This window comes from Cyprinodon tularosa, unplaced genomic scaffold, assembly GCF_016077235.1.
Source record: "Cyprinodon tularosa strain WSP-4 unplaced genomic scaffold, ASM1607723v1 ctg875, whole genome shotgun sequence".
Taxonomy (NCBI): Eukaryota; Metazoa; Chordata; class Actinopteri; order Cyprinodontiformes; family Cyprinodontidae; genus Cyprinodon; species Cyprinodon tularosa.
In genome coordinates, this window is record NW_024039646.1 from 92,173 (window position 1) to 235,679 (window position 143,507).

General features: G+C 44.0%; 4 protein-coding genes across 11 annotated transcripts; 2 read left to right on the forward strand and 2 right to left on the reverse strand.

The window, feature by feature from the left end:
- Positions 1-1,726: 1,726 nt before the first annotated feature.
- Positions 1,727-12,865, forward strand: nsfl1c (NSFL1 (p97) cofactor (p47)). 2 transcript variants are annotated; one of them, XM_038273530.1, is made up of 9 exons: positions 1,727-1,885; positions 4,640-4,740; positions 4,835-4,912; positions 6,630-6,795; positions 6,890-6,985; positions 7,713-7,822; positions 7,944-8,081; positions 9,628-9,798; positions 11,968-12,865. In XM_038273530.1, exons 1-9 carry the CDS (start codon positions 1,784-1,786, stop codon positions 12,128-12,130), a joined length of 1,125 nt encoding a protein of 374 aa, XP_038129458.1. In that variant the 5' UTR covers positions 1,727-1,783; the 3' UTR covers positions 12,131-12,865. The 2 variants fall into 2 exon arrangements, with proteins under 2 accessions (XP_038129458.1, XP_038129460.1); XM_038273532.1 differs by having other exon boundaries at positions 4,838-4,912.
- A 7,507-nt stretch (positions 12,866-20,372) lies between these two features.
- Positions 20,373-66,478, forward strand: snphb (syntaphilin b). 5 transcript variants are annotated; one of them, XM_038273518.1, is made up of 7 exons: positions 20,373-20,477; positions 43,618-43,746; positions 55,756-55,911; positions 60,621-60,794; positions 61,214-61,321; positions 62,475-62,621; positions 62,723-66,478. In XM_038273518.1, exons 2-7 carry the CDS (start codon positions 43,697-43,699, stop codon positions 64,650-64,652), a joined length of 2,565 nt encoding a protein of 854 aa, XP_038129446.1. In that variant the 5' UTR covers positions 20,373-20,477; positions 43,618-43,696; the 3' UTR covers positions 64,653-66,478. The 5 variants fall into 5 exon arrangements, with proteins under 5 accessions (XP_038129446.1, XP_038129448.1, XP_038129450.1 ...); XM_038273519.1 differs by having other exon boundaries at positions 20,375-20,477; positions 43,625-43,746; XM_038273520.1 differs by lacking the exon at positions 55,756-55,911.
- Positions 66,479-71,918: 5,440 nt separating this feature from the next.
- Positions 71,919-95,743, reverse strand: sdcbp2 (syndecan binding protein (syntenin) 2). 2 transcript variants are annotated; one of them, XM_038273525.1, is made up of 9 exons: positions 95,586-95,743; positions 85,699-85,750; positions 82,112-82,208; positions 80,230-80,330; positions 79,878-80,039; positions 79,027-79,202; positions 77,243-77,414; positions 74,475-74,566; positions 71,919-72,946 (listed from the first exon to the last, which is right to left on the reverse strand). In XM_038273525.1, the coding sequence occupies exons 2-9, from the start codon at positions 85,747-85,749 to the stop codon at positions 72,892-72,894; spliced, it is 906 nt and encodes a 301-aa protein (XP_038129453.1). In that variant the 5' UTR covers position 85,750; positions 95,586-95,743; the 3' UTR covers positions 71,919-72,891. The 2 variants fall into 2 exon arrangements, with proteins under 2 accessions (XP_038129453.1, XP_038129452.1); XM_038273524.1 differs by having other exon boundaries at positions 79,878-80,042.
- A 3,807-nt stretch (positions 95,744-99,550) lies between these two features.
- On the reverse strand, positions 99,551-120,071 carry fkbp1ab (FKBP prolyl isomerase 1Ab). Of its 2 annotated transcripts, none has more exons than XM_038273529.1 (5): positions 119,940-120,071; positions 119,789-119,836; positions 106,631-106,743; positions 104,646-104,791; positions 99,551-100,520 (listed from the first exon to the last, which is right to left on the reverse strand). In XM_038273529.1, exons 1-4 carry the CDS (start codon positions 119,974-119,976, stop codon positions 104,663-104,665), a joined length of 327 nt encoding a protein of 108 aa, XP_038129457.1. In that variant the 5' UTR covers positions 119,977-120,071; the 3' UTR covers positions 99,551-100,520; positions 104,646-104,662. The 2 variants fall into 2 exon arrangements, with proteins under 2 accessions (XP_038129457.1, XP_038129456.1); XM_038273528.1 differs by having other exon boundaries at positions 106,631-106,776.
- Positions 120,072-143,507: the final 23,436 nt, after the last annotated feature.

A 143,507-nucleotide genomic window follows, 5' to 3' on the forward strand; every position in this document is an offset into this window, starting at 1 on the left:
TGATAAAAGCTCAGCTTTGCTCCTAGCCAACCAGATCACCTTCTTCCCAACATGCCTCACACTTTTTTAGATAAAATAGAAAATAAACTTTGCATATTTAATGCACCTCAACATATAAAGGGACTTTTACTAATCAAAGTGTTTTCATTTCATTATACAGTTGACATTTTATTGGGATGAAGTTTTGTTTTTTAGCCACACATAGACATCAGTGGGTGTCACCATATTGAAGTTTCTTCTCTGAGAATTGGATGTGTTCTATTATAGAAATGTCGGCCAGATGTGCTCCTCGCTGCAGGATCTCATGTTTCTAAGAGTGACGCAGCTTTTCATCTTCTTTCTATGACCTGTTTTAAATGTAGTGAAGAAAACAAAGTCGGCTTTTCTACGTCATGTAATTTCACTCTGAGCCTCTGTAACAGGACGCTTTTAGTAACATTAACCTACAACAGCAGCTTCAAGTTTCATTGGAAGGCAAACATACAAGAATATCCGGCCTCACATGCCTGAAGGACTTCACCTGAGGAAGGATGTCAACCTGTCATGTTGCTTTTGTTTGACTCCTAACTGTGTCTGCTGCATTTTATCCTCTTAGATTTAAACCTAAAAGCGTTTGTTTCAGACCAGAAGATGTGAGACTTTTTTGCTTCTGGCTTCTCACCCTAAATGCATCAGTTCTCCCTCCATTGTTTTGTCTGCCTCTTTCTATGTTTTGCAACTGCTCATTCAAACCTTAAAGAAACCAAACCCACAAATGGAAAATAAAACATAACCCCTGCTGCTCAAACCTGTCTAACTTGCTTCCCTGTGCCTCTTTTTTCTTGCTGTTGTTTGTGTGAGCAGACATAAAGCAGATTAATTAGTGCAGAAGATCAAACAACCACTAGCAGAATCCACAAAAATCCCCACCTAGCCCATTCTCCTTCTGAAACAATTAAGAAGCTCCCAATCTGTCTAGCACTTGCAGCTCTATGACATGTGACCACCCTGCCTGCAGTCACCTTATCAGGAGGGCAAAGGTGCAACTCCTGTGGGAATACCCTCACCATCTGCTTATCTTATTCAAATCAGAGCCTCCTGTTTGCTGGAACGGTTTTGGGGCAGATTAGGGGCCTTTTAGCGTCTGCTTCTGGGAGAAAATGCTCAACCGGTGATTCTGAGTAATATGATGAGGGGCTGAGGTATGTTTAAAATCAGTCAGGCTAAAGAAACATACTAGGAAATCATGAAAACTTTGACAAACTTTACTGTTAAAATGACATTTCATTGCATATGGCTTCCAACAGTGTAATGGGAGGCATTTGAAATAGAATAACACAAAATAAAAAGCAGCAGTGATAAAAACGTAACAGTGGAAGGAGATAAAAAAAAAATTCTCCTGTGTAAAACTTTGGCCCAAAACAATATTTTAAAGGTAAAAGGATGAAATAGAAAAAAGGTTTTCTTCCATTCTGGATTTTTAATTGATCATTAGTTTGAACTCTTTAACAGGTAATATTAGTGGATGTTTTTTTTGTGCGCTTAGACTGACCTCTGGTGGTTTTATCAATGCAAACTTTAGAAAGTAGAGCATGAGTCGGAAGAACCTGTGAAAATAATTGACTTATTCTGATAAAAGTAAATGTGTTTAATATTATACTTAAATGTCCTGGTTGTGTAATTTTAAAAACTTTTACCGTTACATTTTTTCCCTCAGTGTTTCTACTTTGAAACGGGACCGGAACCAACAAGTGTTTCTTGTTTCCTCCGGTACGCGGACCGCTGCTGGAAGGAGCAAATCAAAATGGCGAGTCAGGAGGAGTCAGTGAGGGAGTTCGTTGCTGTTACCGGCGTAGAGGAGGAGAGGGCCCGCTTTTTCCTGGAGTCCGCCGGTTGGAACCTGCAGGTAGAGCTTTTCTGGGGGGGTTTCCTCCAGTTTTCTGAACCCGACCTGCGGTCCGTCCCCGGCAGACCGCGGCTTTACGGTGGGATGTCTGATCAGTAGCTTACCGGCTAACATTAGCATCTGCCGCCAGTCATTTGTGCAAGTCACCGCTTGGCAATGCAAAGCCGCCTGCTTTCTCTCACCAAGAGAGCAGGTGTGCTACAGCTAATTAGCTGCTACATCCACGGCTACATGGAGCAGCTGTAGTTTTCTGGATGTGGGGGTGATTTCTAAAGTTTTAGCCGGTTGTCCAGTTGTTCCACTGAGCCATGCTAGCCGGAGCTAGCCCGCTGAAAGGCTGGATTAATGATAGTTGACGCAGTGAAGTAAAGCTGTTAGCTTTTAATCTCAGGAGGCAACAGAGTCAACGATTGTTTTTAGATATTACGAACTGTTTACTATAATATACCAATAAATAATACAGGTATCTGAAAGGATGTTTAAAGTAAATGAATCTAAACTAATGGAATAATTGGAATTCCCTGTTTAAGGAAGTCTGTCAACATGCCAGAGTAAATATGTTGGTTTCTGGGCAGGAAAGCAGAGCTGTGGTTGGTATTTATTTAGTTCTTAACAGAACAATTGTTCAACTTTGGGTGTAGCTCAGCCTCCTGATCTCTGGCTGTAAAAGACAAAGATCTTTATTAAACTAACTGGCTGCTTTGCCTGTTCTATTGTTTCAGTAAATATGTGGGATTTAAGCACTTAGAGGAACTCCATCTTAAAATGTTAGAGGTTTGTCAGTCCTGGCTGTAAATCTTATCCTTTCACTTTCAGCTACAGGCGGCCAGCTTCAAGGTCTGACCTGAAAGCTGGGCTGTGAGTTACTCATTGTTCAGGTGAATAAAGGCCTGTCCCTCCCTCAGCAGGTAGAAACAACACTGTCAGCATTCACAGCAGCCTGTAGAGCTCTATTTACCATGGGACATTTTACCACATGACCAACAGTGTTAAGCAGGAGGGACCAATTACAAATCAGCAGGGTCTGAATAAAGAAAATCAAGACATTTTTAACTATAATCTGTTACTTTAAACAGAATGTAACAGTGAAATAAAATGAGGTCTTTATGCATCCATGTTATACATTCACTTTTTAAATAAAAAATATTAAAAATATAAAAATTTTCAATTTTAAAATCTAAAGTGATTTTTAAGTAGAGAACAACAATCGTTCAGTTTGGTTTATAGATAATTTCCTGATTCCCATATTTTCTCAAACCCCTGAACTGTTAATTTTCTTTCTTTTTTCTGTCTTAATGTTGGCAGTGGGCTTTAGGCTGCCCTGCAAGGCTTTAAACCTGGGTTTAACCGGAGACTAAGCCATTCTCAAGCACATATCAAGGAGCTCATTTTGAGCCTGGATCCAGATTTATTGTTGATTCTGTTCATGGTGGAGAATCCTGCTTCACAGCAGCAGGTTGAGCTTCACCGTATTAACAGGAGAAGCGGCGCAAAGGAAATTGGACACTGTCGTTGGACAACATGCAGTACGGTAATTTAAAAATGTTTTAAATCAGTTTGGTCCAGATCTGGACCGCGGTCCGCTAATCGGTGACCTTTGGTGTAAAACAACTGGCCTCAAAAAGGGATTTAAACAAGAAACAATTATTTCATTTTTATTTATTTTTTTATAGTTTAGCAAATTTCTTTTTTAAAAATCTTTTCTAAGGAGGATTTTAATTGCTTGAAAGTTTTGTTTTTTGTCAAAGGAAAGCTCCGTCTACACCTTGAAGCTTTCTCTCTCCGGTTCTTTTCCCTGTAGAGACATCACTCGGGACAAACTATTTAAATAACACTTCATAATCTATATGTATTCAATAACCAGGAGACACAACAACAGATTTGGATAGAAATTCTAATCTTACTCAGATCAGAGAAGTTGCTTAGAGTCACGGAAAGCAGCTGCTTACCAACCGGGCTCAAATCTGGTGAAGTGGCCTCGATTAACAGATAGAGAAGCATTTTATACTCCCAGTCCGCCACATGATCACATCATTACATTACACACCTCTCAGGAAGCGGCAAGATTCACCGTTACAGAATCATACATCAATCATTCCTCTCCAGTCCGCCACATCATTACATCATTATATCATTATATCATTCATACACGTTTGCAGATGAGGAGACATCCATGGCTCCTGCCTTATTAAAATATTACACTTTTTGTTTTTAGATCAGTGACATCATTCTCAATACATTCTCAAATCTTAGCCACATGTCGAATGAAGATGATAACTATATATCTGGATCTGTCCTAAATAGATAAACTGCTGGGGGAAACATCAGTTCTGACCTGCAACAGGCAGCTAATATTAGGGTGTAATAAACTCACACCTCATTAATAGAAATGATCCTAACAAGCTAAATGTTTCATGTTGGTCTTCAGACGTTAACTGGTTAAATTATCTGTTTTCTTTATTTTAATTCTGTCAAACGGATAAATAAATGCATCTTGGTGACCCTTGCATTCGCCTGAGAAAAATATGTTTTGATCATTCTGTTACAGTAATGGATGAGGTCATCAGTCACTAATGTTCCCTGTTGGGTTGTTTCCGCTGGTCGCTCTAAACGGCGCCGGTAGAGCAGGAAGTGAAGGACGATCTGAAAGTGGTTGAAGTGAAAGTTTATGATCAGATCAGATGTTGGTCTCTGTTTGCACGTTTTCTGGCAGCATTCCTGCGTCTCATTCCCGTTTCCACGTTTCCTCCTCAGCTTGCACTCGGCAGTTTCTTTGAGGACGGGAACGATGATGACATCATCACGATTCCTCAGCCGGAGGGCGGCTCCTCCGTGTCTCGATCTACTGGGCCCAGGTAAGATTTTCAACACCTCAGGTTGTTTCCTCTTAATAAAGTCTTGGTTTATTTCTTTATTCATTTTATTAAACCCAAACTGTTTGGTCTGCAGTAGTCAGCCCAGGGTGACCTCCTTCAGAGATCTGATGCATGAGGCAGAGGATGAAAGCGATGAGGAGGAAGGTCAGCGGTAAGTCTGCTGTGGAGTAACATTTTCCTTTTTGTTTCTTCTATTAATAATGTTTAAAAATAATCAGTTTTCTTCCTAAGAGCTTCTGTGTTTTTAGAGCTCTGAGACAGTTTTAAACAAAAAAGTAAAAAAACAAAATTACCTCAGAGGATTTGTGGGTAAGTTGGGCGTAAAGAAGCCATTTTCCAGTTTCCCTTGGTGGCCGCTCCTCTGGTCTGATCACCCGTTCTCCGGCTGGATGGTGAAAAGGTGCGACTGGTTCCAGAAAACACCAAACCAGTTATTGGCGGGCTGTGGAGGAAAAAACAATTTGGCTATATATCATGATTTTCAGCTGCCGATATAATATCGAGCGCTCAGTTCCTTCGGCTAAAGGAAAACAAAAAAGTTTTACCTTAAACAACGGGTGGAGATGGGCTACCACTGGCAGATGGCGCTGTGGAGCCCTTTAGCTGTGCGGCGCTGCATCATATCTGTAGTTGAGGCAGTCACACAGAAAGACATGTTCTCTGTTCGAATCCATGGGAGGCCAGATTGGTTGGCTGCTTACGTCACAGCGCGGCGCCGAGGTCAGTTCGGATTGAAAGACTCCTCGTTATCCGGCCGATAAAGGCGTCCTTCTATTAGCGCATTTTGAAGAACGGATTCGCTGTATCCTCTGTAGCCCTGGGATTCCCAGGATTCATTGCGTGACCAAGCAAGCCGGCTGCTCCGTGCTCAGAGGAAAAAAGGAAATGGCGCCAATCAGTGGTGAATATTGGAAGTTCAGTTTAATATAATCCAGTCTGTGAATAGTTCCGTCTGAGATTAATGAAAGTAGTTAATTTAAATGGTTATAGAGTCAGATATGTGGCGGTAATGTTTGATTTATCTAAAGGTTTTTATCTGTTACTGTGTAAAATTTAAGGACAGATTCTAATATATCTGCAGGCTGGGGGGGGCTATAGATCTGATTGGATGCAGCTGTTGAAGCTCGTCGGAAATGTTATCAACATCCAGAACAGCAGAGAGAAGTTCGGTCTTCATTCTTTTCCTGCTTTGTGTGTCAACGCTCACCGTTGCTAGGTGACGGAGCGTACAGTGGTAAAAGCCGCGGAAGGCTGGACCTGTTTGAATCCACAGCCAAAACTCTTCCGGTCTCCTTATTTCCACAGACCTGGAAGGATCCAGATCCAGACCGCAGCCTTTAAGATCAAACACACCGCGGACCGAGTCCAACGCCGTGGATACCAAAATAACTGAAGGATCGATATCTTCTGAAAATAGATTTTTTTTTTATAATTGTTACCTAATTTAGTAATTGATTAATCATTAACTGGAGTACAGAGACTAAAATCTGCCTTAAGCTGAAAGATTGACCCACTTAGAGCAGGAACTGTTAGGAAATTGTAAAAAAGATTGGAAGATAAAAAATAAAGTTTTCGTCTGTCAATCTGCTCCATTCAGATCTCCAACAGTGGAAAAGTGTTATTTTCTCCCGGTTTAAATTCGTAAAAAATCTTCTTTAAGACCATTTGGTTATCCGATTATTAATCAATAAAATAATCAACGGATTAATCAAATTGCAAAATGCAATGTTAAAATCATTCCTTTTAATACAAAGCTTTGACATTTTAAAGATGTTTGACTTTGTCTAAAAGGTATTTGTTAGTGAGAGATTCCAGCCAGAGTAATCGAAGGACTTCAGTCTAACCCGTCTGCCTTTACACTCCGTCAGGTTTTTCGCGGGGGGATCAGAGCGCAGCGGGCAGCAGATCGTTGGGCCTCCAAAGAAGAAGAGCTCCAACGAGGTGGTGGAGGATCTGTTCAAAGGGGCCAGAGAACACGGCGCCGTGCCGCTGGAGCGCAGCGGGAAAGGACCGGGAGAAACCAGCAAAGCCAGGGTAGCTCCCAGTGTTTTCTCTGTGTGTCGGACTGATAGCTGAAGCATCATCTAACAGATTGTTTTCTCTTTCTTATGGTCTGTGTGGTTCTCAGGCCTTTGTTGGCGGCGGTTACAGGCTGGGAGCAGCTCCTGAGGAGGAGTCGGCCTACGTGGCGGGAGAGAGGCAAGGCGGCAACAGCCAGCAAGACGTAAGAACGTGTTTAGATGTTTGGTTTAGTGCTTGGATGGGTTTGAAATCCTCACTTCCATCCCGTCCATTCTTTAGTCTCATTCTTTTCTGTTGGCTGACTGATCAATAGATCAGATGGTCTGAGCTTCTGGATGTAATGTAATCCCTTCAACATCTAACTTAGGGCCCTGTCACACCTTGATGATTTATCCAGCGTCTGCCCGACGTCCCAGAATCTCCTAAAACGCTGAACTTTCTATGCATCTTTTCAGTCTTGGGCCTAAACATGGAATATTCAGAACTTCTGTCCATCTACAGCCTAACTTCTGCATAACGCACGGCAGCGTTATGCCCATGAAATTAACTCCAAGTATAATTTCCTGGGCATTAGGAAGCATAAATTTAACAATGTGCCCGGTCTGCATAAAAAGATGTCTTTGATCATGGTATTAACCAGGCTGCTGTTTACAGCCCGGCCCAAAGAATAAATAAAAGAAAGCAGGTTTGTGGTGTCTGCTAGGAAGTTTGTTGGTGCATTGAGGTAGATTGAAGTCTTTTTTTTTTATACAAAACTAAAGGGATAAACTCAAATCTGACGTCTTGTGCTGCGAATTGATAACTCCGTCTGACAGCATCAGCTCCTCCCAGCAGGAAAAAGCATCGTCTTCTTGCTCTGATTTGCACGTTTTCCCTTGAACTGATCCGATTAAATTCCTGCATTCTACTAAAATGTCGTGTTTCTCTAGGTCCATGTGGTGCTGAAGCTGTGGAAGACGGGGTTCAGTCTGGATAACGGTGAACTTCGGACCTACAGCGACCCTGGAAATGCAAACTTTCTGGAGGCAATCAGACGTGGGTGAGAACCTCCTTCCAGCTCATCCAGAACGTGTCCTCAGAGGACCGACTAGTCGCCAGTCTGTCCCCAGAACACCAAACCAGGGACCCACCCAGGCCTCACTGTCGGTTTGTTCTTTCAGGGAGATTCCTCTGGAGCTGAGGCAGCGCGCTCGAGGAGGCCAGGTCAACCTGGACATGGAGGACCACAGAGACGAGGACTTTACCAAGCCCAAGGTGGCCTTCAAAGCCTTTGAAGGAGAAGGACAGAAGCTGGGAAGGTGAGATTCTCAGGTTTGATTGAACACGTTATCTGATCAGCTCAGCTGGACTGGAGCCAGTTTCCTCTGAAAGGTCAAAGGTCTCCAAAGCTTTACTGTGATTAAAGAAACCGTTTAACCCCTTAGGAGCAAATTCCGCCTGAAATTACATCTGTGAATTAAAGCAAGTTCAGCTTCCAAACTATAAATTGATAATACAATTGTTTGTGTTTGTATGATGGAAAGGCATTAAGGAATATGTTTCAGGTGGAGCCACTATTTTAAATGTCAGCATGTCTGATTTATAGGTGATTAAACACAGAAAAAAATATTTATCCTCGCCAAATAAAACACTGCAAACGCCATGAAAGCCCATTAGAAGCTCTGGATGAACCTCAGACTTTATTGATCCACATCTAGACTAGAAGTCCAGCTGATCTGGACTGAATCAGTTGAAGCATGTTTGTTCCATGAAGGTTTTAGTGGGCAGAGTGCTGGGAGGGAAGGGGATTTAAAACAAGGCATTTTGTCCACTAATGAAAGAGAATCTGATCAGACAAATATTCAGATTATTGGAGACTTTCTGCATGAGGCGAAGCCTTTGATCCTCAGATTTAGTCGTTGCTTCATTAAAATTTACCAATAAAATCAGCAAACTGGATGGAAAATAAGAATAACAGAGCAGCTGATGGAACCAAGCCGGTTACATGACCTCTGACCCCTCCTTGGAAAGGTCAGAGCCTCTAGTTTCCAATGATGGCGGCCATTAGGGGGCGGGGCTTAAAATGAATACCTGCTGCTGCATTACTCCCGCAGAGTCACACATGGCAGGAATTTTAAATCTCATTTTATTTGATTACACAGCTATGGGAAAAAAAAGTATTCATGAAAAATAATTTTGAAACACGTTTTAGAAAATTTAAAGCCTCATTTAAAAGGCGTGTGGATGAAACACCATGTGACTGACCATTTCTATGAATAGATAAACATGAGCAGGTGTCAGTGGGCCCTGTACCGGGCCCGCTGGGGTTAAGGAGTTTTAGCCAGGCATCTGAGTGGACACCAACGATGGTGTTTCTGGACCGGCAGCCTTTGCTTCATCCTTAGTTGTTGTGGTTTAGCAGCAGGTCCAAATCAGATCCAGGCCTCCTTGGTGAACATCTCTGCTCCCTCAGGTTGGATGGGAAATAGACGCCATCTTGGCCCAGTCATCCACAGGGTTCCTACTCATCCTCTCCTCTGAGTTCTGACTTTCTGGCATCTCTTCACCTCTGCCTCCATCTTTCCCAGCATTCTGACAGTTCCTGCTACTAAAACACATGATGCCGCCGCTACCGTGCTGTGCTGTAGGGATGGCCTGGCGAGGAGTGGCGTCTGGTTTCCTCCAAACATGCTTCCAGGGACTTTTTCACTGTTTGTTGCAGCCAAATGTGGGGCAGTGTTTCAGTTAGTTTGGCACAGAGACACAAAGGAAATAAATCTGCACAGATCTACTCACCTTGTGTGGGCGATACCCAGAGTTTTTCATCTATAGGATACCAAGTAAATACTTCTTCCTCTTCCTCAGTGCCACCCCTGAGCTGGTTTCAGCTGCACCCTCCTCCCAGCAGGACCAGGCTGCCAACGAAGCCCAGGCCGGTTCCTCTGTGAGCCTGGACCCCTCCCAGCCCACCACTAACATTCAGATCCGCCTGGCTGATGGCGGAAAGCTGGTGCAGAAGTTCAACCACAGCCACAGGTGAGCCTCGTGCATTTTAAACCTCAGTTTAATGCAGAGACAGCAGAACAAGGAGAAGCAGCTGCTCCTCCTGGAACATCAGGAAAGCAGGAGCGTTCTGGGCGGTCAGATTTCATTCCTCTGCAGGGTAAACGAAGAGCAGCAGCTCCAGCTCCGACCTTTATAGGCCACTTTAGGGTGAGACTTTGTAGCCAAGAGTTTTCTCCATGGCTAAAACAAGGGAACATACATGAGGCACAAGAAGCGATTCGAGCTGGGAACGAGGGGAATTAAGGCAGTGGAGTCGCACATGTGAAGCACGAAACACAAAGCGTCAAAATGGAGTCACAGAGAAACAGCCGGTATTTCTCAGTTTAGTTCCACCCTTGTCTCTGCAACGCCTCCACTTATCACCAAATCAAACATACTAAGAAAACCATACAAAGAAAAATAGCTGCTAAAAAGACTTAGCACTGGTTATGTTGGGGCTTTAAAACTGATTAGTTTTGTTCCCTGCTAAAACGAAGTTTGTGAATTCAGTTAAATAATTGTTCAAATATATCTGTCATCTGTGTGTTTTTAGCTTTCTTCCTGTATGGGAAGCTTTTCAACATTTGAAACATTAGTGCAGTGGTTTATGTTAAAATAAACCTTTGGGTTAAGTCGTCCCAAGCAGGTTTTTCTTGTGTTTCTTGTGATTTTGGTCTTAAATTTTAATTTAAAGTGGCATTAAAAAGTCTTGAATTTAACTCACCTGATGCTGTAGGAACCCTGCTGCAGCTTCTCATCTAGGTTCTGTCACCTCCAGCCGACCACAGCTGGGAAGACGCATCACTCTTCCATTAATGTTTCTCCATTGGTCGTTACTGATGCTGCCTTCAGTAACAACCAATGGAGGGCCGGGCGATAAACCGGATTTTTACCGTTGCTGTCATTCACTACGATAACCAGGCTTATTTTTTTTCATGTCAGTAAAAAATGCATTAAATAAGTCTGTCAATAATTCTGCATTTTTCCTGTACTCGTGGCTGGTTTTTCCTTCGCTTTTAATTCACAGCAGCATTTATCTGATCATGTGACTCCACCCATCCAATCAGAAGCGTAAACAAAGAGAATGGTGGATGAGCCGAGTGAAGAAGTGTCTAACAGCTGTAAACCAAATGACATCAGTTAATCCTGTAGAGCCGGTTGAGCAGAGATGAAGCTCAGAGAAAAGAGCAAAAGAAACGAAATGTAAAGTTTATCTGAAAACATAGAAACACATCCAGGCTGCAGCGCCTGCAGCTCAGCCGCACTGTGCAGATTAAAGATGTGCAAGAAGATCTATTACCTTTCAGCAAAAGAGTTCGCAAGAGAGGAAACATTTTTCTCCTATTCAATGAAACATTGTTGAATGTTTAAACCTGAACGAGCAAAACACTTTAATATTTAACTGAAAGTAATATGTAATGAGAATTCTTCAATAAGTAAATTATAAATAGATCAGTTGCGTTTCCTGTACAGGCCTTTATTTCTGATGGAGGAGCCTCAATATTTATCGTTCTCCAGGTTAAACTGTCCAGTTTATTGTGATATCGATGTGAGGTGGAACCGCCCGGCCCTAACCTCATCAACGACATGAAACCTTTATGCTTGAGGTAAACTTTGACCTTTCAACATGGCGGACAGCAGCGGAACTATTCTGTATGGTGAGCAGTTTGTTGCCTACAGAATGCTGTAAATGCATTTAAAAAAAGATATATCACCTTTTTACACTTTTTAAAATAACGCCATTTTTTGATTTTGATCAAATCCTGGCTAGCAGGCAGCTGATGCGTCTGATGCGTCCTCTTCTTCCTGTAGCAGATAAACTAGGGAGTCTATAACGGCGGCAGCAGCAGGTCAGGATAATCTCTGGATCCAACATCTTTCTCTTTTCCACCAAATCAAAAGCACCTGAACACAACATGCTGGGAAGGATGATCTAAACCACAGGAAGGCAGCAGGAGTCTCACTCTGATGCAGGAAGTTGGTCCGTCTGAAAAGATGCTAAACATTTAAATCTTAAGAACTGTGATCATTTGTGTTTCTGCAGATGAACCAGTTGCTTCCATTTAACCAGTTTGTTGATCTCAGCAGAAACCAGCAGCCTGTAAAATGATCCGCCTCAGAATAAAACCCTGGATTTTTATTTCTCCCCGTGTGCCTCAGGGTTTCCGACCTGCGGCAGTTCGTGGTGTTGGCGCGGCCAGCGATGGCGGCCAGAGAGTTCGTTCTGATGACCACCTTCCCCAGCAAGGAGCTGACAGACGAGAGCCAGACGCTGCAGGAGGCCAACCTCCTGAACGCCGTCATCGTTCAGAGGCTAAAGTGAGGCTGGGATGAGGCTCCGCCCCCATTCCTCCGCTTCCCTCACGCCGGAGCGCCGAGGGAGCAGAACACATGGACTTACACGGACTTCTAGTTTCTGATGGGTTTATTTCTGAAATTAAATAAAAGATCTTGCTTCCCGTGCCCTCCCTCCTTTCCATCCCCCCTCCCCCCATCAGACTGCAGAGGGCTGAAACGTTCAACCATCCTGCAGATGTTTCCCCTCAAAGCACCGGCCCTGCTGAAGGAATGTGATGCTGATGGCAAATGATTCGTCCAGAGAGACTCACTATAATGTCTACTAACCGTCATCCAGCCTCTGAACAAAGTTCTGAGCTTTCGGCAGCAGCTGAGCTGCTGCTTTACGCATTAGATTTATCATCTTTTCCTTCTCCACAGATAAGCAACAGTAATACGATTCTGTTCCTCAACCCACTGATACCAGTAGCCTTACTCTTCTTTCTCCACCTCCAGCGCCGCCCGCTCCCTTTGTTCAGAGAGGAAGAATTTATTTTTTTAAAATGCCTTTGTTTATTTTCTCCATTAAAGATGCTTCGCCCAGTTCAGACAACAGCATGTTGATGAGTCTGACGCCACTGGTGGAACAAATGAGGTTAAACACACTGGTTTCATTTAGTCAAATCTCAATTCTTGTAACGACGACATGTTCTATGCATCCTGGGGAAACAAATGTTTGGGTCTCCAGTGAAATAAACTCATTTTATGGTTGATGTAAAAACCTGCTGTTGGTTTGTCTTTTATTAAGGATTAAGTTTAAAGAAAAAGTTTGGTCAGCGAAGAATAATCAATGGATCATTATTTATACCTAAAACTAATAAGTTTGCAGAGATTTAATGAACTTAGCGTTAATCAGTCTGAGTCTGGGAGCGGCCATTTTTAGCCAGATATAGTAGCCCCTCCCTCCTGCCATCTTCCAGCAGTGACGTCACGGTGCGGTAAGCCTAGCGCCATTCTCCCCGCTTTCCAAGCTAAATCAATGGGAACTACTAGACACATCTGCAATCAACAACAATTATTGAAGATTTCCAGAGGACTTCACCATTGAAATTCACCAGAGCTATAGTGAAACTGACAATGCCCACGTGCATGGCAGCTGGATGCTGGAATACATCGGGTAAAAGTGAAAAAAAGAGTTATTCCACCTTTCTGATTCCTGATCCTCCACGGACGGGTTGGTCGTTGGATCGCCAACTTGAAGAGGGAGGATTTGCCATCGAACTTCTGGCCAGAGAAAAAACCCGTAATATGTAGCCAACATTTGGAAGAAGAATGTTTTCAAGATGACTTGGATAATAGCGCGTTGTGACAAACACCAGATACAGCACTGGGACTTGATCAACAGCCGATACCGCACCGTGACAATGTCACTAACCAGTAGGTGGCAGTAGTGTTCTTTGACAAACATGGATGCCTCCAGTAAAGCACATTCACATGAAAATGACTCTGAATTAAAAACATTTATTGAACAGGATGGAATCATTTCAGATTTAAAGAACTTTCAGAAGTTTGTGTCGCGGTATCAAGGTAGGAACCAATGTGTTCTTTCTGCATGCAGGTTGCATGTTCTCCCTGAGCATGCGTGGGTTCTCTCCGGGTACTCCAGCTTCCTCCCACAGTCCAGAAACATGACTGTTAGGTTAACTGGCTTCTCTAAATCCTCCTTAGGAGTGAATGGTTGATTGTCTCTGTGTTGGACTGCAGACCTGTTAGAATATTCTTTATTTTCAGTTGTTGCTGTTTTACAGTAATTTTTCTTACATATTTCTTCTTCTTAATTAAGAAGTTAATCTATTAAATGTTTTGTGAAATCCATTCTGCTGTGTTTGATAGAGAACAGACTTCTTTAGACAAGCTGTTAGCAGCTACACCACTAGGTGGCAGTGGAGGCTGCCTGTTAGTGGTTGACCAAGTACTCAACAGGAGTATCTGAGTAAAAGTATTGATACTCGTAGTGAAATCTTAGTCGTCTGCAAGTAAAAGTTATTCTGGCAATAATCTATTGAAGTGCTGAAGTATTCAAAAGTACATTTATTTAAAAGAACAAATAAATTTTTCTAATATCAGAAAATTCTCAGAGTAATTCTACAGAACCTGTAACTTTCAGAAACCACCTGAAGTTCTGACCCATAGAACCACCTGCTACAGATTCTACACCACCTGGAAAGAACATCAGCTAAAAAAGCACCAAGGAAGAAAAGTTATTTTTAAAACATGAGAACTCGTCCTACTGAACAACTTGGCCACATGGCAACAACTCACGCCTTAAAAATCTAAACCACAACTAATATCTATTCTGAGTTTTACACATTTGTGGAAAATCTCGCAAATCTCCAAACCAGCGTTCATTCCAAACGGCTAACATCTGGCATGTTTTAGTCGTTCATCCGGCTGAGGCCCCCGGCCCCTGGCCCCCGGCTCTCAGCTGCTCCGGCAGACGTTGGCAGAAATCAGAGTATTTCAGTCGGATCAACCTAGAGCTAGATCCCTCTGACTCTGCGAAGCTTGGATATCTAATATCCAACTTCTAACCAACTTCACCGCCTTCATAATCATCCTACTTTACGTTAAAAAAACAACTTTTGGTAGAATTGTGTATTACGAAAAAAAGCTATTTTGCTATAGTGATGTTTTAACACAAAGGTGCGAATTTCAGTTGTATTTTCGTCCAACTAAGATATTCCAGCATATTGAAAAAATGCATGGTTAAGTGTAAACATCTAGTCACATTTGTGCAGTTGTTTCTCACTGCAAGGCGCCATTTCTGCTCTCGCTGAATGAGTTTGCAAAGTATTCTGGGAATCCACTTCACTCCCAAGTCAGCTCCTGACCTCACTTGGTCTGAAGGGATCATTTTAAGGGTTGGAGGGCGCTTTGCCCTAGCTCTTAGAACTATTGGGACACACTAACCTGAAAGGCGAACGCGCAAAACCGAGTGCTAGGGTCCGAAATGAGTGCAAGTGAGAGAAATGGGACAGCACAATAAATTCCAGTGTTAAATATGCAGTGTAGAAGTACACTGACTCTTTTAGGGTTATTACTGGAGTAAAATAGAGTTCTAATTTAGCACTAACTCCGAGTGGGACCAAATGCACTCTTAATGTTTTGAGATAATAAATAAACTGTGAGATAATGATGTGGACGTAGCTGGGATTTCAAGAAATCTAAGCTGAGCCAAAGGAACAAATAACAACTAGAAATGTATGAGAGTGAAAGTTCTAAGTAATCCCCACAAGAAGTTAAAGATACAGAAACAATGTTCCTAAGAACCATAAACCAGTAAATCCCACTGCTGCCTGTAGTTCACTGGTGCTGCAGAGAGGGATGCAGTTCATTCAGGATCAGCAGGTCTAAAGTGATTGATTGTTCCGTTTCTTTAAACTACTGAAATTATGCAGAATATAAAAATATACGTAAGATACGAGAAAAAATAGCTTTACTGTTTGGATTGATCTGTCATAACTCTGTCAGCTGATGCATCATTTCTGCAGGAAATGTTTCCTAAAGACTTTTTTTAAAAACAACTTATCAAATAATCGGTAAATCCTGTGATAAGAACAATCGTAGCGTAACGGCGTGACCGGATCCTCCAGGTGTTTTATTACGTGCTGTTCATGCCTCCAATGAACAAACGGAAAACAAGTTCATGTCTCTGAAAGACAAATGTAACTCAAATACACAATAAAGAGCAAAATAAAAAGCAATGTGTGCCTAGAATAAAACTCTGATCAGCCGCGTATTTCTCAGCTTAAACATCAGTTTACAATAAAACACAAAATTCAAAAACTCTGTGTTTGTGTTTTGTTTGTGACAAATGTTTAGAAATGGGCAAAAATTCAACTGATTCCAGATGATCGAGGTAAAGGTTCACTTTGCTCTAAAGACGGTGAGTTATTTCACCCAGTTTTCTGTTTTTACATTCATCTTTAGGTTCTCAGAAGATTAAAGGACCAAAAAACTGAAAAGCAGAAACGTAGGCCGACTGAAAGCCCATCCCTGCACAGGGAATACAATGTTTGCATCGTTTTCTGGAAGCAGACGTTCAGAGCAAATATAGCTTGTCTGTATTGTCTTCTATGGGGGGGGGGGTCAGTTTTCTGGCCTGTCAAGCACAGGAACATCATGGTCTCTGAACCAGCTTCAAGCGCCTTTGGCTGAGCGCTCGTCACTCTTTAGACCAGCGGATACCTGATGTATGGAAAAATCTGCCAAAAACGCTGGAATACGTTAGTTAAGTTATGGATACGATTTGTAGAAGTTATGAACACGCTGAAGGAGGCGGGCACACAACGACATACGCCAGTGTCAGTGAGGGATTTACCATTAGGCAATACTAGGCAGTTGCCTAGGGCCCCAAGTTCCTGGGGGCCCCATAAAAATCCTTTTACATGTATAGTTAATACTATTCCTTATTTCTGCACATTAATGATATTTTTGATAAAAATCCTTTGGCTAAAATGCCATCAGAACGCTGATAATATTAAGTGTGCCTCAGCCCCCCCCTTCAGTGTCCACCATATTGGATCAGTCCATTTGCTGCACATGTTCAGAAAGGTCCAAACAGACAGCAGCAAACCATTTGAAAACAAACCATGCAAAGAGCAGTGTTGCCAACTTAGCGCTTTAGTCGCTATATTTAGCCACTTTTCAGACCCCTCTAGCACTTTGATTTCTAAAAAGCTCCTAGCGCCAAATCTAGAGACTTTTTTCTGCTACTGGAGACTTTGGAGACAACATCTAAAAGCAGCGAACTCTGCTCTCCAGAGCGAGTAGATTGGTAACCCCGCCTCCTGCTCTCCTCTATCTTGTCTGCTGTCATGATTCATGCAGCTATTATTTCATCCAAATGAAAAATGGAGAACAGATAAGCAGATCATGGCTTGTCTACAGTGAAAAGAAGGACTGGGTTATTTACTTTGGCCTTTTTGGAAACACAGGAAGGAGCAATCAGCTAAGTGAGCTTAGTGCTTGGAAAAAATCTTTCATTCCTTTAGAGACAGCATGAAAAGTCAGCTGAGTACAAAACATAGAGAGGAAAACAAGAAGAAAAGGGACAAGAAGAGAGGGACACAACCTAGAACAGATAATGGATGTCTATTCTATTAACATTTCTACATCTGGAGAATAGGTCTGGGCCCCTTGTCTTTCTTTGCCTTGGGCCCCAAATTTCCTAAATCCACCTCTGCCAACATCAGTCCAGTGGCGGCCGTGGCGTTTTCTCCACGGAGCACTATCACTTCAAAATAGGCAAATACCAAAAACCAATTAAATGTATATTAAGGTATCAAACAGTATATTTATATGAATGCCAACAACAAAAATCAGTATGAAAAGAAAAACATAATTTCAGGTATTTTTACTTTTTGTAAAGTGGAAAAGTTTTAGTTTCAGCTGGTTTAATTTTGTAAAAAATCTTTAAGGCACCTTTTGCTTTCAGATTATCAGATTATTAATAAATTAATTGAAAAAATGATCAGCAGATTAATTGATTTGCAAAACAATCGTTAGTTTCAGATCTAGTTCCCAGTATTTGTCTTTATGCACATTGACCACTGAGATGAATGAGTGCAGAATGCCACCAAGCATAAAATGGGTGGACTAAATGTTAAAGAAATATCATAACAGGTAACATACACAATAAAATGAATGAAATTAAATGGCGGTCGCCCTGAAAGTGAAGGAAGTAAAGTTTACGGCGTGGTGATGGAAACCCGATGGAAAATGTAGATTAATTACAGTCAATATTATCATTTAAATAATCATTATTTAGATGTTTTAGATATATTTAGTTCAGTTCAGCTGATTCATATAGCGTCTACTGACAACATGTCATCTTAAGGTACTTTACAGGAAACAGAGAGCCTGGCAGACGGGTTCTGAGCCAGCTCCCATGTCAGAGCCGTAATCTGGATGGACTGCAGATTAGTTGATCCTGTCGCTGCGTAAAATATTAAGAGTCACTGATATATGAGCCCAGCTGGTATGTTGCTAAGATTTACCACCATACCTGCACTCTTCACTTCGCTGATGTTCTTTTCCCACTGGTTGAAAAACTGGTTTAAACCCTGGAAGAATGGGCTTTTAGTGGCAGTGGGAACAGCCCCCTGACGCGTGTCTACCCGGGTCATTATGACCCGTGTAAAAATGGCGTCTGCTCTGATCGGCAGGAGGTGGGAACGCCAGACCCGGGTTCACCCCTTGATTTACCCAGCTTTTTTTGCCAAAGGGAAGGAAGCCAAATGTCGCTTGTTAGCGGGTCGCCCCGTGTTTGATGCATCCACTCATCCAGCATTACTGCTGAACTAAAACAAGTTCTTTTGTTTGTATATTGTGAAACTTCCAGTTTTTACCAAAAATCTTTAAAAGCATATTTTAGTGGGATCATAATTGATGAAAAGTTGTTTGGAGGTGGAGTTTTTCACTTAAAAACGTGTCAAAACTATTTTTCCAACTCATAAATTAAATAAAGCCAAGCTGCATCTAGCTTGATGCTACAGAACAGAGCAGATAAACAACCAGAGCTTCGAAACATCAAAAACTCATCCAGCGTCTGACCCAGCGTCCACATTTTGGAATTTAAGCGTTTTTGCTGCTCTGATCAAGTTTCATGTGAATGCACCATCAGGTCTATGCACTGACATCATCATGACATCATCATGACATCATCATGACATCATTCCTCAAAAACTAAAAGTGATGTCCCCATTCGACGATGTTACAGTGGAGCTTTTTAAAAAAGAGGCAAATTGTCTCTAAATTCGTTGAATTGTTGTCAATGCTGCATCATGTGCTGCCCCTAGTGGAGGAGTTTAAGTATCTTGGGATCTTGTTCACTAATGAGGGGAAGATGGAGCGGGAGATCGATAGGCGGATTGGTGCGGCGTCTGCTGTGAAGCGGACGCTGTACCGATCTGTTGTGGTTCAGAGAGAGCTGAACCAAAAAGCAAAGCTCTGGATTTACCGGTCGATCTACGTTCCTACCCTCATCTATGGTCATCAGCTTTGGGTCATGACCGAAAGAACGAGATCCTGGATCCAAGCGGCTGAAATTAGTTTTCCCTTAGAGATAGGGGGAGGAGCTCAGTCAGGGGGAGGACTCAGAGTAGAGCCGCTGCTCCTCCACATAGAGAGGAGTCAGTTGAGATGGCTCGGGCATCTGATTAGGATGCCTCCTGGACGTCTCCCTGGTGAGGTGTTCCAGGCACGTCCCACCAGGAGGAGGCCCAGGGGGAGACCCAGGACACGCTGGAGAGACTATGTTTCTCTGCTGGCCTGGGAGCGCCTTGGGATTCCCCCAGAGGAGCTGGACCAAGAGGCTGGAGAGAGGGACGTCTGGGCCTCCCTACTGAAGCTGCTACCCCCACGACCCGACCCTGGATAAGAGGAAGAAGATGGATGGATGGATGGATGGATGGATGGATGGATGGACGGACGGACGGACGGACGGACTGACCAACCGACCATGAACTGGACCGAAGCAAATGTTCCTGGGAAAACTCCTACCTAGATTCAGGAAGTTTGGCTTCTTTAGCTCCAGCAAAGCAGCATTCCCTCCTAAATGTCTTGCTGTTATTAAACACTCTTCATCAGCTTCATCTCCTCTCTCTTCTTCAGAAGCTCTTCCTGTCACTCAGTGTTAATGAGGCATGTTATATTTATTCTCCCTGTATCAGTTAACTCACTGTAGCAGCATTTTAACACCAGGAAGCAGATCCAAGAAAATGATCCCATCCAACATGTCTATTCTTTTCCTTTGGCTCCCCCTGCTGCCCTGTGAGGGGATGTTCTCTACAGCAGGAAGGAAGATAGATAGATAGATAGATAGATAGATAGATAGATAGATAGATAGATAGATAGATAGATAGATAGATAGATAGATAGATAGATAGATAGATAGATAGATAGATAGATAGATAGATAGATAGATAGATAGATAGATAGATAGATGAGATCACTCTGAAATCAGATTCAGAAATACAGATTAGCGGACCGGATCCGGACCCAACCTGATTTAAAACATTTATAAAGTTCATCTTCTCAATTCAGCGGGGCCCCTGCCTGTCTCTGCCTAGGGCCCCACCTTTCCTAAATCCGCCCCTGCTAGGAGGACCAGCGGTCCTGAGTCTCTCTGCTGAATGTCTGAGTGATGTTTCCCCTTTAAAATGTGACGCAGACGCGCTTCTCCTCTCCTCCTTATACTATCCACCCCTCCTCCTCCTCCTCCTCCTTCATCAAGCGGAGCTTCTGGAGACAAACCGCAGGGAAACCCTGCAGACTGCGGACATGGAGGAGTGAAGAACAGGATCTCTGCGCGTTAGAACCGAGGAGCGCAGGTAGGTTCTGGTTGGTGACGTCATCAGGGCCACCGGTGGCTGCGACACTGGTGTCATTTTGCGGCGGAAGCGTCTCTGGACCATTTTGGGGGTTTTGTGTGATTTTTGTAAGCAGAACCAATCCATGCATGCTGTGGTTCTCCAAAGGACCGCTGCAGGCCTGCAGGAAGCGCTTCCTGTCCGCCTGCAGCTGATGCTGAGGATGATGATGATGATGATGCTGAGGATGATGATGATGCTGCGCAGTGCGCTCCGGCTGATGTGCATCTGCTCCGGTTTCCAGGCACCAGAACAGCCTGTAATCTCGTGTGGTCTGAGCTCCACGCGGGACTCAGTCATCCATGTTGGCTCGCGGCAGAGTCGTGACAGGTTGCAGTTTGACCTTGCAGCATTTATGTTTGTATGTGACTCTGATGAGTGAAGCTTTTACTGTAAATGCGTTGATGCTGCAGGAGGAGCGAGCCTGGAAGCAGGAATTTTCCACATGGATTAAATCACTGTGCAGCAGATAATTTGGATGATAATCCAGACTAGAATATGTCAATAATCTCCATGATTGATCAAAGCATGCACGTCAGGGTCGCCTCCTCTGTTTGGACCCTTTGGAAAAGCTGGAGTTAAAAACTTAAAGAATGGATCAAACTCCTTCTAAATGATTCACAACTATTCAGATCATAGAATCATAACATTTGGTTCTTTTTAGTTTTCCAGAACTCAAGGTTTATATGTTTGTTTATATATTCCTGGTTTTTAAAACGTCAGAAGAAACAAAAGCTGCTGATTTTTTTAGACCTTTTTAATGACCTTGTTCATAAGATCAGCTGCTGCTGTTTTTCTGAACCTCAGACCAGATTATGAGGAGATCCAGTGTTTTCTGTTGGAAGGAGCTGAAATGAGGATGTTTTGTTCAAGTTAAAGAAAAGAGTTTCTATTCTCTCCTCCAACGATCAGCTTCAACAACAAGCTAGTTTTAACAGAAAATTAATCATTAAAATTATATTTTTTTGTGCAGAAGTTTAATATTTCTGCTGATCCGTCTGTTCTATAGCTGAAACAAAGTGAACATTAAATGTTGTTGCTTTAGGTCCTTTATTAGCTTTAAACTGGTAAACATCACCTGTCTTAGAAATGGAGGCAGATTACTGGATGTTTTATGTTCATTTGGAAAAGTTTCTCTTCTGCCTGAAGTTGTTATTTTGATGTTATGTTGCTTTTATTTTATTTTCGTTCTTAAAATATCAAAATATAAACATAACCATATTTAGTAGATTAAAAGGTTAAAAATTAGGATATAGCTAATAGTTGGCTTCTGCAACTCTGCTGGAAAAAACATTAAGTTCTGGTCTTCTGCTGCAGCCCGTCCTCATGGTAGGACTCGGTCTGGTTCTGGTCCTCTGCTGCAGCCCGTCCTCATGGTAGGACTCGGTCTGGTTCTGGTCCTCTGCTGCAGCCCGTCCTCATGGTAGGACTCGGTCTGGTTCTGGTCCTCTGCTGCAGCCCGTCCTCATGGTAGGACTCGGTCTGGTTCTGGTCCTCTGCTGCAGCCCGTCCTCATGGTAGGACTCGGTCTGGTTCTGGTCCTCTGCTGCAGCCCGTCCTCATGGTAGGACTCGGTCTGGTTCTGGTCTTCTGCTGCAGCCCGTCCTCATGGTAGGACTCGGTCTGGTTCTGGTCCTCTGCTGCAGCCCGTCCTCATGGTAGGACTCGGTCTGGTTCTGGTCCTCTGCTGCAGCCCGTCCTCATGGTAGGACTCGGTCTGGTTCTGGTCCTCTGCTGCAGCCCGTCCTCATGGTAGGACTCGGTCTGGTTCTGGTCCTCTGCTGCAGCCCGTCCTCATGGTAGGACTCGGTCTGGTTCTGGTCCTCTGCTGCAGCCCGTCCTCATGGTAGGACTCGGTCTGGTTCTGGTCCTCTGCTGCAGCCTGTCCTCATGGTAGGACTCGGTCTGGTTCTGGTCCTCTGCTGCAGCCCGTCCTCATGGTAGGACTCGGTCTGGTTCTGGTCCTCTGCTGCAGCCCGTCCTCATGGTAGGACTCGGTCTGGTTCTGGTCCTCTGCTGCAGCCCGTCCTCATGGTAGGACTCGGTCTGGTTCTGGTCCTCTGCTGCAGCTCGTCCTCATCGTAGGACTCGGTCTGGTTCTGGTCCTCTGCTGCAGCCCGTCCTCTTCGTAGGACTCGGTCTGGTTCTGGTCCTCTGCTGCAGCCCGTCCTCTTCGTAGGACTCGGTCTGGTTCTCGTCCTCTGCTGCAGCTCGTCCTCATCGTAGGACTCGGTCTGGTTCTGGTCCTCTGCTGCAGCCCGTCCTCTTCGTAGGACTCGGTCTGGTTCTCGTCCTCTGCTGCAGCCCGTCCTCATGGTAGGACTCGGTCTGGTTCTGGTCCTCTGCTGCAGCCCGTCCTCATCGTAGGACTCGGTCTGGTTGTGGTCCTCTGCTGCAGCCCGTCCTCATCGTAGGACTCGGTCTGGTTCTGGTCCTCTGCTGCAGCCCGTCCTCTTCGTAGGACTCGATCTGGTTCTGGTCCTCTGCTGCAGCCCGTCCTCTTCGTAGGACTCGATCTGGTTCTGGTCCTCTGCTGCAGCCCGTCCTCATCGTAGGACTCGGTCTGGTTCTGGTCCTCTGCTGCAGCCCGTCCTCATGGTAGGACTCGGTCTGGTTCTGGTCCTCTGCTGCAGCCCGTCCTCATCGTAGGACTCGGTCTGGTTCTGGTCCTCTGCTGCAGCCCGTCCTCATCGTAGGACTCGGTCTGGTTCTGGTCCTCTGCTGCAGCCCGTCCTCATCGTAGGACTCGGTCTGGTTCTGGTCCTCTGCTGCAGCTCGTCCTCATCATAGGACTCGGTCTGGTTCTGGTCCTCTGCTGCAGCCCGTCCTCATGGTAGGACTCGGTCTGGTTCTGGTCCTCTGCTGCAGCCCGTCCTCATGGTAGGACTCGGTCTGGTTCTGGTCCTCTGCTGCAGCCCGTCCTCATGGTAGGACTCGGTCTGGTTCTGGTCCTCTGCTGCAGCCCGTCCTCATGGTAGGACTCGGTCTGGTTCTGGTCCTCTGCTGCAGCCCGTCCTCATGGTAGGACTCGGTCTGGTTCTGGTCCTCTGCTGCAGCTCGTCCTCATCGTAGGACTCGGTCTGGTTCTGGTCTTCTGCTGCAGCCCGTCCTCATGGTAGGACTCGGTCTGGTTCTGGTCCTCTGCTGCAGCCCGTCCTCATGGTAGGACTCGGTCTGGTTCTGGTCCTCTGCTGCAGCCCGTCCTCATCGTAGGACTCGGTCTGGTTCTGGTCCTCTGCTGCAGCCCGTCCTCATCGTAGTACTCGGTCTGGTTCTGGTCCTCTGCTGCAGCCTGTCCTCATCGTAGGACTCGGTCTGGTTCTGGTCCTCTGCTGCAGCTCGTCCTCATCGTAGGACTCGGTCTGGTTCTGGTCCTCTGCTGCAGCCCGTCCTCATGGTAGGACTCGGTCTGGTTCTGGTCCTCTGCTGCAGCCCGTCCTCATCGTAGGACTCGGTCTGGTTCTGGTCCTCTGCTGCAGCCCGTCCTCATGGTAGGACTCGGTCTGGTTCTGGTCCTCTGCTGCAGCCCGTCCTCATCGTAGTACTCGGTCTGGTTCTGGTCCTCTGCTGCAGCCTGTCCTCATCGTAGGACTCGGTCTGGTTCTGGTCCTCTGCTGCAGCCCGTCCTCATGGTAGGACTCGGTCTGGTTCTGGTCCTCTGCTGCAGCTCGTCCTCATCGTAGGACTCGGTCTGGTTCTGGTCTTCTGCTGCAGCCCGTCCTCATGGTAGGACTCGGTCTGGTTCTGGTCCTCTGCTGCAGCCCGTCCTCATGGTAGGACTCGGTCTGGTTCTGGTCCTCTGCTGCAGCCCGTCCTCATGGTAGGACTCGGTCTGGTTCTGGTCCTCTGCTGCAGCCTGTCCTCATCGTAGGACTCGGTCTGGTTCTGGTCCTCTGCTGCAGCCCATCCTCATGGTAGGACTCGGTCTGGTTCTGGTCCTCTGCTGCAGCCCGTCCTCATCGTAGGACTCGGTCTGGTTCTGGTCCTCTGCTGCAGCCCGTCCTCATGGTAGGACTCGGTCTGGTTCTGGTCCTCTGCTGCAGCCCGTCCTCATGGTAGGACTCGGTCTGGTTCTGGTCCTCTGCTGCAGCCCGTCCTCATGGTAGGACTCGGTCTGGTTCTGGTCCTCTGCTGCAGCCCATCCTCATCGTAGTACTCGGTCTGGTTCTGGTCCTCTGCTGCAGCCTGTCCTCATCGTAGGACTCGGTCTGGTTCTGGTCCTCTGCTGCAGCCCGTCCTCATGGTAGGACTCGGTCTGGTTCTGGTCCTCTGCTGCAGCCTGTCCTCTTCGTAGGACTCGGTCTGGTTCTGGTCCTCTGCTGCAGCCCGTCCTCATGGTAGGACTCGGTCTGGTTCTGGTCCTCTGCTGCAGCCCGTCCTCATGGTAGGACTCGGTCTGGTTCTGGTCCTCTGCTGCAGCCCGTCCTCATGGTAGGACTCGGTCTGGTTCTGGTCCTCTGCTGCAGCCCGTCCTCTTCGTAGGACTCGGTCTGGTTCTGGTCCTCTGCTGCAGCCTGTCCTCATCGTAGGACTCGGTCTGGTTCTGGTCCTCTTCTGCAGCCCGTCCTCATGGTAGGACTCGGTCTGGTTCTGGTCCTCTGCTGCAGCCCGTCCTCATGGTAGGACTCGGTCTGGTTCTGGTCCTCTGCTGCAGCCCGTCCTCATCGTAGGACTCGGTCTGGTTCTGGTCCTCTGCTGCAGCCTGTCCTCATCGTAGGACTCGGTCTGGTTCTGGTCCTCTGCTGCAGCCCGTCCTCATGGTAGGACTCGGTCTGGTTCTGGTCCTCTGCTGCAGCCCGTCCTCATGGTAGGACTCGGTCTGGTTCTGGTCCTCTGCTGCAGCCCGTCCTCATGGTAGGACTCGGTCTGGTTCTGGTCCTCAGCTGCAGCCCATCCTCATCGTAGTACTCGGTCTGGTTCTGGTCCTCTGCTGCAGCCTGTCCTCATCGTAGGACTCGGTCTGGTTCTGGTCCTCTGCTGCAGCTCGTCCTCATCGTAGGACTCGGTCTGGTTCTGGTCCTCTGCTGCAGCCCGTCCTCATGGTAGGACTCGGTCTGGTTCTGGTCCTCTGCTGCAGCCCGTCCTCATCGTAGGACTCGGTCTGGTTCTGGTCCTCTGCTGCAGCCCGTCCTCATGGTAGGACTCGGTCTGGTTCTGGTCCTCTGCTGCAGCCCATCCTCATGGTAGGACTCGGTCTGGTTCTGGTCCTCTGCTGCAGCCCGTCCTCATCGTAGTACTCGGTCTGGTTCTGGTCCTCTGCTGCAGCCTGTCCTCATCGTAGGACTCGGTCTGGTTCTGGTCCTCTGCTGCAGCCCGTCCTCATGGTAGGACTCGGTCTGGTTCTGGTCCTCTGCTGCAGCTCGTCCTCATCGTAGGACTCGGTCTGGTTCTGGTCTTCTGCTGCAGCCCGTCCTCATGGTAGGACTCGGTCTGGTTCTGGTCCTCTGCTGCAGCCCGTCCTCATGGTAGGACTCGGTCTGGTTCTGGTCCTCAGCTGCAGCCCATCCTCATCGTAGTACTCGGTCTGGTTCTGGTCCTCTGCTGCAGCCTGTCCTCATCGTAGGACTCGGTCTGGTTCTGGTCCTCTGCTGCAGCCCATCCTCATGGTAGGACTCGGTCTGGTTCTGGTCCTCTGCTGCAGCCCGTCCTCATCGTAGGACTCGGTCTGGTTCTGGTCCTCTGCTGCAGCCCGTCCTCATGGTAGGACTCGGTCTGGTTCTGGTCCTCTGCTGCAGCCCGTCCTCATGGTAGGACTCGGTCTGGTTCTGGTCCTCTGCTGCAGCCTGTCCTCATGGTAGGACTCGGTCTGGTTCTGGTCCTCTGCTGCAGCCCGTCCTCATCGTAGTACTCGGTCTGGTTCTGGTCCTCTGCTGCAGCCTGTCCTCATCGTAGGACTCGGTCTGGTTCTGGTCCTCTGCTGCAGCCCGTCCTCATGGTAGGACTCGGTCTGGTTCTGGTCCTCTGCTGCAGCCTGTCCTCTTCGTAGGACTCGGTCTGGTTCTGGTCCTCTGCTGCAGCCCGTCCTCATGGTAGGACTCGGTCTGGTTCTGGTCCTCTGCTGCAGCCCGTCCTCATGGTAGGACTCGGTCTGGTTCTGGTCCTCTGCTGCAGCCCGTCCTCATGGTAGGACTCGGTCTGGTTCTGGTCCTCTGCTGCAGCCCGTCCTCTTCGTAGGACTCGGTCTGGTTCTGGTCCTCTGCTGCAGCCTGTCCTCATCGTAGGACTCGGTCTGGTTCTGGTCCTCTGCTGCAGCCCGTCCTCATGGTAGGACTCGGTCTGGTTCTGGTCCTCTGCTGCAGCCCGTCCTCATGGTAGGACTCGGTCTGGTTCTGGTCCTCTGCTGCAGCCCGTCCTCATGGTAGGACTCGGTCTGGTTCTGGTCCTCTGCTGCAGCCCGTCCTCATGGTAGGACTCGGTCTGGTTCTGGTCCTCTGCTGCAGCCCGTCCTCATGGTAGGACTCGGTCTGGTTCTGGTCCTCTGCTGCAGCCCATCCTCATGGTAGGACTCGGTCTGGTTCTGGTCCTCTGCTGCAGCCCGTCCTCATCGTAGTACTCGGTCTGGTTCTGGTCCTCTGCTGCAGCCTGTCCTCATCGTAGGACTCGGTCTGGTTCTGGTCCTCTGCTGCAGCCTGTCCTCATGGTAGGACTCGGTCTGGTTCTGGTCCTCAGCTGCAGCCCATCCTCATCGTAGTACTCGGTCTGGTTCTGGTCCTCTGCTGCAGCCTGTCCTCATCGTAGGACTCGGTCTGGTTCTGGTCCTCTGCTGCAGCCCATCCTCATGGTAGGACTCGGTCTGGTTCTGGTCCTCTGCTGCAGCCCGTCCTCATCGTAGGACTCGGTCTGGTTCTGGTCCTCTGCTGCAGCCCGTCCTCATGGTAGGACTCGGTCTGGTTCTGGTCCTCTGCTGCAGCCCGTCCTCATGGTAGGACTCGGTCTGGTTCTGGTCCTCTGCTGCAGCCTGTCCTCATGGTAGGACTCGGTCTGGTTCTGGTCCTCTGCTGCAGCCCGTCCTCATCGTAGTACTCGGTCTGGTTCTGGTCCTCTGCTGCAGCCTGTCCTCATCGTAGGACTCGGTCTGGTTCTGGTCCTCTGCTGCAGCCCGTCCTCATGGTAGGACTCGGTCTGGTTCTGGTCCTCTGCTGCAGCCTGTCCTCTTCGTAGGACTCGGTCTGGTTCTGGTCCTCTGCTGCAGCCCGTCCTCATGGTAGGACTCGGTCTGGTTCTGGTCCTCTGCTGCAGCCCGTCCTCATGGTAGGACTCGGTCTGGTTCTGGTCCTCTGCTGCAGCCCGTCCTCATGGTAGGACTCGGTCTGGTTCTGGTCCTCTGCTGCAGCCCGTCCTCTTCGTAGGACTCGGTCTGGTTCTGGTCCTCTGCTGCAGCCTGTCCTCATCGTAGGACTCGGTCTGGTTCTGGTCCTCTGCTGCAGCCCGTCCTCATGGTAGGACTCGGTCTGGTTCTGGTCCTCTGCTGCAGCCCGTCCTCATGGTAGGACTCGGTCTGGTTCTGGTCCTCTGCTGCAGCCCGTCCTCATGGTAGGACTCGGTCTGGTTCTGGTCCTCTGCTGCAGCCCGTCCTCTTCGTAGGACTCGGTCTGGTTCTGGTCCTCTGCTGCAGCCTGTCCTCATCGTAGGACTCGGTCTGGTTCTGGTCCTCTGCTGCAGCCCGTCCTCATAGTAGGACTCGGTCTGGTTCTGGTCCTCTGCTGCAGCCTGTCCTCATCGTAGGACTCGGTCTGGTTCTGGTCCTCTGCTGCAGCCTGTCCTCATCGTAGGACTCGGTCTGGTTCTGGTCCTCTGCTGCAGCCCGTCCTCTTCGTAGGACTCGGTCTGGTTCTGGTCCTCTGCTGCAGCCTGTCCTCATCGTAGGACTCGGTCTGGTTCTGGTCCTCTGCTGCAGCCCGTCCTCATGGTAGGACTCTGTCTGGTTCTGGTCCTCTGCTGCAGCCCGTCCTCATGGTAGGACTCGGTCTGGTTCTGGTCCTCTGCTGCAGCCCGTCCTCATGGTAGGACTCGGTCTGGTTCTGGTCCTCTGCTGCAGCCCGTCCTCTTCGTAGGACTCGGTCTGGTTCTGGTCCTCTGCTGCAGCCCGTCCTCATAGTAGGACTCGGTCTGGTTCTGGTCCTCTGCTGCAGCCCGTCCTCATAGTAGGACTCGGTCTGGTTCTGGTCCTCTGCTGCAGCCTGTCCTCATCGTAGGACTCGGTCTGGTTCTGGTCCTCTGCTGCAGCCTGTCCTCATCGTAGGACTCGGTCTGGTTCTGGTCCTCTGCTGCAGCCCGTCCTCATAGTAGGACTCGGTCTGGTTCTGGTCCTCCGCCTTATAAAGCACATTGATCAGGAGTTTGTCAGCAGAGGAGCTGTGTTCTAAGGTGGGGGTCAGAGGAGCTCAGGATGAGCAGGTATTCAGCACAGAGGCGGTCTGTATCTATGATCAACAATCAGAAGGTTTAAAGACCTGAAAGTTCAGCAGGTCACATTTTTTAAGTCGTTGCAAACTGAATCTTTCCTCTGACTCCCAGGATCTGACCAACCTAACGGTGCAACCATGAAGGATGGTCTAACTCAGGGGTCTCCAACCCTGTTCCTCGAGATCTACTGACCTTCTGCGTGCCATCAGGGTTGGCAAACGCCATGGTAACCAGCCATTAATTCACTTCAGCTGTTTTGAAGCAGGGATGCATCTAAAATCAGCAGGACAGAAGATCTGGAGGACCAGGATTGGAGACCTCTGGTCTAACGGGACCAGGAAGCCTAGAGTTACCATGAAAGAGCTCTGGAGTTAATCAGTGGACGTCTGAGAACAACCCAGAAGATCAACCATCACCAATAACCTCACAACACCATAATGAAGAGGTTTAATTAACATAACAGCTGAACTAAATTTAGCAGAAATAAACCTCAGAAATAATCAGGGAAGAAGAAACAGAACTCTGCTTTGGATGAATGGAATAAAACGTTTTGATCAGAACTGTAAGGGACATGTCAGGCGTTCCTCACATGGCTGACGCCGTCCCTAAGGTAAGGCTTCCTGGTGTTGGTACAAAAACCCGTTTTGGTCCCCTGAACATTTTACTGTCCCAAAGCAACGTTACGCTACAGTTCACATTCCTGGAGCACTAGGACCAAGCGGAAATCTGCAGCTCAAAGGGAAGCCTGCTTCTCTGAGTTTAGACCGCCCCCAAGCTGCTGATTGGCCCTCCGTCTTTTCTGGTGTGATTGGCTGTCACCGCTGTCACTCCTGAGAAGCTCACAAACATCTGATGGGTCTCTGAATCTGGTCAAACAAAATTTCATCCATGTTTATGTTACTCTAGTTTCCAATTGTTATATATTTATTTGATAGTGTATTTTATAAATTTACCAAAAAAGTTTAGAAATATGTTTCATTACTTTGTGTTTGTCTATCATATAAAATCCTTAAAGTTTGTGGTCATGTGATCCAGACAACAAGTCCAGTCTTTAGGTTCTGCTGAGGAGGCAGTGATCAGGCCTGAAGGAGCCTTTTCCTTCTCAGGTTCTCCTGCAAGTTTCTCCAACAGCTTTTAGTTGGTTAGAACAATTCTCCCTTTGAACAGGAAGAAACCTCCAGCAGAACCAGGCTCAGTGTGAGCGGCCATCTGCTGAGGCCCACTGGGGTTCAAGGAGACAGAAGCAGACATAGAAAAAGAAGCATAGATACAAAAGGCAACTGTCAACCAGCTCCACAGGCGGCCCCGTCCAGGAAACACACAGCCAGGCAGACGAGCTCCGAGCCAGCTCCCATGTCAGAGGATGAAGAGAGCACATCCAGTTAGTCACAGTCAGAGAAACAGGACTACACTGGAAAACAGGCCAAGCTCCAACATCTAGAAACAAAGGTGTTGATGGCAGCAGCACAGCTGATATTTCTCTCCAGGATGGAGTCACAGCCAAACAGGAACAGACCAGATGAAGCTACTATGAGAAAAAGCAGAGAGAATGAATCTAATTCATAAACCAAACCTTTTCATTGGAATCCCAGTGAAGGAAGGTGATGATGATGATGATGATGATGATGATGATGATGATGATGATGATGGTGGTGGTCATAATGGTGATGGTGATGATGATGATGATGGTGATGATGATGATGATGATGATGATGATGGTGATGATGATGATGGTGGTGGTCATAATGGTGATGGTGATGATGATGATGATGGTGATGATGATGATGATGGTGATGGTGATGATGATGATGATGATGATGATGATGATGATGGTGGTGGTCATAATGATGATGGTGATGATGATGATGATGATGATGGTGATGATGATGATGATGGTGATGGTGATGATGATGATGATGATGGTGGTGGTCATAATGATGATGATGATGGTGATGATGATGATGGTGATGATGATGATGATGGTGATGATGTGATGATGATGATGATGATGATGATGGTGGTGGTCATAATGATGATGATGATGGTGATGATGACGATTGTGATGATGGATGATGATGATTATGATGATGTGATGATGATGATGATTATGATGATGGTGATGATGATGGTGGTGGTGGTGGTCGTAATGATGATGATGATGGTGATGGTGGTGGTGGTGGTCGTAATGATGATGGTGGTGGTGGTGGTCGTAATGATGATGATGATGATGGTGGTGGTCGTAATGATGATGATGATGGTGGTGGTGGTCGTAATGATGATGATGATGGTGGTGGTGGTCGTAATGATGATGATGATGGTGGTGGTGGTCGTAATGATGATGGTGATGGTGGTGGTGGTGGTCGTAATGATGATGATGATGGTGGTGGTGGTGGTCGTAATGATGATAATGATGATGGTGGTGGTGGTCGTAATGATGATGATGATGATGGTGGTGGTGGTCGTAATGATGATGATGATGGTGGTGGTGGTGGTCGTAATGATGATGATGATGGTGATGGTGGTGGTGGTGGTCGTAATGATGATAATGATGATGGTGGTGGTGGTGGTCGTAATGATGATGATGATGATGGTGGTGGTGGTCGTAATGATGATGATGATGATGGTGGTGGTGGTCGTAATGATGATGATGATGGTGGTGGTCGTAATGATGATGATGATGGTGGTGGTGGTGGTCGTAATGATGATGATGATGGTGGTGGTGGTGGTCGTAATGATGATGATGATGATGGTGGTGGTGGTGGTCGTAATGATGATGATGGTGGTGGTGGTGGTCGTAATGATGATGATGATGATGGTGGTGGTGGTCGTAATGATGATGATGATGATGGTGGTGGTGGTCGTAATGATGATGATGATGGTGGTGGTCGTAATGATGATGATGATGGTGGTGGTGGTGGTCGTAATGATGATGATGATGGTGGTGGTGGTGGTCGTAATGATGATGATGATGATGGTGGTGGTGGTGGTCGTAATGATGATGATGATGGTGGTGGTGGTGGTCGTAATGATGATGATGATGATGGTGGTGGTGGTGGTCGTAATGATGATGATGATGGTGGTGGTGGTGGTCGTAATGATGATGATGATGGTGGTGGTGGTGGTCGTAATGATGATGATGATGATGGTGGTGGTGGTGGTCGTAATGATGATGATGATGGTGGTGGTGGTGGTGGTCGTAAAGATGATGATGATGGTGGTGGTGGTGGTCGTAATGATGATGATGATGATGATGGTGGTGGTGGTCGTAATGATGATGATGATGGTGGTGGTGGTCGTAATGATGATGATGATGATGGTGGTGGTGGTCGTAATGATGATGATGATGATGGTGGTGGTGGTCGTAATGATGATGATGATGGTGGTGGTGGTGGTCGTAATGATGATGATGATGGTGGTGGTCATAATGATGATGGTGATGGTGATGATGATGATGGTGGTGATGATGATGATGATGATGGTGATGGTGATGGTGATGGTGATGATGATGATGATGATGATGATGATGATGGTGGTCATAATGATGATGATGATGGTGATGATGATGATGGTGATGATGTGATGATGATGATGATGATGGTGGTGGTCATAATGATGATGATGATGGTGATGATGATGATTTTGATGATGGATGATGATGATTATGATGATGTGATGATGATGATGGTGATGATGATGATTATGATGATGGTGATGATGATGATGATGGTGGTGGTCATAATGATGATGATGATGGTGATGATGATGATGGTGGTGGTCATAATGATGATGATGATGGTGATGATGATGATGATGGTGGTGGTCATAATGATGATGATGATGGTGATGATGATGATGGTGGTGGTCGTAATGATGATGATGGTGGTGGTGGTGGTCGTAATGATGATGATGATGGTGGTGGTGGTCGTAATGATGATGATGATGGTGATGGTGGTGGTCGTAATGATGATGATGATGGTGGTGGTGGTGGTCGTAATGATGATGATGATGGTGGTGGTGGTGGTCGTAATGATGATGATGATGGTGGTGGTGGTGGTCGTAATGATGATGATGATGATGGTGGTGGTGGTGGTCGTAATGATGATGATGATGATGGTGGTGGTGGTCGTAATGATGATGATGATGATGGTGGTGGTGGTCGTAATGATGATGATGATGATGGTGGTGGTGGTCGTAATGATGATGATGATGGTGGTGGTGGTGGTCGTAATGATGATGATGATGATGGTGGTGGTGGTGGTGGTCGTAATGATGATGATGATGGTGGTGGTGGTGGTGGTCGTAATGATGATGATGATGGTGGTGGTGGTGGTCGTAATGATGATGATGATGATGATGGTGGTGGTGGTCGTAATGATGATGATGATGATGATGGTGGTGGTGGTCGTAATGATGATGATGATGGTGGTGGTGGTGGTCGTAATGATGATGATGATGATGATGGTGGTGGTGGTCGTAATGATGATGATGATGATGATGGTGGTGGTGGTCGTAATGATGATGATGATGGTGGTGGTGGTGGTCGTAATGATGATGATGATGATGATGGTGGTGGTGGTCGTAATGATGATGATGATGGTGGTGGTGGTGGTCGTAATGATGATGATGATGATGGTGGTGGTGGTGGTGGTCGTAATGATGATGATGATGGTGGTGGTGGTGGTCGTAATGATGATGATGATGATGGTGGTGGTGGTGGTCATAATGATGATGATGATGGTGGTGGTGGTGGTGGTCGTAATGATGATGATGATGGTGGTGGTGGTGGTGGTCGTAATGATGATGATGATGGTGGTGGTGGTGGTCGTAATGATGATGATGATGATGGTGGTGGTGGTCGTAATGATGATGATGATGATGGTGGTGGTGGTCGTAATGATGATGATGGTGGTGGTGGTGGTGGTCGTAATGATGATGATGATGATGGTGGTGGTCGTAATGATGATGATGATGGTGGTGGTGGTCGTAATGATGATGATGGTGGTGTTGGTGGTCGTAATGATGATGATGATGATGGTGGTGGTGGTCGTAATGATGATGATGATGATGGTGGTGGTGGTCGTAATGATGATGATGATGATGATGGTGGTGGTGGTCGTAATGATGATGATGATGGTGGTGGTGGTCGTAATGATGATGATGATGGTGGTGGTGGTGGTCGTAATGATGATGATGATGGTGGTGGTGGTGGTCGTAATGATGATGATGATGGTGATGGTGGTCGTAATGATGATGATGATGGTGGTGGTGGTCGTAATGATGATGATGATGGTGTTGGTGGTCGTAATGATGATGATGATGGTGGTGGTGGTCGTAATGATGATGATGATGATGGTGGTGGTGGTCGTAATGATGATGATGATGATGATGGTGGTGGTGGTCGTAATGATGATGATGATGATGATGGTGGTGGTGGTCGTAATGATGATGATGATGGTGGTGGTGGTCGTAATGATGATGATGATGGTGGTGGTGGTGGTCGTAATGATGATGATGATGGTGGTGGTGGTGGTCGTAATGATGATGATGATGATGGTGGTGGTGGTCGTAATGATGATGATGATGGTGGTGGTCGTAATGATGATGATGATGATGGTGGTGGTGGTCGTAATGATGATGATGATGGTGGTGGTCGTAATGATGATGATGATGGTGGTGACATTATTCCTACATGTATGTAATGTCAGTGCCGTAGGAGGAGCAGGTTAAGTTGTGCATCAGAGTCTTTTATAAGGGATGAGGGCCCCGCCTCGGACCATTAAGGCTGCAGTTTAATGGCAGACATCTTTGAAACGTTTGTGAATGTGTGCAAACAGAACAGGAAGCAGCTCCATCAACGCAGAGGCTCCTTCCTGTTAGCTCTAATGCAGAGATACATGAATGTAGTCGGTGTTCAGTCTCCTCCCACTTCTAATGTGATTGTAAACATTGATTCCCTGTTTGGAGTAAAGCTTTCTCCTCATCCTGCCTCTGAGTGAAACATTAACAACAGGAAAACAGCACTGAGCTGTAGCCTGACTCACTAATTACAAACCCACGGTGTATTCAGTATTTTTAAAATAACATCTGACAAAGGATAAGCTAAATGAGAGCTAAATCTTGCTTTCTGAGAGAAAATCCTGAAGGGAATTTAGTCTAAAATAGAATATTAGACAAAGAAAAGTGGCTAAAACTAATAATCAGATGAACTTCAGACCCGTCGTGTTAATTGGGCTGCAGCCTGCTGAGGTGCTTGGCAAAGCATTAGCTGAGCTGGACAGCATTTACCCAGCATGCACTGCAGTGGCAGCACAGTGACTCTGCAGTTTATTTGCTCTAAAGGACACAAAGATGTTTTACAGCACCTTTTCAGACATTCAGTGGTTGCACTGGAAGCACCTCCATGTCTGTGGAGGACTCGTGTGAAAGAGTCCACTTCTCCGGTCCACCTGTTCGGTCTTTTCCATTAGAAGTGAAAGCACTCGTTTTACACCCCCATTTTCTTTTCTTTCATTCCCCCCCAGCGTTTTATTGTCATTGTCACAAGTACAGAGCAGTGAAGTTAGCCCTCTGCATTTAACCCATCCCCCCTGGGGAGCAAAGGGCTGCCATTGTGCGGCGCCCGGGTTCGCATGGCATGTCAATGGCCCCATTACCCCCATTATGGCTTAGCACAAAGGAAACAAAGCCAAAACATATACAGTTAGGTGTTGATATAACAAATAATGGAGAAATGGAAGATAGAGATAGAATGAAGCAGAATGATGAAAAAGGGGTCCCTATGTCCTCCAGCAGTCTAAGCCTATAGCAGCAGAACTATAGAGATAGATCAGGATAACCTGAGCCACTCTAACTAGAAGCTTTATCAAAAAGGAAAGTTTTAAGCCTAGCCTTAAAAGTAGACAGGGTGTCTGCCTCACGGACTAAAACTGGTAGTTGGTTCCACAGGAGAGGAGCCTGAGAACTAAAAGATCTGCCTCCCATTCTACTTTTAGAAATTCTAGGAACCACTAGTAAACCTGCAGATTGAGAGCGAAGTGCTCTGTTAGGAACATAAGGAACAATCAGATCTCTAAAGTTTTTTTTCTGTGCTTTCATTTGAAAGTAGAAAGGAAAGGGATGGAGAGTGGAGGTTGGGCTGAGACACATGAGGTAAATGTCTCCAGGTTGGGGTTCAAACCTCGGACAGCTCGAGCACCAAGGCCACTGTATAGTTGCTTGTTCTTCACCTACACCACCGCCTCACATCCGGAGACATTGGATCTCTTATAGGATGAAGCTAGATTATCAAGGGATTCATTTATGACAGGAAGAATTTTAAAGTCGATTCTTAGTTTAACAGAGAACCAATGAATAGAATCTGAGATTGAAGTAAAATGGTCTCCGATTTTAATTTTGATCAGAACTCTGGCTGCAGCAGTTTGGATCAACTGAAGGCTTTTAACTACAGATCGTGGTTTTTCTGACAGTAAAGAATTACAATAGTCCAGGTTTGAAGTACCGTATTTTCACGACCATAAGGCGCACCGGACTAAAAGGCGCACTCTCAGTTATGTGTCCCATTTCTGTATTTAACACACACATAAGGCGCACCGGACTATAGGGCGCGTTTTTTATATACAGGTACATGTCCTCTACTACCTTTAAATACCTCTACTGCGTATTTAAAAATACAGCGGGGGCAAAACTGAGTATGACTGTGCTTTATTCATGTATTTATTACAAAGTATTAATCAAACCTGGCAGCTGGCGGTGAGACAGACACATCGCAGATGACACAGCGCTGTGATCACTCCTAAATGAACTTAAAATCCTGAAACCTGCCGACGGAATATGTTCGCTTTTATTACCGGTATCCTGGTGCCTGCAGCTAAAATTATTTAGATGAAAAACACCTGCCAGCAGCCGCGGTGAACGAAAGGATTTCTCCTGTCGGTGCACCGCTGGTATGTGGGGGTCTGAGCGCCTCCGACAGAAATAGATAATCTGGATGAACTGACTGCAATTATGAAGTTTTCAGGTGGCCTTTCTCACTTAAAAACATATTAAAACTACTTTATTCCCACTGATCACAGCAAATATAGCTGCAAGATTTAGATTATTTAGATGAAAAAACACCTGCCAGCCACCGCGGTGAAGAGGAGGAGACCCGCCCAGAGGCTGCTGTTGAATTAAGTTTTCAGGTAGAAAAATAGAGCGGGAGCAAACCTGAGTATGATTGTGCTTTATTCATGTATTTATTACAAAGTATTAATCAAACCCATCAAAGTCATCATCCTCTGTTATCCTCAGCATTCCTCTGAATAAAACAGCTGCGCTAAATCAGACATGCCAGTTTCCCCTTCTTCGCTGTCAGTCACTTTCTGTGCAGCGCGGCTCCTCAGAAATAATGCCGGCTTTTGCAAAAGCTTGAACAACAGAGCCAGCAGACGCGTTAGTCCAAGCATCTACAATCCATCCGCAAACTGTGGCGTAACTTGCACGGCGCTGCCTTCCATTTATCATGAAACTGTGGTCTCAGTCTGTCATCCATCGCTCCCACGCCGCTCGCAGCCTTACTTTGAACGGCCGCTCCACACCGATGTCGAGCGGTTGAAGTTCCTTTGTCAGACCCCCGGGATAACGGCGAGCACAGCGTTCATTTGATTCATCTTTTTTTCACATCGGCTGTGAGATGGGCATGCAGCGATGGTGATGCGTGGAAAAAAGCACCTGGTCTCCTCACATACACCTGCCTTTCATCATCTCCTCATTCATCCAGCCTTTTTCATTTGCGTTAATATATGTCATCAGAGCGCTGTGTCTGTCTCCCAGCCAGCTCCCAGATCAGCTTCTCTGATTGGTTGATGCGGCGCGTCCAGCAGCAAAACTTCAATTTTTCCATCTGAGCAGCAGCAGCGCGTTGGCGGTGCGTCAGATGCTTAAACGCTCCCGACGTGCTGCACCAAAACGCGCTGCAGGACCTTTTGCTGCACCTATATGCGCGTCAACCATTGACTTTGCATGTAAACTCGCTGCTTCTGCTGCACCTGCTGCATCCGGTTCACACCGATGTCGAGCGGTTGAACAGCGAGCACAGCGTTAATTTGTTTCCCCATGTTTTTCACATCAGCTGTGAGATGGGCACGCATGGAGTTACAGATTAACAGCGATGGTGAGGGGTGGAAAAAAAACAACTGGTCTCCTTACATTCAGCCACTCTTTCATCATCTCCTCAATGAGGTGGTCTCAAAAGTCGCAGTTACAACACACATAGGGCGCACCGCACCATAGGGCGCACCGCACATTTTGAGGAAAAAAAAAGACGTTTAAGTGCGCCTTATAGTCGTGAAAATACGGTAACAAATGCATGGACTAGTTTCTAATTCCCTCTGATCAGGACAAAATGTTTCTGGCTTTGGTGTTACTCTACAGTTGAAAGAAGGAGATCTAAGAAGCCTTTCTAAAACAGAATCTAAATGAGATGTCCTGATCAAAAATAACTACAAGGTACTTTTCTTTACTGGAGGCCAGTTTATTACATGTTTGAAATCATGCAAAGCTAACAAGAGATTCTGCTATTGTCTGTACTTGTTCTCATACTTGTTGTCATCGTCTTCCTCCAGTTGGTGGAGGCAGGAGTCTTAGTAGGGAAACTCAGACTTCCCTCTCCCCAAACACCTCCTCCAGTCCAGGGCTAGCTGATAGTCCCTCCAGCGTGTCCTGGGCCATCCTCTAGACTTCCTCTAGGTGGAAATTCCCTGGAACCCAACCCGAGGGAGGTGTCCAGGGGGAACCCATAACAGATGTCCGATCCACTTCAGCTGACTCCTTGACAAGGAGGAGCAGAGGCTCTGTTTCTATCCTTTCCTGATGTCTGAGCTCCTCACCCTGTGTAGAATAGAAGAGAATAGAATTCAACGACATTACATTACATTGTCAAGTACAAAGCAACAAAATTCACTCTCTGCATTTAACCCCTCCCCTTGGGGAGCAGTGGGCTGCCATTTGCGGCGCCCAGGAAGCAGTTTCGGGTTAAGGGTCTTGCTCAGAAACCCAGAGTCTGTGGGGATCGAACCGCATACTTGCAACCTTCTACAAGCACACTGCTCTAACCACTAGCCCAACACCCTCCCCAACACCCCGCCTCTGAGGGAGTGACCGACCACCCTGCAGGGAAATCTAATTTTAACCCTTCGTATTCAGAATCTTGTTCTTTTGGTCATTATTTCTGACTTCATGACTATAGGTGAGATTAGAAACATAGGCTGAGTGGTGAATCAAGAACTTTGCTTTTTGGCTCAGTTCCCTCTTCACCTCAACAGACAGGTGCGTCATCCGCATTATGGGAGCAGCTGCACCCACCTGTCAATCAACCTCCTTCTCTGTACTCCTCTCACTCATGAACAGATGCTTTAACCCCTCCCCTTGAGGCAGTTACTCTCCTCCAAACTGAGAGGGACAAGCCACCTTTTTCCTGTCGAGAACCATGGCCTCTGACTTCTTCTTCATTGCCGCTTTGCTCTATCCAACAATGTCCTCAGTCAAGGTCAGCAGCTCCCCACTCCCACTGTGACCACTGTTAGAGAAGCTCTGCTTCCCACTCCAGAGGCGCCAGAAGGTTTGGTAGAACCACTTTGTGGCAGAGTGGTAGTCTTTCCCCAAGGTCTTTCCAAACTCCTCCCAGGTCAGAGTTTCTGCCTGTCACCATCCAGACCCTAGCACACTTTGCCTCATTGTACCTGCTTGCTTCCTCAGGTGTCCCACAAGCCAGTCAGGCTCAATAGGACTCTTTCTTCAGCCTGACAGCATCCTTACTGGCAGCGTCCACCACCAGGTTCAAGGGTTGCCGCCCTGACAGGCACCACAGACCTTAAGGCCACAGCTATGGGTGGCTGGATCTTCAATAATGGGGCACTAGGACTCTATGTCCTCAGCCCCCAGAATCTGGGAGGAGCTCTCCAGTAGATGGGAGGTGAGGGCTCCACCAGACATTCCCTGCAGACCCTTACTACTCGGGGAAGCCTGTCCACTCTGTCTGGCTCTTCATCCAGCTCTCCACCAGGTGCTGATTTTGGACAGTTCTACCCCTCCCTTCACCTGGGTGTCCAAGACATGTGGCCAAAGGTCAGAAGATACGACCACAAAGTTGATCATTGACCTTCAGCCTATGATGGCCAGGTGCCAAGTTCCCTATTAGACACCTTAATGCTTAAACATGGTGTTCATGATAGACAATCCATTACATGTAGAGAAGTCCACTAATGAGAACCCCCCAGGTTCAGAGCAGAGGCCCGTTCCTCCTGAAACAAGTCACCAGTCTGTTCACGAGTGAGTCACTACCACTGCAGTCATCCCAGGCAGTTGAGCTGAGCTGTTGTTTATCTGCATCCAGGCTTTTCTCACATGGTGATCTGTTGATGTCAGTAAGTCTTTGTTTTTATGCGCTGATGCTGCTAATCCTGCAGCGTTTGTTGAAGGTCACAGAAGGCTTTGAAAGGAAGTACATATGGAGTGTTTCATCTGCTGAGACAGAGGGAGACACTCTGCCGCTATCCTTACTTTCTTTCACCATCCTTCATGCTGCATACTGTGTCCTCTTCCTCGCTACACTTGCCGTCTCTTTCTGCCTTCCTATTGGCTCTTCTTCCCCCCCTCCCACTAAGTGCACTTCGTTCCTTTGCAGGTTGAGCCGTTCTTGTACCTTTTCAGTGTTCCACCTCGTCAGCAGAGAAGCTGCTCTCTGTCTGTGTGAGGATGGCGTTACGTAACCCGCCTAGCTCGGTAAATCCTGCCTGATGACCTGCTGTTTGACCTGTCCAGCTTGAGCAGAAGAGCTTTTTCTTTAAAGGCCTCATTTGTAAAGCATTAGATCAACTTTTCCCTCGCCCAACAGGACAGGATGACGTCAGATTTCTGTTCTAAATCATGGAAGGATCCTCTGGTTTTCATCATGGCTGCATCTCCTGCTCTCCTATCAGAGACTTTTTGAAGGTGGGGAACATTCAGACTAAGGACACTAAGTCTGCTCCTTGCAGGAATCGAACCCGCACCGACGGAGACATTTCTTCACAGTTCAGTGGTTATTATCTGGACTTGATGGGATCTTATTTTATCATGTCCTTTTGGAAAAACATGTATTATATGTTCTAAAACAGACTGTGGAGTTCCCATTCAGCCAGAAAAAAAAAAACTTTAATGAAAACATATTTTATATCAAATTAAATCTAATTAAATTAATTAGAAATTATAATTGGAAGTAAATATGGCAGCTAGCAAACATCTGAGGGCTGTTGCAGGAGGCTCCCTATGAGCCACATAGCAGCACCATCCTCATTTTAGAAGGATTTTTAGTTAAGATTGTTTTTTTTTGTTAACTATTGTTTTAGTGAATAAATTAAAGCTTTCATTTTTTCACAGATGATGCATCGAATGTTTTACTGTCAGGATATAGTTACAGTTTTAAGAAATATGTAAAGAAAACATTCCTTCCTGGAAGTTTAGGATATCTGTCATATTTTACATGAACCAAATCTTAAGAAACAGTGAATCAGTTTCATCTTCCTCCTCAGTTTCATCTTCCTCCTCAGTTTCATCTTCCTCCTCATGATCCAGACACACAAACTGAAAGAAGACTGATCATTGAGCTCCAGCCGTGGACCAGCTGGTTTGGCTGAGCTTCTTTCACCCAGGCACTACTCTAAACCTTTACACACCGAGCTTCAGCTTCATCTGTCTGGATGATTCTTAGAGCCAAAATATAAAAAAATAATAATAATAAAAGGTGGTCCGTGAGGCAGACACCCTGTCTACTTTTAAGGCTAGGCTTAAAACTTTCCTTTTTGATAAAGCTTCTAGTTAGAGTGGCTCAGGTTATCCTGATCTATCTCTATAGTTCTGCTGCTATAGGCTTAGACTGCTGGAGGACATAGGGACCCCTTTTTCATCATTCTGCTTCATTCTATCTCTATTCTCCCACTCTGCAGAATCTGTTAGTTCAATCTCTAACGTTCTGCTCTCTCTGCTTTTTCTCATAGTAGCTTCATCTGGTCTGTTCCTGTTTAGCTGTGACTCCATCCTGGAGAGAAACATCAGCTGTGCTGCTGCCATCAACACCTTTGTTTCTAGATGTTGGAGCTTGGCCTGTTTTCCAGTGTAGTCCTGTTTCTCTGACTGTGACTAACTGGATGTGCTCTCTTCATCCTCTGACATGGGAGCTGGCTCGGAGCTCGTCTGCCTGGCTGTGTGTTTCCTGGACGGGGCCGCCTGTGGAGCTGGTTGACAGTTGCCTTTTGTATCTATGCTTCTTTTTCTATGTCTGCTTCTGTCTCCTTGAACCCCAGTGGGCCTCAGCAGATGGCCGCTCACACTGAGCCTGGTTCTGCTGGAGGTTTCTTCCTGTTCAAAGGGAGTTTTTCCTCTCCACTGTCGCTACAAGCATGCTTAGTGTGAGGGATTGCTGAAGAGTCAATGAGTCGATGCAATCAGCTGGTTTTCCTTAGATAGAAAACTTTGAATCAATCTGACTGGATGATCTGGTTGAACTGGAAAGTGACCTGAGATGACATGATGGGAATTGGAGCTATAGAAATAAACTGAATAGAACTGAATTAAAAGTAAAATCTAAACCAATGTGGAAAGATTTGAAATAGATCCATGTTATTAAATTGTAAAGCCTTATTGTGGAGATAAACTGGACTTAAATTAAGTATATCCTCGGCAGGTGATTAAAATATAATGAGTAAGATTTTATGAGTGAATCATGGTTGTCAGGCAGCACAGCAGGAAATATCTCACATAGAGAGGCCCGCCTCTCAACTACCAACCAAGTAGTGATACATTATTGATGCGAGAAAGCAGCTTCCTCTCTGAGCTGCTCTCAGACGCTGGCAGGATATTTCTGTGGTAGAAAAATACGACATATTTGCACCATATTGCAACTGAACCTGAAGGATTCTGGAGTCTTGTTAGCATAACTGTTGCATTCAGCTGCTATTTTATTATTTCCAAAGTAACATTTGCTTGAAATGAAGAACCAAAGCGGCTCTGAGCTACAGATAAAAAGGTCAACTGCTGATTGGGTATTTTGCCCGTTAGGCTGAGAGATCATTGGTTGATTGACTGTGATGTTTATTAGATGGTGACCCAGTCTGAGTCTGCAGCCCCAGCCGGCGGTTGAAGAGCTCTGAGCTGAACACAGGAGCTGTGGTGCAGCAGCTGAGGACCTTTCTTGTTTCTTAAGAGCTGTTTATTCTCCCGCAGCAGTGCGTCGCAGTTAGCGTGTCGCAGGTATGACATAGATCTGCACAACACCAGAGGGACAGTCACCAACTAGCTAGGATTGAGGGTGTCCGTGTGTCGGTTTGACGAGCTTGTTCGCCGTCTACAACCCCTCATCCAGACGGCACACAGTTCACAGGTGAGTGTTCGCCAAAGGCCGGCCGTAGAGCTGCGTGTTTTGGCTTCGGGTTCAAACCAACAGACACCAAACAGGAAACATGCATAGTGTAGGGCGGATGTAGAATTGACCAATCAGAGGCCTCCTTTCCCTCCTCCCTGCGGCACTGTCTGCGATCACCTCCAATATCTGGGGGGTCTGCAGAAGGGGGGGGTGGGCATATCTGTGTTAACTGTGACACTCATGCAGACGAGCTGGTTTCTGAGCATAAATCCGTTTTTAGCGTTAGCTGCCTCACCTCTCCTCTGCGTTTCCTTTCAGCCTCCAGGCTCTTGGAGCTGAGCTGGAAACAGGAGCCAGAGAAAATCTCCAGGTCCAGTTCCAGGGCGGGTCCGGCTCCATGTCTGCCCCCGCTCCAGCCAGTCGCAGCTCTACGTCGCGCTCTCGCCGGTAAGTTGCAGAAGAGTCTCAGTATTATTTGCTGTGTTCTGTTCAGGTGGAGGCCCATGCTGCCCAGTAGTGATGGGAAGTCTTCATATTCCTCACATAAACGCCTTCATCATGACCACCAAGAGGAGACAGAAGTAACCTCGGCCTGCGGGGGTCAGAACCCACCGCTGACCTCAGAACACGCTCCGGGCTGTTTGATGCTTATTGTGAAGGTTTATTTCTTATTGTGCTGCAGGTGTTCTGTCGGCCCAGCTTACCCTTCGTAATACGCATGCGTGGATGATGGTTAGTAGCGGTTATCAGTGAATGGCTTTAGATTTTACCAGTAGGCTCAGTAGGCTGTTATCACCCAGTGAATCCTAATCTTAAACTAATTCATTTTCCCCCCTTAGAATTAATGAATCTATTTATGTGTAATCTGAAAATTATTTTAAATAAGTTTTTCATGTACTTTAAAAATAAATAAATAAAAATACAAATCTGCATTTCAGTCATATTAAACAAACTAAAAAAAAACTTCATGTCCTGTCAGCTGAGTTGTAGAATCTTATACCTATAAATATTTAATTCTCTGTGAAAAAATCCTGATAATTCTTTAATAAGATCCTCGTCAAACGGACCTGCCATGTTTTTTTTTTAAAGCTAATGTTTTTAAAACTCCAGTTCCTGAGGGCCGCTTTCCTGCAACTTTTTAGATGTTTCTTTGGTTCAGCACACCTGAATCAAACAATTAGATGATTGAGAGAACCCTGGAGGAAGTGACTGCATACTAAGGAGGTAACCGAGCCATTTAATTCAGGAGTGTTGGAGCAAGGATGGATCTAAATGTCGCAGGATTCCGGCCCCCAGGAACTGGAACTGCCCACCCCTGCTGTAGTGTAAAGCCCAGAACATACCAAATCTGATTTTGCGTCTAATCCGATAGAAAATCATGTTGGATTTGTTTGTGGTGTTTAGCACTCATTAACAAACAGTCAGTTGGGATGATGACACCTGACACGATTTTGGAAGTGGGGGTGAAAGTCTAGCAGGCTAGTGATCGCCGAGGACAGAGATATCCGGCTTGCGTCAGCTGGATAGTAAATCTAGCAAGGGCGTAGGTTTGATTTCAACTTTGGTAGGGACACTATTCTTCAGTTTCATTGGTCCTTTGCAAAAAATATGCATGCTCTTTTTTTATGCTTAATGTGAGCTTCAGGGCTCATTTTGTTTAAAGAGAAGAGCAGCATTTCTGCTACATTAATACAAATCGTATAAGCACTACATGCACTAGATGCTGTTTATCAATATTTAAAGCATAACTGGCTCTGATGAATGTGGAAGAAGGACTTTTTCCACTTTGAAAAGGATTGCATTTAAATTTACCTGCGACTAAGACAGTGTCTGTTTAACCAAATATAGTCTATTATATGTGGATTTATCCTGTGTTTTCTTCTGAAGATAGAGAATTGCGCAGAGGTAAAAAACCCACTCTTATTTTTTTTATCTAATATGCTCTCTCTGGATCATGCAAAATAATAGATTCAAGGGACAGCAAATAAATGTATTGTATTTACATGTGCACTGGAACTATAAGAGGAACTGACACTGAGCATTTAAAGTATTAATATTAGAAGTTGTACATCTGGGCTGTAGTTACTCTGTGTAGCTAATTTCATGTATTTTATCTATGGCTGAAACAATTAATCATATTAACAAATTATTTAAATAATCGTGAACTAATTTAGTAATTGATTAATCGTTAACTGGAGTATAGGGCCACTAAAATGTGCCTTTAGCCGACAGAGCGACCCACTTAGAGCAGGAATTATACCAAGATTGTAAAAAATATGTAAACATTTTGCATTTAAGACAAAAAATAGTTTATGTCTGTCAATATTCTCCATCCAAAACTCCTCCAAAGGAAACGTTTAAACGTTTCTGTTTCACCTGGTTTCATTTCATAAAAGATCTTCTTTAAAGGAATAGTACACCCAAAACATGATTATCCTTCATTTTCTACTCACCCCCCATGCTGAACAACACTCTGGAGTACTTTTTTGATATCTCAAATGCATCTGGAGATCTGGGAGGCTTCTTGCTGTCTGCTGACATTCAAATAATGGAGGTCTATGGCGCCCGAGACAGAAAGGTCCATAAAAGTCCACAAAAACCTGTCAATATTCCTCCATACTGCTCGTCCAATGTAATCCAAGTGTCCTGAGTGGGTAGCGTCCAGAATTTACTCGAAACGAAGTCATTTAGAACGTTTTAGAGCATAAACAGTAGTGTATAGGATTTCCTAATAGCGCCCCCATGCGCGCTCACGATTCTACGGAAGCCGGCAGACCAAACCAGTGCATTCAGCTCGGCAAAGAACTCATGCTCTTCCTCAACACTGAAGTCCTCAGACATTTTTCTTTCGTTGTTTCTTTCTTTGCACAGGTAAACAGCACATTTCTTCTTCTACGGTTGCATTATCGGCAGAGCAGACGCTGAATGCGCACTTTCATCTGGTTTGGTCTGCCGGCTTCCGTAGAATCGTGAGCGCGCATGGGGGCGCTATTAGGAAATCCTATACACTACTGTTTATGCTCTAAAACGTTCTAAATGACTTCGTTTCGAGTAAATTCTGGACGCTACCCACTCAGGACACTTGGATTACATTGGACGAGCAGTATGGAGGAATATTGACAGGTTTTTGTGGACTTTTATGGACCTTTCTGCCTCGGGCGCCATAGACCTCCATTATTTGAATGTCAGCAGACAGCAAGAAGCCTCCCAGATCTCCAGATGCATTTGAGATATCAAAAAAGTACTCCAGAGTGTTGTTCAGCATGGGGGTGAGTAGAAAATGAAGGCTAATCATGTTTTGGGTGTACTATTCCTTTAAGGAGCCTTTGGCTATCTGATTAAAAGATAAAATAAAATAAATCCTAACGTTGTTAACTTACATTCCTCAAGTTCCACAAATCAAAAAACTCTTTCCTGCTTCTTTACAGAACTCCAATCAGAAGCGTTCGCCTGTTTTAGCGTAGATAATATTTTTTTAATTTGGACTAGTTTCGTAGCCCAATATTAATTTATTTTAGCGTCTTTTTTTTCGCCCTCCAAGCACCCGCGCGCGCGCACATACAGACTAGAAAACACGCAATCAGAAAGAGAGAAGGCGGAACTTAAGGCAGAATAATCAGAGAGTTAAACCGCGCAGCACAGTTGATGCGCTGCTATGTGAAAGGGACAGGAAAGAGCAGGCAACTGCAGCTACCAGGTAGAGAAGCTGCAAGAGGAAAAGAAGCGGCTGCTGTATAGTAAATTATAAACATGTTGTTCACATCCGATTATTGGTAGGGACAAATGGGTCTGTCCAAAATTTTGGTAGTGACATCTCCCTATAGTCCCTATGCAAACCTACGCCCATGAAATCTAGGAAGTCTAACGACAGAAACGAGGAGGAGACATGGCACAGAAACACATCTTGGATTTATTTGGGAAAACCACCAATGAAGAACAACTGGAACCACAATCAGTGCAACGGAGAGCAGCCGGAGAGGAGACTGTTCTCCCGCCTCTGATGGCAGTTATACTGGCGAGCTCAGCCTTAGCACCCGCAACCCGACCTAGCGTGATTGGATTAGACAATCCCTTCCAGCCCAAATCCTCCTGTTTCAGATTTCCTGCACAGTGTTGAGGTAATGAAACATTTTCAGGTTCTGTAGCTCAGTTTGCTGGGTTTGCAGTGGCTGCATTACGTGGAAGAGACTGATCAGATTTAGTGTCTGAAAGCAGTCAGAAAAAAAGTCCTACCTAGAGACACTGAAGTGTCTATGACAATAAAGTAGTGAATCTCAATCTATTTATTTATTTTTATTTATTGTATTTTAAATAAGCATATTGGCTGATAGGAATTTTGACCCTGATTAAAATTACTTCCTGAGACCAGGTCTATTTTAGTCGGACTACGCAGCAATTCAGCAGCAATTTCATGGGTCTGACAGGAAGAGAGGCGCCGTTACAAAATAAAACACATCCGCTTTGGAGGAAAATACAAAATAAAAACTGTTCATCCCACAGGGAGTCAGTTTGGAGTAACACATCGAGCATAAAGCAGGCAGAGCAGACTGGACATAAATTACTCTAAAAGGATTCAATGAAACATTTAAAAACAGAAAATTTTACCCATTATTGGAGTTCAGGAGGACAGAAAATTGATAAAATACTGATCCTATTTAAGCCTCACAAGAACAAAACAAGAGGCAGACATTACAGCTTATCTTTCCTTCAAAAAAAAAACCTTCAACAAACTTTAGGTGGACAGAAAACAGATATAGTAAAACAGTGATCTTCTTTGAGCCTCACAAAAAAAAACATAGACGTAATCTTATTACCGCTCTTTATGATGTAGTATCCTGAGTTAGTTATAATATGCAGTACTACCCCCACGCCACAAGAGGGATTGTATTCCCATGTTAGTTATGGGCGAGCTAAGATATGCATAGAGAGGCAGAAAGAAGTTGGTTGTTGGTTCTGTGAGAGTGTGCAATAAAGACACCTAAAAAAAGGACATGCTTCGGCTGGACGTGGATTTTTCATAATTAGTCACGTTATCACATATTGGCGACGAGGATAATCCTGGAAAGCTGACGGAGGATTGAAAAGAGTGGTGGACTGAAGACGAAGCGGTGCAAAAAAAAAAACCCGGGCGGACGCAGGACAAGAGCACACATAAAACGAAGATGAATATGACGGTAGGAAATCTGTCAGCATTTGACTCGAAGGAGCAGACTTGGGAAGAGTACTGCGAGATTCTGGATCAGTTCTTCGTTGCTAATGATATTGATGATGGAGATAAGCAACGAGCTATCCTCATTAGTGTGGTGGGACCAGCCACATACAAGCTCATAAGGAACCTGGTGAGTCCAGATAAGCCCAGCACGAAAACATATAACCAAATAGTGACTATCATGAAAGACCACTTCAATCCCAAACCAAGCGAGATCGTGCAGAGATACAAATTCGACTCTCGTGCCCGTCAGCCTAGTGAAACTGTGAGTGTATACGTAGCTGAGCTGAGACGACTCGCTCAGGATTGTAACTTCGGCACGACACTGGAGCAAATGTTAAGAGACCGCCTCGTTTGTGGCATCAATGATGATAGGATTCAAAGACGTTTGTTATCTGAAACCGATTTAACATTTGAGAAGGCATTTCAAATTGCCGTAGCAGCCGAAGCCGCCAGTAGGAATGTGCAGGACCTTCAAAATAAAGCTCCGTTAGCTTGTAACAGCATGAAGAAGGAGGGAAAGGAGAGGAAGGGAGACTGGAAAAAGAAAGAGTGCTACAGATGCCACGGAAAGCAACACAGTGCAGCCGAGTGCAAGTTTAAAGAAGCAAAGTGTCACGCCTGTGGAAAAGTAGGACACATCGCCAAAGCCTGCCGAAATAAAAATAAAGGGAGCTCGCGGCCAGATGAAAGGAAACCAAACAGAGAGGAGCGGCGCGCGCGTCCACAGAAAGCACACAAGGTGTGTGAGGGGCAGGATGATAGTTCATCAGAGCAAGAAGAAGCCTTCACGTTAGCTTGCATTAAAACAGAAACCTCAATAAGGAGAATTAAGCCCTTTGAAGTAAAGATGGAAGTGAATAGGAAGAAAGTAAACTTTGAGATTGACACTGGATGTAGTGTGAGTGTTATGAATGAGACAACATTTAATGAAATGTGGAAAGAGAACAAGCAGCCACAGCTCAAAGAAACTAAGCTCACACTGAGATCCTATACAGGGGAGAAAATTAAAATTGTGGGAGTAGCAGAGGTGGAAGTAATCTATGGCCAGCAAGTGAAGACGTTACCCCTAGTGGTGGTGAAGGGTACTGGACCTAGTTTGCTGGGAAGAGCATGGCTGGAGACACTGAAGCTTAAGTGGGATGAAATAAAACATGTGAGAACAGAGACACAAGGGCTACAGCAGGTACTTTCAAAACATGAAGATGTTTTTAAAGAAGAGTTAGGCATGTTAAAAGGCATGAAAGCAACCATTCGAGTGTCAGCTGAAGCTTGTCCCAAGTTCTACAGACCCCGCTCAGTTCCGTATGCCATGAGAGCAAAAGTGGAAGAGGAGCTTGAGAGACTGCAGAGAGAGAGCATCATAACACCAGTAAGTATGCTGAGTGGGCTGCACCCATCGTACCTGTCCTGAAGCCGGATGGTTCTGTCCGGATCTGTGGCGATTATAAATTAACAGTCAACAGCGCTTCATCTCTAGAGCAGTACCCCATTCCCAGAGTGGAAGATTTGTTTAATAGTCTAGCAGGAGGGAAACAGTTTTCAAAGCTAGATTTAAGTCATGCTTATCAGCAGATTGTAATGGATGAAGAGTCCAAGAAATACTTAACAATTAACACACATCGTGGCCTGTTTACCTACAATAGGCTTGCCTTCGGAGTGTCATCTGCTCCAGCAATTTTCCAGAGAACCATGGAAAGCTTGCTACAGGGTCTGCCTAGGGTAGCAGTGTATTTAGATGACATACTTTTGACAGGGGAAGATGAAGCTGAGCATCTAAGTACGCTGGACGAGGTACTGAGGAGACTGAAAGAAGCAGGCTTGCGCCTTCACAGACGCAAGTGTGCATTTCTGAGAAATGAGGTGGAGTACTTGGGTCACATTATTAATGCAGAAGGTCTGCACCCAGTGCAAAGCAAGATAAAAGCCATTGAAGAGGCTCCACAGCCGACCACCGTGACCGAGTTGAAGGCTTATCTTGGTCTATTGAACTACTATAACAAGTTTCTCCCTAACCTAGCTACACATTTAGCTCCTCTCCACCAGTTGCTGAAAAAAGGGGCCCAGTGGGCCTGGAATAAGGAGCAGGAAGATGCTTTTCGACTGTCAAAACAGATGCTGAAATCAGCTAAAGTCCTGAGTCACTACTCAGCGGATAGAGAGTTGGTGCTGGCGTGTGACGCCTCACCATACGGAGTGGGTGCCGTATTGTCCCATATCATGGAAGATGGCAGTGAAAAACCCTTAGGTTTCATGTCCCGCACGCTAACACCAGCTGAGAAGAGATACTCACAACTGGATAAAGAGGGCTTAGCTATCATGTTTGGAATAAAGAGATTCCATAAATACATCTATGGTCGAATGTTTACGATCAGCACGGACCACAAACCACTGATCTCACTTTTCCACGAGAAGAAGCCCGTTCCTCAGATGTGTTCACCAAGAGTGCAAAGATGGGCAACCCTACTCCGGGCATACGAGTACAAAATAATTTACAAACCAGGAAAAGAGCATGCAAATGCAGACGCACTGAGCAGGTTGCCGCTGCCACATACTGAAGAAGAAGAAGAGACAGCACAAGTCCTTCTGCTGGATCTGATGGAAGATCCGCCTATCACATCAGTTCAGGTGAAGCAGTGGACAGCCAAAGACGAAACACTGTCGCAAGTGTTACTCTGGTGCATGAAAGGTTGGCCAAAAGAAGTGGACACAGTGTTCAAACCCTACTCTAAAAAGAAACTAGAATTGAGTGTGAAAGATGGGTGTGTCCTCTGGGGGTCAAGAGTGGTCGTTCCGAAGAAAGGAAGGAGCGTCATACTGAAACAGCTGCACGCCACGCACCCAGGGATGTCCAGGATGAAAGGTTTAGCACGCTCATATGTGTGGTGGCCAGGAATGGATTCTGATGTCGAGAAGGAAGTTCAGTCCTGCCACACATGCCAAGAAAATAGGAAGTGTCCTGCAGGGGCGCCACTTCATCCATGGGAGTGGCCAGAAACACCCTGGAGCAGGCTGCATATTGATTATGCAGGTCCTTACCTTGGAAAGATGTTCCTGATAGTAGTGGATGCACATTCCAAATGGATTGATGCCTACCCAACAAACACTGCAACAAGTCAGGTGACTATTGAAAAGCTGAGACAGTGCTTTAGCATACATGGTCTTCCCCAGACAATAGTATCTGACAATGGAACATGCTTTACCAGTCAAGAGTTTGCAACATTCCTGAAGCAGAATGGAATACAGCATAAAACATCCGCACCTTTCCACCCCGCATCGAACGGACTAGCGGAAAGAGCTGTTCAGACATTCAAACAGGGAATTAAGAAAACAAAAGGAGATACACTGGAAACAAAAATAGCCAGGTTTCTGTTCAACTACAGAATTACACCACAAAGTACGACTGGCTTGTCACCCGCTGAAATGCTCATGTCCAGAAGACTGCGTTCTACACTGGATCTTTTGCTGCCAGATGTGAAGTCAAAGATTCGTAAGAAACAACTCAAACAAAAAGAACATCACGACATACACAGTAAGTGGAGAAGTTTTGCACCTGGAGATGATGTATATGTCCGTAACTACAGCTATGGACCAAAGTGGATACCAGCAGTAGTGGATGAGAACACTGGACCCGTATCCTATACAGTGCAGGCTGGAGATGGACGTGTGATGAGACGTCACGTCGACCAGATTCGTAAGCGTCAAGCATCATCAAACGAGATGTCCAGTCATGAGGTGGAAGGAGAGCCTGTCAGCCTGCAGTTGCCAGAGCAGGCAGTGGAGGTCGTGCCTGCAGACCCAGGTGTTCCAACTTCAGTGGGAGGGGAAATGACTGAGCAGCCTGCTGAGTCAACCCAGGTTCATCCTCCAGCTGAACTTTCGCTAGGGACAGAAGCCCAAAAGACACCTGTGCTGCGAAGATCTGCACGCACCAGACAGACTCCTGCTTATCTGAGAGACTTTGTTAATTAGAATTCATATCCTTCAAGAAAGAGTCAGAACATGCTCTGGGACATGCATGGGAAGGTTTGGCAGTTTACCCAACCTTCCTAGTTTAAAAAAAAAAAATAAAAAATTGTCATGAGAGTTATTTGGTTTGATTGTTGGCATTTGACCTTTAATCTTGAAAGGAGTAGAGTAATATGGTTGAGTTATTAAAAAAAAAAAAAAAAGTCCTAGGTTGTGTTAAGATTGAGTATCTATGTAGTTTCACTGTTAAGCAAAAGTAAGGTTAATGTGAGGGTGACATAGTTAATAGATTTAAAGTTCATTTACAAGAGTACTTTAAACTTAAGAGGGGAGGGATGTAGTATCCTGAGTTAGTTATAATATGCAGTACTACCCCCACGCCACAAGAGGGATTGTATTCCCATGTTAGTTATGGGCGAGCTAAGATATGCATAGAGAGGCAGAAAGAAGTTGGTTGTTGGTTCTGTGAGAGTGTGCAATAAAGACACCTAAAAAAAGGACATGCTTCGGCTGGACGTGGATTTTTCATAATTAGTCACGTTATCACAATGAAAAAGAAAGAAAAAAGCTCTCTGAGATTCCCCTCTCTGCCTCAGTCAGCATAAACCGTCCGTCAGCCTTTATTGCTGTGTTTTCCTTTTCTTTACATGTAGCTCTATTATGTTTTTATTATAGGCCTTTAAAAAAATCTCAATCTCTTCTGGTTTAAGAGATTCTGCACAGACTCATAAAGTTGGGCTTTGCTTTGTAGCTGTGCCACGGTTTTTAAAATTCATTTATTTTTGATAACTTTTTTTAATCTGTCTGAGTCAAATGTGGGAAATTGTTTAAAGGAAAAGTTCGGTCAGCGAGGAATAATCAATGGATCATTATTTATACCTAAAACATATACGTTTGATTTGTAAAAAAAATAAAAACAATAATTGTCTTTGCGATCTCTGAGTCTGGCAGCGGCCATCTTTGCCCAAATATAGTAGCCCCTCCCTCCTACCATCTTCCAGCAGTGACGTCACGGTGCGGTAAGCCTAGCGCCATTCTCCCCGCTTTCCAAGCTAAATCAATGGGAACTACTAGACACATCTGCAATCAACTACAATTATTGAAGATTTCCAGAGGACTTCACCATTGAAATTCACCAGAGCTATAGTGAAACTGACAATGCCCACGTGCATGGCAGCTGGATGCTGGAATACATCGGGTAAAAGTGAAAAAAAGAGTTATTCCACCTTTCTGATTCCTGATCCTCCACGGACGGGTTGGTCGTTGGATCGCCAACTTGAAGAGGGAGGATTTGCCATCGAACTTCTGGCCAGAGAAAAAACCCGTAATATGTAGCCAACATTTGGAAGAAGAATGTTTTCAAGATGACTTGGATAATAGCGCGTTGTGACAAACACCAGATACAGCACTGGGACTTGATCAACAGCCGATACCGCACCGTGACAATGTCACTAACCAGTAGGTGGCAGTAGTGTTCTTTGACAAACATGGATGCCTCCAGTAAAGCACATTCACATGGAAATGACTCTGAATTAAAAACACTGATCATTTATTGAACAGGATGGAATCATTTCAGATTTAAAGAACTTTCAGAAGTTTTTATTCTGATTATGAGCGACTTTTCCTTTAAGCTAATGTTAAACTCTTCAAGGCAGTACTACTGTAGGCCTTGTTGCTATATATTTTTATTATATTCAGTGGTAGGAATCTAGAACTAATACTCATGTTCAGTTTACATTTCTGAAGAAGTAGTTTTTCGAAGAAGACAGAATCAGGGAAGTAAACAATGGAGAACAACATAGAAGGAAGCCAGGTTATAGTCAGTGAGCTTTATTGCTTCTCTCTATTAGCTGTATGAATTCCTTTCAACAGAGCTGCTCATTGTTTATCGAATATAAACAGAGTTGTTTCTGGTTGTTAGATCAGAAGCGACTTGCACGGTGTGTTGACATCCGTTTGTTACGTTCAATGGTATCACGTAATTTAGTGGGTGATGTTCCCATAGCATGCCAATCAGATCCGAGGCTGGTTGTTTGACTCATTTCCAATGCCACTAAAAGCAGATTGTTCCTGGGTTTAAATGGGTATTTTAGCCAGAAGGAAAGAGGTATAACAGTCTTACTGTATTTAAGTAAGATAAAGTCCTTAGCCAGGAGTTTCAGGTAGGATTTGATGTTGCCCGTTCTGGCCCCCGTCAGACATCTGATTATGGTCCCATCACTATCCATCCATCGATTTTCTGACACGCTTGTCCCAATTGGGGTCGCAAGGGGTGCTGGTGTCTATCTCTAGCTGTCTGCGGGCGAGAGGCAGGTTCCACCCTGGACAGGTTTCCAGTCCATCACAGGGAAACACAGAGACAAACAGGACAAACAACCAGTCACACTCACCTAAGGAGAATCTAGAGAAGCCAATTAACCTACAGTCATGTTTTTGGACTGTGGGAGGAAGCTGGAGTACCCAGAGAGAACCCACGCATGCTCAGGGAGAACATGCAAACTCCATGCAGAAAGACCCTGGGCCGGAAATCGAACCCAGAACCTTGTTGCTGCTAGGCAGCAGTGCTACTCACTACTCCACTGATAAGCCTGATTATGTTACCTGGTGTCTCTAATGCCACATTTATGGAGCTGCCAATTACCAGAGTGGGCTTCCCAGTGGGGGCGTCACCGAGTGGGGAAAATTGGTTAGAAACGTGGCTGTTCAGGAACTGCTGAAGGACCACTACAGGGGTGTCTCCCTGGCCTCGGTGGCGCCCAGCTGTTAGCTAATATGTGTGGTCTAACGCTTGGATGTTCAACATCACAAATCTGGGAATCTCACCTCCAAAGCTACAAAAATACAACAATATTATGCAAACAATTATCGCTAAAGGAGGCAGAGAAATAGCTGAACATCTGACACAGAGAGAAGGATAGTGGAGAGGGAAGTGATGAGATACATCTCTCCAATGGTTCAGGTATCGGCTCTAATCCCTAGAGCAGCCATAATGTCTACCTTAGTTGGTCCTTAGGGCCCACAGTCCTTCATGTTTTAGATGTGTCTCTACTCAAGCACCTGATTCAGATGATTGCATTTCCTCAGAAACAGTCCTCAAATGCTGCAAAAGCCTGTTAATTCAGTTCAGTTGTATAAAAGCAGGAAAAAACCCTAAAACATGTAGGAAAGAGGGCCCTGAGGACCAGGGTTAAGAAACCCTGGTTTAGGGGACATGGTCCCAGCTGCGTCCATGGTCTGAGTCTGCTGTGTCCTCCCATCTCATCTCTCCTCTTCTTTAGATTCAACCCTCTGAAGGCGCTGCAGCCCAAACGCCGCTTGCAGCAAATACTGGCCTCCTCGCCCGTGCCGGCGGCTTCCAAGCCGGCATCGGGATCGGGGACGAGTGCGGTTGCGGCTTCTGCGCCGGCGGCTGCTCCGGTGCCCGGGCCTCCTGCGTGAGACACTGTTGGATTAGTCTGAGCGAGCATGCTCTGTGGCTGTAGCTGTAGCTCTGACGCTGTAGCCACTAAAACATCAACCAGGAAACAAAAACACTCAGCTAGGATTAATTTGCTCTCAGGCAGCCTTCTTCCTGTAGTTCTGCAGATTTGGTGAATATTCTGATATCTGAAACTCTGCTGGTAGACATGAACATGGAGTTCATTTTGGAGAATCTTAGCTTGTGTTTAGTGGCTATAGTGGAATCAGCTGTGCCATGAAAGCACACGGTGATCCTGAGTGATCACTGCCTCACCGCTCACCGCTTCGTCCCGTTAAACCTCTCAGACCCTGACCTCACCTCAAACATAGAAGATCTTTGTTCTGTTTTTTTTTTTTTATTCTGTCAAGTAACCAAGTAGAAATACTCTGTTCCCTTAATTAAGTAGAAATGTTTAAGTAGAAACTTTTTACTTTCTACTCCTTACATTTAAAAAATAGACTCATTATTTTAGTTTTATTTAAGCTCATTTTCATTATGACCTGTTTATATTTAAAAAAAATATAAACCATCAAAATAATTTGTTTAATCCAGACAATTTCTTTCTGGACTCGGTGCTGCCCCAACTTGTTTCTCACCACATACCAGAATAAATCATTTTCCAAGATGATGCAAAGTTAAATGTGACGCTTTTTCCATCAGTTATAAAACTAAGAAAATGAAGTCAAATTATCCAGAACGTTCCTTTAATAGCGTAGAGCAGGAAAACTTCTGGCCTTAACTTTTTGTCCTGCATTACTTTTACTTTTATACTTTAAGTAGTTTTAAAAATGTTTTTTTTACACTTTTACTGGAGTAAAAAGCCGAAGTTGATCCTCTAACTTCTACAAGTGTTTTGAAAGAGTAGGATTTATCTTTCTACTAGAGTGATATACTTTAGTTTTCTCCTAACATGCGATCTTCCAGAATGACCTCTGACCTTTCGATGATCAGCACCTGATTGATTGATGCTAGCAGCTGATGTTCAGCTCCACCATCTAACAGATGTTTGACCGAGAGGCACCTAAACCCTGCTCCACTGCGCTCCCTGTCCTCCACCCTGTCCTCCACCCCAACATCTGACCTCTTCCTTTGATGTACGGCACAGGACACGATGACTCAACACAACCACAGCCATGGAGGATTTTATTGCTTCAGCTTTCATTTTTAGAAGCTGCTGCAATTAATTTAAGGACTTTAACTTCCTTTTTTAAGTATTTATTTTGGAATAAAGTCCTGGTAATGGATCCTAATAGTTCCACTGAAAAGTCGACTCACTACATCCTCCAGGCTACATGAGGAGAAACTTTATGAGAAAACACAAAGTGAGAATTTATACAATGTATAAAGTGCATGTAAAATAAATCTAGATGAATTAATAACTTTCAAACTAACAAACACCCTTTGGGAAACCCCCCCCCCAGAGGAAAACCAATCAGGGAATTCCATTTTTAATACGTAAAGATAATTAACTAACAGCCTTTAAATGACAGGAAAACGCTTTCGCCACCAGCTGCTTTTCTTTTTATCTCATTTCTTCTGATTTATAGATATTGAACCTGATATTACTGGATGCCTGATTAAGGCAAAATATTCACCAGAAGAAACAAAACTTTCCACTAAATTTGACTTTCCAAGTTTCTCAACAAAGAAACTGGAAGAAAAAATCCTGGAAAAAATCCTGGAAAAAAAAACAGCATCCAGAAGAAACTTCCAACGAATAGTAGAGATGATAAAATGTTATGGGCTGAAATCGTGTCTCATTCAGTATGAATAGAACCAGAGAGAAGCCGTAATATATACAGACGTTACCTCAATCATTTTAGGACATTTTTGTTTAGATAATGTGTGATTTGATCATCAGAGGAAGACGAGGATTGGCTGCCATGTTAGTAGGAAGTCATGTGGTTTTAGCAGGATGAGCTGATAGGCCCCTAATATGGAGTCATCATCACTACAAGACAATAGAACAGAATAGAAAATCCCTTTATTTTCCCTCAGTGGGGAGATTCTGGTGTTTAAAGCAGCAAAAACATTGTAGAATAAATGGTCACATAAATGTGGACCTTGGAAAAATGTTGAAGAATAACATAATAGTGAAGAGTTAAAAAAATATATATTACTACACGTTAAAGTGTTTTAACGACATAAAACTGATCAGCTGGAGAATAAATAACCAACATCCAGCTATGGACATTTTTTCCAGTAATATGAAAATAGCAGCAACATCAGAGATGTGCAGAATGACAGCAGCAGGTTATTTAACTGACTAAGGTAGAAACTGAGCAGAATCAGCATGAATGGAAGAACTGGTTGAGGTTGTTGGGAACAGTGGTGGTTCTAGAGTCTTCCAGCTGCTGGGAGGAAGGATCTGTGATAACGCTCCCTGGTGCATTTAAGGTGCAGCAGTCTGTCACTGAAGGAGCTGTCCAGTTCAGCAACAAGCAAGAACAATGATTATGATTATGATTTCTAAGGGGAATTTAAGATCATAGAACTAGTTATGGTAGAACTCTAGATTAACAGAGGATTAAATGTCCGTTCCTCTAAATTACCCGGACAAAACAAAGCATGGGTTTACCTTGTAGTGACAGTGTCCTGTGTGAATAAACCTGTCATGGCCGCTTTATCCGTGGCCTCCTCCTGTGGAGGCCAGTGACTGGGCAACAGAAACTAAGGTTAGCCTCTCTAGGTGGATCCAAACCATGACTCTAGGTTCTACTAGCAGCAAGTTGCCCATCACAGAGCATCATCTTCCTCGGCCGTTCAGCATGTTCCTAAATGAAGACCGGAACCAGGAGCAAATGGCTGGCAGAACTTTTCCAGACAAAACCAGATTTATCTATAAAATGGTCTGTAGACGAATTAAATGCATAGAGGGAGAAAAGGGCAAGAAGAGGAGCCTGCTGTTGCTACCTGCTTCCAGTCTTTAGACCCTTGGTTTGTATTTGCTGATCAGGCTGAAGACGTCTGCCTGCTTCCTGTTTGCTGCCATCTTTAGACTTTACCACGATATGCAAACATTTGCATATTTTTATCATTCCTCACTAACTTTCTTTTCTTTATCAGACTTCAGGCAATTGAAAGATGTTACAACCTGTTAAAGCTCCATAAAACTCTGAGAATTTAGCTTTTTATGATATAATCTGTGGAATGAATATTGGCTAAAAAAAGGGTTATTAATCCAAATCTAGATTTAAAATCTTAACATTTTATTTTCAAAGACTTACTTTAGCATTCCAGTGAAGTAGGTATTAGGTGTATTGTCATCATTGATGAACCTAATCCTCATTAAAACTCAGCTGATTATGGAGAAACATTGAAAAATAAAATGCTTCAGAATCAACATGTTTGTTAATGACTAAATATTTTTTATTTAGAGTTAATTCTCCTGGTTCTCTCTGAAAAGTCTATTGCTATGTTCAGATCGCGCGCAGCAGAAGCAGCAAAAACGCAGCTACAGATTCATTTTTTAAGGTTGTACAAATCCAGGAAGCTTTTTCAATTCAAAATGTCAGGAATGGTGTTGAGTTCAAGGTTCGAGGTCAACGCTATTTCTGACATTTTGAATTGAAAAAGCTTCCTGGATGGGAAGCGAAGCGTCTTCAAACTGGGAAACAAAGTCCAGTGGATTGATTTTATTTATTTTTTGGAATAACTATGACCTGGATGACTGAGAACCCTCATCAGCATATTGTACAAGTTTAGTTCTGCTCCAGCTGCGCGGTGGTAAAGTGGGTCTGATGCGTGGTGGGCGGAGCTACCCTATCCTTCTCTGCCTGGAACAATGGCAGCTACATTAGCTGTGATCAGCGGGTAGAAAGTAGTTAGAATCTATGTTGAAGTGAGAAAGTCCTCCTGAAAACATGGTCTGTGCAGTCAGTTCATCCAGATTACCATCCTGCCTTCAAAGATTATTTCTCTGTGGAAGCCGCTCAGACCCCCACATACCGGCGCTGCGCTGTCACTGGGAATCCCCAGCAGCAGCTGCCTCAGGCCCGCTCGCCTCTCCAGGGTTTTCCCCTCCTGTTGGTGGCGGCTGGAAGTAGATGTTAGCGTTTTTCAGGTCTGTGCTACAAACTGCAGGCAGCAGGATAATAAAAGCCAACATATTCTGCCGGCAGGTTTCTACATTTAATTTAGGCGTTAATAAACTGTTTCAGAGGAGTGATCATAGCGCTCTGCATCAGCAGTGCTGCGTCTGACTCCCTGCCAGCTCCCAGATCAGCTTCTCTCATTGGTTGATGCGGCGTCCAGCAGCTAAAGTTACATTTTTCCAACTCCAGCAGCTGCTGCTTTTCGCATCAGAAGCTCATGAGGCGCTGTTCCTGCTCAAAATGTGCTGCAGGACCTTTTTCTGCACCTTGACTTTGCATGTAAACTGTCTGCTTCTGCTGCCTCTGTTGCTTGCGGTCTGAACGTAGCATTAGCTTGTGTTTCTAGCGTTGCTGCTATGGTCTGTTGTCTGCCAGTAAAGACCCTTCAGCTGTAGATTGCTCTATATAGATGCTCCACATGGGAAGCTACAGTAGAGTGAGTGGCCCATCTATTAAAGGCATGCTCTCCTGGGTCAGTTTGGAGCTTGTTGATGTTCGTGCCTGAAGGCAGTGTGTCAGGGAAACATGCAGTAGTGGTCTGTTGAGTCATCTTCTGCAATTTAATCCCTTCCTTTCTCCGCCTGCTCAGGTTTGACTACTGCAGGTTCATAGAACTAGATTATGTCCCCATGGAGTCGGGCTATATGGTCTCTATGCGCCCAACAAAAGGCTACGCATCGACCAAGTCGCCCACTAAAGGATACGCCTCTACCAAGTCTCCGGATCGCCGCTCCACCAACTCCCCCTCCACCCCACGGTCCCGGTCTGTGCTGAGTCCAGATTGGTGTTTTTAGCACGGGAATGTTGTTACTGTCTGATGACGTCTCAGAGTCAGAGAGACAGAAATGTTCTGACTGCTTGAACTCTTCCTGCCTTACTTTTCTTGCATGCTTCTTGTTCTTCCTCTCAATGTTTTGTCTGATTCTTTTTTATCTTTGATCCGTTCCCTTCTTGAAAATAACTGTAATATTATTATCAGTGCCTGAAGAAGTGTGTCCATGTTTGTCATATTTCCTGTTAGTTTCCTCTTAAATGTGAGTTGTGATGTTTTCTGTGCTGCAGTGGCATGCTGGTGACCATAAATCAAGGATCTGCGTTTCTGTGGATGTTGTGGCTTTGCTTACCTGGCCATTTAGTTCTGTGCTGGTATGTAAAGATGAACAACTGGTTTCTCCTTTCCAGGCGAGCTCCAGCTGCACCCAGTAACAGAGATCCACATGGAAACGTCTCCATCAGCAGCGGCAGCAACTCCGGCTCATGTAAAGGCAGTGACTGCAGCCCCACCAAAGGGTAAGCAGCTACTGAGAGTGATGCTCAACTGTAGCGCCGGTCACCATAGCAACGATTCACAAGGTCATCTCAAGGAACTTTACAGAGACGAATCAACCAGATCATACAAAGACATACATGTCATCTCAGGTCACTTTCCAGTTCACCAGATCATCCAGTCAGATTGATTCAAAGTTTTCTATCTAAGGAAAACCAGCTGATTGCATCGACTCATTGACTCTTCAGCAATCCCTCACACTAAGCATGCTTGTAGCGACAGTGGAGAGGAAAAACTCCCTTTGAACAGGAAGAAACCTCCAGCAGAACCAGGCTCAGTGTGAGCGGCCATCTGCTGAGGCCCACTGGGGTTCAAGGAGACAGAAGCAGACATAGAAAAAGAAGCATAGATACAAAAGGCAACTGTCAACCAGCTCCACAGGCGGCCCCGTCCAGGAAACACACAGCCAGGCAGACGAGCTCCGAGCCAGCTCCCATGTCAGAGGATGAAGAGAGCACATCCAGTTAGTCACAGTCAGAGAAACAGGACTACACTGGAAAACAGGCCAAGCTCCAACATCTAGAAACAAAGGTGTTGATGGCAGCAGCACAGCTGATATTTCTCTCCAGGATGGAGTCACAGCCAAACAGGAACAGACCAGATGAAGCTACTATGAGAAAAAGCAGAGAGAGCAGAACGTTAGAGATTGAACTAACAGATTCTGCAGAGTGGGAGAATAGAGATAGAATGAAGCAGAATGATGAAAAAGGGGTCCCTATGTCCTCCAGCAGTCTAAGCCTATAGCAGCAGAACTATAGAGATAGATCAGGATAACCTGAGCCACTCTAACTAGAAGCTTTATCAGAAAGGAAAGTTTTAAGCCTAGCCTTAAAAGTAGACTAGCCAAATAATCTTGACCGTTTGACATTTTCTCAAACGGTATTTAAAGGAAAGCGAGTTGATTTAAGGTTCCCTCTCAGACCAGACAATGCACTCATCTGTATTTCTACTCCATTAGAAAACCAAGAGAGTTCTCGGTTTATATTAACTGTTTATAACCTTCAAACCCAACCTTGATGCTTTCTGAGGCGTCAAACACAGCAGTCTGTTTGGGTTAATATGTTCACTTCTAAAAACGCTCCTTAATTGTCACTTTTCTTTATATTTTTGTCACAGACGTCAGAAATACACTTCATGTACGGACAACCATGGCATTCGCCCTCCTCCCCCAGAGCAGTATCTCACACCTCTCCAGCAGAAGGAGGTCTGTATCCGACACCTGCGAGCCAAGCTCAAAGAAACCATTACCACGCTGCAGGACAGGTGAGCTACTGAGACACAACTAGACAAACCGAACAGCAGTTCATCTTCAGGTCCCTCCATGTTCTGAGTTTTGACCCTTTCTCTCATTTTTAAACCTTTAGAGACACAGAGATCGATGAGCTGCGAACTCGGCTCTACCGAATGCAGGAGGACTGGGTTGAGGAGGAGTGTCATCGCGTGGAAGCTCAGTTAGCTCTGAAGGAGGCTCGTCAGGAGATCCAGCAGCTGAAAAACGCTGTGGACACAGTTCGTTCCAGGCTTAGTGATGCCGGCGGGCTCAGTGGAGATGTAGGAGTTCAGAAGTACTTCCAGGACATCAACACTCAGAACCACAAATTAGAAAACCTTCTGCTCAGCATGGAGTTAGCCCAAGCAGGACTAGCCAAGGAGGGAGAAGCCCTCCAAGGCTGCCGGACCCGGGCTGGGGGCTCTGCTCCAGCGTCCGTTTCTGGAGAAAGTCCTGGAGTTGTCCCCAAGCTGACGGTGGGAGGGAGAGGGTCTTGCTCTTGCGATGGCTCTCCAGCTCGTTCGTTGACTCGGAGCTCCACCTACACCAAGCTGAGCGACCAGGCTCTGGGGGAGCGCCACTGTAACGACGCAGACTTTCCTTGCCTGTCGGGGGACGGCACGCAGGACAGCGGCTTCGTGTGCTGCGGGGAGACCGGCGTCCCCAGCAGGGCCGACCTCCTGCTGGAAGCTGCCTACCTCTCTGAGGAGACGGCTACGCTGCTTAACTCCTACCAGCAGACCATCTCCCACACTTTACCCCATTCTGCCCCCCCCTCCCTGCCTCACATGTTCTCCCACACCTTGCCGCATTCTTTCCCTCGAAATATGTCCCACTCGGTGCCACACACCATGCCTCACTCCTCCACCTATGAGAAACTCTGCACTGCTGAGCGGCTGGCTCCGTTTCACTGCAATCTGGGCGGCGTGAGCTGCATGAGCCACCCCTGCCTGTCCCACCACCACCTCTACCTGCACCCTTTGAGGGAGGCGGGCATTCAGACCGAGAGCTGCCCGATCCCTGCAGCTACAGGGTATCCCTCTGACCTGGACACTATCGCAGAGCAGCGTACGTTCCGCTCTCAGGCCTGCAGTCCCACCTCCACCTGGATGTCTGACGAGGGGGAGGAGGATCTGGACTCCATCACCACCACCACCTCAGTGACTACAGCTACAGTCATGAGCACGGCCACAGAGCCCATTCCGGTTTCCAAAACACCTGCGCTTCCACCTCTGCCGCGTTCTGCTACTGTGGCCTTTTCCACGGAGAGTCCGTGGCGTCCGGCTGACAGCAAAGCTGCAGAAGAGGAGAAGCAAGAGAAAGAGAAGAGAGAGAAGGAAGAGTCAGCAATAGAAGAACAGTTAGAAAACACCGAGTTCAGACAATCAGAGGAGGAACAGCAGACGGATAGAAGCTCAGCTGAAGGCAGCGAGGGAAGAGAAGGGGAGGGAGAACAAAGGAACGTCTGGGATTTAGTAAACATATCATCCGGAAAACCTGCCGACCTTAACTTGACAGGTGAGACAGAGGAGACGGTACTGGGAGAGGAGGACAAGCAGGAAGAGACTGGGACAGCAGCAAGATCAACAGAGGAGACACCAGAGATTTTCCCAAGGTTCATGGGACTGTCTGCAGGTCTGCAACAGCCTCAAACATCTCAGCCTCCCAGGAGGTCCGTCTCCAGTGAGGACAAAGCCGGCGTCACAGTGGTGGAAGTGCACGATGAGGAGGATGAGGAAGATACAACCAGAGGGGGCGTGGCGGCAGAGGATGGAGAACCCGGGAAAATCCAAAAGAGCTACTGGAGTCGTCACTTCCTGGTGGACCTGCTGGCGGTGGCCATCCCGGTGGTGCCGACGGTGGCCTGGCTGTGCCGAGGTCCGGTCCGTGACGGCCAGCCCATGTATCACATCGGCTCGCTGCTGAGAGGCTGCTGCACCGTGGCGCTGCACTCCCTGCGCAGGGGAGGGGGCCTGAGGCACTACCCCGCGGGCGGGGGAGACCTGGGGGGGTCACAGATATGACTGAACCGTCGCCGGTCTCTCCCTGCTGCGTCACTCCTCCAGTTGGGTCTGCAGAACGCTGCTTTAAGTGCAAGAAGAGGAAGAACTTCCTGTTGCTCTGGTTGGAGAGTAAGGAAGGGGGGGGGGGGGGGCGCTTTGCAACCTGCTGTCTCTCATTGAAGGGTCCTGCTGTCGCTGCCAAAACATTCACTCTTTGGCTCCTTTGAACTGAATGATCTGCTTGAAAAGATTGTTTCATTTATGAATGTGGAGAAAAGCTGGATTGTCGTCTCGGCCATCGATCATTAGGTGACCATAGATACCGTATTTATATCGGTGAACATGTGAGAGCGAGTTCGCAGGAAGTGGTTGAGCAGCGGGAGCGGAAAGATCCACTCTGATCCAAAGCTTTTTCCCTCATGGTTTCCATCGGTAATGGATTGAATCTGTCTGCCAGGCAGAGCGCTCAGGTATCTGCTGAGGGTAGAAACACAACCAGTCCTGTAAGGCAGCGCTGACCTGCTCAAATGCTAATAAACTGCAGCTAACCGCAGCATATTGCTAAAAACTCTTCCTAATTAATTAAATATAGTATTTCACTTAGAATATTTATGAACAGCCTGTTCAGCAAAAACATGCTAGCAAAGGTGAAATATGTAGAATGATCAGGTGCTTTTTTAAAGCTTTAGATCAGGAGGAATATCAAGGAAACGCCCCTTAGTGGCTCCCTCTAGTGGTCAGACACAGAACAAACAGACTCAAAGGTTTGACTTTAACTATTATTCCTTTCCTCCTTCGTTTAATCTTCACTTTCAGCTGAACTTTTTTCATACATTAGATTTAGTTTTTTGATCCTCCTGTATTCCAAATTAAAGACATTTAATATATGCATAAAACTACTCAAATTATTGGTTTATGTTTGTCTTTTAAACAGATTATTTTATTACAGATGAGGATGAACTCAGTGACTCGGATCAAATAGACGTAAACATTTCATTAACTCCAAAACTAAACATATTGATCAGGCCTTTTATTTTATTTGAATGACATTGATGACAGGAAACGATCCAGAAAATAATTTTTATTACCAAATATAAAAGTATAAAACCTTCAGTGTGTGATTTAATGAACCTAATGATCCTACCTGATCTTCCCTCCCGTTGATCCTTTTCAGAGGATCTTTGGGCTTCATGGGTTAACAAAGTTAAAGGAGCAAACATGGACGCTTTTAATGGTCCCTTTAGATTAACAGGGATTACATCACTGCTGCTGTTCATTTTCCATCAGCGACTAATCCAGACAATGTGACTGAAGCTCCATCCGGTCCGTTTGGTTTAATGAGAGAAAACTTTTTAAACCAGTTTATTTGATGATTTAAATGAATTGATTTATGAAACAAACTGCAGTGAAGCTTCTTAACCCTGTGCATGCCGGAGTTCAGCAGGGTGCAGCGCTGAAACAAGCAGACATGTCTGTCCCTGGTGTGTAAATACTGAATAACAGACATTTAGCTGAGCTGTTAACACTCTAAACATGATGACCAGTTCCTAAAGGAAGCGGTTTGAGGAGCTGCTATCATCAGAGCAGAAGTTCAGACATTTCATGCTACTGCTGCTCTGCCTGGAGGAAAATGGACCCTTTACTCTACGAACATTCAGCCATTTTATTAAGGGAACAGAATGCTGCTTTTCCACATTTGTTTTCTAACATTTAACACCAACTCGTATCTTTTCAATTCAGTTTATTTCTATAGCTCCAATTCACATCATGTCATCTCAGGTCACTTTCCAGTTCACCAGATCATCCAGTCAGATTGATTCAAAGTTTTCTATCTAAGGAAAACCAGCTGATTGCATCGACTCATTGACTCTTCAGCAATCCCTCACACTAAGCATGCTTGTAGCGACAGTGGAGAGGAAAAACTCCCTTTGAACAGGAAGAAACCTCCAGCAGAACCAGACTCAGTGTGAGCGGCCATCTGCTGAGGCCCACTGGGGTTCAAGGAGACAGAAGCAGACATAGAAAAAGAAGCATAGATGGCGGAAGGTGTTGATGGCAGCAGCACAGCTGATATTTCTCTCCAGGATGGAGTCACAGCCAAACAGGAACAGACCAGATGAAGCTACTATGAGAAAAAGCAGAGAGAGCAGAACGTTAGAGATTGAACTAACAGATTCTGCAGAGTGGGAGAATAGAGATAGAATGAAGCAGAATGATGAAAAAGGGGTCCCTATGTCCTCCAGCAGTCTAAGCCTATAGCAGCAGAACTATAGAGATAGCTCAGGATAACCTGAGCCACTCTAACTAGAAGCTTTATCAAAAAGGAAAGTTTTAAGCCTAGCCTTAAAAGTAGACAGGGTGTCTGCCTCACGGACTAAAACTGGTAGTTGGTTCCACAGGAGAGGAGCCTGAGAACTAAAAGATCTGCCTCCCATTCTACTTTTAGAAATTCTAGGAACCACTAGTAAACCTGCAGATTGAGAGCGAAGTGCTCTGTTAGGAACATCAGGAACAATCAGATCTCTGATATAAGATGGAGCTTGGCCATTTAAGGCTTTATATGTGAGAACCACCACTTTCTTTGTAGATGTGTTAGTTGTTCGATGGAGTCCAGCTGCCTGCAGGAGGCATCTGCTTCAGGCTGATGATGCTGGTTGTGTTTCTACCCTGGCAGTTTTTAATCAAATATAAAAATAATAATTTATTTTTCTCTTTATGCAAAGTGTTCTTCATGTATTGTTGAATCCGTCTTCGGCTCAACCCAACAATTAGTTTTCTGTCATAAAATGTTCACATCTGTGGCCGTGAACATTGATCACTGGTCTGTATACCTGTGCTTAATCGTCTGCTTGCTCAAAATGAGCTTAGTTCGCCAGAACAAGCTCGCTCGGCCATCTTTAAAGGATCTTTAAGTCAATCAAAGATTTCGGGGTGAAACTGGGGGGGTTTTAGACAGAGGAAGAAATGAAAGTCTATTATTTGTGCCTTTTTTGCCAGTTTCAGAAAACTGTTTGGAGTTGGAGCCTGAGGGGAATAAAATGGAGATTCTTTATTTTCTACACAGTTACGGTTTCTGCACCTTAAAAAGTGGCGCTGAAGCCCACAGAGTTCGTTAATCTTTAATCACGCAGTGAAACCATGTCTGTAGATCCTCACTGGCTCAGCTGTAACATAGATCTGGATGCAGTGAGTTGTGCTCAGTCTGTGCTGTATATTTCTGCTAAACTTAATGCTCTTGTGCTGTAGCTAGTCTCTAACTGTCGATATGTATCCTGAAGTCCACCTACAGAAGTTAAACCATCACTAAAACAAACTACTGTGTGTCTTACACTGTTTCTCAAATAAACTAGAAACAAAATAATGAACATTTAAAATGTTTTCTCATCAGATATTTAGGTTCCCGTTACATTTAGATGGGTTTTATCTTTTTCTGTGGATCTAGACTGTGTCTCATCTTTACATCAGCTGACCTCATAATTCAAACAGTAATAAGCAGCTTGATGACGGAGCGTCAGCGAAGGAAACTCGCTGAAGAGACCAACAGTTTTTTGATAAATAAATTAATTTAAAAAGCAATATCAATGCAAAGGTATTATACCCACATTTGTTCATGTTTAAACCCCAACTAATTAGTTAACTAATTAACTTAGGTGACAGACCAATAGAGTGGAGCAAGGAATAATCAATGGATCATTATTTATACCTAAATATAATACGTTTGCAGTGATTTAATGAATTTAGCCTTAATCAGTAAGAAAATGAAAATATTGTTTGTCGTCGCGATCACTAAGTCTGAGAGCGGCCATTTTTGCCCAAATATAGTAACCCCTCCCTCCTGCCATCTTCCAGCAGTGACGTCACGGTGCGGTAAGCCTAGCGCCATTCTCCCCGCTTTCCAAGCTAAATCAATGGGAACTACTAGACACATCTGCAATCAACAACAATTATTGAAGATTTCCAGAGGACTTCACCATTGAAATTCACCAGAGCTATAGTGAAACTGACAATGCCCACGTGCATGGCAGCTGGATGCTGGAATACATCGGGTAAAAGTGGAAAAAAGAGTTATTCCACCTTTCTTTGATTCAGTTGATTCAAAGTTTTCTATCTAAGGAAAACCAGCTGATTGCATCGACTCATTGACTCTTCAGCAATCCCTCACACTAAGCACGCTTGTAGCGACAGTGGAGAGGAAAAACTCCCTTTGAACAGGAAGAAACCTCCAGCAGAACCAGGCTCAGTGTGAGCGGCCATCTGCTGAGGCCCACTGGGGTTCAAGGAGACAGAAGCAGACATAGAAAAAGAAGCATAGATACAAAAGGCAACTGTCAACCAGCTCCACAGGCGGCCCCGTCCAGGAAACACACAGCCAGGCAGACGAGCTCCGAGCCAGCTCCCATGTCAGAGGATGAAGAGAGCACATCCAGTTAGTCACAGTCAGAGAAACAGGACTACACTGGAAAACAGGCCAAGCTCCAACATCTAGAAACAAAGGTGTTGATGGCAGCAGCACAGCTGATATTTCTCTCTAATAATAAACTGCTTATTTATCATCATCAGACATGCTCAGAGCAGTTGTTTCTCTCTTTAGATTACGCACCATAATGTTAACTTGAAAGAAAAAAAATAAAACTCATAAAGACTAGATTTATGTTTAAATCCAAAGCTCAAAAGTTGGCTCCTGGAAGTAGCGTAGGATCTTATTTCACGCAGATGACTGATAAAACAGAAATCATTTTAATGCATTTAATTTATGAGGAAATACATTATTATAGTTTATAGTTTAGTACTATTTTTAGAAAGGGAAAAATGTAATTTAGGTCGTCTTTACAAAGTGAGTTTGTAAAGAAATCTGTGGAGTTTGTTTCTTGGAGGTTTTTTAACCTTCAACTTTGGTTCTGCAAACATCTACAGGAAGGGAGGGATTTACCATTAGGCAATACTAGGAGGGTGCCTAGGGCCCCAAGTTCCTGGGGGCCCCATAAAACTGTTTCCATGTATGGTTAATACAACTATTCCTTATTTATGCGCATTAATTATGTTTTTGATTAAATCCATTTGCTGCACATGTTCAGAAAGGTCCAAACAGACAGCAGCAAACCATTTGAAAACAAACCATGCAAAGAGCAGTGTTGCCAACTTAGCGCTTTAGTCGCTATATTTAGCCACTTTTCAGACCCCTCTAGCACTTTGATTTCTAAAAAGCTCCTAGCGCCAAATCTAGAGACTTTTTTCTGCTACTGGAGACTTTGGAGACAACATCTAAAAGCAGCGAACTCTGCTCTCCAGAGCGAGTAAATTGGTAACCCCGCCTCCTGCTCTCCTCTATCTTGTCTGCTGTCATGATTCATGCAGCTATTATTTCATCCAAATGAAAAATGAAGAACAGAGAAGCAGATCATGGCTTGTCTACAGTGAAAAGAAGGACTGGGTTATTTACTTTGGCCTTTTTGGAAACACAGGAAGGAGCAATCAGCTAAGTGAGCTTAGTGCTTGGAGAAAATCTTTCATTCCTTTAGAGACAGCATGAAAAGTCAGCTGAGTACAAAACATAGAGAGGAAAACAAGAAGAAAAGGGACAAGAAGAGAGGGACACAACCTAGAACAGATAATGGATGTCTATTCTATTAACATTTCTACATCTGCAGAATGGGGCTGTTCTATGTGCTGTCTTCTACATTCAGAGGGCCCCTGCCTGTCTTTGCCCAGGGCCCCACATTTCCTAAATCCGCCCCTGCCCACAGATCCAAATGAATCTGGTCTGTAATTTAAGTCCAGTTAAAATTGGTTTTCATGCAATAATTTCCAAAGATGATTTACAGAGAAAAGTTAAGGAGCGCTTCCTAAAGCGACGCTTTGATGTTAAATCCAGGTCAGTATCTTACTTCAGTTTGATGAAGAGATAATAAACCATAAAATGCTTTTCTTCCACTTTAAAGCGCCTTAGTGGCGTAAATGTAGACCAACCAGGATCCAGTCTGACGCCCGGCCTGCTGCTCTTCCTCACTGATCACTCAGCTTGATTTTCTGGCCCCACAAACAGAAGAAGAAATAAACCAGAACCTTCTAACTGGGACGAGATTCTGAGGTTTTCACAGATTAAAAAACTTTTCTGGAAGCTGTTAGCTCCAATGCTAATCTGCAAACTGACTGAAATCTGTTTAAAGAAAGCAAAGCCGTCCCATAATGAAACCAAAATGGTTCCCAGTGAAATCAGCTGGTTTGTCGCATCTGGATGTTATGAAGAAAATTAAATCATTTTCCTGTGATAAAAACATTTTCTTTGCTTTGCTGGGATTTCTGAGTTTTTATCAAAAAAACAGCTTTTTGTTCCATTTGTTTCCTGTTTAAGCAGCTTGTTTTTCTCTTCCTCTTGTAGATTTTATTCATTTTCAGGCTAATTGTTTTTTTTTTTTATTATTATTTACACACGGCTTATTTCCAATTATTAGTGTGAATCAGTAACAGATCTGAATTTTTCCACTGAGCAGGGAAATAATTTAAAACGTGTCAATATACAGATTTTTAACAGTTGACAGGATTACATTATTTAAATTATATCAACTTTATTTAAATATGGTCTCAATTATAGAAAGGTGACACACTGAAAAATTGATCTAAAAATGGGTAAAAATGTCTTAATTTCAGTTGGTAAATAAAATGATCTGCTGATGGGAAGAGACTTAAAATAAAATAAATAGATATCACGCACTTTAAATAAGAGACTGCAGTTTTTTATTTTAAATGTAAATGGCCTTATTTTAATGGTTAGATCAAAGAAAAATGCTCTTATAAGAAAAATTTACTTGGATTTCAACCTTTTAGTGTAAAAACTGAGCGAAGTGAAACCAGAGAATCGCAGTAATCTGTTAAAATCACATATAACTCAGAAGGAAGACGCTTCTTTCAAAAATCATCTTTCATCTGTTTTTCTGACGCTGAATGTGTTTTACTGTGTGGCTAAGAGAGAGAGAGATGGATTGTGGGTAATAACAGACCTGTGTGCTTCCCTTCCTCATGTAGCCATGATGTAAAGCGGGCTTCAGCCCATTCAGGCGCTCATCACCCTGTAAACCATGACTGTATATATCTGAACTTATCTGAAATAACTATTTTAATGCAATAGCAGAGTGTACAGTAAAAAAAGAATGGGGTCCATGCCCCCCCACCGTGTATGAAGACAGAAATAAAGGCCCACGTTAAAGAGCATGAAGAAGCTTCCTGTGGTCTTTGTCTCCATGACAGCCGACAGCGAGGCGGGATGTGTGAACAGAAAGACTTTATTTCCTTTACAATATCATCTCGGTTACATTCGTATATAAACTTTAAGATTTTTGTTTATTGTTTTCTTTTCTTTTTTTTTTTACAGAATGACAGCATTATTTAATCCGATTGCATTTCGACAAAAGAGTACATGCATCTAAAAAAGAACAGCAATAAAAGGAGAAATGTGTGGATGAACATGTGTGTGGGGGGGCGGGGCGGGGCGTGGCGGGGGGGTAATCTAAAGGACTACATTTTAGTTTTACAGGATTTGTTCTCTGAGGCACCACAGAGGATACAGGCTGAAATGGATCCAGGAGAAACGACCTCTTTCAAGGTGATGGAAAGTGCACTTAGTGGGCGGGGCCAGCTCAGGCCCCGCCTCTGAAATAATACCAGCAACAACATGAAAGCTGTTCAGGTTATTGAAACAGCAGAGCGTAGAACAGGCCCCCCAGACTCTCCATCACATGCCGTCAGCCATGCGGCGCCTGCTAACTGGCTGCCATAGGTCGCCATCTGCTGGACGACGCGGGAAACTGCAACGCTCTGAATTTAGGGACAGCGAATGAAAACATGCCGACTTCAGCAAACAGGAGGACATGTCAGTGAAATGGCTCCTACTGGCCCCGCTGAAGGAGACGCCGTCTGAATCCGAACGGCTTCCAATCAACTTTTACAGCATTTTAGAAAAAGGAGGAAATGTCAGCGGCTGGATGTCAGCGAGGAAGCTCTGGACTCATGATGGGATTAATTAACTAACCAAGAAACACTTACTGGTCCTAATCCTGAAGAAAAAGATCAAACCTACTTCTTATCAGACTAAGGAAACATTCAGACACTACAGATGAAAACAGATAAAATGTAGAAAGTAGAAAAAGGTTTTTAACGATATGTTACATGTAATAAAGGAAAGGATGATCGCAACGTGAGGCTGGAGGTCTGTTGCTATGGAGAGAAACGATGGAGGAGAGAAACGATGTTCCGCTCCAGGTCTTCACACCTCAGGGACAGAGTGATCCATGGCGGAGCGCAGCAGACCGCTGGACATCCTGGGGGGAGAGGAAAGCAGTCAGCCATGGGGGGGGGGGGCCTGCAGAACCAGGGGGAAGGCCCCCCCATCGGTTCCAACAACGCTTTCAGGAAATATGTGGAAATCACTTTTCTTTTAAAAATTTTCAGGTTCTTAAAAAATATGCGATAGAGATGAAACATGAAAACTTCTCTCCATAAACAGCCGATTCATTTAAACTGAGAATCCGGCTTGTTTACAGTTAATAAGTTAGAAGAACAGGTTTCATGTCTAATGCTACGTTCACACCAGAAGCTCTCTGAGCAGCAGAAGCAGCAGCTTTACATCCAACAGCTGCGCTGGATGCGCATCACGGTGCAGAAAAAAGCTCCTGCAGCGTCCAGAGCAGCTGAAGCGGCGCCTCATCAGCTTCTGAGGCGTGACGAGCTTCACAACCAGCAGCTGCTGGAGTTGGAAATTTTTTTAATTTTGACTGTTTGACGCGCCGCATCTTTGGCGTTGCATTTTCTTCAAAATGCAAGAGTAAAATAAACCATGCGCAGAATTAGTTTAACATACACGCCAGTATGTTTATCTACCACCGCATAAAAAAAAAATAAATAAAAAATCACACGTGCGAGAAACTGCCGCTCCGAGAGGATAAACCCGTTCTCCAGGCGCGTCTGCTCCTCCCACCAACGCTCAGGATCGTGCTGGGATCTCACCGCACCATTCTCTATCCAGCGGCCATTCATGAGAATGACAGGTTGGGCGGAGACAAACCTCTGTAATCCTCCTCCTGATTGGGCCTTGCAGACACAGGAAGTAGCGTCAGGAAGCCTTTGACTGACAGCTCGTCAACCATAAGTGAAGATGACAGCTGGAGGCGGGACAGTGGCTTCTCCAGAGTATGTGGAAAAAGTGGCACGCATCGGTCAAAGGCTTCCTGACACTATTTCCTGTGTCTGCAAGGCCCAATCAGGAGGAGGCTTGCAGAGGTTTGGCTCCGCCCAACCGGTCAAAACTCATTTTCCTTTGTGCAAATAGAAAATCAGTCCGAGAGCAGAGAGTCTTTCGAGACGCAGCCGTTCTGGAGCGCAACCACTGGATAGAACATTGTGCGTGTGGCGAGATCCCTTGCACGCGTGGGAGGAGCCGGGGCGCCTGGAGAGCGACTTTCTCCTTTCGGAGCGGCAGTTTCTCACGCATGTGTGATTTTGTTCTGCAGTGGTAGATAAACCATGAACAGAAGTAGTTTAACATACATGCAATGTTTATTTTGCTCGTGGGCGTTTTGAAATAAATGCGATGCAATACATATCGACCAATCAGATAAGCTGATCTGGGAGCTGGCAGGGAGTCAGACGCAGCACTGCTGATGCAGAGCGCTATGATCACTCCTCTGGAACAGTTTATTACCTGAAAAACGCTAACATCTACTTCCAGCCGCCACCAACAGGAGGGGATTTGCTGAGATTGTGTTTGGTCTGAACGTAGCATTAGACGTAAACTTTGAGGTAAAGTTTGAGGAGTAAAGAGATGCTCCGCTGCGTTCTTCTGCCTCCTACCTCTTAATCATGTGTTCATAGATGAACTTGGGCATGATGGTGATGGTCATGGTGGTCGGAGAGGAGTTCAGGATGTCCTTGATCTGCGAGTCCTGTAAAAACACAGACGTGTCAGTTGGTTTGATGACATCCAGGAAGCTTTTTAAAAACATCATTTCAGCATTAAAGACTTTGATCTGCTGAGTTGGTCGCTAAAACGGCTTAGCCCAGATTGGTTAGCATCAACATGCTAACGGCTAGCTTCTTGAAGGATTCATTAGAGCGGCTCAGAGTCAAAAGAACGACATCATCAGTGACATCATCGACCTTCTGGGTTCACTGGGAGGGACTCGGATCTGTTTGTCGTTAAAGCAGCGTTTTAACTGAATGCAAAGCCGTTTGCTTCCAGGTCAGCGTGATGATGTCACGTCATCGCTCTCTGACCGCCGCTGCTTCAAGGTTCTAACAGGGCGGAGCGCCCATTCTGTAGAACCAGAACTTCCTGTTGATGAATACAGAAACGTTTGGATCTGCAGGATTGAGGACTTAAACCGCCTTCATTTTTCTTTTCATCCAGTAGCTGAAGCGGTTTTGTGGCGATGCGGGGTCAAAGGTGAGGGGAAGTATGTCTGGATGCAGGGTTCCTGCAGCATGAGGCAACTTCAAGACTTTCTATACTTTAAATACTTTAAATACAAAGTTAGGACCAGCTTCTCAATAAACACAAGATAATGGACTTGTATCTGTGCTCGTCCTGTTGGATCTTAGTGCTGCATTTGATCCAGTTGATCAGAATATTCTTTTAGAAAGACTTGAATATTTTGTTGGAATTAAAGGAACAGCACTAGACTGGTTTAAATCTTATCTATCTGATCGAATTCAGTTTGTTCATGTTAATGATAGATCTTCAACACGCTCAAAGGTTACCTGTGGAGTACCACAGGGATCAGTGCTAGGACCAATTCTCTTTACTTTATACATGCTCCCAATTGGTAGAATTATTAGACAGCATGGGATTAATTTCCACTGTTATGCTGATGATACCCAGCTATATCTGTCTATAATCCAGATGAAGCTAACCCATTACATAGATTACAGGCATGTCTGAAGACAGAAAAACCTGGATGACTCTTAATTTTCTGCTTCTGAATGCAGACAAAACAGAAGTTATAGTCTTTGGACCAGAGTCTCTGAAAAAGAAGCTGATTAGCCAGTCACTTCATTTGGATGGGATTAAACTGATTTCAGATAATAAAGTAAAAAATCTTGGTGTTATTTTTGATCAGGACCTGTCATTTAAATCCCATATCAAAGAGGTTTCTAGAATTTCCTTCTTTCATCTGAGGAATATTGCAGAAATGAGCAATCTCCTGTCCAGGGGTGATGCTGAGAAACTAGTCCATGCATTTGTTACTTCAAGGCTGGACTATTGTAATTCTTTACTATCAGGAAGTCCACAAACTGTAGTTAAAAGCCTTCAGCTGATCCAAAATGCTGCAGCCAGAGTTCTGATGAAAATGAAAAAGAGAGATCATATCTCGCCTATCCTGGCTTCTCTTCATTGGCTTCCTGTTAAATCAAGAATAGAATTTAAAATCCTCCTTCTCACATATAAAGCCTTAAATGGCCAAGCTCCATCTGATATCAGAGATCTGATTGTTCCTTATGTTCCTAACAGAGCACTTCGCTCTCAATCTGCAGGTTTACTAGTGGTTCCTAGAATTTCTAAAAGTAGAATGGGAGGCAGATCTTTTAGTTCTCAGGCTCCTCTCCTGTGGAACCAACTACCAGTTTTAGTCCGTGAGGCAGACACCCTGTCTACTTTTAAGGCTAGACTTAAAACTTTCCTTTTTGATAAAGCTTATAGTTAGAGTGGCTCAGGTTATCCTGATCTATCTTTATAGTTCTGCTGCTATAGGCTTAGACTGCTGGAGGACATAGGGACCCCTTTTTCATCATTCTGCTTCATTCTATCTCTATTCTCTCACTCTGCAGAATCTGTTAGTTCAATCTCTAACGTTCTGCTCTCTCTGCTTTTTCTCATAGTAGCTTCATCTGATCTGTTCCTGTTTAGCTGTGACTCCAACCTGGAGAGAAATATCAGCTGTGCTGCTGCCATCAACACCTTTGTTTCTAGATGTTGGAGCTTGGCCTGTTTTCCAGTGTAGTCCTGTTTCTCTGACTGTGACTAACTGGATGTGCTCTCTTCATCCTCTGACATGGGAGCTGGCTCGGAGCTCGTCTGCCTGGCTGTGTGTTTCCTGGACGGGGCCGCCTGTGGAGCTGGTTGACAGTTGCCTTTTCTATCTATGCTTCTTTTTCTATGTCTGCTAAATTCATTAAATCATCGTACTTAAATCAATTCTTAGTTTCAGGTATAAATAAAGATCCATTGATTATTCCTTGCTAACCAGACTTTTCCCTGAATTTTCCACTTCCCTACATCGTCCAGATAAAAGGTTAGCAGAGCGTCACTCCCAGGTCTGACCGCAGCATCGTTTTTATTGGTTCCGCTATCGCTGCTTGGTAAATGGAAAAACATTAACGTCAACTATTTTAATATTTGATATAGACAAAAAACAAAACAATTTTAAGACCGGTGAAAGACTGATTTAAGACATTTTAACACTAATTAAAGCTGTAGACTCTTTAAGGATCGGCGGGAACTGCGGAGAAAAGGAGCAGGAACTAAAACCAACTGAACCTCTTTCTGTGTCATAAACTGCATATATGGATTATAACCCATTAGATTATAACCCATTAAAGCCTGGCTGAAGCAGGAGTCTGACCTTGAGCCCGATGACGTTCTGACCGTTGATCTCACAGATGTAATGTTCGGTCAGCAGGCCGTTCCGGGCAGCAGAGCCGTCTTTGACCAGAGAGGTGATCTTCCCAGACTTGTAGATGAAGCCCACGTGTCCTGAGCTGTCTTTGTGCATGGTGATGGTGCGCTGGAAAGGCCTTGGAGAGAAAACACCAAGTTACTGCTTCAGCTTTAATGCTAAAAATGCCTCAAATTAAGCTTTAAAAACGTTTTTAAATAAAGATGCGAGTGAAGAAAGGAAGCAGAGGGTCTGTTATGGAGTCAGAAAGGTGTCATAATGTTAGTGAACTTTTAAATCTTAGTAGAACTAAAAGAATAAAAGTTGAAAAAGAAAAAATAATCCAGTTTTTACCGTATAATCTGAGAAACTAAACAAGCAAACATAAAATAAAAAGAATTGGATCTAAGTTCTTCCCCTCAGCTTGAAAAAACACAATTCAGTTAATTATTTTATTAAAATTTTCTTTTTATTGCAGTTTTCCAACTTTCCAATCAGTTTTTTCACATTTAGATTTATTCTGATTCTCATCCTGCTTTTTACTGGAAGAGCTTCTGCATCACAAACTGAACTTTGACCTGCGCTGGAACACGCGGTTTCTGATGCTCTTTGGAGACATTTCTTTTTTTTTTTTTTTAGAGATGCACGATATAATGGGCCCCCTATCGGTATCGGCCTTAAAACTGAATATCGGACATCGGCCCCCCCACCGATATTTAACCCGATATTTGATCAGCTTCTAAAGTCTAAAAAAAAAAAATACTACTTCTTCTTCTTCCTCAAAAACTTCTTTTTTACAGACTTAAAAACTTCTAAAGACGAGGGAAAAAATATTGATCCATTAAAATATCCCAATATCTTCATATGCTGATATATTGCCATTTAAAAACACCATATCAATCTCTTTTACTAATGAAATATTGCTATATGTCATCGTTATGCTACGAAATCCCCCGAAAATTCACCAAATTTAGCCATATTTTTATATGTTGATTTATTGACGCGGTATCGATCTATTTTACTAACAAAATCTCACAAGAATTTGCAAAATATCACGAGAGTTTGTAACAGAACGATGAAATTTCACCAGATTTTGAAAGTAAAATAGATCGATACCGCGTTTTTAAAAATCTATTTGATATCAGCATATGAAAATATATTTGAGTATATTATTTTTCAAAGTGTCAGAAATGGATAACAAAACTGCTATTTTCAATGACTACTTATTTTTGTCCAGCTTTAACATCGGTATCGATATCGGTTATCGGCTACATGAGTTTTAAAATATCGGGATATCGGATATCAGCCAAAATCCAGATATCCTGCATCCCTAGCTTTTTTCTTTAAAAAAAATTCAGTTTTACTGTTTTAAGGAGATAAGGCTTCAGTGGGGTTGAGATAGAATCCCAGTTTTCATCTGATTAAAATAGTTTAATTTTTACAGCTGAATGTATCAGATTTTCTTGAGGTCCAATTCTGATTTTATAGAAAACTATAATTTTAACTTAAATTAAGTTAAAAATATATAAAATTATGATTGTATATTGACCTAATATTCCAAATAATAGCTTTATTTTATTATTTTTGCAATGCTAAGGGATTTTTATTTTGATTTTTAACAATAACCCAAATGAATATTTTCAGTTGGAAGGCATCATCTCTTCCTGCAGCTCTCTTCATGTGTCTGAATCCGTTGCCCTGTTTTTTAGTCCTAGAGCATTTGTTCTAGATCCGCCTCAGAGGCTCCTCACCTGTCCCTCACCACCATCTCAATGCGGGTCTCTGCTGCAGCTTTCAGAGCCTTGTGGGCCTTGTCGGTGCTCCATCCTGCACAGTTCTGACCGTTGATCTGAAGGACCTGATCCCCGAAGCGCAGTCCAGCCAGAGCGGCGGGAGAGTTGGCCTGAACCAGCTGCAGAAACAGCCCCTATGAAAAAAAACAAAAACAAGAGTCAGAGGAGGAAAGAAAAGTTTCAGGATCCCACAGGTTAAAGCATCGACACCTGAGGACCATCCGCCAACATGGCGGCTTTCACTGGAGGGAACGTCTCACCAATGGAAGGACTAACTGGGACCTTAACCTGATCTTTCTACTGGTTCACTTCAAACGGATCCATAAAGGCGAGCCGCGGTTCCCAGAAGCCCAGAGGAACAGAACCCAGGATCTAAAGAAGGTCCAGAGTCGGGCTTCGAGTGCCGCCATCCTGCAGGTCTTAGAGGTTTCTCAGCTTCTGCAGGAAAACCTCTAAAACCTGCAGGACAGCGGGACTCTGGACCTGCCTAAGATCATCTAACCCTGAGATCAGAGCAGAACCATCAGCTTTCTGGACGCTTCCTGTAAGCTGGAGACTGACGTTAAACCAGGTGAGCAGAAATGGTTTTAGAAAAACTATCTTTTTTCCATCTTAAAAACTTTCTTTGGTTTCATTTCTATATTATAATATTAGAACTGCCTCATAACTACAGGACTGGAGAGGCTCTAACACCCAGAAAACATCTATTCCTGATCAAAGGAACATAGATCTAGTCTAAACAGACGGAAGTTTCTCTCCTGATCTGTAACTTCCTGCAGCATGGGGCTCTGCTACCGATGCTGACTCACGTTGTCGATGGCCCTCAGCCGCAGCCCGACCTTCCCATCCTGGTCCTTACAGAGGATGACCTCCCGAAGCCCCGGACGGATCTCTGCCCTCTGGATGCCCACGTCTGCCCCCGTCACGGGGCGGATCATCGCCCCCACGCCTGAGAGGGAGGGGAGGGCCACCTGCTACAAAGGAAGAGGAAATAGGAAGGAAATGTATAGAAATGTTACATTTCAGGTCAGTTTGGGATGGAGAAGCTCAGGATGAAGCATCAGGCGACGGTGTGGAATCCCAGAGAGCCACACGGCACCACATGGCTGCATGGAGGCGGAGCAGCGGCTCCAACATCTATGAAAGCACCAAAACGCTTACACTGTCCGCCACAGGCACCAGCGCCAGGTTCCTCTGCACCTCATCGCTGTTGAGGGCCAGCCCCATGTAGTCGCCCAGCTCCTCCAGGTTCGGGTACAAACCTGAAAGAATGAGGAAGACCACAGCGTCACAGACGGACGGCTGCTAGGAGGCATGAAGCCAGTTCACCTGAAGGAGCAGGCGGCAGCCCAGTGACCGACAATCAGCCTCGTATTTCCAGAAAAAACGCTGATATGTTGGAGCAGCGCAGCCCAGTGACAGATTACTGGGAAAGATCTAAACTCAGCATGATTCTCCTTCTCTGCCCTAAGAGAAACAGATGCTGCTGGTGGGGATGGTGTTCTGTCAGATGAGCATACCCATTTATCCTTTTAGTTTTGTACGTAAAATAAAGTTTAAACTACCTCAGCAGGCCTGTTTCCCTTTATTCATGCACAAAAAAAAACAAAGACACTATTTAATGACTTTTTGGTTGTTGTTTTTTAAGCGTATGGCGATCTGACCTTAAATAGTTGTCTTTTTGTACATGACGTAAGTGATGCACGCCCGTCGAGGTAGTTTAAAGTATATTTTTCATTCAACGCTAAAGGGATAAATGCAAATCTGACGTCCTGCGCTGCGTATTGATTATAGGTATGCTGATCTGACAGAACACCAGCATCCGTTAGCTTTCTGTGGACCGATTCCACCGCTTTTTAACGCTGTTATTTGGCTTTTAACTCCAGGTTTTTAAATTCTTTAACTGCTTTCTGAATTGCATCAAATAGTTTTATTGTAAATGTTCGTTTTTATCATGTATCCACCATGGACTGTTCTCCCTGCTGCCCTCTGGGAAGAGGCTTCCCAGCATTCAATGCAGGACCAGCAGGTTCTGCAGCAGCTTCTTCCCCACCGCCATCACACTGATGAACTGATTGGTCAAATGGGTTATTGTATTTTATTATAACTATACTTTACCATTATATATATATATATATATATATATATATATATATATATATATATATATATATATAAATAAAATTTAGAACTGTAAATTCACAGTAATATGTTTATATTACTGTTATTATTTTTTTTTACTATTTTTCAAGGCTGCACTTTTAAAAAAGATGAAATTGAGCCGTTCTAAACAAAATTTATTTTTGTTTTACACTTGTGTAAACAAAATGACAAATAAATCTAAGTCTACAGAAATAAAGTGAATAGAATGAAATCTCCTCCATCTTGTTTTCATTATTTAGACGCAGAGATTCAGAGAAGAAGTGGTTAATCTGAAGCACAGCGAGTCGCCACCTTCATTCCTCTGCTTTCTAAAGTCCAATTTGTCTCAGATTTGGTTTGCAGGTTTTTAAAACATGCAGCGAGGCCCCGCCCCCGTCTGGTTAGAGGAAGGCGCCTGCAGCCTGCAGGGCATCATGGGTAAAGATGAAGGAAGTCTGAGGAAATGTTGAAGTGATTTGAAATCAGCTTTCAATAAATAAATGAATTCAATAATCTGGCCGATATTTCCAGCTGATTTCTTCTCCTCCTCTTTCATGGAGCTCGCCAGTCTCTCCCTCACCGCCCTCGTCCTATCCCAGCTCAACTGCCAGAGCCGGTCGCCATGGTGACACAGTGAGCTCTGCTGAGGTGAAAACAAAAGAGGAAAAACCCACAGGATTTTGCATCTAAATAGAGGATTCTGAAGGAGTGGGAGAGCTGAGAATCTCTGGCTGACTGCATTTTCATTCTGCTCTGGACTCTCAGACCTACTTTCTCTCAGAATGAGGCCGCCTCCTTCTAGACTCAGGCAGGAATAAACCAGTAGAGAAGAGAAGAAAGAGGCTGAATGAAAAACGTGACTGGAGGAGCTGCGAGGAGGTGTCGGTCTAGAGGGACTCACCTGATCCTGGCATCCCGGCAGGAACAGGCTGGGGCTGGTAGCTTCCCTCGGTGATGGCCGGCATCGGGGCCGTGCTCTGGGCAAACTGGGCCTGAGCCTAGAAAGCCATCAGACACAGCCGTCAATCCAAGCAACATTTTATCAGTTAGACAGATTTCTATTCAGAAGAAAGAGAAACAAACGTGAAAAAAAAGGATTATGTCCAGACTTTTAGCTAGAAAGACTGCTTTACTATCAATATTAGCGATCGTACCACCTGTTTTGGGGAAGTACGGCTTTGGTACGCCCAATTCCCCCTGGAAACTGGGCTCAAATGGTCAAAGTTTCACAAGCAGCAGCTGCTGGAGTTAGAAAAATTTAACTTTTTCTGCTGGATGCGCCGCATCAACCAATCAGAGCAGCTGATCTGGGAGCTGGCAGGGAGTCAGACGCAGCACTGCTGATGCAGAGCGCTATGATCACTCCTCTGAAACAGTTTATTAACGCCTAAATTAACTTCAAATGTAGAAACCTGCCGGCAGAATATGTTGGCTTTATTACTCTGGTGGCTGTGTAGGTACCAGATCTGCTCGGGGCCCCGCCCCTTCTTATGATGTCATCATATGGCAACTCACCTTAGACAAACTGTATTGCTCCCTTTTCTTAAGGATCAAATCTCTTTTGGAGTCTCAACATATTATTCCCAATATTTGCTATTATTTTACATTTAATTGACGATCTAAAGCAGCAAAAATAGAAAACAATCATTCTAAGTCTTAAAGGAAAGAACTGCCTTATAAGACAGACTGAGCTCTGCTATTAAACAAGATGACAAAAAGTCTCAGTTTATTTTTATTCTTTTTATTAAGATCTGAGGGCAGGAAGGACAAACGGAACATCCTAAAAAATGACTTTCATAGAGATTTTAGACGAATAAAACAGTTATTCTACTTGTAGAAAACAAACGGTTGTTGTTCACAGGAATTCAAAAGTAGTGTAGCTTAATATGGCTAACTGAGCGAGCTAAAAGTGGCTAACCTGTTAGCTACTGAGCACAGCTAGCCACAGCGCTACCCAGCTCTTTATATCACGGTCAAATAGTTACTTTGTTCACCAGAAACAGAGTTTTTCACTTTTGTTATCGATCAGCTAAAACTTCATCGGTCGTTGGACACGCTAACGCTACAGAAGTTCCCGACTCGGCACACTGACTCTGCGTGACGTTATGATCGTTGTCTGGGCAACCACAATGCTTTACATCATGTTGCAACGTTCAGCCAATCATGTAGCGTAACGTCACTGGATGAAGCAGGACCCGAGCAGATCTGGGAGCTACAGCCGTCCAATTTGTACCACATACCTGAAAAACGCTAAAATCTATGGAGGACCAGCGTACAATTAATTACACTCAAAAATACAAGAAAATAATTAATATAGGTAGAAATTAAATTATATATACATATATATATGTCTTTTAATTACCTTCTTTATTCACCTTTGTAATAATTACCTTATTTATTCATTGTCTTTTATCTTCAACTTTATTTATTAATTACCTATTTTTTAAGTATTTATTTATGTGCATGTTATAATATTTTTGTCTGTTTTATTCTTTATATTTATTTACCCAATTTATTTCTTCAAGGTTATTTATTTCTGCCTGTTTTAACATTTCTGTTTGCATTTCTGCCTCATTAAGCAAACGAGGAAGGCTGTGTGTTAGAGGGTCACTGTCTCACTCTATAATTTAATTTCTACATACATTTATTTTTGGGGGCAATTAATTAAATGCTTATTTATTCATAGAGCATTTATTTATTTCTGTATTTTTTTTTTTAAATATGGTAGAACTGGTTAAGACCATAAACATCTACGTCCAGCCGCCACCAACAGAAGGGGAAACCCCCTTAGAGGAGAAAAGCCTAAAGATGTGAAACATTCCTAGCTAAAAGCCTGATTACGTCCAATAATAAATCTATGTAGACGTTTCAAGACAAACTGGCTGCGGATTGCAGGTGGAAGAAGAACCTCATCAGCTGTGGGAGAATTATCCTGCCATAATGCAAGAGCACATAATTTCCATTTGAGAAAAGAATTTCATCTTCTTGCACTCAAAACTTATAACGCTCACACTCAAACCATGCGCTCTCTCTCAAATATTTTCTCTTCTCTCTCAAATCTTTGTTTCTTCTCTCAGATTTAATGCTTCTTGCACAGATATTTTCTCCTCTCGCTTGCCTCCTTCACTTCGCGCACAAACCGCGCTCTGCTCGAGTCTCAGATACGCTCGCAAACCCGTAGGCTCTGCTTGCAGATTTTTTTTGCTCTCTCTCAGATTGGATCGGATTGTCGCCTAGCAACCTTTCCAGCCAATAGAACGACAGCCTCAGACAGGGTGCGCTTGTCTAACTCTACTGAGTGTGCCTGTGATAAACCTTACCGACAATAAAATGGCTTTTTATTTTAAAAGCTATTAAAATAAGAAGCTGAAAAACAACAACAATCAGGAAAATAAAAAAAGGAAATAATAAAGTGCGATTCAAGAATCACCAATGAAAAGTAACTTAATTTCTGCTGGAGGCAGAATTAGCATCTGCCCTGACTAGCAAACTTTTTTTTTGTTTTTCTGACGAGCAACTCTGAGGCGGGAGTTTTCTGTTCACATCATGTCACGTCTAAAAATGGATAGCTTTTAAATTAAAAAGCCATTTTATTGTCAGTAAGGTTTATCACAGACACACTCAGTAGAGTTAGACAAGCGCACCCTGTCTGAGGCTGTCGTTCTATTGGCTGTAAAGGTTGCTAGGCGACGATCCGATCCAATCTGAGAGAGAGCAAAAAAAAATCCGCAAGCAGAGCCTACGGGTTTGCGAGCGTAACTGAGACTCGAGCAGAGCGCGGTTTGTGCGCGAAGCGAAGGAGGCAAGCGAGAGGAGAAAATATCTGTGCAAGAAGCATTAAATCTGAGAGAAGAAACAAAGATTTGAGAGAGAAGAGAAAATATTTGAGAGAGAGCGCATGTTTGGAGTGTGAGCATTATAAGTTGAGTGCAAGAAGATGAAATTCTTTTCTCAGATTAAAATGATGTGCTCTTGCATTATGGCAGGATAATTCTCCCATAATCAGCAGCCCTGACCAGTGATTGGTCGGCTGAAAACTAAAACATTAAAACGCCTTCATAGGATCTGGGATTGGCTTCAATCTAAAAACAAAACTACATCCATCTAAAGCAGGAATTTGGGCTTTAAGTCTGAGTTCAGCAGTTAATTGTGTCGCATAGAGAAAAAACCCAGGGAGCCACATCTGAGGAACCAACGTTGCTTCCTGGGTTCCCCAACATCTCATTATCTGGGATCCACAGGCTCATGCAGCGGTTAATTCAACAATGAGGACAGAGAAATGAGGCAGATCCTGGTCGGCCAACATCTTTTTACATTAAAAACAAGTTAAAAAACAATCCACTGATGGGAAGCGTCTTCAAACTTGGAACCATAGTCCAGTGGATTGTTTTTAAGTTTTTTGGATGAACTATGACCTGGATGAATGAGAATCTTCACCATACATCTTACTGCAGTTCAAATAGATTGACAGCAACAGGCTCCTCCTACCTTGATGACCTTGTCGACCTTCAGGTCTTCCAGGGACGGATACAGAGACATTCTGAGGAGAGAAAACAGGCAGCTGTGAGCACAGCGTGTATCTGAGGGGGAAACTTTCTGGGTCAGGTTACCGTCTCATCACTACTGGCAAACATCAGATGAATAAAATATCTGGATGGATTTCAGCTGCTAACAAACCAACAACCAAACATGTTGGTTCTTTAACACTAATCAGACGTTTCATCCAAAATAAACAACTAAAGCCAAATGGAAACACTGACCGCTTCACATAAATGGGCAGAGAGCTGAAGCAAAGAGACTCAGAGCTCTGAGGGTTAGTAAACTATTAAAACGGTAAATTTCCCTCCCAGAAAAATGACTGAGCTCCACAGTAAAACAAACAGCAGCCTGAAAGCAGGAGGAGGAAACGAGAGTCAATCAGCTGACGGAGGTTGAGCAACGGTGCAGCAGAGCTGGGCGAGGCTCGGATTATGAAGGATAACAAACAGAAGCAGCAGCAGGAGTTACGACTCCCTTAACCACAAAACACGTCTGTTTACTGACAGAAAGGTTAAAGTCCATCCAGCTGACCTCGCGTCATCATCATCGCCGTGATGGAAAAACCTTTTCCTTTATTCAAAGCGTGTTGGAGCCATCACCCAGTACTCCAGTTGAGGGGGGATGGTACCCCCCTTCTTAGAAAAATCTTTACAATTATTCCCCCATACCGTCCCCTGTGACAGTTTATTACTGAGTGTGTAAAATTTCTACTATATATTAACAGTAATGGCAGTAAAATGATCCTTTCAACATTTGGTGGTCTGTGGGCTAACGAGTAGACTGAGCAAAATAAATAAACTTAAAGAAGTGTCCTAGCATGACGATGAAGCTGATCCCAGTGGGAAATGAGTCCCTAACCCTGCAGGGGCAGTGATAGCCATGCTAACTATGCAGGGGCAGTGCTAGCCATGCTAACTGTGTAGGGGCAGTGTTAGCCATGCTAACTATGTAGGGGCAGTGATAGCCATGCTAACTATGTAGGGGCAGTGATAGCCATGCTAACTCTGTAGGGGCAGTGATAGCCATGCTAACCATGTAGGGGCAGTGATAGCCATGCTAACTATGCAGGGTCAGTGCTAGCCATGCTAACCATGTAGGGGCAGTGATAGCCATGCTAACTATGCAGGGGCAGTGATAGCCATGCTAACCATGTAGGGGCAGTGATAGCCATGCTAACTATGCAGGGGCAGTGATAGCCATGCTAACTATGTAGGGTCAGTGCTAGCCATGCTAACCATGTAGGGGCAGTGATAGCCATGCTAACTATGCAGGGGCAGTGATAGCCATGCTAACTATGTAGGGGCAGTGATAGCCATGCTAACTATGTAGGGGCAGTGATAGCCATGCTAACCATGTAGGGGCAGTGCTAGCCATGCTAACTGTGTAGGGGCAGTGATAGCCATGCTAACTATGTAGGGGCAGTGATAGCCATGCTAACTATGCAGGGGCAGTGATAGCCATGCTAACTATGTAGGGTCAGTGCTAGCCATGCTAACCATGTAGGGGCAGTGATAGCCATGCTAACTATGCAGGGGCAGTGATAGCCATGCTAACTATGTAGGGGCAGTGCTAGCCATGCTAACTGTGTAGGGGCAGTGATAGCCATGCTAACCATGTAGGGGCAGTGATAGCCATGCTAACTATGTAGGGGCAGTGCTAGCCATGCTAACTGTGTAGGGGCAGTGATAGCCATGCTAACCATGTAGGGGCAGTGATAGCCATGCTAACTATGCAGGGGCAGTGATAGCCATGCTAACTATGCAGGGTCAGTGCTAGCCATGCTAACCATGTAGGGGCAGTGTTAGCCATGCTAACTATGCAGGGGCATTGATAGCCATGCTAACTATGTAGGGTCAGTGCTAGCCACGTTAACTCTGTAGGGGCAGTGTTAGCCATGCTAACTATGTGGAGGCAGTGATAGCCATGCTAACTATGTAGGGGCAGTGTTAGCCATGTTAACTCTGTAGGAGCAGTGTTAGCCATGCTAGCTATGCAGGGGCAGTGACAGCCAAGCTAACTATGTAGGGGCAGTGATAGCCATGCTAACTCTGTAGGGGCAGTGATAGCCTTGCTAACTATGTAGGGGCAGTGTTAGCCATGCTAACCATGCAGGGGAAGTGATAGCCATGCTTACAATGTAGGGTCAGTGCTAGCCATGTTAACTATGTAGGGGCAGTGCTAGCCATGCTAACTCTGTAGGGGCTGTGATAGCAATGCTAACTATGTAGAGGCAGTGCTAGCCATGCTAACTGTGTAGGGGCAGTGATTGCCATGCTAACCATGTAGGGGCAGTGATAGCCATGCTAACTATGCAGGGGCAGTGCTAGCCATGCTAACTGTGTAGGGGCAGTGTTAGCCATGCTAGCTATGCAGGGGCAGTGACAGCCAAGCTAACTATGTAGGGGCAGTGATAGCCATGCTAACTCTGTAGGGGCAGTGATAGCCATGCTAACTATGTAGGGGCAGTGTTAGCCATGCTAACCATGCAGGGGAAGTGATAGCCATGCTTACTATGTAGGGTCAGTGCTAGCCATGTTAACTATATAGGGGCAGTGCTAGCCATGCTAACTCTGTAGGGGCTGTGATAGCAATGCTAACTATGTAGAGGCAGTGCTAGCCATGCTAACTGTGTAGGGGCAGTGATAGCCATGCTAACTATGCAGGGGCAGTGATAGCCATGCTAACTATGTAGGGGCAGTGATAGCCATGCTAACTATGTAGGGGCAGTGATAGCCATGCTAACCATGTAGGGGCAGTGCTAGCCATGCTAACTGTGTAGGGGCAGTGATAGCCATGCTAACTATGTAGGGGCAGTGATAGCCATGCTAACTATGCAGGGGCAGTGATAGCCATGCTAACTATGTAGGGTCAGTGCTAGCCATGCTAACTATGTAGGGGCAGTGATAGCCATGCTAACTATGTAGGGGCAGTGATAGCCATGCTAACTATGTAGGGGCAGTGCTAGCCATGCTAACTGTGTAGGGGCAGTGATAGCCATGCTAACTATGTAGGGGCAGTGATAGCCATGCTAACTATGTAGGGGCAGTGATAGCCATGCTAACTGTGTAGGGGCAGTGATAGCCATGCTAACTATGTAGGGGCAGTGATAGCCATGCTAACTATGTAGGGGCAGTGATAGCCATGCTAACTATGTAGGGGCAGTGCTAGCCATGCTAACCATGTAGGGGCAGTGATAGCCATGCTAACTATGTAGGGGCAGTGCTAGCCATGCTAACTATGTAGGGTCAGTGCTAGCCATGTTAACTATGTAGGGGCAGTGCTAGCCATGCTAACTCTGTAGGAGCAGTGTTAGCCATGCTAGCTATGTAGGGGCAGTGACAGCCATGCTAACTATGTAGGGGCAGTGATAGCCATGCTAACTATGTAGGGGCAGTGATAGCCATGCTAACTATGTAGGAGCAGTGATAGCCATGCTAACTATGTAGGGGCAGTGATAGCCATGCTAACTATGTAGGGTCAGTGCTAGCCATGTTAACTATGTAGGGGCAGTGCTAGCCATGCTAACTCTGTAGGGGCAGTGATAGCCATGCTAACTATGTAGAGGCAGTGATAGCCATGCTAACTGTGTAGGGGCAGTGATAGCCATGCTAACTATGTAGGGGCAGTGATAGCCATGCTAACTATGTAGGGGCAGTGCTAGCCATGCTAACTGTGTAGGGGCAGTGATAGCCATGCTAACTATGCAGGGGCAGTGATAGCCATGCTAACTATGTAGGGGCAGTGATAGCCATGCTAACTCTGTAGGGGCAGTGATAGCCATGCTAACTATGTAGGGGCAGTGATAGCCATGCTAACCATGTAGGGGCAGTGATAGCCATGCTAACTATGTAGGGGCAGTGCTAGCCATGCTAACTATGTAGGGGCAGTGATAGCCATGCTAACTATGTAGGGGCAGTGATAGCCATGCTAACTATGTAGAGGCAGTGATAGCCATGCTAACTGTGTAGGGGCAGTGATAGCCATGCTAACTATGTAGGGGCAGTGATAGCCATGCTAACTGTGTAGGGGCAGTGTTAGCCATGCTAACTGTGTAGGGGCAGTGATAGCCATGCTAACTATGTAGGGGCAGTGATAGCCATGCTAACTCTGTAGGGCAGTGATAGCCATGCTAACTATGTAGGGGCAGTGTTAGCCATGCTAACCATGTAGGGGCAGTGATAGCCATGCTAACTATGTAGGGGCAGTGATAGCCATGCTAACTATGTAGGGGCAGTGCTAGCCATGCTAACTATGTAGGGGCAGTGATAGCCATGCTAACTATGTAGAGGCAGTGATAGCCATGCTAACTGTGTAGGGGCAGTGATAGCCATGCTAACTGTGTAGGGGCAGTGATAGCCATGCTAACTATGTAGGGGCAGTGATAGCCATGCTAACTGTGTAGGGGCAGTGATAGCCATGCTAACTGTGTAGGGGCAGTGATAGCCATGCTAACTATGTAGGGGCAGTGATAGCCATGCTAACTATGTAGGGGCAGTGATAGCCATGCTAACTATGTAGGGGCAGTGATAGCCATGCTAACTGTGTAGGAGCAGTGATAGCCATGCTAACTATGTAGGGGCAGTGATAGCCATGCTAACTATGTAGAGGCAGTGATAGCCATGCTAACTCTGTAGGGGCAGTGTTAGCCATGCTAACTATGTAGGAGCAGTGATAGCCATGCTAACTATGTAGGGGCAGTGATAGCCATGCTAACTCTGTAGGAGCAGTGATAGCCATGCTAACTATGTAGGGGCAGTGATAGCCATGCTAACTATGTAGGGGCAGTGATAGCCATGCTAACTCTGTAGGGGCAGTGATAGCCATGCTAACTATGTAGGGGCAGTGTTAGCCATGCTAACCATGTAGGGGCAGTGATAGCCATGCTAACTATGTAGGGTCAGTGATAGCCATGCTAACTATGTAGGGGCAGTGCTAGCCATGCTAACTGTGTAGGGGCAGTGATAGCCATGCTAACTATGTAGGGGCAGTGCTAGCCATGCTAACTGTGTAGGGGCAGTGATAGCCATGCTAACTCTGTAGGGGCAGTGATAGCCATGCTAACTATGTAGGGGCAGTGATAGCCATGCTAACTGTGTAGGGGCAGTGATAGCCATGCTAGCTATGCAGGAGCAGTGATAGCCATGCTAACTATGTAGGGGCAGTGATAGCCATGCTAACTCTGTAGGGGCAGTGATAGCCATCCCAGTCAGTTCAAGTCGTAGAGAAGCGGCCGTTCCATTTCTGAATTCTCCTGAGTGGTGCACAACTTTACTCAAGTGACTAAAGTGAATGTGATTGGTCTTTTATCAAGGGGGCGGGATTGTTGTGGCGGAAGGTTCACAAGCACGTTTGTTGAATGAAATTATAGGGATTTCTATATTGATATGGGATCATTAACCCATCCGTTAATTCAGTTTATTTCTATAGCTCCAATTCACATCATGTCATCTCAGGTCACTTTCCAGTTCACCAGATCATCCAGTCAGATTGATTCAAAGCTTTCTATCTAAGGAAAACCAGCTGATTGCATCGACTCATTGACTCTTCAGCAATCCCTCACACTAAGCATGCTTGTAGCGACAGTGGAGAGGAAAAACTCCCTTTGAACAGGAAGAAGGCTGACTGGGGTCAATGATCAAAGGGTCAGTTGTTGACATCACATGATCAGGCCGTTTCTAACATCCCACACTGCAAAAAAGTCATAAAAGTAGGAAGGATGTGTTCTGTCATCATATTGGTCAATATTCAAAGCTGGAAGATCAGTTTCATATCAGATGTTTAAAAGGAATCCTCCAAGTAAAACCTGAACAATAGGCTGATGTCAGAGTTTCTCCTCATTTCTAACGGGAGTCATGGAGGCAAACGGGACGACGTTTGGAGGAGCAGAACCTCCCAGGTACCGCAGATAAACCCACCAATGGCTTCCTTTGGGTTTTCCTTCAGCAGTTTATTCCCATTCTGCAACAGAAACATCCTGAGATCTTCATTAAACTATAGATCTATTATTCAAATATGAAAGAGAGACGTCTGCTTCTTTGTCCATAACTCGTCAGAGTTACGTTTATAGAAAGGCTTTTTCAGAGGTGGAGGAAACGTTGAACAGAGTTAACGGATATTTGAATATAAGATACAGCGTAGGACAGATGAAGACACGAAGGACAAACTCCACAACATTAAAGAAAGAAGCTGCATGCAGGCCGCTCTACAGCAAAAAGATCTATGGTTGCCAAGTCAGGAAACTTTAATTTAATTCAGGTTTAAAACAATCAGATGATTTTTTCCTCCATGTCCACCTTAAAAACAACGAGGACAGGATCCTGAGACTAAATGAGGCCTCTCAGGTAGACCAGCAAGCTGAGTCATGTTGACTTTACCGCAGACATGAGGACATAAACCTCTCTGACACCAACCAGCTAAATATCCGCAGAGGCCCTAAAATCAGACGCCTCGGTCCTCCGGCCGCCACTCCATTCTGCTCTCCACGGACAACAGCCTCACTGTGCAGCAGCACAAAGACGCCTGATTCAATATGTCCAACTGTTTACCCTTCAGAGAGTCTCTGTGTCCTCCTCTCAGACAGACATGCAGACTCCAAATGAACAGAAGCTCTCACAACATTAGAGACGGACGAGCAACCAAAGAAACTCTGCATAAAACAGTTACTGCAGGCGGAAGATCTGCAGGAATCGACCAGATAATAACCTGTCAGCTGCAGAACAACATGTTTAGTTTCTTTCTATCAACCAGAGTTAACCTGTTCACCAGCATAGACCTCTGGTGACGCTCGCCTCCCAGTTTCCCTCCTTCCATTTCTATGCAAGTCCACCAAGACTACAGCAGCAAAATATGAAGTTATGAGAGGAAAACATAGATGGAGGCCATTAAACAGAGGAGCAGCCAGAACCCATCAGTGCCTCCAGCTGCTCTGCATGGAGACCATCAGGTACGCTGACCTGTCTGACCTTTACTACCAAAACAGGAAGTTGCTTTTAGAAACCGTTAGTTATTGTCTCAGTAATGATATGCATGAAAAACCCAAACTTCTAACATTGTTATGGAGGCATAACTTTAAGATCAGAAATGATCCTTTGGGGGTCGGTTCATCAGAGGAGCCTAAAACTTTAAGAGAAAAGTCGCTCATATCCAGAATAAAAACTTCTGAAAGTTCTTTAAATCTGAAATGATTCCATCCTGTTCAATAAATGATCAGTGTTTTTAATTCAGAGTAATTTCCATGTGAATGTGCTTTACTGGAGGCATCCATGTTTGTCAAAGAACACTACTGCCACCTACTGGTATGTGACGTCACGGTGCGGTATCGGCTGTTGATCAAGTCCCAGTGCTGTATCTGGTGTTTGTCACAACGCGCTATTATCCAAGTCATCTTGAAAACATTCTTCTTCCAAATGTCGGCTACATATTACGGGTTTTTTTCTCTGGCCAGAAGTTCGATGGCAAATCCTCCCTCTTCAAGTTGGCGATCCAACGACCAACCCGTCCGTGGAGGATCAGGAATCAGAAAGGTGGAATAACTCTTTTTTTCACTTTTACCCGATGTATTCCAGCATCCAGCTGCCATGCACGTGGGCATTGTCAGTTTCACTATAGCTCTGGTGAATTTCAATGGTGAAGTCTTCTGGAAATCTTCAATAATTGTTGTTGATTGCAGATGTGTCTAGTAGTTCCCATTGATTTAGCTTGGAAAGCGGGGAGAATGGCGCTAGGCTTACCGCACCGTGACGTCACTGCTGGAAGATGGCAGGAGGGAGGGGCTACTAGATTTGGGCAAAAATGGCCGCTCACAACGAAAATTAATATTGTTTATCTTTTTACTGATTAAGATTAAATTCATTAAATCACAGGGAATGTATTAGTTTTAGGTATAAATAATGATCCATTGATCATTTCTTGCTGACTTTTCCTTTAATAAAACTTTGTTTACAAGCAATGATTGCAACAGCGAGCAGAAGCTGAGGCACAGGAAGGGATCAAAATGAAGAAGCGAGCTGCAGGAACGTACAGCTGAAAGTCAAACCAGAGAGTTTTGGTCTAAAGCTGAGGAAGAAAAATCAGCTTTTAGGTGACGCAGCAGGTCGGCCATTAACAGAATTAAATTGATTTGTTTCAATAGAAAATATTACTAGGAATGTTTGCATTATAAATACCAGACAGTATAGAGAATCAAATGGAGGATCTATATCAAGACTTTCTTCCTTTGCGGATTAACTCAACCTAAAACATTGGTTTATATTTGAATGCAGGGTAGCATCTATGCTGAATCTCTAAAGAGAACCTATCTAGAAATATGTTCCAGATAACAAACATTTCTAATTAGTATTGAGAGCGAAGTGCTCTGTTAGGGACATTGTTCCTAACAGAGCACTTCGCTCTCAATCTGCAGGTTTACTAGTGGTTCCTAGAATTTCTAAAAGTAGAATGGGAGGCAGATCTTTTAGTTCTCAGGCTCCTCTCCTGTGGAACCAACTACCAGTTTTAGTCCGTGAGGCAGACACCCTGTCTACTTTTAAGGCTAGGCTTAAAACTTTCCTTTTTGATAAAGCTTCTAGTTAGAGTGGCTCAGGTTATCCTGATCTATCTCTATAGTTCTGCTGCTATAGGCTTAGACTGCTGGAGGACATAGGGACCCCTTTTTCATCATTCTGCTTCATTCTATCTCTATTCTCCCACTCTGCAGAATCTGTTAGTTCAATCTCTAACGTTCTGCTCTCTCTGCTTTTTCTCATAGTAGCTTCATCTGGTCTGTTCCTGTTTGGCTGTGACTCCATCCTGGAGAGAAATATCAGCTGTGCTGAAGCCATCAACACCTTTGTTTCTAGATGTTGGAGCTTGGCCTGTTTTCCAGTGTAGTCCTGTTTCTCTGACTGTGACTAACTGGATGTGCTCTCTTCATCCTCTGACATGGGAGCTGGCTCGGAGCTCGTCTGCCTGGCTGTGTGTTTCCTGGACGGGGCCGCCTGTGGAGCTGGTTGACAGTTGCCTTTTGTATCTATGCTTCTTTTTCTATGTCTGCTTCTGTCTCCTTGAACCCCAGTGGGCCTCAGCAGATGGCCGCTCACACTGAGCCTGGTTCTGCTGGAGGTTTCTTCCTGTTCAAAGGGAGTTTTTCCTCTCCACTGTCGCTACAAGCATGCTTAGCGTGAGGGATTGCTGAAGAGTCAATGAGTCGATGCAATCAGCTGGTTTTCCTTAGATAGAAAACTTTGAATCAATCTGACTGGATGATCTGGTGAACTGGAAAGTGACCTGAGATGACATGATGTGAATTGGAGCTATAGAAATAAACTGAATAGAATATGATTAAATAGATTATCCTAGAATATAGAGGTGGGTTTGCCGATATGTTTTCTTATTAATAAATATAATTCTTCCTAACATGAATGGCCCCTTGTGACGTCATCCGTCTAAACCCTAAACTCCAGCCATGGTCTCTGATCTTCATCAGTGAAAACATTGGGAGCCAGTGAGGAAAGCAGCGGACCTGGAACCGGACCGCGGGGCCCGGAAGGAGCGGCGGTTCGCTCCGGTTCTGGGAAAATCGACCCAAACCCGGAAAACTGGGAAACGAGTAAACAAAGCGCAGACAGAAACAGGAATGATCCACTTCGCGTTTACATTTCAAAACTTCATCCGAATCCAAACCGCTTGAAGCCTCGGAGTTCCGGCCCGGTTCTGGAAAGGTTCGGTTTGACCCGGAGCGGGAGGCAGACCGCAGCGGACCGCCTTTGTTAGCCGAACCGACATTAGCCGAAATACCCCCCCCACCCACCCACCGCGGCCCGGACCGGACCGGACCACACCACCATCCTCATCCTCACCTGGACCGTAAATGATGATGATGAAGATGATGATGATACCGTCGGACTCCAAGCAGGCCTCGCGCTCTTCCTTTCCTCAGCTGCTTCTTCTTCGGTCTCTGAAACCTGAGGGGTACTTCTGGAAAGTGACGTCACTGCTGGCTTCCTGCTCGGCGTTGGCGCAGTAAGCCACGCCCCCCATGGGTCACATGAGCTGTGACTCACCACTGTTTACCTGACCAGAGGTATGGCAGGCCGAGTTGACATTTATTAGCTTGAATATGTAATCCAGATGTCTCTATTTCTTCCAATCTAAAATAAACATTTCTAATATATGAAATGTAGTTTCTTACTAGTACAAATGACGTCACGTTTCCCATTCATGTGGATTGGGTTTTTACTTGCAGATATCTAAAATAACTTTCTTCCTATCTAAAAATGAATTCTAATGATGATGAATTTGAATTTCAGATCTGAATAATAGAGTTACTGCTCGTCATAGTTACAATTCCAGATATTAGTATTTGTAGGGGGGATGACAGTGATCAAAAACAGTAACTCGCCCTCCAAAGGGTTAAGCTGTTTCACAGAAACTCCAGCCTTTAGGTTGGAGTTGGCAAACTGGTGTCAAACTGGGACCAGTCCTGGGGAGAACCTTAAGACTGGCATCATGACATCAGTAGACGACTACAGACTGTTTCCCATTCCAGAATGACATCATCACAGCTGGTTTGTTTAGTGAACAACTGAACGGTTCCTTTAACACTGAGAAAGTTCTTTGGAGGTCAAAATAAAATATATTCATATAAAACAAAGAAAGTAGGAAGAGGAAATCCTAATAAGCAGAACAATCAGCTGCAGAGCATGCAGCACTGCTGCCCTGCAGCAGGAAGGTCTCCGGTTTGATTCCCAGCCGAGGGTCATGGTGTAAATGTGTGGGTTCCACTGATCTCTATTCCCTGGATTGCTGATTGCTCTTTGGCAGTACGGGTTGAAGTGAAGCCACCGGCCGCCATATTGGTACTCCCTAGTTAGACCGGTCTCGATGTAAACAATCTGTGCTCTACAGCATCGAACAACCATGATGTTCTCATTTTCAGGGAGACTTTGAAAATAAAGATAAATTCATAACTTTGACACAGACTGGCTGTTTCAGAGCATCAGTAGATTAACTTTAACTTAGAATAAATAAATCGGCCAATCACATTGCAGAGTCATTATGACGTCCATCAATCAGGTAATATAACATGTTATACAATCCATCACAATAACATTAATGTTGAGCAGAATAATACAGATGAGCCAAAAGTGATAAACTGATGATGTTCATGTAATAAACATGGATTGATTACATTGTTAAGGTAATTATATCCTAGATGTCTGATAATAAATTATATATATATATATATATATATATATATATATATATATATATATATATATATATATATATATATATATATATATATATATATATATATATATATATATATATATATATATATATATATATATATATATATATATATATATATATATATATATATATATATATATATATATAATGGGCCCTAACCCTGGAGGCCACGTCTATTATAAGCACAAAAAGTCAAGACTGAAATTTTAAAAGTGATTCTAGTTTTGTCAAGAAGCCAGTAGTGAGGATGAAACCGGCTTCCTGTTGGACCAACTGCAGATAAAACAAGTAAAAACAGAACTACAATCATTCAAACCAGAGGAAATACAGAACAATCTTCTCTTCAGATCATCCAGGTCGTAGTCATTCCAAAAAAGTTAAGGAACAATCCATTGAACTGTGGATTGTTCCTTAACTTTTTTGAACTAGAAATTTGATTCTTAGATAAAAGCAAATGTCTGGAATCCAGAGACGTTGATTGGTCCTCAGCAGGCTGCAGTTTGTGACGGACAGAAGAGAAACTTCCTGTTCAGGAAGGTTAAACTAGAGCTTAATTATAGGCTGTGGTAGAAACAAGAATGATTAATGATCCAACAGACGGCAAATAAAAACATTGACCCACAGCGTCATCTTTATGATTCACCTTTATTTGGAAATTGACAAGAACACGACTGTAATGATGATTGGATCCCATAAAGGATGTCTGATATATGAGCACTAATATCGGTTTGATGAGTGGAACTAGGAAGATTTTAACCACTGATGGAGTTTCTGTTTTCCGTTCAGTGGGGGGGGGGGGGGGGGGGGGGGGGGGGTCAGTCATGTGGTTCCTGTTTGGTCATGTGACCGTGATGCAGCTCAGCCTGAAGCTGATGTCAGTTCTTCATCACATCTATCCTACAGATAATGAAATAAATAATATTTTGAAACTGTTCTTTCTGTGATATTCTGTGATGTTTGCACTGAATTAACTTTAAAATAATATTTGTTGTGAATGTGTTAAATAGGAATAAAACAGTGTGCTGAGACTCTCTGGTCCAGTCAGCAGATGATCAGATGTTTTCCATGAATCAGGCCATCAGAGCGGCGTGGCATGGATCAGCAGTTCAGCTGACCTCCTTTGGCTCATCAGCGTTGCTGGTTCTGGCGTCTCTGTTCTTCTGGACGATACTCCACAGATTCTGAACAGCGTCCAGGTTTCTGACCAATCGGTTCCAGTCCTGCCATGTTTTCCTGCAGCAGCTTCAGGGACCTTTAGTGGTGGGGGGCCGGTCCAGAGTCCTGCTGCAGTTTGGCAAACTATCTCATTAACCTACTCAAATCAAGAGTAAATACACTTAATTTAAGAAATGTTTACTTATTTCTGGATGGTTTTTCCAGTGTAGTGACTCTGGAGGAGCTGACTCCATGGAAATGAGTGATTTAAAATGCAGAACTTTTTCAGATTATTTTCTATTTTTCAGATGTACTTTTGAAAAAGAAAACAGTTTCATTCTGGATTTAAAAGTGCAACAAATACTCTTACCAACGACCAGAGGCGCCAAGTAACAAAGTACAATTACTTTACTTTCCTCGAGTAGAAATATCTGCTATCTATACTTTACTGCAGTAATAATTTTTTAGACAACTTTTTACTTTCTACTCCTAACATTTTAAAAATAGAATCGTTAGTTTTGTCTCATTTTCATTATGACCTTTTGGTTTAAAAAATAAAAACCCATCAAAATAATTAGTTTCTTTAAGACAATTCATTCCTTTTGCTTGGACTAAGTAGAAATATCTGCTATCTATACTTTACTGCAGTAATTATTTTTTAGACTACTTTTTTTTTTACTTTATACTCCTTATGTTTAAAAATAAACTTGTTAGTTTTCTTTCATTTAAGCTCGTTTTCATTATGGCCTGTTGGTTTGAAAAAATAAAAACCATCAAAACGATTAGTTTCATCCTGACAGTTATTTTCTTTGTGGGTGGACTCGGTGCTGCCCCAACTTGTTGCTCACTACAAACCAAAAGAAATAGTTTTTCCAGATGATGCAAAGTTAAATGTTACGCTGTTACCATTAGTTATAAAACTATGAATATAAAGTCTATGGAAGTTATCATCCAGAATTATAGAAAAATGTTCCTTTAATAGAGTAGAGCAGGAAAGCTTCTGGCATTAACAGTTTTTCCTGCATTACTTTAACTTTTATACTTTAAGTAGTTTTAAAAATGTTACACTTTTACTGGAGTAAAAAGCTGAAGTTGATCCTCTAATTTCTATAAAAGCATTTTAAGCAGTAGGATTAATACTGGAGGAATAAACCTGAATACTTCTGACTCCTCTGTTAAAGACAGAGAGGAAAACCCATCAGCATGCATCAGCCACCACTGTGCCCTTCATTGATGATATTTGGCTTTATTTGCTCATCTCAATAAGCAGATAAAAAACTGAGAAACTTTATCTTTTAGTCATCACATTTTGTTGTTGGATAATTGAAGTGAAAGCAAACATCAGTATTTCCTAACCTGGCTTCTTTTCTCTGTGTGGAAATAAAATACAAAGAAATAAGAAAGGAAGGAAGCGTGCAGGCAGAAGGTATTTTCTTTTATTGGAAATACATCATTGGTTGAGTCTGCATACAGTAACATTTCAGCACAGGACTACACAGAACAGGCGGTCCGTCTCAGCTTGGCGGGAGCGTAACGTCGGCAGCCGGTCAGCAGCACACAGACGTTCATTTAAACTCCATTTAAAACGACTTCTGTCAGGTATAAAAAACACTAGTTGGTTTTTTCCTGCCTCCAACGCAGCGGTACTGAAAGGACGCTGCATCAGAGACAGCAAACCTAGAAACGACACCAGCTTCATTATTTCTCAAAGGTAGAAACTTGTCATCAAAGGAAATATTCAAGTTATTACAAAAAATAAAGTCAAACAGAATCGTCTCTGCTCACTTTTGGAAGTTTCAAACATTTCACTCTAATTCAGACGCAGTGCGTGGGGCACTGTCCTCCGCCTGCAGCAATCAGCTATGGCTTTAAATGGGGTTTAAAGAGAAGGAAAGGCAGTCAGGATGCAAACCCAACGCAGAGCTTTCACCCCGTGCACAGATCTAGAGCAAGCAGACAGGGCAAGGTAGGCACACATCAGAGCTATCTACAACTCCTCTTTCTATTCCTCATCTCACTTCCTGCACAAATGTCCATTTAAGGTCACAAGTGGACTGACTGTGCTGCACCATGATTTGTCTAAACTACATGAAACTAAAAGGATTTAATCCTGTAATCCAGCCACTGAAATGATAAAACAAGCTATAAATACCAGAACACACTGACTCATTGCTGCTAGTGATTCATCAGCATATTTATCGCTCCTCACAGCGATCCTACACAAACACAACTCTACATAACAAAAAGAAAACAAAAAATATTCTAAATAATTAAGATTTGTGGAAAATGAGAAGCTTTAATCTGGAGGATGAATGAAAGAAAACTGAAGGTATGAAGCGTAGATCATCCAAGGCTTCTGCTCAGGTCAGCAGGTCAGAGGGCAGCTGGAAGGAGGCAGGAAAAAAAAAGGCAGGATTTTACTGCAAACGAATCCAATTATAGTGAAAATGGAATAAAATTCTCTATTTATTCTAAAGGATGTTTCTGTAAAAATTAAATAATCAATCGCAACATTATGACCAACATGGGGTGAAGATTCCCAGTCATCCAGGTCAGAGTCAGTCCAAAAAAAGCTCAAAATCAATCCACTGGACCTTGTTTCCAGGTTTGAAGACGTTTCTCTTCCATTCAGGAAGGTTTTTCAATTCAAAATGTCAGAAATAGCGTTTAGTTCCAGGTTTTATCCAAAGAACAGAAACTCATCAAAGATGATCTCCAAACCTACAGATACCCAAACTGGCCGTTTGTCAAATCAGCAAAGAAATTCACTGGAAAAAATCTAAATCTAGATGTTCTTGAATTGAGAAGGTAAAAGAGACATTTTGCAAATAGAACAAGACACTTTACATTCAAAATAAGAAAGCACAATTGCATTGTCTTATTTCAAGTGCATTTTATCCAAATATCTTACTTAAAGATTAAAAATACTCATTCCATTGGCAAATCATCTCATTTACCTACTCAAATTAAAGGTAAATACACCTAATTTAAGACATTTTTACTTGTTTCTAGATTGTTTTTCCAGTGTTCAAAAGACACAAAGCAGAACATGATGGTGAGAAGATTAAATGCAAAAAAAATCTCCATCCCATATTTTGCTGGAATCTCTGAAAAACTCGAGAGTATTTTCTCCAAACATAAAATCCCAGAACATTTCAAACCAAACAGAGCCTGAAACAGAGACTAGTTCATCCTAAAGACCTAATCTGAGCAGAGTGTCTGCAGTGAGGAATGCTCTGATCTTTATATGGGAGAAACCAAACAGCCTCTCCACAGACGCATGGCCCAACACAGAAGAGCGCCCTCCTCTGGACAAGACTCTGCGCTACATCTACACCTGATGGACAAAGGACATTCTTTGGAGGACCAGAATGTTCACATTTTGGATAAAGATCATCGGTGAAAGAAAAACCAACCTTAAACAGGTTGGTTTTTCTTTACAGGAGAACAGAAGACCTCACCTATTCAGCCAGGCCAACTATTCCCTCTAACGACCCCCCTTTCAGAGACATAGACAGGTATGGGGCATTGCAGGCTAACAAAGAAGCCAAACGGCCCCCATTCCAAAGGGGGGGACCCGTTCATCCGTTTCTATTTGCATGTTTTCTAAACTAAAACCAGGCTTTGTTGGGCTGCTGGATAAAACCTGGAACTAAACGCTATTTCTGACATTTTGGATTGAAAAAGCTTCCTGGATGGAAGAGAAACGTCTTCAGACTTGGAAACAAAGTCCAGAGGATTGATTTCTAACTTTATGACCAACGATCTGATACTGAATCTGAAGATATTCCGTGTTTTCCTTTAGACTTCAGGCAGAGCTGTGGATGACATCTGAACCATAGCTGAGGGCTTGTTATGCAGTAGAAGCTGGACGGAGGAGGAGGGGTCCTGCCCGGCATGCGGTGCGCTTGGAGGCAGTTAGCAGCACTGATGGGCAACTATAGATCTGCTCTCTGGTTTAATCGTCCTGCTGACGACAGGATTGCTTCTCTTGACTGTTTCCATAGCGATATGTCAGAGTACTGTAGCAGGAGGCTGGGAGGTTTGGGAAACGTTCTTCTGGGTATTTGCTGTTCCTCTACATAGATGGAAGTTGCTTCGAAATGATTAATACCTGAGCTGCAGATATCTGCAGCTGCTCCAGAGTTCCTGCTCTGATTTATGCTCTCTTTGCTCAGCTTGAGGGAGGCGTGTAGGTTTTTTTCTTTTTTTACCTAAAGGGCTGCTGTAATGGCCTGACATTACTGATGATATCTTCCTTTTTAAAGGTATACTATGCAACCGGGGTTGATTTTCCAGCGAGGCTCCCCCCAGAGCGCGAAAGTAAAAGTGCACTGTCGTAAATATGCTCAGCTGTTCTCCTGGTTTCTCCGTCTCCTCTCTCTGTCCGGAGCCCTTTTCCTCTTTCTTGCCTGCTCCGACATGGGCTCTCACTGTTTACTCGCTAGTTCCGCCATGATAACTGCACAAAGATCGCCACTGCGCTAGCAACGAGCATGCCTTTCACTGGGGGCGTGTAGCAGTTCTCGCCGTAAAGCAAGACCGACTCTCGCGAGACTTCTGAGCCTGTGGGTGCGGGCCGAGGGCTCCTGCAATTGCAAGTACGGTATTTCCCCCACAGACCACCAGGGCGGCCGAGAAAACCTTTGTTCGACCTAAAATGACTCATTTAATCATCCAAAACGTTATGGAACACATTAATTAACTGAAAAATGTTGCATAGTATGCCTTTAAAGGACGACTCACCCAAGAATCAACTTTTTATGCTGATTACCTGTGGAGATCGATGTTTTTTTGGTATTCCACGTATTAACTGAACATTTGTTGGGCAGCTGCTCTCTGCTGACTCACTGAGTCCCTGAGTGACCAACAATAAATCTAATGACTTCCTTAAAATGGAAAATCAAATTAAATCATATTTTTCCTCATTTAAAAATGAGTAAATTTAGGTAAATAGCAGTCTTTATGATCTGGCTCGCAAGTGTTAGGATTTGACATTGATGTAGCCTGATACCAGTATGGGGCGGGGCCCCGATCCAGCACTAAAATGTTGGTATCGTTATCGGCAAGTACCAACCAATAGGTCACTGATACCCTTTTGAGAACCAAAAGTTTCTTCAACTATTGTCACCCATTCCAGATAGGCAATAAATAGTTCTACTGGATTCACTTTGTTTTAGTCTTTTTCCTGCTTTACAAAGGAAGGCAGCAGCTGATGGCAATTATTTTACATCCAAGTAGTCTGCAGTTCTTCATAGATACACACACATTAACTTCAAATAGATGGTATCGGTATCGGCGGTACTGCACAGCCAGGTATCGGGTATCCATGATGGGGCCAAAAATGGCATCGGCGCCAGATGAGACCAAGACCAGAGTGTTGGGGTCAGATATTAGCCTACAGCCTCCATCAGGGACAGTGGCAGCCTAGTGGTTAGGGCGTGGCCCCCAGAGAGTCTGGGTTCAAGCCCCCCTCCTGAAGACCTATAGATTCAATAGGTAACACTCTGATGCAGGGATTCTTCCATTTTTCCATTTTTTTCCTCCAAATCCGAAAAATCTAAATCCCACCAAGGAGCGCTGGCGACAGAGGAAGTGGGATTTCAGGGTTAGAGAGCTCTGCTCTGATGATGTCACTTCCTGCTTGGTTCCTCATGACTCAATCAACTCCTCCCAACAGAAACACGTCCACCATAGAGAGATTCCTTTCTCCTGTTTCTATCATTTCATCACTATCGGCTGTTGATCAAGTCCCAGTGCTGTATCTGGTGTTTGTCACAACACACTGTTAAACCTAATTGAATAGAAATGTCACTTCATGCAGCTCTCTTTATATATTTGAATCCTTTGCCCTGTTTTTTAATTCATGCTTTTCTGTGCCCCTGTGGAAAGACGCTGCCCCCTCCTGGCCCCTCCTGACCCCCTCCTGGCCCCTCCTGGCTCCTGGTACATTTGGTCTAGCGAGGTGTTACATTTCGGCAAAAATGGCCGCTCCCAGACTCAGTTATCGCAACGTCAATTTTTGTTCTATTTTTTAACTGATTAACTCTAAATTCGTTTAATTGTAATGAACCAATTAGTTTTAGTTATAAATAATGATCAGTTGATTATTCCTCGCTGGCTGAACTTTTCCTTTAAATGCTAACAGTGAATTTTCTCCAGTGTGAAATTAATAAAGTTAAATTGTTATTATTCAGTCATCATGTGTGACAGGATGCGGCGTCATGATCTAAAGCCTTCAGCATCCAGCAGACGCCGCGCTGCCGTCCTCCTGATCAAAGTGTTTATCAATAAACAGGTCAGAGTTCATCCCAGCTGGTCTGCAGCCGCTCACATCAAACTGAAATTCTCTGATTCTCCGTCCTCCTCCATGGACCCAGACCCCCCCCCCCCCCCCCCCCCCCCCCCCCAATGTTCATTACATCGCTCTGTGGTCATAATGTTCTGGCTGATCAGCAGACACGCAGTGAGACGGGTGCTGCAGTAACGTCATCATCATCATTACTCACAAACAAACATGGCAGCTTTATTCCAGACCCAGCAGCTCCACATCAAAGACCAGCGTGGCGTTGGGGGGGATGATGCCCGGGTGGCCTTTGTTTCCGTAAGCGTAGTCTGGGGAGCAGGTCAGCTTGGCCCTCTGACCCACACTCATCTGGACGCAGACAGAGAGAGGAGTTAATGGCGTCACAGAGCTGCCAGCCGGCGGCCTCATAACGCCGCTTCGTCGGCTGGAGGGAGACGAGATCTCTCAGGAGGCAGAGCAAAGGAAAACATCTAGATTGGTTAATGATGTTTCAGTTTTACTCCATCAGCCTCACTGAGCTTCCAGCCTGAGTGCTCGTCCCAGCAGCCATCAGCGAGGCAGCAAACATTTCCTGAAATTACCCGCGGTGGTTTCAGGAAGTGGGCAGCAGAGGCAACCGTTGCTGTGATGAAATGTGAAGCTTGGATCCAGCTGTTTTTGCCAAGAGTTCACAGTGAATGGAGAGCTTTTCTTATGAAAGCTGCACCATGAAATATTAATAAAGACGTCCCAGAACCTGAATGAGGGCTGCTTCAGCTGGAAGGAGATGCTTCCTGCAGGCTTTAACATCAGGCAGGGAGCTGCAGCAAACTGGATCAGCAGCAGGATCACTTTGGGCCTGATGCTGCTCAGTTCACTCATCAAATGTCGCCTGGGTCTGGTCGCGGACCAGTTTTGCTGGTGTGCTTCTCCACAGTCGGTCTGCAATTTCTAGGGACGCACAGCAGTTTCTCCCCAAAGTGCAAGTCTGTTTTTTAAATGGCGTTCCCCGGCACCTAATCGTGAAGGACGACCAAACAGACGGCCGCAAAGGCACACCAAGGACCAATCACAGCTGCTTTTTGTCTGTGCACTTCCCCTTGAGGTCTGCATGGGTTTGCGACCGTCCGATGCGTAGTCAGGATTTTTTTGAAGTGCGTAACGACGGTTGCAGAACTTCTGCGCGGGGGGCGTGGTCGCGCACAGAGACAGATTTTTTGGGTTGCAGAGGCTATGCGTCAGAAGCATAAATTGGCCTTAAGGCTGATTTATACTCAGAAACCAGGTGGTCTGCTGTGTCGCATTTAACGCAGATATGCCCCGCCCCCTTCCGCAGACACTCTGCTGCACCTCTCCAAAGCTGTAGGTGACCGCAGACAGGAGGCCTCTGATTGGTCAATTCGTACATCCGCTGTTCTCTATGCGTATTTCCTGTTTGGTTCCTTACCGGCTTGTTTTGTTTGTCTGGCTGCCATTGTGGAAAACGACTGAAGATGGAGCAGCTAGCAGAGCGAGGCGAGAACGCTGGGACCCTTTTCCCACCTGGATTCCCGCTCTTTTTGGCCCTCATGTCCCTCCGCTGTTTTTCCTGGGCCGTATCTAGACCACAGCTAGTTCCTGATTGGCCCTTTGGCGCTGTGGCGTGGAATAACACAGCGCAGACCACGCTTTAATGTTGGGCAGAAATCAAAAATGTCTGCATCAAGCTGCTGCAGGAGGATAACCAGGCCTTTACTGTCTATCCATCATTGCTACGGTGAAAGCAAACACAGCGATGGCGACATTTATCGACTCCTGTGCTGTAAACTAAAGTTCATTCAGTAGAGGGAAGCATTGAAGCCTTAAGGGGCTCAGATTGAGCTTTTGGTCAATTAAAAACTCAGCATGTATGTAGACAGATACCCCATGTAAACATAGGTATCACCACTGTAAACATAGAGGAAGGTCAGTGATGCTGCGGGCCTGTTTCTCTACTGAAGGCTTTGGAAACCAGAGCGTCTTTAAAAATAAACTAATCACCAAAAAACTGGTCCTTATTTGCTCTTTCTGGAACTCAATGATTAGAAAAAATTAAACTAAATTAGAACTAAAATAAAAACAGAAATAAAGACAGTCATCTCAGTCCACAAAGGATCTGGACGTTTTTGTAAACAGAAATGAGACTCAAATGGTCTTATTAGTTCACCAGGTCGGTACCCAGCAGCCTACCTGCACCACACCTTCCTCCCAGCCTCGGATCACTTCCTGCTTGCCGACCTTGAACCTGAACGGCTTGTCCCTGTCGCGGGATGAGTCAAACTTCCGTCCGTCTGTCAAGGAGCCTTTGGGAAGAGCAGCAGCACAGAGGAGGAAATCTGTTAGACAAACCAGCAGCTCATTTCCAGCTGCTTCTGATAGTTTCTAACTATAAGAACTGAAATTTACCATCTAGTCTTCTGGCAAAACAATATGTAACATGGAAGAAATGTGGCTGCATGGTGCTGCAGCTGGTAGCACAGCTGCTTTGCAGCTAAAAGGTTCTGGGTTTGATTCCCGACTCTGTTTTTTTCTATCTGGAGTTTGCATATTGTGCCTGTGAATTTCTGGGGACTCTGACTTCTTCCTGTCGTTCCAAAACATGAGTGTTAGGTGTGTGAGTGCATTGTCCTGTCTCTCTTTGTTGCCCTGCGACAGACTGGCGACCTGTGGACCCTCTTTTACCCACAGACTGCTGGAGATGGCTCCAGCTGCACCATGACCCTGATGGAATAGGTGGGAGAACTTTGAGCATGATGAAAGCATGCATAGAATACCTTGTAAATGTATTTACACCTCTGAAACGCTTTTGAAGTGAAGCTGAGACACACTTAATATTATCAGCGTTCTGATGGCATTTTAGCCAAAGGATTTTTATCAAAAACATAGTTAATGTGCAGAAATAAGGAATAGTTGTATTAACCATACATGTGAACAGAGTTTTATGGGGCCCCCATGAACTTGGGGCCATGGGCAGCTGCCTAGTATTGCCTGATGGTAAACCCCCACCCCCACCGCCCCCCCCCCCCCCCCCCCGGCTGATCTTCAGTATATTTTACTGATAGAAGACAGACTGAAGTTTCACTCAATATTTCAACTCAAAGTAGCACATAACCTCTGATTTATTTCTGACATTAATGCAGCCGTTATGCATGAAGGAAACAGGCTAATAAGGAGGGAAACTTTTAGAGTTTGTCTGGTCAAATAGGTCTAAACCTGATCTTTTTGGACTAACCACCAAAATGCTACATGAGAAAACTAACGCTGCTGAACAACCTTAACAATTAGGCAAATGGTAAAATGTAATGATAGGAACCAGTGGGCAGAAAGAAAAAGGTCCCATATAGCGCTTCCTCACCGGTACTTTAACGTGTTTTGGCTCCAAAGCTAACTTTTTTTTTTACAAATGGGCCACAAGGGGTGGAAGTCACTGGGAGGAACATTTTGTTCAGTAGAACCAGAGGGGCTGATTACAGTTGAAGATAGTATGAAATTAATGCATGGGAACCCTAGAAAAAACTATGTTAGAGTCTGCAATAGATCTACATCTGAGTTCTAGGTTCAAAGCTTATCTATGGATTACATAGATTAAACTCCAGTCCTGCAGTGGTTTAAGTTTAGCTCTAGGGTGGGAGTCTATCAACATCCTTATTAGGTTTCAATGTATCAGGATGATCCATCTATTTCTGAATGTCTGCTTCTGTCTCCTTGAACCCCAGTGGGCCTCAGCAGATGGCCGCTCACACTGAGCCTGGTTCTGCTGGAGGTTTCTTCCTGTTCAAAGGGAGTTTTTCCTCTCCACTGTCGCTACAAGCATGCTTAGTGTGAGGGATTGCTGAAGAGTCAATGAGTCGATGCAATCAGCTGGTTTTCCTTAGATAGAAAACTTTGAATCAATCTGACTGGATGATCTGGTTGAACTGGAAAGTGACCTGAAATAGAAATAGACTGGATAGAATTGAACTGAAGCAGGTAAGCTTGAACTTTGAAAAGTTAATGAGAACTCATGGAATGCCTGATAATCATAGGATTATTTTGGAGTTTTTTTTTATTCCACCTCAAATTGCTGGAAATAGAAATAGAAATTTCAGAGGCTAAACACACCCTATGAAATATTCCTAGCTAAAAGCCTGCTTTCAGACGAGCCAATCAGAAATGTGCACCTTCTCACCCCCACCCCCAACTAACTGTTTTTGTTTTGCAGTCATGACACACAGCCGGTACATGTTGGAGCATGTTTCCTTCCCTCACAGCAGAGACACTGATCTCCTGAGTTCAAACCGGGGATTCCAAAAACATCTGATTAGGAATAAAAACATTTTCTTTGGCATTTAGAAGGTAAATAGATGGTATCTAACAGCTTTCTAAAATCGATCCCAGCGGTGCTTCTATAGCTGTTAGCACTAATAATGTGTGTGAGTGCTAATTGATGCAGCGTTTCAGCTCCTCATCGGGATGCAACCTTTCCAGCCTGCTGAGTGGGAGTCCTGTCTGCTGCTGGAAGGCCAGACAGGGGCCTAATGGGATTATAGAGCAGAGCAGAAAGGTTCCATCCAAGGCTGCGCTCCTCATTCCATCAGCCAACAACACACTGCTCACTCCAACATCACTCCAACTGCAGGAACAGCCTTTCAGAAGAACTTTAAAATCCAGGTTTTCATCCTCACACTGCTATTTACAGAATGTCCTGCTTCATGTCTGACGTCAGGCTGCTTGGTGCCTTGTCAGGAAAATGGAGGAGGAGGGAATCCTGAGCATTGGGTGAAACACAGAGTGTCTAACTTCTAAAGAGCAATGTCTCCTGGAGAAGGACTAAATTTAGGCCTTACTGCAGGTTACATAATGTTGGAGCCAGCAGGCTAATGTTACAGCATGTTATTCCCATCCAGCCTGCCAGCGCAAACCCAGACCAGTGTACAGTCTACCACACTGTAAAGAAAAGACCTTCCACCAACCAGTTTGGCAGCTTTGCTTTGACTGATTCAATGTGCTACGAGGATCCAGGGATTCTTCTATGACAACTGGTGTCCAATAAGCTTTTAAAAATGTTTTCTGTTCCAAAAATGACTCGTCAATAATGATATCCAAGGCTAATAAAAATAAAACTTCTTGTTTCATTTCACAGAATAATAAAAACCTCCAAACATGAAGCTTTTCTACAAATCCTGGTACAAGAAAAGATTAAATAAAGCCTCAGTGTTGCATGTCTAGAACAAATACTTCAGCTCTAGTTCTGCAGATGACTTTGCAGTGAATGCAGAAACCTAATGAGCTGTTGAATCAGGGTGACTGACAGGAAGCATGGACCCAAAACCAAATCTGTCAGCTGATGCAATGAGAAGCTCTTCAACAAGGTCAATCAACACAAAGCGTGTCTAAAGCAATCGTTGCACGCAGCTACAATTCAAACTGTACGACAAAACCGCAGGGTTTAAAGTTCACAGCTCACGATGTTTGTTCTCACACTGTACAACCCAAGGCTCTGATGTGATATACCTACTCACACTGTACATCCAAAACTCACATCGGACTCAGCTCCAAGAGATGGCGCTGGTCGGACTCATTAATCTGGAAGAAGAAGAAGAAGAACTCCCTTCTTTGTGCATGCTCAGTGCTCGAGGTTCTGATAAATCGGCTCATAGCTCTGCTGCAACAGCAGGATTTACCCACCCACACATGTGTACCAGTGGCGGCCGGCCCATAGGGGGCGCTGGGGCACCGCCCCCCCTGATAAGAAGAGAGAAACGTAACATATATTTTTAGAAATTAACTCATAAATGTCAGTTTTACTCTCTAGACTGTGTACCTATAAGCAAAACAAATTATATAAACTACATTTCCCTATCTACTGTCATTAATTTGTGGATTTCCACAGACAGACTCCTACCGTCTCTGTTCTGGGGGCGCTGATCAGACAGCCCCACATTTGCAGAGAATCTGTCAATCATGTACTATTGCTAGGTGAATTTAATGGCCAATCAGCGTCTCGGAACTTTATGGTCTTGGGGCGCTGAAAATACTGCGCTTTAACAGGCTTCTGAACCCAAGCGCAGGTGCAGACAATTAGAGGGAAGATGGCGAATGTAACGAACGAGATGCAGCTTCCACCAAACTCGGTGAGATCCTTATTTATCTACCCGTTTGCCAGAAGAACATCCCTGTTGTAGGATATGAACATTTCATGTCATGGTTATTGTGAATGTGACGAATCCACCTCGTCGCTTAAAACAACCTCTCTAACTTTGCGCGCCACACACAAATTCCTGTTATACTGTGCTTGTGAGGACCAATACGCTCGCGCTGAGATCAGTAGCTCTATTAACTTAAAACACACAAGCTGTCCTGGTTACCTGCTGCGTATTGAGGGTGCACACTTAATATTTCAGTGGGGTTAGCCGTGTGTGTGTGTGTGTGTGTGTGTGTGTGGGTATGTGGGGGGTGTGGGTGTGTACGTGTTTATGCTACGGGGACTTGTCATCTTCAGTCTGGCTGCGTCTTTGCTGGGTTCAAACCCAGTTTGGTGTAATTGAATAAGTCAATGAATCTGAGTAAAAGAATTAAGTTGTAAAAATTATTTGTTTTTGTACATCAATTGTTTGTGGAGGTAATATATGGACAAAACTGATTCATGAGAAGAAATCAGAAATAAGAGAGCCTGAGGGGAGGGGCTTAAACTATTTAATGAGGGCTGTGGGAAGAAAAGCGGCAATTTTTGTTTTCTGTTTCTTTGTTACATTGCTGGTAACTGGAGGGAGGCTGAGGCCCAGAGGATCTTATGTTTAGTTTCTTTTGCACCCTGTTTTGAGTTTTTGAGCACAATAAATCACCAACACCGGTAACCCGACTGAGCCTGGATTCTTGGAGGCCAAAGAACCCCGTCACAGTGACCCAAATCATCACTGTTAGTTATTATATAGTAAATTAAATCATTACTGTTAAATTGTATGTATTGTCCAATTGTTTATTTGAATTCTTATTCCGGATTAGTTGGAGACATACACTAGGCTATATCAGCCCCACCAAAAGTATTTTTCACCAGCCGCCACTGATGTGTACTAAACCACGCAGGACACACGATCAGGCTGAAAGTTGGCCCAATCGGAAAAAAATTCTCGCAAGACCAGAGAATTGGCCTGAAAAGGGCAAAAAATCGTACAGTGTATGCCCGGCTTAAGGTCAGGAGAAAATCAAACATATTTGAAATTCTTCCATTTTTTCCATTAATCATTATGGGTAATGTGAGATCTGTAGGAAACAAGATAAAATAACTCCAAGCCTTAGAAAGGACCCAGTCAGAATATCAGCAATGCAGCATTCTGAGTTTAACTGAAACATGGCTGCAGGATCATATCTCTGACTCCTGCGTCTCTCTGCCAGGCTTTCTGACCTTACGACCAGACAGAGATTTAAAGAAGACTGGGATGTTAAAGGGAGGGCTGGCAGTGCATGTGAACAGCTGATGGTGTCATCCAGCATGTGTAAAGAAGTGAGTTGGTGGAGGATTATAAATACCTTGGTGTTCACCTAGGCAATAGTGTTAATTTCGTTAACGAAAACTAAACGAAAATATTTTCGTCAACGCACATTTTTCACCCAACGAAAACTAGACGAGACGAGACGAAAATCCCCACTAATAAACAATAACTGGGAGTAAATCAAAAACATTTTTCGTTGACTAATAAAGACGAGACGAAAATGCAGTTTGGTAAATAAAGACTGGACTAAAATCTATGGACATTTTAGTTCACGAACAAAGACGAGACGAAAATTACATATTATTATTTTATGGTTTTTTCAAATCCTATCTCCTGCTCCGCCTCCTCCTCGTCAGCTCCCACGCACCCACTTTCAAACCTGGAGCGGGCGGCACAGAGTAGCCTACTCTGGGGCTCGGGAGAAAGAGGAGACGTGATATATGGACACATTTTCACTTCATTGAAGTGGAGAACAAAACCAAATGCTTGATTTTAGTCGAAGGGAAGGAATGTGGCCACATGGTAGCTGGAAAAAACACAACCTGAAGAGACACGTCGCAGTTCAACACAAAGACATTATGGTAAGTTAACAGAAATATTGGTGGTGGTTGTTTATAATGTAACATTAATCAACAGCTATAATGTCCTAATGATAAACTAACTGATGTTGGCTAACTTTCATAGCATTTAGTATCCAGGCTGGCTATGTTACGTTAGCTTGTTAGCACGTAGCGACCGTAGCCATTGTTGATAGAACTTAGATATGTTATACTGGCCGGGAAACTATAGTTTCAGTTACATTGCAAGTTTGATTAAAGCAGACAGACGCTTTAGGTAAACTAGGAGCAGCAAGTGAACTATAGTTGACACAAAACACCTCAGCAGCTACACATGTATGCTAAATGCTAAAACCAACTGAAACTATCGGTCTTTGGCAGTGTGTATCAGGATAAGAAAATTAAAATAATATGCCACACATAATTCAGAACAACTTTAACCTAGATTTTCATACACAAAATAGCCATTGCTAGGGGAACCACTGCGGGGATTTGGATGCAAACATCAATATTAATCAATATTAATACAACCAAAATGCATGCACACATAAAAATGTCTGCAATTTATTCCTGCATAAAATGATAGTTACGGTAGGTTGTTTGTATGAGTTTGAAATGGATTGTCAAATGTAGTTTTTACAGAGATTTAGTTTTTGTTAAGGAAAAAAAGAGACCTATATGCTAGTTATACACTTGGAATTCCTGTTATGCTGTGCATCTATCCTGATATTGTATTAATTTCTGTTCCAGATTGAAGATACATCGACCACCAACAACCATCCAGAAACAATGACAGGCCAGCTATACAAGCTTCCTTAATTGCCCACACCAAATACAAAGCTGACTCTCAGGACCAGCAAGCTATGCCTTGTTTCACATAAATACTGTACCTTTATAAACCATGTGAACTAGCTGGCAGGAACGCACTTTTGTTGTATCAGTTGGAGTTATTTTTTTCACATCATTGATCTCAAATCTATTTATTTCTATCTATTTATTTTATTATTCTATGTGAACTAGCTTTAAACAGCCAGCACTTGTGTTAAGTTCATAAAACACTTTATTTTATTTATTTGTTTCCTTTGTCAGGTGTATTTTATTTGTTTTAATGCAAGCATTTGTGTTTGTGTCTTTAAACCTTAACAATGTTCAAAATAAATATGCAAATATTGTCAGAACATCTTCCATGTCTGCATTTGTTCCTTAAAATAGTGGGGGGGGGTTTATCAAAAAGATGAGAGAAAATGTTGAAATGTGAAATCATTTTAGGAAATGTTAAATATTATCTGCTGACAAAAAAGTAAAAGGTTAAAATTATGTCCTGACTAAAACTAGACTAAAATGTTGACGGTTTTTGTTGACTAAAACTAAACTAATAAAATTATGTTTTCTTGGACTAAAATAAAGACTAAAATGCTCGACTTATAGTCGACTAAAACTAGACTAAATAATGGGATGATGTCGACTAAATGTGATAAAAACTAACAAGCGATGCTGAAACTGGACTAAGACTAAAACTAAATTTAAAAATGGCTGCTAAAATTAACACTACTAGGCAACAAACTGGACTGGAGACACGGCTGTGAAGCCGTCTCCAAGAAGGGACCGAGCAGACTGGACTTCTAGAGGAAGATTAGCTCCTTCCTGCTGTCTGATCTCTTCCTCCATTATCTGCTGGGGTAACAGCATCAGAGCTAATGACTGAAAGAAGCTCAACCAGCTGATAAAGAAGGACAGCTCTATTCTAGGAACTCCTCTAGAACCTCTGGAGATGATTTCACAGAGACGGAAGAAGATGATGGACAGTGAGCCTCCTCTTCATCAGAGAGTCTTCAGTCAAAGACAGGCCGCTACTGAAGATCCTTCCTGTTTACAGCATCAACAACGACAACACCCGGTTAATAAAAAAATACATAAAATAAAAAAATATATATATATATATTAGTGCGTTATTATCGCGTTAACGCGAGGCCATTTTAATGGGGATAATTTTTTTAACGTGAGATTAACGCTATGTGGTTTTATGGTACAATTTTCCCCCAGTCTATGCATTTTCCATAGGCTTCAAGAGCGGAGCTCCTCAAGAGAAAAAGACATCCATACACTGGGTGGCGCTAGTGCTGTTGGGATCTGGAGAAGTTCCACCTTTCTCCAGCAGAGTCCGCCGTGGATCCTCCTGAGCTGAGCCTTCGACACACCTGAGGCGCATCTCATCATCAGAGGATCCTCCAGTATATAACCTGCCTTCAGACCTTGCCTCAACGCCGCAGTGTTTATCCAGTTTGGTTAGCACCTGAGCCTAGCTTCTTCTGAGAACCTTTGTTGCTCCTGAGTCCTGATTGGATTCTAATCCCTCCCTGTCTCTGCTTTCAGGAATCCAGTTTTTCCCTTGTAAGCTCTGGATGAGCTTAACCTGCCGAGCCTGCCCTCTAAGCCAAACCTGAAGACTCTTCTCTGGATTCCCATGCAGCTCTGGACTAAGAGCTGGAAACCCAAAGCCAAGGTCTGCTCTCACGTTAGAAGTAAGACACTGAAGCGGTTATTGGACTCTGCTGAACTAAACAGCCTCTGGACCCAACAGTTCCTCTCTCAAAGCCAAACCCGGACTTCTCAAGGTATAAACCTGAAACTCTCAAACTCATCTGCTTCCAAGCTAACTGAACTGTCATCCTCACAGACTCCAGTGAACCTGCCCCCAGGCCTGAACCAGTTCCTGTGTTTATTCCATGTGCTTGAGCTCAATAAAACTTGTTAAACTTTTCATCTGTTTCCGTGGTGTTCTGCATACTGAGCTTTTCTGAAACCCATCATGACAAGTGCCTTTTCTTTAAGCCCCACCACCAACAAACAAGTTGAGTGTCTGGTGCCTAGTAGCAACCTGAAATACGCTGAGAAAACAGATTACTGAGGTGAAATTGAATCTGCTACGGCACTCTTGAATGGTAAATTTAATTTAATTTGTAACACTTACAAGTTACATAGCAAAACATAGGCTGTGTGTGTCTGTCTGTCTGTGTACGCCACAGGTCAGTATCGTATGTCTGTGTGTTCTCATTTTTGTTAAGAGGCTGAAAAGTAACTTTCTAGAGCATTGACTACCTCCATCTAGTGATGTCGGTCTATTGATTTTGATGTATTGATTGAAAATTGTTCATTATTACCTTGGTTAATTGACATCTAATGTTAACTGTACTACATTTTATAGCAGTAGGGTAAAATGCTCGTCTTTGTTCAAAAGACTGTATTAACTGTAAAGACTGTCTTTTACATCAGCCTGTTTTCAGGGCCTTTTTTTTGGCTACATATTTGTTATTTTTTGCTACATGCCTCCCCATCTTCTTGCCATATGTTTCTATGGCATAAATCAGTGTCTGTGACCTGTTTTCATTTTAAAAAACGAACATTGGCACAAACCTAGCCTGTATGTATTTTTTGTATGTTATCGAGAGTATTTAAATGATTTTCAATCAGAAAAAAATGTGTGATTAAAATCCGATTAATCGCGAGTTAACTTAGGCATTGATGCGATTAATATATATATATACATATATATATATATATATATATAGGTGTCTGCAACATTTCTTTTTCCTTTGGGATTAATAAAAGATTTATGACCTTAATTCAATAACAAAAGAAAAGTCCTGCCACATAGTATTACTCCACATCCTGTGGAGTAATACTGGAGGATTTCTGGGAGGAAACAGAACAGTGTTGGGATCTGGAGCTATGCCACCTTCCTCCAGCAGAGTGCGCCGTGGGTCCTCCAGAAGTGGAACCTTCCAACACACCTGAGGCGCATCTCCTCATCAGAGACCTGCCTATATAACCTGCATCCAGACCTTGCTTCGATGCCGCAGTGTTGACCTAGTTTGGTTAGCGACCTGAGCCTTGAACCTGAGAATCTTTGCTATCTCTTTGATGAGATTTGATTCTAATTCTCCCTTGTTTTGTGCCTCACAGGAAACCTGTCTCTACCTGAGGCTCTGGATGAGCTTAACCTGCCGTGATTGCCTTCGTGAGCCAAACCTGAAGATTCTTCTGTGGATTCCCCTGCAGCTCTTGGCTAAGAGCTGGAAACTCAGATTAAGGTCTGCCCACAAAGTCAGAAGCAAGACGCTGAAGCAACTCTTGGACTCTGCTGAACTAACAGTCTCTGGACCCATCAAGTGCCCTCTCTCTCAAAGAGAAAACTGGACCACTTCAAGGTATTCATCTGAATATTCAAAGACTCATAACTCATCAGTTCGTTTGCTAATCAAACTATCATCTCTGCAGACTCCAGTGAACCAGCCCCTGACCAGTTCCCGTGCCAGTACATTATCCTTGTGTTTATTCTTAATAAACTCTGTTAAACTTTTATCCTGCCTCCGTGTGTGTTCTGCATTTTGGGCTAGCTCTGATACCCATCATGACAAACAGGAGCTTTAGGATCCATCCATCCATCCATCCATCCATCCATCCATCCATCCATCCATCCATCATTGTGGGAACATTCAGTTTTTTCATTCAGATAAAGAAGCTGAATGAACGTTGGACCAAACATCTTTAACCAGCATTAGGGTTTCTAGTTTCACTTAAATAATCTGCTGAATCTGGTCAAACTGGGTTTAAACATCACCTGCACTAAAGATGTTCTGCATCCACCCATCCCAAAACCTTCCAACCGTGACCGTCTGTTAACCGGAGCGGACCGCTAAAACCGCTAAAACAAAAGCTAACAGATCCTTTAACCACGTCTGAGTGTTTGACTAAACAACAGCATGAAAACTATTCCTAGTATTAACCTCTTATTTTCAAAGGTTTGAATTAAACTACTTAAAACACATCTGATAGTAATAATGATCAGAGGTGTCAAGTAACAAGGTATAAATACTAAATAGAAATGTTAGCTATCTATACTTTAGTAATTATTTTAAGACAACTTTTTACTTTTTACTCCGTATGTTTTAAAAATAAACTTGTTTTCATTACGGCCTGTAGTTATAAAAAAAAAATGAAAACCATCAAAATAATTAGTTTCATCCTGAAAATTAATTTCTTTGTGGTTGGACTCGGTGCTGCCCCAACCTGTTGCTCACCACAAACCAAAATAAATAGTTTTTCATGATGATGCAAAGTTAAATGTGACTCTGTAACCATTAGTTATAAAACTAAGAGAATTATGTCTAAGGAAGTTATCATCCAGAATTGTAGAAAAATTTTCCTTTAATAGGGCAGAGAGTAAAGTTTGTTAAAATTTTTCCTGCATTACTTTAACTATTATACTTTTAGGAAGTTTTAAAAATGGTAATTTTACACTTTTACTTGACTAGACAGGTGAAGTTAATCCTCTAACTTCTATAAAAGTGTTTTTAAACAATATGATTTATGCTGAGATGATAAACATTAATACTTAGGACGCCTCTGGCAATAATATTATTAATAGCAACAATAATAATCATAATGCTATAATAGTGGGAAGGACTGGGGGAGGCAGTGTGTGATGGGGGGGGGGTGCTCTAACATCATGTGCCGGTCTGATGAAAAATATTAAAGAGAACAACAACACATCCAGACTGCCATTATTCCAGCCTCCCAGACGCTCAAATCCGCTCAGACCCACTAACACCCCCACCTCCACCCCACAGACACACCACCCCCACCCCCACAGACACACCACCCCCACCCCACAGACACACCACCCCCACAGACACACCACCCCCACCCCACAGACACACCACCCCCACCCCTCAACCCCAAAGAAACTCCAACAAAAACAGAAATAGCCTGAAATTCAACAGGACTTAACCCCACTGCCTGCCTGTCTGCCTGCCTGTCTGTCTGCCTGCCTGCCTGTCTGTCTGCCTGCCTGTCTGCCTGCCTGTCTGCCTGCCTTCCTGCCTGTCTGCCTGCCTGTCTGCCTGTCTGCCTGCCTTCCTGCCTGCCTGCCTGCCTGCCTGCCTGTCTGTCTGCCTGTCTGCCTGCCTTCCTGCCTGCCTGTCTGTCTGCCTGTCTGCCTGCCTGCCTGCCTGTCTGTCTGCCTGTCTGCCTGCCTTCCTGTCTGCCTGTCTGTCTGCCTGTCTGCCTGCCTGCCTTCCTGCCTGCCTGTCTGCCTGCCTGCCTGCCTGCCTGTCTGCCTGCCTTCCTGCCTGTCTGCCTGCCTGTCTGCCTGTCTGCCTGCCTGCCTGCCTGCCTGTCTGCCTGTCTGCCTGCCTGCCTGCCTGCCTGTCTGCCTGCCTGCCTGCCTGTCTGTCTGCCTGTCTGCCTGCCTTCCTGCCTGTCTGTCTGCCTGCCTGCCTGCCTGCCTGCCTGTCTGTCTGCCTGTCTGCCTGCCTGCCTTCCTGCCTTCCTGCCTGCCTGCCTGTCTGCCTGCCTGCCTGCCTGCCTGTCTGCCTGCCTTCCTGCCTGTCTGCCTGCCTGTCTGCCTGTCTGCCTGCCTGTCTGCCTGTCTGCCTGTCTGCCTGCCTGCCTGCCTGCCTGCCTGCCTGCCTGTCTGCCTGCCTTCCTGCCTGTCTGCCTGCCTGTCTGCCTGTCTGCCTGCCTTCCTGCCTGCCTGCCTGCCTTCCTGCCTGCCTGCCTGTCTGTCTGCCTGCCTGCCTGCCTGTCTGCCTGCCTTCCTGCCTGCCTGCCTGCCTGTCTGTCTGCCTGTCTGCCTGCCTTCCTGCCTGTCTGTCTGCCTGTCTGCCTGCCTGCCTGTCTGCCTGCCTGTCTGCCTGCCTTCCTGCCTGCCTGCCTGCCTGTCTGTCTGCCTGTCTGCCTGCCTTCCTGCCTGCCTGTCTGTCTGCCTGTCTGCCTGCCTTCCTGCCTGCCTGCCTGTCTGTCTGCCTGTCTGCCTGCCTGCCTGCCTGTCTGTCTGCCTGTCTGCCTGCCTTCCTGCCTGCCTGTCTGTCTGCCTGTCTGCCTGCCTGCCTTCCTGCCTGCCTGCCTGTCTGCCTGCCTGTCTGCCTGCCTTCCTGCCTGTCTGCCTGCCTGTCTGCCTGTCTGCCTGTCTGCCTGCCTGCCTGCCTGCCTGTCTGCCTGCCTGCCTGCCTGCCTGCCTGCCTGCCTGTCTGCCTGCCTGCCTGCCTGCCTGTCTGTCTGTCTGTCCATCCAGTCCCTTTTCAGGATCCTGATTGCTGATATCAGGGAAACTCTCTTCCCTTCATCACATTAACCAGAGATCTTCAGGCTCAGACTGAATTCAGAGCCCTGATGATGATGATGATGATGATGTGTTTGCAGGATTCAGCATCCCAGTGACCTGAGGCATGAACATGTCTATCTGCTGATGTTCTGATCTTATGTTCTATCAGCAGGAAGCAGAACCATGAAACCCCCCTCCCCCCACTAAAACTCACCCACATAATGCACCACACACGTCTGGCCTTTTTTAGGGAAGGTCCTTCCTGTGGAGGAACCAGAGAGAAGCTCAGTAGAAGCATGATCTCCATGATCAGCCCCCCCTCCCCGGTGCACCCCCCCCCCCCCCCCCCGTGCAGCGCTCCTTACCGTCTCCCGGTGTGATTGTCTCGACCTCTACTCCCATGCCTGCGCTGCGTCCTCCTGCTGCCGACCAGAGACCCGCTGCTGAGCTCCTTCTGCGCTCCCTCAGTCTGCCTGCTCGCTTCTCCTCTGCACCCCCCCCCCCCTGTCTCAGCCACCCCCTCAGTCCACTTCAGATCACTTTCATAGCGAAATGTTTTTATTTATTTATTATTCTAAATATTTTCTTTTTTAACTGGTTTATCATATGAAAAAAAAACAAAAACATTCTGCATAAATACATATTGTGCTTTGAATAAACTTTAAATGTGTCTCATTGCAGGGGGTGGGATGGAGTCTCTATTTGCTCTATACTGCCACCATGTGGACAATACAAGTAAAACGGGCTTGATGGCCCTGCAAGGCTTTAAACTTGGGTTTGAATGGAGACAAAGGCATTCTCAAACAAATATCAAGGTTAATCTAATTAAAATCAAAATAACTCCAATTGGGTAAAAAGTTAAAACGATTAAATGCGGTCTGTTTAACATAAGATCTCTTTCCTCTAAAAGTCTGCTAGTTAATGACTTGATTTGTGATAATCACATTGACTTATGTTGCCTTACAGAAACCTGGCTGCAGCAAGAGGATTATGTGAGCATAAATGAGGCAACTCCTTCAAGCTATTTAAATTTTCACATACCCAGAAGTTCTGGGCGAGGAGGAGGAGTAGCAACAATCTCTTTAGTCTTTCTAGACTTACTGATTACTCCAAAGGCAGTTAATACCTACAACTCTTTTGAACGTTTAACCCTTAATTTCCCTGATCCAAACTGCAAAGCAAGAAAACCTCTTCTTTTTGTAACTTTGTATCGTCCACCAGGTCCTTACTCTGAATTATTAGAAGAGTTTTCAGAGTTCCTTTCTTTTTTTTCCCAATATATTTTATTGAATTTTTCTCTTTTAATGTACAATAAACTTACAAACAAACTTAACATTGCAGACATGAACCTCTGCATACTAGCATTCACTCACGCACTCATAATTCAAACCTGCATTTGTTCAAAAATACAAAACTCTTTAGATTATGATACAGAAAAAGTAATAAGACAATATGGAAATAAAAACTGTATTCAAGTCATCCATTTAATAAGCTCCGCCTTCAGTCTCTATAATCCTCATATATGGCTCCCAGAGGTTCTCAAAGTCTTGCTATTTACCCTTGGCGATATATGTTAATCTTTCCAGTCCGAGTGAATTTGCAATTTCTTTTTTCCAGAGTCTCAGGGAGGGGGCGTCCATGCTCCTCCAGTATAATGCAATAGATCTTCTGGCTTGAAGAAGTCCATAATCTATCAATTTGTTGTTTGTCTGTGATTGTCTAAACTCCACTGGGTATATTCCTAGAACACAGATTTTAACCACTAATGGGACTTTAACCTTAAACACTTCAGATAGACACCTAATAACCTCCCTCCAAAACTTCTGGATTTTAAGACATTCCCATAAACAATGGAGAAGAGTTCCTTTTTCAAGTAAGCATTTAGTACACGTGTCTGGAATATCACTGGACATATGATGAAGCCTAACTGGTGTTATATAGGTTCTCATAAGCCATTTATATTGCAGGAGTTTAAATCGTGTGTTTATCGTTTGTTTTTGCGCTTTTAAACAGGCCTGGTTCCAGTCCTCCTCATCTATATCTTCAAGAGTCTCTCTTCTCCAAGCGTCTAACTTGTCAATTGCTGAATCCTTAGAGGAAAGCATCAACAGATTATAAAAAACCGACAGAAAACCTTTCCCTTTTAAGTCCCCAACACAGATCTGTTCCATTTTTGTTAAGGGTGGAATATCAACTATTCCTTTCATTTTTGATGACATATAGTTTTTCAATTGTAAATATTTAAAAAAATGTTTTGGGGGTATTAAATACTTCTTGCTGTCATGATGGGTTCTCTAAAGTGACCCAAGTATGCAGAACACCACGGAGACACTGGTAAAAGTCCAAAGAGTTTATTAAAGAGCACAAGCACATGAATAACAAACTGAAAACAGTTCAGGCAGGGGGCTGGTTCACTAGGTCTGTGCAGGGAATGGGAGATGGCTGGTAGCTGAGTTATGTGAGGCTAAGCATTAGCTTCAGGCTTAGCCTGGCAGTCCTGGGTTTGAGCTTTCAGCTTACAGCAGAGAACATCAGGGGAAACACGAAGGAATTCTCAGGCTGAGCATCCAGCTCTCAGCAGGGAACATCAGGGAAAGATCCACGTGGGAACCTCTAGGGAAACTCCACACGGAAGTCTTCAGGCTTAAACCCCGTAGGAATCTTCGGGTTGGCTCACCAGGGCAGATTAGCCGGTTAGACCTTCCAAGAGCTTCAGGCTTGAGACTGGTTTCCTGGGATGCTGCTCTCCCTGAGCTGCAGACCAGAGACAGGGTTCCAGTGAGGTTGCTCTTCCTGAGCTTACAAGGAGACAGGAGGTTAAGCTCATCCAGAGCTTTCACGAGAGACAGGACTCCAACTAAGATCAACGCTGCGGCGTGGAATCCAGGTCTGAAGGCAGCTTAAATACTGTGGTCCTCCTGATTAGTAGATCAGCCACAGGTGTGTGAGAGGCTCAGCCTGAGGATCCCAACACTTGCTTAGCTGGTCAAATGTAAGCAACATGCCATCAGCATAAAGATCTTTAACTTTCTGAATGCCTTTGGTTTTCCATATTTTAAATCCTCCATCATTTTTTCCAGGGGGGAACCTTTCATAACCCCAAATCGGAGTAAATTGTGATAGTTCTGGTTGGTCACCTACATGTTTATGTGCTGCGTACCAAGTTATAATTGTATTTTTTAAGAAAGGGTTCTTTGTGTTATTTTTTAATGTCTTTATGTCTGAAGAATATATGAAGGTGTTTAATGAGAGATCTGGAACAGATTGCTGTCCAAATTGTCATAAAATGAATCTGACAGTGACAATGGAAGTGTTTGAAAATAGTACAAAAATTTGGGCAAGATTGTCATTTTTAATAAATTTATTCGACCTGTCATGGATATAGGCAAATTTGACCATCGATTTAACATCTCTGTGACTTTTTCCACAAGGGGTTCATAATTTGCTGCGTTTATTTCATTGAGGCATGGAGTGATCTTAATGCCTAAGTATGTAAAACCTTTTGTAGTTGTTTTGAATGGGGTAGTCACAATAGGACTTCTCCTTTCATCTTCATTAAGAAACATTAACTCTGATTTTGAGTTATTGATTTTATATCCTGAAAATTCGCCGAATTCTTTTATCAGAGTTCCTTTCTGATTTGGTATCAAAAACTGACAGGGTCATCATAGTGGGAGATTTTAACATCCATGCTGACATTGAAGGCGATAGCTTAAGAGCAGCCTTTAATGCTATCTTAGACACTATTGGCTTTGTTAAAAATGTGAATAGTCCCACACACCTTAGACAACGCAGCTCCTTTGAAAATGAAAACCGTTAATAATAGAAAGCTTGCTCCTTGGTTTAATGCAGAGCTGCGGACTTTGAAGCAAAATGCTAAGAAACTGTAGAGAAAATATCGCTCCACAGGCCTGCGGGAGTCCTTCCTAGTCTGGAAAAATTGTTTACTGCTGTATAAGAGGACCCTTTGTAAAGCAAGAGCAGCATACTTCTCCTCATTAATAGAGGAGAATAAGAATAATCCTAGATTTCTTTTTAATACAGTTGCCAAACTCACCCAGAGCCATAGCTCTGTTGAACTGTCCATTCCACCTGCTCTTAGCAGCAATGATTTTATGGGATTCTTTATAAATAAGATTTATCTTATTAAATATAAGATCATTAGCACTTCTCTATCTGTGTTTGGTTTGTCTCTGGAGGGGGGCAGCATCTGAGGTAGTCATGGAATCTGAACTGGTTTTTTACTGCTTTTATCCAGTTGAACTTTCAGCGTTAACAAAACTATTGTCTTCATCTAAGCCTTCAACTTGTATGTTAGATCCAGTTCCAACCAGGTTATTTAAGGAGGTATTCCCTGTGATCTCCTCCTCCATTTTAGATGTGATTAATCTATCTCTGTTACAGGGATATGTACCAAAGGCTTAAAGGAATAGTACACCCAAAACATGATTAGCCTTCATTTTCTACTCACCCCCATGCTGAACAACACTCTGGAGTACTTTTTTGATATCTCAAATGCATCTGGAGATCTGGGAGGCTTCTTGCTGTCTGCTGACATTCAAATAATGGAGGTCTATGGCGCCCGAGGCAGAAAGGTCCATAAAAGTCCACAAAAAACGTGTCAATATTCCTCCATACTGCTCGTCCAATGTATTCCAAGTGTCCTGAGTGGGTAGCGTCCATAATTTACTCGAAACGAAGTCATTTAGAATGTTTTTAGAGCATAAACAGTAGTGTATAGGATTTCCTGAAAGCGCGTTCACGAGCCTACGGAAACCGCGGCAGACCAAACCAGACGAAAGTGCGCATTCAGCGTCTGCTCTGCCGATAATGCAAGCGTAGAAGAAGAAATGTGCTGTTTACCTGTGCAAAGAAAGAAACAACGAAAGAAAAATGTCTGAGGACTTCAGTGTTGAGGAAGAGCATGAGTTCTTTGCCGAGCTGAATGCGCACTTTCGTCTGGTTTGGTCTGCCGCAGTTTCCGTAGACTCGTGAACGCGCTTTCAGGAAATCCTATACACTACTGTTTATGCTCTAAAAACATTCTAAATGACTTCGTTTCGAGTAAATTATGGACGCCACCCACTCAGGACACTTGGAATATATTGGACGAGCAGTATGGAGGAATATTGACACGTTTTTTGTGGACTTTTATGGACCTTTCTGCCTCGGGCGCCATAGACCTCCATTATTTGAATGTCAGCAGACAGCAAGAAGCCTCCCAGATCTCCAGATGCATTTGAGATATCAAAAAAGTACTCCAGAGTGTTGTTCAGCATGGGGGGTGAGTAGAAAATGAAGGCTAATCATGTTTTGGGTGTACTATTCCTTTAAGAAACCGTCTCTTGACCCAGATGACTTGGTCAATTATAGACCTATATCCAATCTTCCTTTCTGATCTAGAATTCTTGAGAAAGTAGTTGCCAAACAAGTGTGCGATCACTTCTACCATAATAAACTTTTTGAAGAGTTTCAGTCTGGCTTTAGAGCTCATCATAGCACTGAAACAGCTCTGGTGAAAGTCACTAATGATATTCTCATGGCCTCAGATAATGGACTTGTATCTGTGCTCGTCCTGTTGGATCTCAGTGCTGCATTTGATCCAGTTGATCATAATATTCTTTTAGAAAGACTTGAATATTTAGGTGGAATTAAAGGAACAGCTCTAGACTGGTTTAAATCTGATCTATCTGATCGAATTCAGTTTGTTCATGTTAATGATAGATCTTCCTCATGCTCAAAGGTTACCTGTGGAGTACCACAGGGATCAGTGCTAGGACCAATTCTCTTTACTTTATACATGCTCCCAATCGGTAGAGTTATTAGACAGCATGGGATTAATTTCCACTGTTATGCTGATGATACCCAGCTATATCTGTCTATAAATCCAGATGAAGCTAACCCATTACATAGATTACAGGCATGTCTGAAGACATAAAAACCTGGATGACTCTTAACTTTCTGCTTCTGAATGCAGACAAAACAGAAGTTATAGTCTTTGGACCAGAGTCTCTGAAAAAGAAGCTGATTAGCCAGTCACTTCATTTGGATGGGATTAAACTGATTTCAGATAATAAAGTAAAAAATCTTGGTGTTATTTTTGATCAGGACCTGTCATTTAAATCCCAGATCAAAGAGGTTTCTAGAATTTCCTTCTTTCATCTGAGGAATATTGCAAAAAATAAGAAATCTCCTGTCCAAAATAAGAAAACTAGTCCATGCATTTGTTACTTCAAGGCTGGACTATTGTAATTCTTATAGTTAGAGTGGCTCAGGTTATCCTGAGCTATCTCTATAGTTCTGCTGCTATAGGCTTAGACTGCTGGAGGACATAGGGACCCCTTTTTCATCATTCTGCTTCATTCTATCTCTATTCTCCCACTCTGCAGAATCTGTTAGTTCAATCTCTAACATTCTGCTCTCTCTGCTTTTTCTCATAGTAGCTTTGCTTTGTGTTTTTGGACGGGGCCGCCTGTTGAGCTGGTTGACAGTTGTCTTTTTCATCTATGCTTTTTTTCTATCTCTGCCTCAGTCTCCTTGAACCCCAATGGGCCTCAGCAGATGGCACTGAGCCTAGTTCTGTTGGAGGTTTCTTCCTGTTCAAAGGGAGTTTTTCCTCTCCACTGTCGCTACAAGCATGCTTAGTGTGAGGGATTGCTGAAGAGTCAATGAGTCGATGCAATCAGCTGGTTTTCCTTAGATAGAAAACTTTGAATCAATCTGACTGGAAGATCTGGTGAACTGAAAAGTGACCTGAGATGACATGATGTGAATTGGAGCTATAGAAATAAACTGAATAGAATTGAATCAAGGAGCTCATTTTGAGCCTGGATCCAGATTTATTGTTGATTCTGTTCATGGTGGAGAATCCTGCTTCACAGCAGCAGGTTGAGCCAAACATCCTCTAAATGTGTAGGGTCATCTTTGAGCACGCCATTTCACTTTTCTTTCACCAGTTCACCGCAGTTCTTCCAGCAGTCCACACTTTCTCTGCTCTCTTTTTCTCATGGTCTTCTCCTTCTTTCCCATCGCCCGGCTTGCCACAGGTTTGCCTGCTGTGTCTAAAAGTAGCAGCAGCAGCAACCCAGACTGACAGCTCATTGGCTCATTTGGATCACGTGCAGCCTGGAGCCGGACGCTCCCCAGGGCTTTACCGTATTAACAGGAGAAGAGGCGCAAGTGAAATTACTCATCTGACAAGATTTGGTACTTTATAAATGTTTTAAATCAGGTTGGGTCCAGATCCGGTCCGCTAATCTGTGACCTCTGATCTAGAGCATTAATGTGTTTATGTATTTCTGAATCTATCTATCTATCTATCTATCTATCTATCTATCTATCTATCTATCTATCTATCTATCTATCTATCTATCTATCTATCTATCTATCTATCTATCTATCTATCTATCTATCTATCTATCTATCTATCTATCTATCTATCTATCTATCTATCTATCTATCTATCTATCTATCCATCTTCCTTCCTGCTGTAGAGAACATCCCCTCACAGGGCAGCAGGGGGAGCCAAAGGAAAAGAATAGACATGTTGGATGGGATCATTTTCTTTGCTTCATGTAGGAACGTCTGGATCACAGCTGCTGCTTCTTCTGTGATAATCTGCTTCCTGGTGTTAAAATGCTGCTACAGTGAGTTAACTGATACAGGGAGAATAAATATAACATGCCTCCATTTACACTGAGTGACAGGAAGAGCTTCTGAAGAAGAGAGAGGAGATGAAGCTGATGAAGAGTGTTTAATAACAGCAAGACATTTAGGAGGGAATGCTGCTTTGCTGGAGCTAAAGAAGCCAAACTTCCTGAATCTAGGAAGGAGTTTTCACAGGAACATTTGCTGCGGTCCAGGTCATGGTCGGTCGGTTGGTCAGTCCGTTCGTCCGTCCGTCCGTCCATCCCTCCGTCCGTCCGTCCGTCTGTCCATGTTCTTCCTCTTATCCAGGGTCGGGTCACGGGGGTAGCAGCTTCAGTAGGGAGGCTCAGACGTCCCTCTCTCCAGCCTCTTGGTCCAGCTCCTCCGGGGGTATCCCAAGGCGCTCCCAGGCCAGCAGAGAAACATAGTCCCTCCAGCGTGTCCTGGGTCTCCCCCTGGGCCTCCTCCTGGTGGGACGTGCCTGGAACACCTCACCAGGGAGACGTCCAGGAGGCATCCTAATCAGATGCCCGAGCCATCTCAACTGACTCCTCTCTATGTGGAGGAGCAGCGGCTCTACTCTGAGTCCTCCCCCTGACCGAGCTCCTCCCCCTATCTCTAAGTGAGAGCCCAGACACACTACGGAGAAAACTCATTTCAGCCGCTCGGATCCAGGATCTCGTTCTTTCGGTCATGACCCAAAGCTCATGACCATAGATGAGGGTAGGAACGTAGATCGACCGGTAAATCCAGAGCTTTGCTTTTTGGCTCAGCTCTCTCTGAACCACAACAAGTCCGTACAGTGCTCGCTTCACAGCAGACGCCACACCAATCCGCCTATCGATCTCCCGCTCCATCTTCCCCTCATTAGTGAACAAGATCCCAAGATACTTAAACTCCTCCACTAGGGGCAGCACATGATGCAGCATTGACAACAATTCCATGAGTTTAGAGACAGACAATCTGCCTCTTTATCAAAAAGCTCCACTGTAGCATCGTTGAATGGGGACATCACTTTTAGTTTTTGAGGGATGATGTCATGATGATGTCATGATGATGTCAGTGCATAGACCTGATGGTGCATTCACACGAAACTTGATCAGAGCAGCAAAAACGCTTAAATTCCAAAATGTGGACGCTGGGTCAGACGCTGGATGAGTTTTTGATGTTTCGAAGCTCTGGTTGTTTATCTGCTCTGTTCTGTAGCATCAAGCTAGATGCAGCTTGACTTTATTTAATTTATGAGTTGGAAAAATAGTTTTGACACGTTTTTAAGTGAAAAACTCCACCTCCAAACAACTTTTCATCAATTATGATCCCACTAAAATATGCTTTTGAAGGTTTTTGGTAAAAACTGCAAGTTTCAGAATATACAATCGAATTTTTGTTCATCTTCAGGTTTTAATATTTCTAGTTAATTTGGGTATTTATATACTGTTTCTCCATAGTTCATAAGAACTTGTTTTAGTTCAGCAGTAATGCTGGATGAGTGGATGCATCAAACACGGGGCGACCCGCTAACAAGCGACATTTGGCTTCCTTCCCATTGGCAAAAAAAGCTGGGTAAATCAAGGGGTGAACCCGGGTCTGGCGTTTCCACGTCCTGCCGATCAGAGCAGACGCCATTTTTACACGGGTCATAATGACCCGGGTAGACACGCGTCAGGGGGCTGTTCCCACTGCCACTAAAAGCCCATTCTTCCAGGGTTTAAACCAGTTTTTCAACCAGTGGGAAAAGAACATCAGCGAAGTGAAGAGTGCAGGTATGGTGGTAAATCTTAGCAACATACCAGCTGGGCTCATATATCAGTGACTCTTAATATTTTACGCAGCGACAGGATCAACTAATCTGCAGTCCATCCAGATTACGGCTCTGACATGGGAGCTGGCTCAGAACCCGTCTGCCAGGCTCTGTGTTTCCTGTAAAGTACCTTAAGATGACATGTTGTCAGTAGACGCTATATGAATCAGCTGAACTGAACTAAATATATCTAAAACATCTAAATAATGATTATTTAAATGATAATATTGACTGCAATTAATCTACATTTCCCATCGGGTTTCCATCACCACGGCGTAAACTTTATTTCCTTCACTTTCAGGGCGACCGCCATTTAATTTGATTCGTTTTATTGTGTATGTTAACTGTTACGATATTTCTTTAACATTTAGTCCACCCATTTTATGCTTGGTGGCATTCTGCACTCATTCATCTCAGTGGTCAATATGCATAAAGACAAATACTGGGAACTAGATCTGAAACTAACGATTGTTTTGCAAATCAATTAATCTGCTGATCATTTTTTTCAATTAATTTATTAATAATCTGATAATCTGAAAGCAAAAGGTGCCTTAAAGATTTTTTACAAAATGAAACCAGCTGAAACTAAAACTTTTCCACTTTACAAAAAGTAAAAATACCTGAAATTATGTTTTTCTTTTCATACTGATTTTTGTTGTTGTCATTCATATAAATATACTGATTTGATACCTTAATATACATTTAATTGGCTTTTGGTATTTGTCTATTTTGAAGTGATAGTGCTCCGTGGAGAAAACGCCACCGGCCGCCACTGGTCTGATGTAGGCGGGGGTGGATGTAGGAAATGTGGGGCCCAAGGCAAAGAAAGACAGGGGCCCCTCTGAATTGAGAAAACAACACATAGAACAGACCCATTCTCCAGATGTAGAAATGTTGATAGAATAGACATCCATTATCTGTTCTAGGTTGTGTCCCTCTCTTCTTGTCCCTTTTCTTCTTGTTTTCCTCTCTATGTTTTGTACTCAGCTGACTTTTCATGCTGTCTCTAAAGGAATGAAAGATTTTTTCCAAGCACTAAGCTCACTTAGCTGATTGCTCCTTCCTGTGTTTCCAAAAAGGCCAAAGTAAATAACCCAGTCCTTCTTTTCACTGTAGACAAGCCATGATCTGCTTATCTGTTCTCCATGTTTCATTTGGATGAAATAATAGCTGCATGAATCATGACAGCAGACAAGATAGAGGAGAGCAGGAGGCGGGGTTACCAATCTACTCGCTCTGGAGAGCAGAGTTCGCTGCTTTTAGATGTTGTCTCCAAAGTCTCCAGTAGCAGAAAAAAGTCTCTAGATTTGGCGCTAGGAGCTTTTTAGAAATCAAAGTGCTAGAGGGGTCTGAAAAGTGGCTAAATATAGCGACTAAAGCGCTAAGTTGGCAACACTGCTCTTTGCATGGTTTGTTTTCAAATGGTTTGCTGCTGTCTGTTTGGACCTTTCTGAACATGTGCAGCAAATGGACTGATCCAATATGGTGGACACTGAAGGGGGGGGGCTGAGACACACTTAATATTATCAGCGTTCTGATGGCATTTTAGAGAAAGGATTTTTTATCAAAAACAATAATTAATGTGCAGAAATAAGGAATAGTTGTATTAACCATACATGGACACAGAGTTTTATGGGGCCACCAGGAGCTTGGGGCCCTAGACACCTGCCTAGAACTCCCTAATGGTAAATCTCCCCCTGGCTGAATCGAGTAAGTGACTTGCAGAAATGGATGAGTCAGACAGGAGACTTTGGACTCGTGGACTCTTGCCAAGTACGTTCTTGACAAGAACACAGGAAAGAAGGGACTCGGGGAGAACTGGAGCACGTAGAATAAATCTGGGTCAATTGGAACAGAAATTAAATTACGCATTAAATCAGTAAATGGGCCAAAAGTATAAATAAAAGTATAATGTTCTAATGTCTTATGTTAAAATGATCGTATTTTTATAGAATAACGTCAACAGAAAAGTTAACTTTTAATGTAATACTAGACAAGTCTGCTTTGATGCATGCTGGGTAAAGTGGGAGGGGCCAGAACAACATCCGGGGACTTTGTCCGTTCTCAGTCTTCTTGTTCTTGTGAATTGGAACAGCACTAGGGCTGAGGTTGATGATGTTTCACAAGCACACGAGAACGCACAAGTATACAACTGAGAAACAGCCTTTGTCTGACATTGCAGCAGTCCATCTAACCAGGAATTAACTTTTTTTTTTTTTTTTTATGTAGTGACAGCAGAAACAGGCACACCCCAGACTGCTAATGGTGCATTTGTGAAAATGCGGTGCAGAGCAATAATTATTTTTCGGCAGCGATTTTGTACAAACTAAGGACGCGAAGCTACAAATCGTTGAGTCAAAATGTTGGATGTATTAACTCCCTTTATTTATAGTATCTGCAGCACTAGATCATCGTTTCCCTGCCATCAAAGTGGAGCATTCATGAAGGGGTTGATGTGTCGTCTTTGTATTTAAAGAGACAGCACCAAAGCAAATTACCTCCGAACAGACGCTGCAGGAGCATCAATGAAGATGGATTCAGACCAAAGTATCGCCGTTCTGCAGTATAGAGCGTTACGGAAGGCTGATGTCTCCTGCAGATGCTTATGAAACCGAGCTTATTCACAGTTTCTCCGCCTGAACTGATTTTTCTTTCAGTAACACTTAAGATAACTCTTCTTCTAATGAACAAACGTCAGTGACTCTTAAACGGGACTTGAACTTTAAGATGATTTAAGTTCAGCAAAGTTCAACCTCAAAAATAATAAAAGGTAATATAAAAAAGAAGGAAGTATGAGCCACAAACAACAGTTCTGGAGGGTTTTTATTCCTCAGTGATATCAGTAAACTATGTGCAGTGGTGGAAAGTAACAAACTACATTTATTTGATTAAATATTTCCCTCCACTCCATTTCCAGGAAGCTTCTGGTCCCTTTGGTTCAGTTTAGCTTTCCAATGAAATGTGATTCCATCATGGCAGATATCAGCCTTCAGGACTGAACCTGGATGCCATGTTGTAGAGATTTACTGATGTTGCACTAATGTGAGAAACTCAGAGCAAACATTATTACTGCATTATACATGTTATTGAGGCGTTAGTTGTTCCCATGTGGCCAAGTAGTTCAGTAGAACGAGATCTTAAAGCAGAGTTATAGTATCTTTGTGGTCATAGATTTAACCTTGAACCTCTATTCCACAGTTAAAGTCTGAGGAGAATCTAGACTCTCCTGTTTTCTTTTTGATCTGTTTTTAAATAAAAAATAATAATCAAAATAGCTGTCCTAATTTGTGGCCTTTTTATACTGAAGTTCTTTTCAGATGGAGTAGCATCTATAGCAGGTAGTTCTACGCATCAATACTGTACATCAGGTGGTAAAGTTGAACCCCAGTGGGCCTCAGCAGATGGCCGCTCACACTGAGCCTGGTTCTGCTGGAGGTTCCTTCCTGTTCAAAGGGAGTTTTTCCTCTCCACTGTCGCCACAAGCATGCTTAGTGTGAGGGATTGCTGAAGAGTCAATGAGTCGATGCAATCAGCTGGTTTTCCTCAGATAGAAAACTTTGAATCAATCTGACTGGATGATCTGGTGAACTGGAAAGTGACCTGAGATCACATGATGGGAATTGGAGCTATAGAAATACACTGAATAGAATTTAAAGTTACAGCTTCTTTAAAATGAATGGTTCTAGAAAATGTAATTTGTACTTATAAATACCTAAGTATTTTTAAAAGTCAGTACTTCAATACTCTAACCTAACCAGATGTTGAGTAACTTTCACTTGTAGTTGAGTGATATTTTTTTCTCTGAGTATCAATACTTTTCCTCAAGTACTACTGTTGAGTACTTCGTCCTCCACTGACGATGTGTCACTCTAAGCTGGCGTCTATCTAAAAGGTCGTGTCCAACCCTACTGGAAGTCTGCCTCCTCACTCTTAATGCCAACATCTGTTAATGGATGATAAAGATTATTATAGTGATAAAGGAGATTAAAGAGTTAATGAATAATCATATCTGTGGTCTTCATTTAGGCATCATTTCATAATGGTAATGTTCCTGGTTAGACTCTAGCTACTCATTTGCAGAACTAGGAGGGTTTCCCATCCAGCTTCTGCAAAGCATAAAACTACAGATATGATGATGAATAATCTGGACCCTGAAGGAGTCTCACTCCATTAAAACATCGTTTAGCTTCTGCAGAACCAGCTGCCTCGCATCAGGGAGCTAAGAGTCGACGGCGAGCCAAAAGTCTGCCTGAGCGAAGCTCTTTGTGCCAACAGGAAACCAAAAGGATCACATGTGAAGAGGAAAATGGAGGAAAAGATGGAAAATGTAATTTCTTTGCCAAAACAGACCACTACTAATTGTCAAAACACGATATTTCCAATTTTAATTAAACAGACTTCAAGCACTGAAATGGGCATTTAAAGGGTTAATCCAGAAAAGCTGCATTATTTTTTCTGTCTTAGAAAATTTGGATTTTCTTCTTATCCATGTCTGGCAAAATAGTTTGGTACAATACTTTTACAGAAGTATTATCTAACATATAGTGGTTGCATAGTGGTTATGACATAGAGCTTGGAACCCTGAGGTTGTAAGTTCGAAACCCACTCCGGGTCACTCTGGGTCCCATAGCCAGTGTTGTGCCTGAACGCGTTCATTGAACGAAAGTTCATGAACTCGTTCATATTTTGGGCGAACGTGAACTGAACGTACTGCATTACTGCCTGATGAACGTTATTGTGAACTCGTTCATTCTGGTGTCTGTGAACGGCACGCTCTCTCAGTTCAACTCCGTTCAATAGGTTGCCAGATTTCTATAGAGCCCTCCAGGCGAAACCCCGGCTAAATCACACCGTAAACAAGCCTTAATATGTAGCGGGAAAAACACCCAATCTGGCAACACCAGCTACCAGCGTCGTAGCCTACAGCCGCGTGCGTCATCAATACAAAATGCAGCGTGGAAGCCACAGCAGCATGGAGGCGACCGTGGAGGCGACAAAGCAGCAGTATGATCACTTAAAACAGGTTTATGACCAGGTGGTCGGTGAGGATGATGGCAACAAGTTTGCCCGCCGGCTTTCAGTAAAAAAATCCGCACTTCAGTAACCTTAAATTCCTACCTCAGCCTGGTCCCTCAGTTTGTGTTAGTAAAATCTTCTTGAGCGGAGGTCTTCACCAGGGGATCCGCGACCCCTAGGGGGTCTACGGAGGTACTGCATGAGGGTCTGCATGGTTAGTTGATATTTTTATATTCCCCCGCTGCAATTTTTTCCCCCACTAATTGAAATGTCTTTAAATACTCATTAACATGAAATCAACACACTGTAGTAAACAGATAAAGGAGACAAAAGATGTCTTTCAGTCATCAATGCTCACATTCAGCGACACACAGGAGCTCTTTCAAGCTGGGCACCGTTTCCTTCACAACAACCAGGAATCAGAATCAGAAAAACTTTAATAATCCCAGGGAGAAATTAATTTCTAAACATTACTCCATCTGTAATAGAGTGACTATAGGACACAATTTCATACAATATATATAGTTAGGGGGTCCCCGCTCCATCTCGCCATCAGTTTGGGGGTCCTTGGTCTGGAAAACATAGAAGACCCCTGTTCTTGAGGGTTTTACTATCCATGTAACTTGTTTGTTAAACCTGCCTGGTATAATTTTCCAGGATTCCAGTATTCCTTTTTAGTATGTATTGAAATTGAATTTCAAGTGGAAAAAATTATTAAAATAAAAAAAAAACATTTGCACCTTAAAGACTACTTTCCTATTTTTCTTTTAATAATTCCTCATAAAAAAGACCATTCAAGCAGCACATTTTTCCTGATGTTTTTGAGAATATACTGTAGGGGTGAAAGCTGCAGCTGCTACTAGTGTGAAGTGAATGGACGGCAACAAAGCGTTAAAGCAACAATGGGGAAATGCTGTCCCCTCAATGCTAATGTAAACCCTGGTTGGATAAGGATTCAAAACTGGATATGAAGATGAAATCTGACGCACAGTTTCAGAGTTACAACTGATAAAATAATTGCTGTCTGTGGTTCTACAGTAGGCTATGATGTAATTGAGCAATATATGAAAAAAAAGAAAAAAAAGAAAAAGAACTATGAACTAGTTCATTTTTTGGTTTTGAATTATGAACTATGAACTGAACTAGTTCATTTTAAAATGTATGAACTGAACTTTGAACTAGTTCACGTAGAAAGAGAACTTTCCCAACACTGCCCATAGCCAGACCCTTAACCCTGCACTGCTCCTTGGGCGCCGCACAATGGCAGCCCACTGCTCTCTAAGGGGAGGGGTTAAATGCAGGGAGTGAATTTCGTTGCTCTGTACTTGTGACGGTGGAATGACAATAAAAAAAGCGCTAAAATCTTTCTACTGTTTTCATTTAATAAATGTCATTTAAGTGTTAAAATTGGACCTGACAAGAAAACACCAACATGAACTCTAGAAGTTAAAATAACCAAAGCTATATTTGAAGACATTAAAAGAGCCCAAACAGCTGGGAAAAAAAAAAATTCAGGTATTTTATGGGTTAAAGGAAATAAAATGTTGTTACTGGAACCAAACCACAATGTAGACTAATACCAGTTTCACACTGAAAATAGCGGGTTAACACGTGTTTTTCATCATGGGTGGACCCGCTAACAATCAGCATTCGGCTCCCTTCCCATTGGCTAAAAAAGCTGATCTAACATCTCGAGCTGCGAGGCTTCTGTCTCCCCGCTGCTGCATTTCTGGTGACACTTTCACGCTGGGTTAGTGTTGATGATGTCATTAATGTGACAGAAATCAGGAAAGTAAACAATTGAGAGCAACATGGAAGGAAGCCAGGGCGTAGTCAGTGTGCTTTATTGTTTCTCTCTATTATCTGTCTGAATCCGTCTCAGCAGAGCTGCTCTTTTTATCCAATGGAAACAGAATTGATTCTGCCTGTTCGATCAGAAGCGACTGGCGCTGTGTGTTGACGTCTGTACGTTGCGCTCGAGTTTATCCGTGCTGGTTAAGAGGTAAACCAGGAAGTGGGACGTACCATCAGGCTGCTGGAAGCAGGGGACTGGATGTTAGAGTCTGCTTCTCTCTCTCCACTTATGGCATAACTGTTAAAACAGTTTTGGTTTATGTTGTTTTCTTTTGATAGTTGAGTTGTAATCAAAAGGTGTTGGTTTGAATTAGTTATTTATGTTTATGCATTGTTTGTCTTTGTCTCATCTCCCACCCCACACAAAGGGTAGGTTAGCCTTTGTGTATAAATTCCCCTGTGTGTTCATTGTGTGAGGTCAGTTTTTTTGTTTTGTTATCCTGTTAGCTATGCCTTATTTTATTTCCTTTGGGCACATTTTGGTATATTTTTTGAGATTTGATGTAAGTCCTTTTGTGAAGATTTTTTTGTAAATAAATAGAAAATACTTTTTTATATGCCTTTGTCCTTGTGCCTTACTGGACGGACCACCACAAAAACACAATCGTTTCTAGATATCTTGAAAACCATTTTTTTTATTTATTTATTTTTTTTTTTTTGCATCATTATATAGTAGACATTCATAAATCCAAGTAGAGCACAGAAACACAAATGGGCACAGCAGCAGATTTAGAGGTGAAACAGATTCACTAGTAGATGCAACATTTACTAAATGTTTTACCAGAAAAATGCTTTGATACATTTAATTCATTTCATTTAGATGGCACCAATTCACAACGCATGTCATCTTAAATTACTTTAATTACTTTACTCATTGACTCTTCAGCAATCCCTCACACTAAGCATGCTTGTAGCGACAGTGGAGAGGAAAAACTCCCTTTGAACAGGAAGAAACCTCCAGTAGAACCAGGCTCAGTGTGAGCGGCCATCTGCTGAGGCCCACTGGGGTTCAAGGAGACAGAAGCAGACATAGAAAAAGAAGCATAGATACAAAAGGCAACTGTCAACCAGCTCCACAGGCGGCCCCGTCCAGGAAACACACAGCCAGGCAGACGAGCTCCGAGCCAGCTCCCATGTCAGAGGATGAAGAGAGCACATCCAGTTAGTCACAGTCAGAGAAACAGGACTACACTGGAAAACAGGCCAAGCTCCAACATCTAGAAACAAAGGTGTTGATGGCAGCAGCACAGCTGATATTTCTCTCCAGGATTGGAGTCACAGCCAAACAGGAACACTAACTAACAAATCATAAATTAAGATACGCGACCCAGAAAGACAGCTGTAGTACTTTACTGAACAAAAACTGAATAACTGGAATTTCTTAGTTTGATTAGCTACAGCTAAAAGAGGGAGGCACTCTATAAAACTGATCAATGTGTTTCTCTGCTTGACAATTTCTTATGTTACTGTCAGAAATGTTAGTTAAATTATGAGAATAAAATAAACTGCTTAAATTGTTCTTCTTGATTATTTTAAATTCTAGTTTCTAATGTATTTTATCTCAGAAGTCTTAATAATGCAGCTCCTGGCTGAAAGTTTAGAAGCAGGATTGAAAGCCCAGCCTCCATTATTTAACAGCCCTCTGTAGCCATCCTCACCCCCTGAATTTGGAACGGGTTCGAACGGTCGTAGCTGAGCTGCAGAGCAAGCAGCCTGCAGACATTTGATCTACAGCAGAACAAAGAGACGGAGCGGGAAATATGTTGAACAGAAAAATGATGGAAATAGATCGAAAAATCTAATTAAAAACATTTTATTTTTTATTGTGGTTACTCTGGATGTACAACAAGGAGATAAAATTGAATAAACATTTATCAGAGCTATGTATGTTGTCACAACAGAAAGTGGAAAAATGAAGATGAAGCAGAAGAAAAAAAGATGAAGAAAACGGCTGCGACACCTTTGGTGAAGAATCTGACAGCAGCTGGAAGGAAAGACCTTCTGAGTGTCTCCTTCAGCGCTGTGGATGAAGGAGCCGCTGAGCGCCATCAAAGGCTGCTCCATGGGGGGGTGGGGGGTGTTATCCAATCAGGGATGACAGCTCAGCCACTGTTCTCCTCACAGCGCTTCAGATCAGCATCAGCTTCACTCTCAGACATGGAGGACTCTGGATTACAGCCTCCACCATTTTGTAGACTGTCTTTGCATCTTGGAACCAGTTCATTTATTTTTCTAGTAAACCCAATGCACCCCAAGCTCTGCACAGCCTAGATGTCCTTACCCTGAATGCTCACCAGTTGCAGACCTGTGCACAGGGGCGGATTTAGGAAATTTGGTCATTGTAACCCTACGTTTTGTCCCTTTGTCTTTTCATATTTGTAATGTGCCCATTAATGCTGTCTCTAAAGGAATGAAAGATTTTTTCCAAGCACTAAGCTCACTTAGCTGATTGCTCCTTCCTGTGTTTCCAAAAAGGCCAAAGTAAATAACCCAGTCCTTCTTTTCACTGTAGACAAGCCATGATCTGCTTATCTGTTCTCCATTTTTCATTTGGATGAAATAATAGCTGCATGAATCATGACAGCAGACAAGATAGAGGAGAGCAGGAGGCGGGGTTACCAATCTACTCGCTCTGGAGAGCAGAGTTCGCTGCTTTTAGATGTTGTCTCCAAAGTCTCCAGTAGCAGAAAAAAGTCTCTAGATTTGGCGCTAGGAGCTTTTTAGAAATCAAAGTGCTAGAGGGGTCTGAAAAGTGGCTAAATATAGCGACTAAAGCGCTAAGTTGGCAACACTGCTCTTTGCATGGTTTGTTTTCAAATGGTTTGCTGCTGTCTGTTTGGACCTTTCTGAACATGTGCAGCAAATGGACTGATCCAATATGGTGGACACTGAAGGGGGGGGCTGAGACACACTTAATATTATCAGCGTTCTGATGACATTTTAGCCAAAGGATTTTTATCAAAAACATAATTAATGTGAATAAATAAGGAATAGATGCATTAACCATACATGTAAAAGGAGTTTTATGGGGCCCCCAGAAACTTGGGGCCCTAGGCAACTCCCCAGTTTTGCCTAATGGTAAATCCGCCCCTGCCTGTGGAAGTCCTCCACCAGCTACTGGTTCTTCCACCATTGATCTGGTTCTGTTTGCTCCAAATCCCAGTCCTGACTCCAATCTCTATGCTCCTTGTGTTCCTGTCATTGTGGCACTATTAAATAGTTAAGATCATTAAAATAGTAGCCCCCAATTTTATTTTATTGTCTAAGGACACATTCTGGTCACAGACTACAGTTATATTCTGTTGCATTAGTTTGGAGTCTGCCAGCAGAGGGCGCTCAGTGCTGCTTGTTGAGGCTCTGGCCAGCAGAAGAAACTGGTCGGCGTTGGATGAAGCAGAGAGGATGCACAGAGCTGCTGTTTTAACTTGCTGTATTTTCTGTAAATGTTTTGCACTGGAGAAGAGTTGCATCATTCTCAGAAGTGTGACATCATCAGTGTTAGGATTATCATCATTGATGATGTGTTACTTTATATTAGCTGCCTGTTGTCTGTCAGAACTAATGTTTTTCAAGTAGTTTATCTAATTAGGACATTTCCTCTATCAGGATATACAGTTATAATCTTCATGATGTACATAACCAGAGGTGTTAAAAGTATTCATGTTTATTAGTATAAATTCTACTGTTTAAAACCACTTTTATAGAAGTTAGAGGATCAACCTCAGCTTTTTACTCCAGTAAAAATGTAAAAGTACCATTTTAAAAACTACTTAACGTAAAGAAGTCAAAGTAATGCAGGAAAAAATGTTAATGCCAGAAACGTTGCTGCTCTACCCTATTAAAGGAACATTTGTCTACAATTCTGGATGATAACTCCCATAGAATAATGGTAACAGCGTCACATTTAACTTTGCATCATCTGGAAAAACTATTTGTTTTGGTTTGTGGTGAGCAACAAGTTGGGGCAGCACCGAGTCCAACCACAAAGAAATGAATTGTCTGGATGAAACAGAATAGTGGGAGGGGCCTAGTGGTTAGAGCAGCGCTCTGTGCTCTGAGAAGGTGTCAGTTCCCGCTTCCATCCCCACAGCCTCCACTCTGGGTCTCTGAGCCAGACCCTTAACTCCACACTGCTCCCCGTGCGCCACGCCATGGCAGCCCACTGCTCCCCGAGGGGAGGGGTTAAATGCAGAGAGGGAATCTCTCCAGTGTGAGATCAATAAAGTTAAATTACTATTATTGTTTAATGGTTTTATTCTTTTTAAATACCAGGCCATAACATTAATGAGCTTAAAAGAAAACTAACGAGTCTACATTTAAAATATTAGGAGTAGAAAGTAGAGATAATTGCAAAAAATTCTAAGGAGTAGAAGTGAAATTTTGTCTGAAACAAAATTACTCCAGTAAAGTATAGATAGCCAACATTTGTACTTAAAGGCATAGAGGAGGATTTCGATCTTTGAAAATACCTCTCCACATTAAAAAAAAAATATATATATATACAAAGTATATATATTGTATATATGTATATATACAAAGTATTTGTAGTTTGTTACTTGACACCTCTGGACAAACAGAGATGTGAGGATAGAATGAGAGTGTAACATTTTGGTTAGACTGGAGCCATGGATGTCTCCTTGAAAGGCTCAGAATGTTGGACCCAGAATTCATAGTAGACAGACAGAGGCTACTTCAAAGGCTTTTAATAAAAAGCTGCGTGCAGCTGCTGGTCTGCTGAGGCGGCTCACTGGAAACACTGCAGGGATAAAGACTCAGGTCAGTGACTTCTGAAACGGGGAACAACTGTGAGCGTGAAAGTCACCAACCTGGCACAGTTCAGTCTGAGCCCAGAAGAAGGAGTGAAGTCCACTGGAGCGGACAGAGCCTGTACCAGAGACCCAGGAGAGAAGAGGAGCAGCAGCCAGAGCACTCAGAGGAACTGAGGGATCCAGAAGGACAATCCAAGACGTGGTCAGACGACAGATCCAAGGTCGAAAACAGAAGAAATCCAGGTAACAGTCCGGACACACAGGATAGGTAAAAACAGAGCAGAACAGGGGCAACCAAAACTCAGTAGTCAGGGGGCAGAAAAAGGTCAGGATCAGGCAGAACAAACACATACAGAAACACTAGAATTAGACTTGCTAGAAGCTCCAATAATCTGGAACCACTGGCTGGGATCCGGTGGCATAAATAGCAGCAGGAACAGGTGGATCTGATAAGAGATAATAAAGGAGTAAAACGCAGACTATGGTGCCAAGATTGTGACCATGTATGATTTAATATGATGATGCGATGATGGGGCGGACTGGAGCTCTCTAACTGGGATTCGGGGCCACTCCCATGAGATGTGAGCCTGGTTGTTAAGTGCTGACATCATTAACTCTAAGCAAATTCTCTGATCTGAGTATGATTATAATTTCTTTGTAAATCTGTTCTCATGCCTCCTAGTTATTGAATACATAAACATTACGAAGTGTTATTTAAAGAGTTTGCACCAAGTGATCTGTTCTCAGGAAAAGAACCAGAGAGAAAGCTTGAAGGTGTAAACACAACTATAAAGTGAAGCTCATATTTTCCGTATTTCCTAAAGGTTAAAGTCATTAAGCTGCTGATTAAAGTGCAGCTAAAGGTGAATGCAGTCCTCCATCTTTATTCCTGCTCTGCTTTGTGTTTAATGCAGCAGTTGAACGGGCGGCGGCCCACTCCACATTCTCACCTTCCTGTCGGGGGGCATCCTTGTTCTCGGCCTACTTTGGTGACACTGTGGCATGTTTACGTCCAGCTGTTGTTTGGACGTCCAGTCCAGCAGTGAAATGGCCGTAGACGTGTGAAGTCTGTGTTATGACAGGATGCTCTGACCTACAGTTGTTAATCTGATTCATGGTCAGGTGTAGAAAGAGGCTGGAAAAACAGATAAAGCACCTTGTTTCTTTTTCTTGCTTCTGTGAATGCATCATGAAAACAGCTTTTCTCTGCTGCGGCGTTATCTATTCACTGGTATTAGGTAATCTTCTAATGTCAGTGTTTACCCCTTTTGCTAGAGGTGTGTTTTCAATCCGTAAGCTTTAAACCCTCAGCGGCTCCTTGGTCCTTTTCTCATACATCCTCTCGGTTCTTTCAAACAGACAAAAGAAATAGAGGGCAAACATCTGGAATGTCTCTTTAACGTTTTTCCATCAGACATTTCAGATATTGAAGTATTTTGCAATTTCTCAGATCTGTCTATCGTCTCATTCTAACCTTGGGTCACAGATTGTTTTGCCTTGTGTCTCTGAGCTCCTCGTTTTTCTCTGTAAAGCAGCCTTTCTGTTTTCATTTAAGTCCCAAAACGTCCCTCAGGGCTGCTCCCAATTTATGCCCTTGGTTGGGAAACATGTTGAACAAAAGATGAAGAAAAACAGGAAATATAACCTTTGCTTGTTTTATTGGAAAAACTGTAATTAAGTTGTGAGCTCAAATAGAGGATAAAGAGATCTGTCTTTCTATCTACCTGTCTGTCTGTCTGATGAATATTAATTCAGTGGAAGTCTATTTAAGTCATGGGTTTGCACACATTACAGTGTCCCCGCTTTCCTTGGCTGGTCCCCTACAGTTCCTTTTTAAACATTAATCCTTTAACTAAAATATTCTTTCTGTCATGATTTGTGGACATTAAGACCTAAAGACCCTGTAATTCAGTGAAAGGGTGGAGTCAGAGTTAAATAATATGCACGCCCAGGAGAAGGCCAGTGGCTGGAAGTTGGAGGGGATTTTGCTGGGAGTTGCAGGGAACTTGGCTACCATCCGGCTGGGAAGAGCGATTTTGAAGGCCTGCTACTGTTGTTACTATCAATTGATTTATTCATTCTAGTCCACTAATAAAACTGCTGTGAATGAAGCAAAATAAAATCAGCTTTACAAAAACCAAAGAGCAAAACCAAAGGCTTCCAAAATATTAAGTTTAATTTAAAACTATTAGAAATTTGCTTTTAGCTCTCTGGTCAGTGGTAAAGATGGCCGCCCGGACCAGTGAGCCGGACGCTTTCTAGCGGGATGGACCATTCATTATTCACTGTTGGTATGTATATTCTTTAAAATAATTATATGATTATACCTTTATAATCAAGCTGCTCATCTTTGATTATAAGATGAGCAGCTTGATGAAAATAGGAAATGAGTGACTGGAATAACCTATCAGTGAGCATTCAGCATTCAATTAAGATTAACTCACATATGTCACACAAATTACATACATTTTTTGATTCATTTCAAAGAACAACAGGTAACCAACAATTGACCGTGTGAGGTACATTGAGAAGACGTGTGTTTTAAAATGGCAATATATGAATGACATTAAACTGATTTAAAGGAAGTAAAAATGCAAATGAAACCTGACCCCCCCCACACACACACAGAGGTGTGCCTTGCTTCCCCCCCACGGGGCAGAGAGCAGTAGAAGACCACAGCACAGAGGATTACTTTCTCTTTTGGAGAAGCTGCTTGGAGGTTCACATTGGAAGAGGACACCCCCATGGAGACCCAGGCTCAAAGGCCCAGATCTACAGAATGACCACGGCTAAGTCATGATGGGTGACATCTCATAACCGAACTGCTGTAGAACAGGCCCCTTGCA

Coding starts and splice junctions, on each gene's coding strand:
- nsfl1c (XM_038273530.1), top strand. CDS start 1,784: ATGGCGAGTCAGGAGGAGTCAGTGAGGGAGTTCGTTGCTGTTACCGGC. Junction 6,986..7,712: donor GCGGCAACAGCCAGCAAGAC/GTAAGAACGTGT, acceptor GTGTTTCTCTAG/GTCCATGTGGTGCTGAAGCT. Junction 7,823..7,943: donor CTGGAGGCAATCAGACGTGG/GTGAGAACCTCC, acceptor TTGTTCTTTCAG/GGAGATTCCTCTGGAGCTGA.
- sdcbp2 (XM_038273524.1), bottom strand. CDS start 85,749: ATGTCTCTGTATCCGTCCCTGGAAGACCTGAAGGTCGACAAGGTCATC. Junction 82,209..85,698: donor AGGTCGACAAGGTCATCAAG/GTAGGAGGAGCC, acceptor ATGGCTTTCTAG/GCTCAGGCCCAGTTTGCCCA. Junction 77,415..79,026: donor GAGATGGTGGTGAGGGACAG/GTGAGGAGCCTC, acceptor TTTCTCTCCAAG/GCCTTTCCAGCGCACCATCA.
- fkbp1ab (XM_038273528.1), bottom strand. CDS start 119,976: ATGGGAGTAGAGGTCGAGACAATCACACCGGGAGACG. Junction 119,837..119,939: donor GACAATCACACCGGGAGACG/GTAAGGAGCGCT, acceptor GTTCCTCCACAG/GAAGGACCTTCCCTAAAAAA. Junction 104,792..106,630: donor GGGAGGAAGGTGTGGTGCAG/GTAGGCTGCTGG, acceptor GTCTGCGTCCAG/ATGAGTGTGGGTCAGAGGGC.
- snphb (XM_038273518.1), top strand. CDS start 43,697: ATGTCTGCCCCCGCTCCAGCCAGTCGCAGCTCTACGTCGCGCTCTCGC. Junction 43,747..55,755: donor TCTACGTCGCGCTCTCGCCG/GTAAGTTGCAGA, acceptor CCTCTTCTTTAG/ATTCAACCCTCTGAAGGCGC. Junction 62,622..62,722: donor ATTACCACGCTGCAGGACAG/GTGAGCTACTGA, acceptor TTAAACCTTTAG/AGACACAGAGATCGATGAGC.